Source organism: Bos indicus x Bos taurus, chromosome 20 (assembly GCF_003369695.1).
Source record: "Bos indicus x Bos taurus breed Angus x Brahman F1 hybrid chromosome 20, Bos_hybrid_MaternalHap_v2.0, whole genome shotgun sequence".
NCBI classification, from domain to species: Eukaryota; Metazoa; Chordata; class Mammalia; order Artiodactyla; family Bovidae; genus Bos; species Bos indicus x Bos taurus.
Window position 1 is genome coordinate 45,990,364 of NC_040095.1, and position 144,179 is coordinate 46,134,542.

Below are 144,179 nucleotides of genomic sequence, written 5' to 3' on the forward strand. Positions count from 1 at the left end.
TAACTCACTCTACAGATCTCAGATATCTTTGTTACTCTGTATATATATATATATATATATATATATATATATATATATATATATATATACATACACACACACATACATATACATATATATACAACTAGAAAGCATTAAATGAAAAGAGCAAATAATTTTTTTGTAAAGGCAGCTATTTATAGAACTGGACAGTGGGATGGATTGAATCCTATTAACAGCATAATAAGGAAACAAATAAAGTTATCTTAATACTGAAATGTTAAAATCACTGTGAAGATCTAAAATTTTTAGGCTACTGAAGAAAGTCAAGTACTTTACTAATTAGCTTCCTTAAACAAAGGAAACTATTAGTATAAAAGAGAAAACATTTTCTAAAACATCATTGGTAGAAATACGTTGCTTAATTTTTTTTTTATTTCAAAATGTCAAGAGCTTAATGTTATATTCAACTGAGTATGAAACAAAAATCTGTTTATTTTTAATTCTATCATTTGACAAGTGTTGATTTAGTGTCTACTAAATGATGGATACTGAGATTATAACAATTATGAGACAGAAGACTTGGTTTCAAAAGCACTCAAAATTTGGTGAAGCGAAGTCCTATTTTAAATATAGTGGCATAAGTAAAGTGTTATACAAAGTATAATTCCAAAATATCATAGTGACATAAAAATAAAGAGGGAAACTCAGCTAGTCTTGGGAAAGACATTAAGAGAGGTTAAGAAAGGCTCCCTCAGTGGCAATCACTTGTGTGGAATCTGTTAGTTTAAAGTGTTAGTTTGATAGACCAAGACTCAAGAATATGGGCTTCTCTGGTGACTCAGATGGTAAAGAATATGCCTGCAATGTGGGAGACCTGCATTCAATCACTGGATTGGGAAGATCCCCTGGAGAAGGAAATAGCAACCCGCTCCAGTATTCTTTCCTGCAGAATTGCATGGACAGAGGAGCCTGGCAGGCTCAAGTCTATGGGATCTCAAAGAGTTGGACACGACTAAGCGACTTCCACTTCTTCTTCTTCATAGAGTATAGATCAGAAAAAAAGGTAGTAGAAGAAAATACAGACTTGAACCAATACATTTGGGAAATCATAAACTCTGATGCTGGGAGGGATTGGGAGCAGGAGGAGAAGGGGACGACAGAGGATGAGATGGCTGGGTTGCATCACCGACTCCATGGACATGAGTTTGTGTAAACTTCGGGAGTTGGTGATGGACAGGGAGGCCTGGGGTGCTGCAATTCATGGGGTCGCAAAGAGTCGGAAACGACTGAGCGACTGAGCTGAACTGAACTGGACTGAAACTGTGCATAAGAATGCAGATTTGAGAGAGGAGGTGTTAGTTGCAATACAAAGGTTAAAAATGTACATAGTGAAAGAGTTAAAGCTTAGGAAGGCAGTCCAAGGACCTTTAAGGAGGAGAACATTCTCACTCATGCTTTCCTTAGACCTTGTGCAACCAATGTGTCTTGCCCAAGAACTGGCCTTTCTTTAGGTCAGGAACTAATGATCACACACCACAATGCCTTACTCATTGAAATGCTTCTCTTAGGCTCTATGTTAATGATTATAATTGTAACAAATCTTGCCTGGGAACCTGTTTCTCAAGACTTGTACCCAGATTACACAGCAACAGTACATCTCACCCAGAGATGTTGTCTGGAAACTGTTCTCCCTGGCTAATTTTGTGCCAAAGTTATCTCAGGATGTATGCCTTGGGAAAGGATCTGGCAGAACTCTTACAACCTTGAGGTATTCTTTTTATCTATTCTCAGCAGCTAGTTGAGAAGTATATAAGGTCCTGCTTAAACTAGTGAGGCGGGTACTCTTTCTACCCCCTTCTGATGTCTATGTCAGAAGCTTTCTCTGTTCTATCACTTTAAATAAGATTTTGCACACAAAGCTCTGAGTGACTGAGACCTGTCTTTGGTCCCGGAGTAAACTCTCCTTCAGAGACTACTGATCGGGCAGACTCATTCACCGTAAGCTATCATCTTAGGGGCTCGTCCAGGATCTTCAAGACAAGGTAAGGACGCTGGAGCTCTAGTTGTTTTGTTCTCCTAGTAAATACATTCTCTACTAACTCTATGGTGTGCTTGTGTGAGTGATTGATCAAAAGCTAGAGGTGCACAAAACAAGGATGAAGCAAGATTAAAGCCCAGCTTTGCAGTTCTGTGGTGCCTCATAATGACAAAGGGCAGCCCCAAAAGGGGAGCCTGTCAGGGGTTTATAACAACCTGCCAATGCCAAGAGGCACCCAATGTCTCTGCAAGGGGAGCAACCAGAAATAGTGAAGCATGTGGACCAAACTTTCCTTTCTTGGTCACCTTTTCCTGGTCTCTTTGACCATTTCGTAACTGCCTGGGAATTGAAACTACTAATCTAATCTATTAGATTAAGACCTAGATCAAGATCATCCCCATGGAAAAGAAATGCAAAAAAGCAAAATGGCTGTCTGGGGAAGCCTTAAAAATAGCTGGGAAAAGAAAAGAAGTGAAAAGAAAAGGAGAAAAGGAAAGATATAAACATCTTAATGCAGAGTTCCAAAGAACAGCAAGAAAAGATGAGAAAGCCTTCTTCAGCGATCAATGCAAAGAAATAGAGGAAAACAACAGAATGGGAAAGACTAGAGATCTCTTCAAGAAAATCAGAGATACTAAGGGAACATTTCATGCAAAGATGGGCTCAATAAAGGACAGAAATAGTATGGACCTAACAGAAGCAGAAGATATTAAGAAGAGATGGCAAGAATACACAGAAGAACTGTACAAAAAAGATCTTCACAACCCAGATAATCACGATGGTGTGATCACTGACCTAGAGCCAGACATCCTGGAATGTGAAGTCAAGTGGGCCTTAGGAAGCATCACTACGAACAAAGCTAGTGGAGGTGATGGAATTTCAGTTGAGCTATTCCAAATCCTGAAAGATGATGCTATGAAAGTGCTGCCCTCAATATGCCAGCAACTTTGGAAAACTCAGCAGTGGTCACAGGACTGGAAAAGGTCAGTTTTCATTCCAATCCCAAAGAAAGGCAATGCCAAAGAATCCTCAAACTACCACACAATTGCACTCATCTCACACGCTAGTAAAGTAATGCTCAAAATTCTCCAAGCTAGGCTTCAGCAATATGTGAACCGTGAACTTCCTGATGTTCAAGCTGGTTTTAGAAAAGGCAGAGGAACCAGAGATCAAATTGCCAACATCCGCTGGATCATGGAAAAAGCAAGAGAGTTCCAGAAAACCATCTATTTCTGCTTTATTGACTATGCCAAAGCCTTTGACTGTGTGGATCACAGTAAACTATGGAAAATTCTGAAAGAGATGGGAATACCAGACCACCTAATCTGCCTCTTGAGAAATCTGTATGCAGGTCAGGAAGCAACAGTTAGAACTGGACATGGAACAACAGACTGGTTCCAAATAGGAAAAGGAGTACGTCAAGGCTGTATATTGTCAGCCTGCTTATTTAACTTATATGCAGAGTACATCATGAAAAACGCTGGGCTGGAAGAAACACAAGCTGGAATCAAGATTGCTGGAAGAAATATCAATAACCTCAGATATGCAGATGACACCACCCTTATGGCAGAAAGTGAAGAGGAACTCAAAAGCCTCTTGATAAAAGTGCAAGAGGAGAGTGAAAAAGTTGGCTTAAGGCTCAACATTCAGAAAACGAAGATCATGGCATCAGGTCCCATCACTTCATGGGAAATAGGTGGGGAAACAGTGGAAACAGTGTCAGACTTTATATTTCTGGGCTCCAGAATCACTGCAGATGGTGAAAGCAGCCATGAAATTAAAAGATGCTTATTCCTTGGAAGGAAAGTTATGACCAACCTAGATAGCATATTGAAAAGCAGAGACATTCCTTTGCCAACAAAGGATCGTCTAGTCAAGGCTATGGTTTTTCTTGTGGTCATGTATGGATGTAAGAGTTGGACTGTGAAGAAGGCTGAGCACCGAAGAATTGATGCTTTTGAACTGTGGTGTTGGAGAAGACTCTTGAGAGTCCCTTGGACTGCAAGGAGATCCAACCAGTTCATTCTGAAGGAGATCAGCCCTGGGATTTCTTTGGAAGGAATGATGCTAAAGCTGAAACTCCAGTACTTTGGCCACCTCATGGGAAGAGTTGACTCATTGGAAAAGACTCTGATGCTGGGAGGGATTGGGGGCAGAGGAGAAGGGGATGACAGAAGATGAGATGGCTGGATGGCATCCCTGACTCGATGGACGTGAGTCTGGGTGAACTCAGGTAGTTGGTGATGGACAGGGAGGCCTGGCGTGCTGTGATTCATGGGGTCGCAAAGAGTTGGACACGACTGAGCGATTGATCTGAATCTAGTCTATCGAATCATAGATTTTCAAGGGACTTGCAATCCATGCTGTTACTATGTACTATTATTGAGACCTCACATTTGGATTGACAGTCCTGAAGCACCTAGTCTTGCTAGAAGCCAAAGTTACACCTGGGTTGTCTTTTCATGCTCTGTATACAGGAGCACATTCAGGAGCTGGGTGGACCTCTGGCTTCAGGAATGTCTCTCATGCTAGAAGTTGCTCTCTGAGCTGCCTACTTCAGCAACCTGAACTGAGTCCTTGTAATGGCTGTACCTGTGGTGTATATGAATGGAAGCACTGCTGGCGACTATGAGATTTCTGAGGACATGCGTTGGGAATCCTAAGATTTGGTCAGGTTAGAAGTGCAGTGGACTTCTTCCTTTGGTAACACTGGCTCTTAGTGGACCAGAGGAGGCTCTCTGGTGGCTTTTGACTCAACTCTTTTGATATTCTTTCTGTGGAATCTGTGGAAATGAACTGGAAAGATTGGCCATAATATCTTGAGAACAAAAATCACTTTTATTTTTCTCGCTGGCTGGCCATTCACCACCTCTTTTGCTATCATATATCACCCTGGGTGGCATCAGAGGAGGAACAGAAATCAGGCAAAGGTTTTAATGGTGAGGAATTTTACATCAGTCTGGGGTGCCATCAGGTCTACCTCTGGTGCCTGTCTACCCTGCCTCGGTGGTAGAATGATGAGGGATGGTAATAGGACACCTGCATTGGTAAAAGGTTAACTCTGGCCAAAAAGGAAGATTAGTTGGAAGACCTGTCTCTACCCTATCTATAACAGGGAGGGAAGCCTCCAATGGAAAAAAGCCCTGGCACTGGGCACGGCTTTTTTCTCTCTTACAGGTGAGACTTAGTGGTTCCAGAACCACCCCCTTTGAATTGTATCTTGAAAAAATAGGATAATTTGATCCCAAAAGCCTAAGAAGTCCCTTATATACAGGCTTTCTTTGCTTTAGGAGAAGACCTCACCTTCAAAGAGAAACAACCCCTGTTGGGACAACATCTTATCAGTCAGTGTACCCTAGTCATCAGAGCCAACTTCAACACTCTCTGGTTTGAAAATTTTAGCTATGAAACTATGACTACAAAAGGGAGAGATGACATTTTTGACAGTGAATGGCCATGATATTCTTTAGATGCCAGAAAAAAATTGGTTACAATGAAATATTTTTGAAATTACAAAACTGGTTCTTTTTGCACACCCAATTAGGAAAAAGCTGTCTTGTGAAAATATTTTTTTTTTTTTTGGAGCTTTGATCCTGCATGAGAAACAAAAACATGCCTTGGAAAAAACCTGAAGTTAACTCTCATCATGTCCTTGAGGTACACAGCCCCCTTTATCTGGAACTCCAGCTATGGGCAAACTTCAGGTCAAGGGGAAAAAAAAGGCAAATAGACATTTCAAATTTCAAGTGGAAAACTGAGGTCTCTGTTTGTCCAGATTTATGTGTGTCTCAGTGTGTGTCTCCATCTTTGTACAATATTGCTGAAGCCTAATTGGTCAATGAGCTCTATTTAATTTGCCTAAAAGGAAATAAGCACTTCCAAATCAAAGAGTTCTAAATTCAAGGAAGTTAAACAAAATGAATTTCAGGCTTGTGTGAACAGGGATATCAGGTCATATCAGATCGGTCGCTCAGTCGTGTCCGACTCTTTGCGACCCCATGAATCGCAGCACGCCTGGCCTCCCTGTCCATCACCAACTCTCAGAGTTCACTGAGACTCACGTCCATTGAGTCAGTGATGCCATCCAGCCATCTCATCCTCTGTCGTCCCCTTTTCCTCCTCTCCCCAATCCCTCCCAGCATCAGGGTCTTTTCCAATGAGTCAACTCTTCCCATGAGGCGGCCAAAGTACTGGAGTTTTAGCTTTAGCATCATTCCTTCCAAAGAAATCCCAGGGCTGATCTCCTTCAGAATGAACTGGTTGGATCTCCTTGCAGTCCAAGGGACTCTCAAGAGTCTTCTCCAACACCACACTTCAAAAGCATCAATTCTTCGGTGCTCAGCCTTCTTCACAGTCCAACTCTCACATCCATATGTGACCACAGGAAAAACCATAGCCTTGACTAGACGATCCTTTGTTGGCAAAGGAATGTCTCTGCTTTTCAATATGCTATCTAGGTTGGTCATAACTGTTCTTCCAAGGAGTAAGCATCTTTTAATTTCATGGCTGCTTTCACCATCTGCAGTGATTTTGGAGCCCAGAAATATAAAGTCTGACACTGTTTCCACTGTTTCCCCACCTATTTCCCATGAAGTGATGGGACCGGATGCCATGATCTTCGTTTTCTGAATGTTGAGCTTTAAGCCAACTTTTTCACTCTCCATTTTCACCTTCATCAAGAGGCTTTTGAGTTCCTCTTCACTTTCTGCCATAAGGGTGGTGTCATCTGCATATCTGAGGTTATTGATATTTCTCCCAGCAATCTTGATTCCAGCTTGTGTTTCTTCCAGCACAGCATTTCTCATGATGTACTCTGCATATAAGTTAAATAAGCAGGCTGACAATATACAGCCTTGACATACTCCTTTTCCTATTTGGAACCAGTCTGTTGTTCCATGTCCAGTTCTAACTGTTGCTTCCTGACCTGCATACAGATTTCTCAAGAGGCAGATTAGGTGGTCTGGTATTCCCATCTCTTTCAGAATTTTCCATAGTTTACTGTGATCCACACAGTCAAAGGCTTTGGCATAGTCAATAAAGCAGAAATAGATGGTTTTCTGGAACTCTCTTGCTTTTTCCCTGATCCAGCAGGTGTTGGCAATTTGATCTCTGGTTCCTCTGCCTTTTCTAAAACTAGCTTGAACATCAGGAAGTTCACGCTTCACATATTGCTGAAGCCTGACTTGGAGAATTTTGAGCATTACTTTACTAGCGTGTGAGATGAGTGCAATTGTGTGGTAGTTTGAGGATTCTTTGGCATTGCCTTTCTTTGGGATTGGAATGAAAACTGACCTTTTTCAGTCCTGTGACCACTGCTGAGTTTTCCAAAGTTGCTGGCATATTGAGGGCAGCACTTTCATAGCATCATCTTTCAGGATTTGGAATAGCTCAACTGAAATTCCATCACCTCCACTAGCTTTGTTCGTAGTGATGCTTCCTAAGGCCCACTTGACTTCACATTCCAGGATGTCTGGCTCTAGGTCAGTGATCACACCATCGTGATTATCTGGGTTGTGAAGATCTTTTTTGTACAGTTCTTCTGTGTATTCTTGCCATCTCTTCTTAATATCTTCTGCTTCTGTTAGGTCCATACTATTTCTGTCCTTTATTGAGCCCATCTTTGCATGAAATGTTCCCTTGGTATCTCTGATTTTCTTGAAGAGATCTCTAGTCTTTCCCATTCTGTTGTTTTCCTCTATTTCTTTGCATTGATCGCTGAAGAAGGCTTTCTTATCTCTTCTTGCTATTCTTTGGAATTCTGCATTCAGATGTTTATCTCTTTCCTTTTCTCCTCTGCTTTTCGCTTCTCTTCTTTGAACACCTATTTGTAAGGCCTCCCCAGACAGCCATTTTGCTTTTTTGCATTTCTTTTCCGTGAGGATGGTCTTGATCCCTGTCTCACTGTTAAATTGATACCTGGTATTGATGTTTGTTTATTGATCTGATTAACATAGACATGGTGAAGAGACTTTTACAAATGACGTAGCTTTGGGTGATTTATGTTTACCAATCTACAAAACAATAATACAAAGCACAGTTCATGGTCGCCGAAAGAAAGTAGGACATGTGTTTTCAATAAAAAGGTGTAAGGCATGGAATTGCATTCTAATAAAGAAAAAAGGAAGTAAATCTGAACTTTCATGTGTCTGTTCTGTGAATGGACAAATAAACGGATGAATACAAAATGTGTAAAAAATGTTGGTGGCAAGTGAAAAGAGTTTTGTGCATGATACAAGTTTCTTAAGACATTAAACTGCCTTTGATATCTTTGTTACTTTGACTAAGTGAATAACTATTGTTTCACAGTGAATATAAGCTGGTACCAATCTGGAATTTGGTTTTCCATTCTTGTTAAGGCTTCTCTGCTAGCTCAGCTGATAAAGAATCTGCCTGCAATGGGAGAGACCTGGGTTCAACCCCTGGGTTGGGAAGATCCCCTGGATAAGGGAAAGGCTACCCACTATTGTGTTCTGGCCTGGAGAATTCCATGGATAAAAGACAAAATTTTCTTGGATGTGGCTTTTGATAACAGACTATGGCATACACAAACAAAGCTCATTCTGCTTCTACAAAAATTACCCCCTCATCAGGGAATTTAAAATGGATAAACATTGGCTATAACGCAAACAGTCAAGGCTATAGGAAAGCCAAGATGGCCACTTGGCTTTTCCTGGCTCCCTGACAAACTTCACTTTTATTTGATAAGATGAAGCCTTTTCTGACTTCAGGGTCAATATCTCACATTGGAGAAAAAAGTGGTTAAAATGTGTTTTCCACAATCTCCAGTTATTGGGGCACCCACTTTACTGGACAGGTCATACAGACATTGGCAAAAAAAACTTCACGAGCTTATTGGAGACTGTTGTTTCACTGATGTCTTTGGTCATCAGGAAGGGATGGCAAAACAAAGGCATTGGTAACATGAGATTGAATAGACTGCTAAATATGACTACAATTTTTATGACTTTTTATCTAATATATTACTGGCTTCTAATGTTTGTTTTCAGATATAAAGAAGCTCTTCTTAAGTTACTAATTATTTAAAACAATTTAGTGATTTACACCTGTGGGTAAAATTAGAACATTTTTTTCTTTTCTCTCTGCTGTGTCCCTCCAGAAATTGGAGTTGCTTGGGTTCTGAACAGCCTCATAAAGGTAAAAAAGACTGTCTCCTGACATATATAGAAATCTGAAAAGATACTGGGGAGCTCTAAAAGAAAAATCCACCCAACTGATGTCAGATCTATGGCATCTATGATGTTTCACTGAATATTAAGTTCTAGTTTTGTTAATTAAGGTCTGTTTTTACTAAGGCTCACTTCTGAGACAGTTCCTTGTGGTTATGTTACATTGCTAAAAGGTTTAATTAAGTTATTACAAAGGATACTTTGAGTTTGTTTCTAAAGCTTTTCTCAGTAACCTGTCTTTGAATAAAGATCAGATGCTCCATCGTCTACAACCATGAGATTAACAGCAGGCTATAGTCATTTAACAAGCTAAGTCAGATGACCTGGAGATGTCACTGGGCTATACCTAATGGAAGTTCTTAACTTCAGTTCTTACTTATGGTTTTACTATTACTGCTAACTATATTAGTTTCTATATTGCCTGTTTCAAAAAGTGTTAGCCACTGATAGAATTATGGTGTCCAATTCCATATGAGATTCATAATTATAATGGTCTGACTCTGTATATGAGAAGAAGCAACAAGAGGGATTATTTTCCTGGACCAAGAGACTATTGAGACAGGTGTGGTCCAGAGATTTTTGCTACTCACAGGGCCTAGTCCAATAACAGCACATTGAGTGGCCTATCAGTGAAATCTTTGACAAAAATGGAAATGAGCCTTCCCAGCACCGTGGGACAAGATGGTCATGAAATAACCCCCAAACCATGGTCAAACTCATGGCCATAAAGAGGCCTTGCAACTGAAAACTGGCACTTTCAAGGATTAAATCATGGACACTACAGCTGCTGATCTTCATCTGAGTGGAATTCAGGATGGAAATCAGAAATTAAGCACTCACTCTGTGCCCTGGAAAAATGGACAAAACAGGCCTTCAGATACATACTTTCAGGTAAAGATTTTCTTTAGCCCAAATTCTTGCATCTTCTCATATCTAGAAAAATGCTGAAATTGTTAATGGTGACAATTATTTTGGCTTATATATTGATACCACAATGAGAGGTGAAAACCTACTTGGACAAACTTAAGACAACTGGCTACATAGCTATAAGTCTCCCTGAAACAGCTGTCTACATTGGGGTTCAGACTCATTCTTCTAAAAAGAAATGGTAAGATTTATTTTGTATGTTAAGGTTCAGGATTTGTTATACCTACATTCAAAATGTAAAAGAACATGCCAAATGGCTCCATTCTTATAAACAGGGCAACCCAACGGTTAGCTCTATCAAAACCAGGATCAAAATTACTACCAAATGTAACCTGATTCTTTCTCTGATTCTCTCTCTTGGACTGATTATGATAATTCTTTTACTAATATTTGGTCTCTACATTTTAATCTACTTGTCTAGTTTCTTCTTTCTAAAGGATACAAAGTCTTCCCAGACCAAGTAACAATGATCTAGAGATTCTAGTCACTCTTCAAAATGCACTCCTCTGATATTCCAGATACAGATATCTGTTGTGGTCATAGATGCAGTCTTCATTTACAAGCCCTCCTTGGTGGAAAACTATCTTGACTGTAATAACTGTAGTCATCTTATTCTTGCTGTTTGCTTCTTATATCTGTAACTGTATAATGAACTTTGTATCTAAGTGGCTTGGGCATTTAAGCTACAAGTGATTGTTCATGCTCCTGCAGTTTCCACTGCCTCCTCTATTACTCAGGGCCCCTGGATCAGAGACCCTCAATATGAGGATAAGGAGAATATGTTGCCTCAATAATTTAGGGTCTGTGCCCCTTTCCAGCAGGAAGAAATTACGGAACAATTTCTCCACCTCTTTCCCTGGCAACAATATTCTCCTAAAAGCAGGAGGAAATGAAAGAGTTCAAGCTTAGGCAGGCAGTCCAAGGCCCTATAAAGAGGAGGCAAACATTCTCACTCATGATTTCCTTGAGCCTTCTGCAATAATATATCTTGCCCAAGAACTGACCTTCCTTTAGGTCAAGAACTAATGATTACACAGCACAATGTGTTACTCATGGAAATGCTTTTCTTAGGCTCTGTGTTAATGATTATAATTGTAAAAAATATTGCGTGGGAACCTGTATCTCAAAACTTGTACCCCTGATTACATAGCAACAGTATATCTTGCCCAGAGACATTGTCTGGAACCTGTTCTCCCTGGCTAATCTTGTGCCAAAGTTATCTCAGGATGTATGTCTTAGCAAAGGGCCAAGTGGAACTCTTACAACATTGAGGTATTCTTTTTATCTATTCTTAGCAGCTTGTTAAGAAGTATGTAAGGTCCCGCTTAAACTTGTGAGGCGGGTACTCTTTCTACCCCCTTCTGATGTCTATGTCAGAAGCTTTCTCTGTTCTATCACTTTAAATAAAATTTTGCACACAAAGCTCTGAGTGATTGAGACCTGTCTTTGGTCCTGGAGATAAATCTTCAGAAACCATGAATCCAGCGGCACCATTCATTGTAAGCAATCAATAGGCACCAGTAAGTTTTTTATGTGTTATATTTAAAAAACACTTTTTTTTTTTCTTTAACCTATCCATTCATGCTGTCCTATTCTTCTTCCTGGAAGCAAATTTCTTGTCAGCAAACTATAAAATCATGGACCACAGGGATAGTTGGTTCCTTCCCTGAATATAAATAAGAATGTGTTCAGTTCAGTTCAGTTGCTCAGTCGTGTCCGACTCTTTGTGACCCCCACAGACTGCAGCACGCCAGGCTTCCCTGTCCATAGCCAACTCCCAGAACTTGCTCAAACTCATGTCCATCAAAAACGTGATACCATCCAACCATTTCGTCCTCTGTCACCCCATTCTCCGCATGCCTTCAATGTTTCCCAGCATCAGGGTGTTTTCCAATGAGTCAGTACTTCACATCAGGTGGCCAAAGTATTGAAGCTTCAGTTTCAGCATCAGTCCTTCCAATGAATATTGAGGACTGGTTTCCTTTAGGTTTGACTGGTTTGATCTCCTTGCTCTCCAAGGGACTCTCCAAGAAAGTGTTACTTTGTAATATTTTAGGCATTAGCTTGGATTACAATATTGACTAATCATATTTGGAATTAGCTAAGGAAATTTTAGGAGGGTTTTCTTGTTTTTAAAAAGAAATAATTGGTTTATCCAACACTGCCTGAATTTCTGAACCCCTTTAACTCCTTTCAGTTTTGCTTGAAATAAGGCAGAAATTTTTCTGAACTCTTTTTTGTCTAACCTTGAAAAAATTTGCAATGACTTTGAACACTCACTATTCCATTCAGCTTTCCAACCTAGAACCTAGAACCTACAATGTTTTCTTTTAAAAAAAAAATGTCATCCATTTTTTAAAAGCCAGTTTACCACTGCATAAGATGTGACAACATCTTTTTAGTGTCTGAAATTAGCCTCCTCATTTTTGGATCTTACTTTCTAAACCATTGACACATATTTATATGTTTTGCAATTGTAACACCCAGTTCCTGATACCAATATTCTAAGTAAGTAAGCAGGAACATCATACTGTAGGAATAGCAACAATAACAATATTCTCAGTGGATTTATATAACAAAAAAATTTATTTTCTATTCATACCACATGTCACATGTAGGTTGGCAGGGGACTCTGGCAAATCAATAATTCTGGGTCACTGGATGTTGGAGAGTTCACTAGCTTTTAAACGTATCACATGGGACAACCTCCTCCATCATAGCAATAGAAAAAGGGGAGTAGTTAATGATCAATAAAGATTTCTCTGACTCTTGGATTTGAAAAACATTTCAGCCTGTATTTCATTCACCAGAAACTTTACTATGGACTAGGAGATTCAGAACAGAAGGATATCTCTTTTTCTGCTTTAATACAAATTTTGTATGTATTATTACTATTGAAAGTGATTTTAGAGAATTCCCTGGGAGTCCAGAGGTTAGGACTGAGCACTTTCAATGCTGAATGCCTAGTTCAATCCTTGGTTGAGGAACTGAGATCACAAGCTATGTAATGTGGCCAAAAGCATTTTTTTTTCCTTTTTAAAATATTTGTGTTTATTAATTTAAATATTATCTTCATTTCTGTGTATCTAGGGTTTTTTTAATTATTGAGTTTTTCATTTTGTATCATCTTTGTGATGTGCCATATGCATAATACATTGAAAAAAAAAAAAACTGAAAGTGAAAGTCGCTCAGTCATGTCTGACTCTTTGCAACCCCATGGACTATACAGTACATAGAATTATCCAAGCCAGAATACTGGAGTGGGTAGCCTTTCCCTTCTCCAGGGGATCTTTTAGCTCCTAATTATAAACGTGTGTTTTGTTTCAAATTCTTACCCGAATATAAGGACTTCCTAGGTGGCTCAGACCATAAAGAATCTACACACAATGCAGGAGACCTGGGTTCGATCCTGGCTTGGGAAGATCCCCTAGATCTTCAAATTCTTATGTTTTATCTCTCTCTTTTTTTTTTTTTTTGTATTTTTTATTATTGAATAGTACAGGTCATGAACTAGAGAACAGTAGTTATAATGAAAATTCCTGCTTCCTTTCTGAAATTATATATTATTGAACTATCCACTGAAGGTGTTACCTTTGGGGTACAAGTATCTGTGCAATGATATGTAATCCAACCTTCCATTTTGTTGCCTCCATATTATTGATTCTTCCATCCCCAATTCATGCCTAATTAAAATTCAAAAGTATAGACCACAGGGATAAACAAGAAACATGGAGGGAATTGATCCTTTCAATGCTACTTAAATCTCAAAACTAGTCATTTTCTTTATAGCACTTTTTGGCTTTATAGCACAGCCTAATTTTAAATTATTTATCTTCTATCTTTCAGATTTTTTAAAATATAATCCATAGGCAGGAACGCAATTTTTAATTATATTCTCCAAGCCTTTGACTTTTTTTTCATTTTCTTACTAGTGCTTTTTGAAGAACAAACTATGGTAATATCAATAAATTCTAATTTGCTATGAGTTTTTAAATGGTGTTTTCAGTGTCATGGAGAAAATATTTTCAACTAACTTCAACGCACAAAGGTTTTTATCTTATATTAATTCTAGAAAATTTATGGGTTTAGGTTTTAAATTTAGGTCAATGATCTATTTTTTGTTAACCTTTTTGAAGTCCTGTATATGTTGTAATTTCTTTCCTAATGTGTCTTTGAGAATTTTCCAGCACTATTGAAGAGATTAACTTTTTTCCCATTGGATTTGATTCCATTGAATCTCAATCAACAAGTATATATAGTACTATTTCTGGATTCTCTGTTCTCTTTTATTGATGTATTTGACTATACCTACTCCAACTACATTATTGTGATTAATGAAACATTACTGTAGGTCTGGGCATTAGATAGCTAACATTGTGAAACTTCCAATTCTGTTCTTTTTCAGTATCTCTTTGGCTATTGTAATTCACTGTCATTTCCAGAAGCTTTAGGCTTTTGTTCTAAAGGAGAGACGGGGAGAAAAATCTGAGTTCCATAGTGGCCACTGCACCCTGTATCCCCACCCCTCACTCAAAGCCTGCAGCAAGAGTGAGACTTTCTCCATTCACAGATTTGAGTGAATGTCTGTATTGTCCTTGGAAGAAAGCCTGGGAGACGTTGGAAATTTCTTCAGGGTATATGGCTTTAAAGGGTTCTATAATATTTCCCTAGTCACTTATACTGATTAAACATTTTCCAGAATTCTTGCTAGTGGCTAGCAGAACTAGCATCATTTCTGTTTAGAAGTGCCCATCTTTTCTTAGGTTTCTGGTTAGCTGGTCACCCTTTGACATTGTCTTTTTTATGGAAACAAGAAAATTTGAATTGGCTTATTAGGGCTTCCCTAGTGAATCAGTCTATCCGGGCGTAGAGCCCCAGCGTCCTCCTCGCGTTGCATGATGGGGTTTGCAGTGCGACCTGCTTTGCGGGGGGTGGGGTCCTGAGTTTTCTCTCCTGCTTTTTTCCTGAGCGCCTCTTTTTCTGAACCTCCAGAACCGTGTTTTTGAGAAGCTTAGTAATTATGACAGCCTTACGATAGTGGAATTCCACTGTTTCCTTGCAGTCCTGGATTGGGATTCTAGCCACTGTCACCGAGAACCATGTAGCTACCATCCCGAGTACCCAATTTGATGCCTTAGGACCTCTTGCCTGAGGGTCTTAACTCGAAGTTTGAGCACCCCACTCCAGTACTCTTGCCTGGAAAATCCCATCGACGGAGGAGCTTGATGGGTTACAGTCCGTGGTGTCGCTAAGAGTCAGACACGACTGAGCGACTTCACTTTCACTTTTCACTTTCATGCATTGGAGAAGGAAATGGCAACCCACTCCAGTGTTCTTGCCTTGAGAATCCCAGGGACAGGGGAGTCTGGTGGGCTGCCGTCTATGGGGTCGCATAGAGTCAGACACGACTGAAGCGACTTACCAGTTACCAGTGAATCAGTGGTAAAGAATCTGCCTGCAATGCAGGAGACACAGGATACATGAGTTCAATTCCTGGTCCGGAAGATCCCCTGGAGGAGGAAATTAATTTGCTGATTGTCTAGTGTTTATGTGTGTGTGTGTGTGTGTGTGTGTGTGTGTGTGTGTGTGTGTTGGTTTGCTTTTGTTGTTATAAAGAGTAAGAATAATGCTGTTTCAAGCTTTTTACGTTCTACACTGAAGTCAAAAGTCACATAGTCATTTAGCTAGATTTTGAAGATTTTTCAACATTGAAGGCACTTGTTTCCAAAATTCAGATTAGTTTCCCTCCTTCTGGTTTAGTGGAATGGTAAAAATCTCCATCCAACACATCTTATTTGATCTGAGCTTTTCCCCGACTCCTTGCAAGACTAGTAATGACATTGCTGTTCAGATACAAGGGACTAGAAATAGGTAAATTTGCAATGATCTTGGATAAGAAAAAGTTCAGACTCTTAATGAGGAAAGTGGGAATATAGATGAAAAGAAATGGTGGATTCAAAAAGCAGAAGAGAATTAATTTAATGACATTTATTTATGAGGTACTTAAGAAGTAAATGATGAAAATAATACCCATTTTTTTTTCTTTGTGTGACTATGGAGAGTGTGAAAGTCTTACTTATAGCAAGTTATACAAGTGAAGTAAAAAATTGGGGGAAGAAGACAAATAGTAGACATTGAGCTCTTTTTTTGTGTATATGAATTAAGCTGCTGTTTTTCAGAGGTATTGTTTAATCTTTGCAATTACCCTTTATTCTTTAACTTTTTATTTATTTACTTTTGGCTGTGCTGGGTCTTTGTCTAGTTGTGGCAAGCAAGGGCCACTTTCTAGTTGTTACACCCAGGCTTCTCATTGCAGTGGCTTCTCTTACTGCAGAGCACAGACTCGGGTGCATGGGCTTCAATAGTTGTGGCACATGGACTCAGTAGTTGCAGCTCCCAGGCTCTAGAGTGCAAGCTCAATAGTTGTGACGCACAGACTTAGTTGCTCCACAGCATTTGGGAATGTTTGTGGATGGGGGATTAAACCCCTGTCTTCTGCATTGGTAGGTAGATTCTTTACCACTGAGTCACCAGGAAAGACCTAAGTATTTATTACTTTGATCACATTTCACAGATTGGGAAACTCAGTTTTAAGGGAATTGAGTAGCTATGATACTACATGGCAGAATAGAGAATACACAGTAACACTTGCCAAGGTTTGTAATCCTTGACAGTAATGAAGTTTTGAAAGTGAAAGTGTTAGTCACTCAGTCATGACCGAATCTTTGTGATCCCATGAACTGTAACTCACCAGGCTCCTCTGTCCATGAAATTCTTCAGGCAAGATTACTGGAGTGGGCAGCCATTCGCTTCCCTAGGGTTTCTTCCCAACCTAGGGATCAAACCTGGGTCTCCCGCATTGCAGGCAGATTCTTTACCATTGGAGACACCAGGAGGGCAAGACAATTCCTGGGGGGAATTGTGCTATGCATTACAGGATCCCTGAGCACTACTTAATAGATGCCAGTAGCAACTACCTTCCCACTCAATTGTGACAACCAAAAATATCTCCAGATATTGCAAAAGCCCCCCAGGGGAAAATATTTGCCCCATTTTGAGACTCTTGAGAGTTGGTGATGGACAGGGAGGCCTGGCATGCTGCAGTTCATGGAGTCGCAAAGAGTCAGACACGACTGAGCAACTGAACTGAACTGGGCTGAGAACCATCAATCTAATCTCCCTTACTCCAAACTTTCAGCTGTTAATGAGTCTTATCTATTGCCTCCTGAAGTTCAGTGTGTATCTTTGAATTTGACATTAATAGATTATAAGTATTGTAGCTAATTCTAAATGGAAGCAATGGTATAAAATAGCATATAAGCATTATCAGAAATTTGAGAAAATGAATGAAATTGTCTTGGTCTGATGGCAATTTTAATATCTCTAGCATATGCATAATTAGTGATACTAAAGAATTTCACCTAACCCATTTTGTTTCATATTAGATTTTATTAGCACAATTAAGCTGCTCTTTAAAATCCATAAAAGTCCATCTGTCTGTAGTCTAGAGTCAGGCACATCTTTTTCAAGGTCATTTTATAAATTGATAATTAACCTTCTAAATATAGATACTTCATACTAAAGTTCTTTTGCCATATCTAATTAAAGCAAAGCAATTGCATTTATATCTCCCAAAAGATACGTGGTTTGCATTTATTTTAGCATTACAATTAAAATGATGATTTCTTGGTTTTCCTAAAAATAAAATGGTGCATGTAAACAACATCTGTTAAGATACTCACAGTAGTATTTGTGTATAATTATTAATAGTCCTTTATTAAGCACCTACTTGTTGGAATCATAGATTTATAAATTTCAAAAGAGATCACCCAGAAAAATACTAAATGGGAAAAACAGAGTCAAACAGCTGTTAAAAATTCAAACATGAAAAGAAAGTCATGGCCTACTGAATTCCATGTAGAATTCCAGCTTGGTATGGAATTCCAAGTTGGTGTAAGATTGAGAAAGAAGATGACTAAAAAGTACTATTGAGGAAAAAGCCAGCTAAGCACAAGTTAAAGGAAGATTAGTTGAACAACAAAGTAAAGTAAGTTACTATGTAAGGATGAAATTAAGATATTAAGAAATACATTTATTGTTGTTTAGCTCTTAAGTAATAAAGGAAGTCCCTGCTCTCTGGTGGCTCAGTGATAAAGAATCCAGCTGCCAAGCAGGAGATGTGGGTTCATCCCAGGGCTGAGAAGATCCTTTGGAGAAGGAAATGGCAACCCACTCCCATATTCTTGCCTGGGAAATCCCAGGGACAGAGGAACCTGGCGGGCTACAGTCCATAGGGTTGCAAAGAGTCAGATGCAACTCAGCATGTGTGCATTAGTTACTGGAGAATTGAAGGAATGCAGTTAAAATATAAGAGGCCACAATACAAAGAGCCACAATGTTATTTTGAAGTTGAACTGCTTTTGTAGTCAGTTGTCTGCATATTTTAATTAAAGATCCAATACACATTGATAACTGCAGAAACTTGGGAGGCCTTTAAACTGCAGTTCCTTCACTGGTAAATAGTGATGTCCATATTTACCTTGCAAAATATCTATGAGGACAAGGATTTGTTGTGCTTAAGTAAGGCTAGTACTGGCCTTCAATTCAACAGAAGAGTATCAAGGGTCATAAGTCTAACTGTAGTGATCAGAAGTATTCAAAACAAAGGATATAAATAGTGAGCTATATTTTCTCAACTATTAACACTTGTTGAATGTAGGATGGTTTAATATAAAGTATTAAGTTTATACTTACAATATAATTAATATTCTAAACTGGGAAACATTTTTAATTTTTGAGATAAAGCTTAAGTAAATACAATGTAGAAAGGATATTATAATCGTCTATAAACAATTTTCAATGCATGATCAGCCTACTTTTACACATATCCCCACCCAATTTCCCTTCTCTACATAGTGTAAATTAATATGAAACAGATACAAATTAGAGAATCATTTTAGTTTAAATATACCAGCATATGTTCTATAAAACAGTTTCTTTAAAAAACATGAAATACACCCTCAATAAAATTACCACATCAGAAAAAACCCCTTTTAAATATCAGAAAATATAGAGACATTGTTCACAAGTACACATTATAAATCTGTTTTTAATTTCTTTTTTATCAGTTTGACGGCAAAATTAAGTGATACCTGTGTATATAATTGAATGATACGGCCCTCAAGTCTCTTTTTTCTTTTACTTTCTCATTTTTTAAAATTTGTAATACAATTTACATTTAGTAAATTTCACAGATCTTATGTGTACATTTGAAGAGTTTTACATATATATAATTTCTAAGTCTGCTTATCTATCAACTAAAACTTACAAGATTTTATTTACTCCAGAGAATTTCTTTTTCTTTTCAATAGTATATTAACTGGTTTTAAGTAATTTTTTGCTTGTTTGTTTTGGACAGATAAACCTGGCTTGCTGCAGTCCACGGGGTCTCAAAGAGTCAGACACAACAACTGAGTGACTGAACCGAATTTAGATATAATTGACACATAAAATTGTGTAAGCCTAAGTTGTATACTATATTGATTTAATGTATTTCTATATTGCAGTATGATTACCACTTCAGCAGTAGCTAAAAGCATTTCTTTATGTACCTTTTAGGGGGCAATTTTTTCCCCCCAGAAGCAATCACAAACCACATTTCTGATTTCTCTAAATACAGAACAGTTTTCACTGTTCCAAAATTTCTTTGTGCTTCACTTAGCTCTTCCACTTACTCAAACCCTGGAAATCATGGTATTTTTATCATCCTCATAGTTTTGTCTTCTCATATATGTGGCATAGTTAAAAGTATACAGTAAGTGATCTTTTTAAATTGCTTCCTTCATTTAGCAAAGTATAATAGCTTCTTTCACTTAGATATGTACTTCATATCTTGTCATGGCTGGCTAGTTCATTTCTTTTTATTACTGACTAATATTCCATTGTATGGATATAAAAACAGCATTTTGTTTATCCATTCATCAGTTGAGAGACTTGTTGACTGCTATCATTTTGGCAACTCGGTGTAAAACTATTGTCAATATTCGCATGCAGATTTTTGTGTGAATTTTAGTTTTCAATTCACTTCAGTAAATACTGGGGAGCTTAACTAGATCATACTTGGCCTGTGTTTAGCTTTATAATAAAATATCAAAAACATCTTGCAAAGTGGCTGCTTTACTTAGCATTCATACCAGCAGTTAATGGAAGTTCCTGTTGTTTTTACATTCTTTGTAGAATCTGGTATTGTCAGGGTTTTTTGGATTTTAACAGGTAGCAGAAACAAATTGTTGTTGAATTTTCAGTTTCTCTCAAGACTTTTTATCTGATTTTTTGCAGTTTGAATATGATATGTTTAGGTGCAGTTGTTTTTGTTATATTTGTAGTTGTTTCAATTTGTTTTGTCTTGGCATTTATCTTTGCCTGATGTTCTTGAGCTTCATGAATCTGTGGTTTGGTGTCTGATATTAATTTAGGGAAACTCTCCATCATTATTGCTTCAAATATTGCTTCTGTTCCTTTTTCTCTTCCTTTCCTGTCTGATATCCACATTATATATATGTTACATTATATGTTATGTTACAGTTTTTATTGTTACTCCACATTTATAAGATATTTTACTCCAGTTTTTTTTTTTTTTTTCCCTTTTTTCCTCTCTCTCTCTCTCTTCTCTTCGCTGTCAGTTTCGAAAGTTTCTCTTGATGTATCTTCAGGCTCAGAGATTCTTTCCTCAACTGTGCCCAATCTACTAGTAAGTGCATCACAGACATTTCCCATTTCTGTTAGTATTTTTCTAAAAATTATTTATCTTTTAATTGGTAGAAAAATTGTTTTACAGTTTTGTGTTGGTTTCTTCCACAAAACAACATAAATTAGTCATAATTATATGTGTGTTGTGTGTGTATATATATACCCATTCCCTCCTGAATCTCCTGAGCTCCCCACATCCCATCCATCTAGAAACCCACAACAGGCTGTGTTCCCGGTGTTATTCAGCAACTTCCCACTAACTATACGTCAGGCGAGTGTATACTCCTTGGTTCTTTGTCTCGTCACAACAAAGATTTGGAGTGATGGACATTAAAGCCCCCTAGGCGTGTCACAGCTCTCGGGTCTTGGATAGACCATGTTATATCTCTCAGGTCTCGAACAGACCATGTTATAGCTCTTAGACAAATCAGCGTTACAGCTCAGTGTTACAGCTCTACTTTATTTAGAAGATAACAGGAAAATCCATCTTCAAGGGCACGTCTATCCAAAGATGCAAAGAGAAGAGTGCCCCAGTACATGGGGGAGAGAGAAAAAAAAAGCTAGCTTTAGCTCCTCTTTTTATATGTTTTTCTCTCCCTTGGCCTGCCCTATGTAAATTGGGCCAGCCAGGAGTGTTGTTTGTTTTACCTGAGGTCCTCACTCAGGTCCTCGGACCTTCCTTTGTTCTATTTTTGTGGGCTTTTCCCTTCCTTGTCTTTTAGCCACTGCCATTTTGGACTCCTTTTCCCTATTCTACCTACCTAACATGTGTATTTTACACATGATCAGGTATAAATGTCAGAGCTACTTTCTCAATTTGTCACACCCTCTCCTTTGTCACCTTCTCCTACTGTGTCCATAAGTCCATTCTGTACTAGGTTCATCGGTACCATACTTTTGGTTCCATATATATCCATATATATATATATATATATATATATATATATATATATATCACAATTATATATGGACGTGTGAGTTGGACCATAAAGAAGGCTGAGTGCCTAAGAATTGATGCCTTTAAACTGCGATGTTGAAGAAGACCCTCGAGAGTCCCTTGGACTGCAAGGAGATCAAACCAGTCAATCCTAAAGAAAATCAATCCTGAATATTCATTGGAAGGACTGATGCTGTAGGTGAAGCTTCAATACTTTGGTCACCTGATGTGAAGAGTTGACTCATGAAAGAAGACCCTGATGCTGGGAAACATCAAGGCAGGAGAGAAAGGAACCACAGAGGATGAGATGGATGGTATCACCGACTCAATGGACATGAGTTTGAGTAAGTTCTGGGAGATGGTGAAGAACAGAGAAGCCTGGCATGCTGCAATCCATGGGGTCTCAAAGAGTCCGACACGACTGAGCAACTGAACAATAATAAGCAATTATATGCTGATAAAGTGGACAACCTAAAGTAATGGAAAAATTTTTAGAAAAGTGCAACCTTCCAAGACTGAATCAGGAAGAAGTAGAAAATATGAACAGACTAATCACAAGCACTGAAATTGAAATTGTGATAAAAAATCTTCCAACAAACAAAGCCCAGGTCCAGATGACTTCATAGAATTCTATCTAAAGTTCAGAGAAGACCTAACAACTATCTTGCTCAAACTGTTCCAAAAATGGTAGAGGAAAGAAAACTCCCTAACTCTATCTGCAAGGCCTCCCTCACCCTGACATCAAACAATGGTATCACAAAAAAATGGTGTCACAACACCCCTGACAATGGTATCACAAAAAAAGTAAAATTACAGGCCCATATCACTGATGAACATAGATGAAAAAATCCTCAACAAAATTCTAGCAAATAGAATCTGACAACATTTTGCAAGAATCATACACCATGATTGAGTGTGGTTTATTAAAGGGATGCAAGGATTCTTCAGTATACACAAAACAATCAATGTGATATATTATACCATATTAACAAATTGAATGATGAAAACCATATGATCATCTCAATAGATGAAGAGAAAGCTTTCAATAAAATTCAACACCCATTTATGATTAAAAAAAAAAAAAACCCTCCAGAAAATTGGCATAGAAAGAACCTACCTCAACATAATAAAGACTATATACATTAAACACACAGCAAGCATTATTTTCAATGGGGAAAAACTGAACGTATATCTTCTAAGATCAGCAACAAGACAAGATTGTTTAGTGTTTTTGATCTCTACCAATGAACTATGGACTGAGGTTCATGACATTGCACAGGAGACAGGGATCAAGACCATGCCGATGAAAAAGAAATGCAAGAAAGCCAAATGGCTGTCTGGGGAGGCCTTACAAATAGCTGTGAAAAGAAGAGAAGTGAAAAACAAAGGAGAAAAGGAAAGATATAAGCATATGAATTCAGAGTTCCAAAGAATAGCAAGAAGAGATAAGAAAACCTTCCTCAGCGATCAATGCAAATAGAGGAAAACAACAGAATGAGAAAGACTAGGGATCTCTTCAAGAAAATTAGAGATACCAAGGGAACATTTCATGCAAAGATGGGCTCAATAAACGACAGAAATGGTATGGACCTAACAGAAGCAGAAGATATTAAAGAGGTGGCAAGAATACACAGAAAAACTATAAAAAAAAGATCTTCACGACCAAGATAATCACGATGGTGTGATCACTCACCTAGAGCCAGACATCCTGGAATATGAAGTCAAGTGGGCCTTAGAAAGCATCACTACGAACAAAGCTAGTGGAGGTGATGGAATTCCAGTTGAGCTATTTCAAATCCTAGAAGATGATGCTGTGAAAGTGCTGCACTCAATATGCCAGCAAAATTGAAAAACTCAGCAGTGGCCACAGGACTGGAAAAGGTCAGTTTTCATTCCAATCCCAAAGAAAGGCAATGCCAGCAATGCCAAAGAATGCTTAAACTACCGCACAATTGCAGTCATCTTACACGCTAGTAAAGTAATGCTCAAAATTCTCCAAGCCAGGCTTCAGCAATACGTGAACCGTGAACTTCCTGATGTTCCAGCTGGTTTTAGAAAAGGCAGAAGAACCAGAGATCAAATTGTCAACATCCTCTGGATCATCAAAAAAGCAAGAGAGTTCCAGAAAAACATCTATTTCTGCTTTATTGACTCTGCCAAAGCCTTTGACTGTGTGGATCACAATAAACTGTGGAAAATTCTGAAAAAATGGGAATACCAGACCAACTGATCTGCCTCTTGAGAAACCTATATGCAAGTCAGGAAGCAACAGTTAGAACTGGACATGGAACAACAGACTGGTTCCAAATAGGAAAAGGAGTATGTCAAGGCTGTATATTGTCAGCCTGCTTATTTAACTTCTATGCAGAGTACATCATGAGAAACGCTGGGCTGGAAGAAGCACAAGCTGGAATCAAGATTGCTGGGAGAAATATAAATACCTTCAGATATGCAGATGACACCACCCTTTTGGAAGAAAGTGAAGAGGAACTAAAAAGCCTCTTGATGAGAGTGAAAGAGGAAAGTGAAAAAATTGGCTTTAAGCTCAACATTCAGAAAACGAAGATCATGGCATCTGGTCCCATCACTTCATGGGAAATAGATGGGGAAACATTGGAAACAGTGGCTGACTTTATATTTTTGGGCTCCAAAATCACTGCAGATTGTGACTGCAGCCATGAAATTAAAAGACGCTTACTCCTTGGAAAGAAAGTTATGACCAACCTAGATAGCATATTAAAGAGCAGAGACATTACTTTGCCAACAAAGGTCCATCTAGTCAAGGCTATGGTTTTTCCAGTGTTCATGTATGGATGTGAGAATTGGACTTTGAAGAAAGCTGAGTGCTGAAGAATTGATGCTTTTGAACTGTAGTGTTGGAGAAGACTCTTGAGAGTCTCTTGGAGTGCAAGGAGATCCAACCAGTCCATTTTGAAGGAGATCAGCCCTAGGTGTTTTTTGGAAAGAGTGATGCTAAAGCTGAAACTCAAGTACTTTGGCCATCTCATGTGAAGAGTTGACTCATTGGAAAAGACTCTGATGCTGGGAGGGATTGGGGGCAGGAGGAAAAGGGGACAACAAGAGGCTGAGATGGGTGGATGGCATCACGGACTTGATGGATGTGAGTTTGAGTGAACTCCGGGAGGTGGTGATGGACAGGGAGGCCTGGCGTGCTGCGATTCATGGGGTCGCAAAGAGTCGGACACGACTCAGTGACTGAACTGAACTGAACTGAATTTCTTTCTTATTCTTTCCATCTCCTATTTAGATTATCCTCATATTCTAGCATATTGTCTATTTTTTTTTTGTTAGAGCCCTTAACATTTTAACCAAAATTGTTTTAAATTCACAGTCTTATAATTCCCATATTCCGGCTATTCCTGAGTCTAGTCTTGATTCTTGTTTTGAATCTTCAAACTGTTTTTGTCCTTTATTATGCTTTGCAATATTTTTCTCAAAGTTGGACAGGAAGTGCTGATTTTGGATGTTTCCTTTGCCTTAGTCAGTGAGGCTCTGACTAAATCCCAACAGGCTGTGCTGAAATAGTTCCTTCTGAGGGCAGGCCTTGCTAAGAAGAATGGAATGCTCCAACATATTTCATAGCTGTTATTTTCCTTCTCTTCCTATAGGAAGCCAAAGAGACTATTCCTCTGATATTCACCATAGGAATCTGGCAGAGCTCCAGGAAAAAAAGTTCACTAAAGTGTGGGGGTCCTGCTGGAGTTTTAAACTTACAGACTTGGTCTCACTGATCCCCACAGTTCAGACTTTCCTGCCTTAATATCGATTCTGGCAGAGAATTCTGCTTCTTATTTCCACTCTGGAAAGCTATGATTCTCTGTATCTACCTTTTTGCCTCTCCACCTTCTCAGGGAAGCAGTTTGCTCTGTGACCTCATTTCTCTGACATCTAAGAAGAGTTGATTTTTCACCTTGTTCAGCCTTTTATTTGTTATTAGGACAGACTTTAAATCCTGCAACATGCAGGACTGGAAATTGGCAGTTCCAATGTGCACTTTCTTAATTACAAATGTTTACCATCCCTTCATAAGCGTACTTGCCATCTGTATGTATTCTTTAGTGGTCTTTCTGTTCAGATATTTTGTCCTTTTCATGGGGATTATTTATTTCCTTGTTGCTTATTTTTAAGTGTCTTTTGTATAGTTGGGTATGATCAATTTCAAAATAATTACTTTTCCCTGAGAATTTTCAAAATGATTGTTTTTCTCCTTTATTTGCTTGAATATTTGAGGAATAAGTGTTGAGGAAAGGGGATGTTCTAATCTTTGCAGTGAGAACCTGGTATCGTTCCCAAAAGTAAAACTAACGAAATGGTGGGGGCTGCCCTTATACTGGGCCTATAGGAATTTAACTTTCAGTCTGTTCCACACTTGGTCTACAGCAGTTCATCAGCAACTGTTAGGGTTTCTGCCAGTCACTGTCTTCAGTGGCTTCTCTCCTGGTAAATCATGATTCTCTGTATTTGCCTTTTCCCCTCATTTCCTGAGTGACAGTTTGCTTTGTGACCTCAATTCTCTGACAGATCTGAGTTGCTGAGTTTTTAGTTTTTCAGAGATTTAGAAAAAAATTTTTTCTCGTTATGACGGTCTTCATATGTTAGAGTGGAAACCATGGTTGTGTCACTTTACATTATTTATGAACTGATACATACTTATAAACTGTTATATAAAATAATCTTGTTCTTTCTGGGATTTCTATATATTTATGTCTAGCTTTTGCATGTAATTTATCTAGTGTTTATAAAATCTGATTTTAAATAAATATTGTCAAAATGAAAAAAAAATAAATTATAGAGGCTAAATAGTACCTTTGATATCTTAAAGAAGTAATTCCCTCTCATTGCTCATCAGACATATTTGTTATTCTAAATAAAGTTTGTAATTGATTTTAATAACTATAAAAATGGAAATGGCAGCAGTTTATTTGAAATTGTATTAAATTTGTAAATCAACCTATAAAAATATAAAACCTATTATATTGATCTCTCCTATTCAAACAGATTTTTTTTTTACATTTTTTTCAAATCTTTTTGGTTCAGGGAAATTTTATAAATGTTAATGTCTACTTTAAATTGATTTATTTCTAATTTTACTTCCAGGCAGCTTTTTAAATTGCTATTCTGTTTACTGTAAATGAGGGTTTTACCTATATTTTTATCTTTTATGAAAGGCATTATTTGCCTATTTGTTAACTTTTGGTTTTATGTACATTTTTTTGTTATTACTTTAGTAAGTTTTCCTGTTTTTCAATGGCTTATTTAAGCTATCATACCCTCTCTATGTTTAATTTCTTCCTCTGAAATTCAATTTTTTCTCTTCTCTGATTGCATTGTCCAAATGTTTCTTATATTATTTTAAATAGTAGTGAAACAGGAAACCGTATATGTTTAATTTTAGCAGGAAATGTTTTCATGTTTCTTTATTAGATAAAGATCTGTGGGTGAATGCATAGCATCCTATCAATTATTATTTGATTTAGTGTTCTTTACCATAAATAGAATTTTTCATTTTATAATTTATAAAAGTATTATATTATATTATATTATATTATTATATTAATTATATTATTATGATTGATCATATTAAAACAGTTGGTACTAGTGAAATACTTGGATTTCTGGGGTAGTGAAAACTCCATTTAGTCATGGATTATTTTTTTTTTATTTTTTCAATATTCTATTGAATTCTGTTTGCTATTTTTCATTTAATATTTCTGAATTTATATTCATAATTGAGCATGGTATATGGCTGTCTTTTTGTAGTTCTTGATAATTTTCTTAAAGGATGTTATGATTTCATTATAAAACTAATTTGGAAGTTTTCCTTTATTTTCTGTGCTCTGTAGTAGGTTAAGTAGCATTGGAATAAACTCTTTTTTAAAAATTTCTTTAATACTTTAGTGAGTAAATGGACAAAATTAATAATTATGCCAGTCCTTGGGCTTTTCTGGTGGCTCAGATGGTAAAAAACCTGCCTGTAATGCAAGAGACCCAGGTTCGATCCTGGGGTCAGAAAGATCCCCTGAGAAGGGAATGACTACCTACTCCAGTATTCTGGCCTGGAGAATTCAATAGACAGAAGAGCCTGGTGGATTACAGTCCATGGGACACAAAGAGGTGGGCATGACTGAATGACTAAAATTTCCACTTCATTTTTCACTTATAGCATAATAAGATATATGATAAAATTCATAATGTGAGAATATAAAATGCTATAACTCAGCTTGTAATATACTAACCATATTTATATATATCCTTTTGTGTACTTTTTTAATACTGACCACTGTGGATACTCAAGTTCTGTTTCATAATTGTCTGTTAAAACCTAATTTGTCATTTTGGAATTGCACACAAAATATGTTCACATAATGTTTCAAAATATGATCATCTATATTCATAATGTTTCTTAAAATGACTGATTTCTAAGTTGGTTACTCAAAATTATGATTAATAATATTATAATTATAATTCATTCATTTCTGTAAGCATACATTACTTCTACAAACTCTTACCAGTGCTATGTTATAGTCATGTGATAAAGAGTTAGAATATTAAAATTAAAATAGGACTTAAATTTTCTTTCTGCCTTTAGTAAAACTAATGGTAGTGTGATACAAATCCACAGGCAACGAACTCTATAGCTCTTAACAGCAGGTGAAAAACATAATGATACTCTATTTTGAGTATCACATTTTAATGAAATGATCCTCTGAAGTGTTAATAATTTAAGCAACTTAGTCTTACGGGATGTTCTGCTGACACTTAGTTCAGGACTTAAAGAAATTGTAATGATACATCCTTTAGATTTTTAGCATGAAATTGAGTATGTATAAAACTCTGCCTTATTCTTTTGAATAATGCATTTGAAGAAAACTCTCAAGGTATTTAAATATGATTGCAAATTCAAGAATGATATTACATGATGATAAAAATCATGATTCTTAAATTTAGTAGGCTTGGTATAATAAAAGCTTCATTTATCTAAATTACTCTAAAGAATTTGAACAGGTAATTATATGGCTCCAAAGTTTTGATTTCCAATCAAGAACCAGATGAGTCTAGTAAAACCTAGCTTATAAGTTGGTATAAATCCTATCCTTTGCTTAGTATTAGTCAAGTGTTTGCTGTATTTTCTATTAAATAAAAAAGGAAAATGATTGATAAAATTGAAGTTCCTTATTCTATGACCAATCAAACCTAAAAATCTCTTCTTCAGGTTATTCTGTGAATTCATTTGATGTTTACAGAATTTTCAGCAACAAATTTGGTTACATTGGACACATTTCCTAGGTCAGGCCCCTCAGCTCACCATTTGAAACAATTCTCCTCTGAGGCACCTATTTCATGAGATCTGGTAACATGCATTTTGGAAGTGTACAGCTCTAGTTATTTCTACCAAGTTTATAGAGAACATCTGGGTGGATACAAGCCACTCATTTTTCTGATACATAAGGTTATGAAGCAGGAATTCTCTATTCCTTGTTTCCTCATTCCCACCAGGTATCCACACACCACTGGGGTATATTCTCCAAATATTCATATAAGAGATGGAGGTGAGAGAAGATATTATTTTACTTCATTATGGAATTTTTTTAATGTAGTTTTCATCCTTACTTAGGAAACAAGTTCTCCAGTCTAGCAATAGCAAAAAAAAAAGAAAAGAAAAAAAAATGATATTTTTATTCCCATTTGAAGAATATGACTATAAATGAAACTCTAATTAATTAGAATTTGTTAGTGAGGAGTGATAATTAATGAGGTTCTCCTGGACCTCCTATAGTGTAGAAATTAATTAAATAACAAATTAAAAAACGATTTTCCACATTTTCAAATGGGGTTACCACCTTCACTAAATTACTTTCTATATTGTTGATTTTTTGCCTTTACCATTGTACTGGTGGTAGAACTGAAAATCTGGACACTAAATGCCTCAATCTATTCTTCATTAAATACAAAAAATTATCCCCCCATAAGATATGTTACTTTCCCCTCAAATGTATATTTTTGAGTATTTAAAGTTATTGCTCTAATTTTGCTAAATCCACATTTGTGTTTTTTCTCATTTTGGAAGCTAGTATTGAAAATGTATAGCTGTCAACCATTTTGCATAGTAGCTAACATAGTACTCATTTAGACAACTGATGATGTCATACTGAAACACTGAGTTGCTGAAACACTCATCATGTCTAAGTAGAGAAATGGGCTATGGAGTCAGAACTACATGTATCCCGGTTCTGTCACTGACTACACCTGTGCAAGTAGATCAGTTATTGGGTCTTTTTACACTTACTTGTACTTAGGTTCAGTTCAGTTCAGTTCAGTTCAGTCGCTCAGCGTGTCCGTACTTAGGTTACCTAAAGTTAATAATCATTACACAATGGTCTGCTGGAACAATATGTATCTATCTTTAAATAATATTGTATCCTGTCATTGAATTCCAATATTTAAATTGTCAAAGGTTAATATTTGCTTTTAGATAACTAAAATGAAGGCCCATTTATGTGAACAGTATGTGCTGCTGCTGCTGCTGCTAAGTTGCTTCAGTCGTGTCTGACTCTGTGTGACCCCAGAGACTACAGGCCACCAGACTCCCCTGTCCCTGGGATTCTCCAGGCAAGGACACTGGAGTGGGTTGCCATTATAACTTAGGACTGTTTAAACCACTGGGTTTAGGGTTTTGTTTGTATGGTGATTCATTTGTAATTGGTTTGAAGAGAACCAGTTTTTTTCTCTATATAAATTACTTGAAGACACAGAATACATAAATTATAAAAGAATAATAGATTCAAGACAAGATCTTCTCATAAGATACCACTTACCATATGCATATGGAGAAACATTACAAATTGAATTACGAGACAAAAGTACTTTAAAAGATTCTAAATACCCTGTAAGTATTTTTCTAGTAGACTTTCGATTATCAATTATCAAGGAATTATCTATATATTTGTTTAGTATCTGAGAATGTTTCTGAAAAAGATTGTTTTCACAGGGATGGGAAGTAAGAAACACACACACAGAGGAATACTTAGAAATATTTAGTGATTGTATTTAACTTTTAAGGAATTTATAGTTTTAATGTTTTGAGATATGCTAATTTATAGATGTTAAAAGTCATGTCACACAGGTTGGTTGTAGACAAGTAGAGAGAAAAATAAAATCACAAATTATGATAAACTGATTATACCAAGAAAAAAATATCATTACATACAGTGCATAATACTATATGTACAAATGATACTACTCTTTAATATTTTACAGTGAGATAATGAAAGTGAAATATAATTTTCTTAAATTATATTATTTTAATAACTGAATTACAAGAAAAAATTTATTATTCAGCTAGATATAATAAAGCACATTAATTATCATAATAATGTAATATATTATTTTCTTCTTGACAAAGGTGATAGTGTTGATTTAAATATTAGATAAGTATGTCCTTTAAAAATTCATAAAATTGAAATAATGAAAAGCAAGTCCTGATAAATTGACCTTCATAATGAAGGAAAAATGGAAAGAATCCCCTGGGGGTTTTGTTTTCATTTTGTCAAAATATTATTATGAAAACTCACTTAAATAAGAGAACTACTTTAAGTGAATTTTCCCCTTTGGATTTGAAGGTAAGATCTTAAACTTAGAACCACTGAGAACAGAATCCAAGAGAATAAGAATCCCTCCTTTTTTAGGAGAGTAAGGAGATAAATTAGAAAAGTGGATTAATATGACTAAGCTCTTGTTATCACGGAGGGTATCGAGTGAGAAAGAGTTGCCTTGCTTAAATTCCTTTGTCATCACATCCTAACACATATGTGTGTTAGGAAGGGAGAGTCTGTTAAATAAGAATGGCAAGGTACACCTATAGTTAAAGCTGTTCGGTTCTCTTCACTATAATTATTAATTTATAATTTGGATAATTGAGTATTTCATAAGTATGTGTGTGTGTTTTAATTGCTGCACACTTTGAAGAGCTGAATGTGGAAGTGTGCTAAGATTCAGAATTTAAATCAGATTTTACTAAGGCTACTCACTTATGATGCCCAGGAAAGAATGAGGAAAATGCTCTCCAGCCAGAAGCTAAGTGACTCTCACCTTCCATGTCACAAATAAAAAACTTCAAAATGGCAAGGCTCTTTTACATATTGACAATACCTAAAACATATTTTAAATTGCTTTATGGTCAAGCAAGTGATTAGGAGTTCATGATGCTCAAGTATGAGAGTGCAGACCTTATCACACTCTGCAGGAAAAGAGGTGAACCTTTAAATCCTGATTTATCAAATTTCAAAAGTTGTTCAAAAGCTAAAAACGTGTCTGTTATTCAAAAGTGTGAATTTATCAAGTAAAATATTAATTTTATATTACACTAGATTTTTATTATTTTTTTCTAAAGAGACATGCAGCACTGGAGGGACTGAACTGTTAATTAGTAAACATTCGCAATCTCACTAAAGCAAGAATGTTATTCCAGATAAGCAAATTAAACCATTATTTTGATTAATCAGTAGAAACATGAATAGAGTGGGTAATAAAATTCAAAATGTGCTTGAATTTCTAAAACAAATCAAGCAACTTCAAAGACTCTTTAAGCTTATGGAACATTTATTTATGCTCTTTGGGAGGACAATTTCACTCTCCCCTGACATTAACTGGAAATTAATACATTAATTAATTCAGTAAAAATGTCCAATTTTACACAATGAACATGCTCTTGACTGTAGAATGGTGAAGAAAGATATATTTTTGGTGCTCTGGCCCTGGCGGTTTAGTGGAGACTTAAGAAGAATGCATCTATTATACACATAAACATTTTAAAATAGTAAGCTTTAGGAAAGAGATGAATGGTTTGGCTGTGATAGAAAATAAAGAGAGGGAATGTAGTACTCTATGTGGATAAAATGAGTAGATGAGACTATATAGCGTTTGCTGTCTCCTCTTAGTGTTTACTTCCTGTTCTTTCATATCTTCTCTTCAACATTGTTTTAGAGCCATTTTGTATTCTACCCTTCTTGCCTGGAAAGTAACTTTAGATAATTACTTGTTCCAGAAGTATAGAACTCTAATGATACCTGAGCCCTTTCATGTATAAATATGTCTTTCTATCATCATTTTAAGGACAACAACAAAAACATCAACTATAACAAAAACAATCTTTACTCATTTACTGAGAATAAAATTGCTGGGTAATAATGGTTTACAAATAAAGCAAAATAAAACTCTTCCTATTCTTGTACTATTTATTACATTTAAGAATCTGAGGGAAACGAATTTTGAATTGACTGAAGAAAATCTCCTCCTTCACTGAAGACTTATAGGATATGTTCCTCATTCTTATAGTTCAACACTTTCTCCTAATAATGATAGGAATTGTATTAGCCTCCTTCTGTAGAACCTGCCTGCCAATGCAGGAGACATAGAGATGTACATTCAATCCCTGGGTTAGGAAAATTCCCTAGAAGAGAGCAGGCAGCTCACTCCAGTGTTCTTGCCTGGAGAATCCCATGGACAGATGAGACTGGCAGGCTACACGGTACGTGAGGTCTCAGAGTCGGATATGACTGAAGCAACTTACCAGGCATGCACATAGATTACTTAAATCCTTCTAGGCCCAACTGCCAATGTCAAATTGATTGATTCAGAGAAGATTTTACCTACTTCACAGGTTCACCCTACCAGCACATGGTCACAGTGCCTCTTGCATCCAATCTTAGAACTTTCCAGGTGATGCAACTGCCATTCACAGGTGAATCCATGCTTGACCAATGGTGGATGCTGGACAGTGGATAAGAGTTCCTCTTTAATAACCCAATCCCTGTACACAGTTGCAATATTCTTTTACAAAGACTCCACAGAATGTCACACAGGATTAAACATCAGTTGTCAAATCGGTCGACCAACTTCATAAACCATCCTCCTTAACTAATTCTTGAATTTGTCTTTTTATCTTTCCTCTCTGTATACTCACTCCTTAATACTGCTTTGGAAATAAGCTAACTATTTGCAGGTCTCTGATTCAAGTTCTGCCTTGGGGGAAGGAGGAGCTGTCATTAGTCAAGATAAAGTCTCACTTTAGAAGAATTCTTCATCTAAAAAATTAAATTTTTTTTCCACTGAGAAATATTTTTGCCACTTATATGCTGAAGCTAACCTCCAGTAAGTACTTTGGTCACTTGATGTGAAGAGTTGACTCATTGGAAAAGACCCTGATGCTAGTACTTCCCTGTAACTCAAACAGTAAAGAATCTGCCTGCAATACAGGAGACCAGGATTCGAAGATCCTCTGGAGAAGGGAACAGCAATCCACTCCAGTATTCTTGCCTAGAGAATCCCATGGACAGAGAACCCTGTTGGGCTACAGTGCATGGGATAACAAAGAGTTGGACATGACTGAGAGTGACTAACACACACACACTGATGCTGGGAAAGACTGAGGGCCAGAGGAGAAGGGGCCGACAAAGGATGAGATGGTTATATAACATTATGAACTCAATGGACATAAATTTGAGCAAATACCAGGAAATAGTAGAGAACAGAGAAGCCTGGTATGCTATAATCCATGCAGTGGCAAAGCAGTTGAATGTGATTTAGTGATTGAGCAACAACACCACCAACAATTTTTTAATTGTTTCTTTTGATCTTACTGGAGGCTCCTTTACCACCATCATCAGTTCCTTTGCTACATCTCAATAAATTTCACTCATTATTACATAAGGCCTCATCTATCTAGACCAATGATTAACTACAAACAAAATGAGTTGCATTTTAGTTCACTGGCTTGTCAACTGAATGATCTTTTGAATCTAAGTGAGTGAAGTGAAGGTTGCTCAGTGGTGTTCAACTCTTTGAGACCCCATGGACTATATAGTCCATGGAATTTTCCAGGCCAGAATATTGGAGTGGGTAGCCTTTCCCTTCTCTAGGGGATCTTCCCAACCCAGGGATCAAACCCAGGTCTCGAGCATTGCAGGCAGACTCTTTACCAGCTGAGCTACAAGGGAACGGCAAGAATACTGGAGTGGGTAGCCTATTCCTTCTCCAGAGGGTCTTCCAGACCCAGGAATTGAACCGGGAATCCTGCATGAAGACAGATTCTTTACCAACTGAGCTATCAGGGAACGAACAAATCAATGTGAATACTCTTTTCTTATTTCTCCTCTCGTGCAGTTTTTCTCCTCTGTAATTGTGCTTTAAAGTAATTTAAAATAATTGCAACTGCAATTTAAAATAATCCTACTTTCTAGTCTTGCTATGTTTCTCTTTTACTCTGAACATCACAATTCATGAGATACTGCAGTTTAGCTGATGTATTTAATCATCTTTTTTTCTGTTTCTAAGAGGTTTAGAACTGCAAGACTTGCTCGTAGTAACTATACCTCCCATATTCTATTGTGCTTTTACTGTCCCGCTTTGTATTTTCACATCCAGCTGTTTTTTGGTGTCTGGAATTTCTCTTAGGTTGTACTCACTTGGATCAAAGGTTAGAGAAGAACAATGGCCCTTCTTGCTGATTAAGACAGACCCAGGACTTTTGACCTCTCTGTGTTTGGTTAGCACTGTGCTAAGTCATTTGCATGCAGTATCACTCTGAATCCTTGCAGCAATATAAGCCCCATTTTACAATTGAGGAACCTGACGCACAATAAAGTTAAGCAACGTGCCTCATGTCACACAGCTAATGGAAGGCAGAGTCTTGAAATAAACAACAGAGTCTGAATTTTGAATTCAAACAGTCTGAATCCAGAGTTTATGCTCATCACCATTTCAATACATTTCCTCCTCTATCACATTTATAACAAATAAGACAGTGTATAACAAAATAATTTATAACAACATTTCTGATATCTCCTGTGTACCAGGAAGTGTCTTAGCTACTGAGAAAAGTGGGGTGAATATCTCTACATTCATTCTTATTCTGAATCATGTAGCTCTTTATTCAGTTCATTCCTGATCATCTACATCTGAACTGCTTCAACCCAACCCACAATTACTCCCACTATGTTACTGATACAGTGAATTAACCAGACTATATTCTTCCATGGTCCACCTTTCTGAATAACTCTCCAATCTGCAGTTAATGACACCCTTATCAAGGGTAACACACACACACACACACACACACAATTGTGTTAGTTCCCTAAAATTTTGCCATGCCTTCTCATTTATCTGTCTTTAGAATAAAGTCAGATTTTCTTAACATGGCTCATAAGGCCTTCAATATAGAGCCTGTTTTTCTCTTCAAAGTAATGTATAAGCATTTTCAACCTCAGGCTCTACCTTCAGCCGTAGTGAACTTATTCAAATTCCATATTTCATGCTTGTCCAAGTGGTAAGTCTGGTACATACTTTCCCCTTGGTGGACCGTGAGCTCCGTTAGAGCAGAGACTAAGTATATGTCCAAACCAATATACCACAATTCCTGCCACATACTGGGTACTTGTATTTATTAGTTGAAAGAATAAATGCCTAACAGCTAAATTCTCCCTTGTTATTTCTCTGTTCATCCTTCAGTTTTCAAATTATATATCATTTCCTTCAGAAAGCTTTAAATAACTTGCCCTAGAAGAATTATACATAACTACAAAGGCCTGGTATTCAAGAAGATCAAGTTTTTTGTTTGTTTGTTTTCTTTGTTTGTATAATTTTTATTTTTTATACACAAAAGTGAAGTGAAAATGTTAGTCAATTAGTTGTGTCAGATTTTTGTGACCCCATGGACTGTAGCCTGCTATGCTAGGGCATATAGAAAAGAGGTCTACCTACCGCCACAGAAGCCACTGATAAGATTTTACTGGGATAATTTTCAGTGGTGACTTGGGTATTCTAAAAAGAATAGCATACTTTCAGGGCATAGCTACCGCTGTACACAATGCAGTGGACTGCAGGATGGTCTATGACAACAAAATGGATGGTCAAATTCATTTTAAAGAAATAATGGAATTCATCATGGGCTAAAATAAAAACTGTGTACATTACATTGTTCGATTGTTCTACTGTTCTCTCTATATAGAAAATATAAACATTTAAAAGTAGTTTTACCATATATTATCTTTTATATAAATATATAAAAATGTAAATATTTCTTATATCACCAAGTGATTTCAGACACCTACATTTTTCCAGTACTCTGAAGATGCATAATTCCAATCCTAAATAGATCTTAACTGATTATTACAGTAGACAATCTAGTCAAGAAATGAAAAATCATCAACTTTACAAAAGTCTTGCTTCATGAAGCTAATATATATTTATTTAAGCTGCATGTCACTAACTCATAGAATTGAATAAAATGCTTTGTCTGCTTTTCAATGTCATTTGAGCATAATTAAATAACAGAAAATCTGGAGTGCATATTTTAAAATAACAATGAAAATATACATTTTTAAATAATCATGAAAATATACACTACAAGCGACTATCTATGCATACAGAGACTGCCACTCTTAAAATGTTTCCGAAAATTGTTCCTGTTCTATTAAAACCAAAAGCTAGTTCACAACTCCTTAAATGACCAAAAGTAAAATCACTCAATAGTTTAAGAAAGAAAAAAATATTTAGTAAAATTATCAGGGGGATTTTACACAGGCAGCAACTCTTGTAATTACTTTTGTGATTTTAGGAGAGGAAAACCAGAGATACCTTTGCTATTATTGCATGTGTTTCCAGTCTACTTTTATAAACTTCAAGACTTGTGGATTATATTTTATTGGAAAGGCAATATGGTTTCAAGAGCAATAACTACTATTAATAATAATACTTTCTCAAGAGATTCATACAGAAACATAATAACAAAAGCAATACAACATATTTTGATGTATTTTTTCTCATTAGAATTTCTTGCACTCATTATAAAAAAGTTGATATGTAAGAATTGGGGCTTTATTTACTTATTTTTGTATTCTATAATGCAGTTACTTTCTTGAATACAAACAGCACTCATTTATACATTTAGATACATGGATAAAACTCTAGTATTAATAGATCTCTGGCTGTCTTGGCATACAGGGCCTAAGCTATTTCTTTGTTTATTGTTAATTAGCTAACTCATATCTGACCCTTTATGACCCCCAAGACTGCAGCCTGCCCACCCCCCCACCCCCACCCCCCAGACTCCTTTGTCCATGGGGTTAACCAGGCAAGAATACTGGAGTGGGTTGCCATTTTAGGCAGCATTATAAAGTTGAAAATGTTTTCAAAGTGTTTTAGTGTGTTTCAAAATTAGACATATTAACTTCTCTTTTAAGGCTGTTGTAAAAATAAAACTAGAGTATCAATGCAATATGCAACAATTTAATATAACTATTTTAATGCTTGACTTGACATTAAATAATTAGTTGCATCAGGAGAAAGAAGGCCTATCAGTTTCAGCTGAACATGTTTATTCAAGTGTACAGGTCAGCTTCATCTCAAAGCAAACGTTTGCTTCTTTCAAACTCATCATAACTTGCCCTTTCCTATGATTCCCTCCCATTTGAGGAATGCAGTTTTAGGCAGTCCCACTAGATTTTTCAAATGGATATGGAGGAAAGAATAAGATATGTGTGTGATAGTATTATCTCTTTATTCTGCAATATTCAATTATTCTAGTTTATGCAAATTTACACAATAGGAGCGTTTTAAATATTTTGAAATTGGTGGGAATATAAAGTAGAATTTGTTAAATACATAGCAGATAAAGAACATCAGTCTAATAATTTTCATCATCTAGTACAGTGTCATGTAGCTATTTCAAAACTTTAGTCTTCTTTTACCATTGATGAGCACACTTTGTCTCACTCTAAGTGACATTAATTGCACTTTTCACAGAAAATTGAAGACTCTAGACAGGAACAGAACTATTTTCTTGCCACTAAACTTTTACATTTTCATCAATCCCTACTGTCTGTCCTACTTCCTGAAACTAATTAATCCATTATTAATCCTAATAATCATAAGATTCTCAAATATTCTTGCCTGCTCAGGAGTGGTATGTCCCTTTTTTAATTATCGACTTTCTACTGCTACTCCTTCCAAATTAAATCCTTCCCAGAGACAGTTAATGATGCACTTGTCTCTTCAGCGTCAAAAAATACTTTGTACCCTCTCTCTAGTATTGTTGTTCTCTTCTCTTTCATAGGTACAGTTATTGAAAAAAATTGTTTTCATCCTATTGTTTCTAATCCCATTCATTCTTAAACTCTACATTTTAGCTAATTCCCTAGAATTAAGGCAGAAGGAGAAGGGGATGACAGAGGATGAGATGATTGGATGACATCACGGACTCAATGGACATGAGTTTGGGCAAACTCTGGGAGTTGGTGATGGACAAAGAAGCCTGGCTTGCTGTGATTTACGGGGTCGCAAAGAGTCAGACACGACTGAGAGAATGAACTGAACTGAACTAGAATGAAATAAAGCTGTCAAAATGGTATAGATGATCTTATTTGCAAAGCAGACAAATGTATGTATGGAGACCAAGGAGGGATAGTTCAGGGTGGAAGGATTTGGGAAACTGGAATTTACAAATAAACACTATTGATATTACGTATTAAGAGATAACTAATGAGAACCTAGTGTATAGCACAGGGATCTCTACTTAATTGTCTGTGGTAACATGAATGGGAAGGAATTTCAAAATGGATGGGATATATATATATATGTGTGTGTGTGTGTGTGTGGCTGATTCATTTTGCTATGTAGTAGAAACTAACACAATATTGTAAAGCAGCTATATTCCAATAAAAATTAATTTAAAAAGTTATCTTGCCAATACAATGAACTGTTCACCTGAAGGGCACTTTGCATTGAGTCTGTTGATCATAGCCTCATACATCAAGCATTTTCATCCTTTGCATTTATGATATCAAATTCCCCTAGTTTTGTCCAAAGCCATTTCTTCTGGTTTTCTTTTCAGTCTCTACTTCTTCTTCTTATTCTTCTTTTAACACTTGAATGTCTTAAAAATCTTATTTTCTTTCTCTCCAACACTTTGTCCAAGTAGCTCATTCTAATAGCATGCTTCCAGTTATCCGATGTAACAGAAAAGACTGCATCATCACATCTCCTATTTAGGTTGATCTTCTGAGATAGCCCTTCTCAGATATGCAGATGACATCAACCTAAAGGCAGAAAACAAAGAGGAACTAAAGAGCCTCTTGATGAGAGTGAAAAAGGTGGCTTAAAACTCAACATTCAGAAAACTAAGATCATGGCATCCAGTCCCAAAAGTCCATGGCAAATAGAAGTTGAAAAAGTAGAAGCAGTGACAGATTTTATTTTCTTGGGCTCTAAAATCATTGTGGATGGTGACTTCAGTCATGAAATTAAGACACTTGCTCCTTGGGAGGAAAGTTATAATAAACCTAGACAGCATATTAAAAAGCAGAGACATCATTTTGCTGACACAGATCCGCATAGTTAAAGTTATGGTTTTTCAGTAGTCATTTACAGATGTGAGAGTTGAACCATTAAGAAGGCTGAGCACCGAAGAATTGATACTTTTGAACTGTCATGCTAGAGAAGACTCTTGAGAGTCCCTTGGACAGCAAGGAGATCAAACCAGTCAATCCTAAAGGAAATTAACCTTGAATATTCATCAAAAGGATTGATGCTGAAGCTGAAGCTCCAATACTTTGGTTACCTGATGCAAAGAGCCAACTGATTGGAAAAGGCCCTGATGGTGGGAAATATTAAGGGCATGAGAATGGGGCAACAAAGCAGGAGATGGTTGGATGGCATCACTGACTCAAAGGACTTGAATTTGAGCAAACTCCAAGAGATAGTGAAGGACAGAGAAGCCTGGCATACTGCAGTCCAGGCGGTCACAAAGAATCAGGTTTGTTTCTTTGTTTCTTTTCTCAAATGAAAAATAAAATGACACAATTCACTCTGTTTTTAAGGGAGAAAATCAGATATCTTCCATGATTCTGTTATCTATGTCTCACTTATTAACCACATCCAATCAGTTGAAAAGTGCTATTAATTACATGTCTATAACACCTCTTCAGGCTTCCCTGATAGCTCAGCTGGTAAAGAATCCACCTACAATGTAGGAGATCCTGGTTCCATTCTTGGGTCAGAAGATTCCCTGGAGAGGAGATAGCTACCCATTCCAGTATTCATGTGTTTCCCTGGAGGCTTGGATGGTAAAGAATCCACCTGCAATGTGAGAGACCTGGGTTTGATCCCTGGGTTGGGAAGATCCTCTGAAGGAGAGCATGGCAACCCATTCTAGTATTCTTACTTAGATAATCACCATGGACAGAGGAGCTTGGCAGGCTATACAGTCCATGGGGGTCAAAAAGAGTCAGACATGACTGAGGGACTAAGCCTAGCACAACATAACACCTTTCAAATCATGCATTTCCTCATCATGGTTCATTTTCCTAGACTTTTCCACCATTATCTCTTCCTCAATACATGGGATAATGGGATTACTCTGTCTCCTAATTATATTTTTGTTTGTTTTCAAACAAGCATTCTCCAATCCATTTACATAAGGCACTCAGGTAAGCTTGCAACTCTGCATTATTTATTTAGTCATTGTTTGTCTTTCCTCCACTCATTCAGTTCAACAAATATTTATTGAGCTCCTACTATGTGTCAGTCATAATCCTATATGCTGATCAGGTGGTATTGGGCTAAATAAAGGTGATAAGTTACACTGGGCTTTCAGGAAAGAACTTGTTGAAATTAAAATATTGAAACTGGTAATTAAAAGATAAATATATGTCAGGAAGCAAGCAAATACATGCAATAAAAGGGAGGATTCAGGTTACAGAAAAAGTAAATTTGAACACGTTTACACAAGAAAGACCTTGCTGATTTTGAAAAATTGAAAGATCACTGTGGTTGAAATTCAATGAGTAGTGGAAAGAGATGTCACTTGCTTGGGAGACAAGATCCAAATTGCCTTTCATATTGATAAAAGTCATGTCATGTGCCTTGTGCTCACTCACATCTGACTCTTTATGATTCTATGGACTGTAACCCACCAGGCTCCTCTGTTGATGGGATTTTCCAGGCAAGGATACTGGAGTGGGTTGCCATTTCCTTCTCCAGGGGATATTCTCCACCCAGGGATTGAACCCATGCCTCCTGTGTCTCCCACATTGCAGACAGATTCCTTACCTGCTGTGCCATCAGGGAAGTCCTTGATAAAAATATTGGATGGCTTTAAAAAGATAACTATTACCAAGTATTTTATATACAGTGTATATTTTTAAAAGCTCATACCTTCTACTGAATGGGAGAAAGAGGGGAAGATAGGAGGCTGTGTGGGAAGCTACTACAGTATTTAAAGGAAGAGCTGATGTATCATGGACTGTAGTAATAGCAGATATATTTAATACCTATTTTTGAGAGGACAGCCTGATCCCTTGTCATCTCCTCACTCTTGAACCAATAGTTTATCCTTCAGTAATGTATTATTTTGTTTCAGTTCTAAAATGTGTTCTCGCTTCACTTTCTACATTTCTATCTACTTAGACACAGAGCTATCAACTTAGACTATACTTTGTCCGGGAAGTACTTGTTATATTGCTAATTACACTTCATTGCAATTGTCTGTAGACCCTTCTGTTTCATCAGATCAGATCAGATCAGATCAGTCGGTCAGTGGTGTCTGACTCTTTGCGACCTGATGAATCACAGCACGCCAGGCGTCCCTGTCCATCACCAACTCCTGGAGTTCACTCAGACTCACATCCATCGAGTCAGTGATACCAATCCAGCCATCTCATCCTCTGTCGTCCCCTTCTCCTCTTGCCCCCAATCCCTCCCAGCATCAGAGTCTTTTCCAATGAGTCAACTCTTCGCATGAGGTGGACAAAGTACTGGAGTTTCAGCTTTAGCATCATCCCTTCCAAAGAAATCCCAGGGCTGATCTCCTTCAGAATGGACTGGTTGGATCTCCTTGCAGTCCAAGGGACTCTCAAGAGTCTTCTCCAACACCACACTTCAAAAGCATCAATTCTTCGGTGCTCAGCCTTCTCCACAGTCCAACTCTCACATCCATACATGACCACAGGAAAAACCATAGCCTTGACTAGACGAACCTTTGTTGGCAAAGTAATGTCTAGGAAACTCTATATGGTGGATCAGTGACCAGACCTATCTCTACCTGACATCTCTAGCACCTAATAGATTTCATAGCACATGGAAGATATTCAATGGATATTTGTTGAATAGTATTAAAAGATAATGGCCTCCTTTACTCTCCTATCCTGAATAATGATCAACAAATGGCAATCCACTCCAGTACTATTGCCTGGAAAATCCCATGGGCAGAGGAGCCTGGTAAGCTACAGTCCATGGGGTCGCAAAGAGTCGGACACAACTGAGCGACTTCATGTTCATGTTGCCTATTTGATTTAATAGCACTTAATTTTTGTAATTTAAAATAAAAATATTGTCTGGAACTAGATATATATATATATATATATATATATTTTTTTTTTTTTTTCTTTTAGTAACACTGTTTTAGCCACGCGTTCTGGGAAACAAACTCACTCAGAAGGACGATGCAGATAGTGGAGTGCAGTTTATTACACTGGCGGGCCCAAGGCAGAGTCTCCTCTTAGCCAAGGACCCCAACCAGTTTTTCTGAAAACCTTATATATCCTAAGTGTACGTGCCCAAACCCACCTCCCCAAATTCCCTGAAACTAGTCTGAACAAATGAAGAGAAAGATACAATCAAAGTTAACCCATGATTCATATGCCTTAAGCCTAGGTAGATAACAGTGGACAATTATCAAGAGGCCTGTGGTCATACCCCAATAAGCATAATAGAATTTATGATTCTATTTGGTTACACAGGTAATTAGGGTATTCTTCTAGGCAACAGAGAGTCTAGGTATGAGCCCTGGGGCTCTTCCATCCAGGGGGCCTGGTTTTCCAGTTGATATGTCGTTTCCATAGATACTGGGCATGTAGCTCAAAGTCCACATGATAGCACAGGATGGAGTCCTGCTGTCAAGATGGAGCCTGTTCTGTCTGTTTCCTCCTTCAATACTTCCAAGACAAAGTGCCACACATATTTTAATGGTAAAAGCTCACTTGTATTTGGCTCCTGAGATAGACAGAATTGATTTATAACAAAAGTAAATTAGAGAAAATCATTTGCTTTTAAAAATAAGTATTTCAAATTAGTTTATCAAATAATAAATTCCTGTTTTGTGTTAAAATTGCACTATTATAAAAAATGATGACTGCCTCAGAATGATTGCTTTCAATTAGTTTGAAATCTATTGAGAGAATCAAAATTAAAAACAGAATAGTAAATAGAAGATAAATATTAAGCAGACCTTGTTTTAAATACTACCCTGGTAAAAAAAAATTTAATCAGAAACAAAGTTGGAAGAAACTCTTTTCACAGTAGACAGAGAAGTTCTTATTTAAATTCAATCTCGACTCTAGCATTCAAGTTTGCAACAGAAAGAATGGAAGGTGGGAGAGAGGTAAATTGTAGCTTGGGGACAAAAAAGAGTAAATTAGCATTATGTCTGAAGCATTGTTTACAAACAGTATCACCTGAAGTTAAACGGACATTTTGAGATGAATCAAAAAATATTTTTACAAATTCAAAAGAGCCATCTTATATTGGGTCTTTATGATAAAGAAGAACACTTTAGATTTGATACTGGAGGTAATGAAGTACCATTAAGTTTCATCAGAGACTTTTATTTTTTTTCTCTAATGGAAGATACTTAGATACTGGTTGAACTAGGAAAGAATAAATACCTATCCTGGATCAAAAATAAAGAGGAAAAATAACAAAACAAAATACTATATGATGAAAGTATACAAAACATTTGATGCAATTTAATGGATTCAAGAATTAAATTGAAAATATATTTGAACATTTTACTCCTACATCTGAGGCTTCAGGAATTTGGCATTTTTCATCTTCAGTTATCTTGGGCAGAGGAAAAAAAAAAAACAAAAAACCCATCACAGGTTTAGAAATAATGTTCAGATGAATAACAACAACAATAAAAGCAATAAAATATGTCTCCAGTATTGTTTTCTTGAGCATTCTTTAATTTCCATATATGGTTATTGATCTGTTTTTTATATTAATGAAGGAGGAAACAGACAGAACAGGCTCCATCTTGACAGCAGGACTCCATCTTGTGCCGTCATGTGGACTTGGAGCTATATGCCCGGTATCTATGGAAACGACATACCAACTGGAAAACCAGGCCCCCTGGATGGAAGCGCCCCAGGGCTCATGCCTAGACTCTCTGTTGCCTAAAAGAATACCCTAATTACCTGTGTAACCAAATAGAATCATAAATTCTATTATGCTTATTGGGGTATGACCACAGGCCTCTTGATAATTGTCCACTGTTAACTACCTAGGCTTAGGCATAGGAATCACGGGTTAACTTTGATGGTATTTTTCTCTTCCTTTGTTCATACTAGTTTCAGGGAATTCGGGGAGGTGGGTCTGAGCACGTACACTTAGGGTATATAAGGTTTTCAGAAAAACTGGTTGGGGTCCTTGGCTAAGAGGAGACTCTGCCTTGGGCCCACCAGTGTAATAAACTGCACTCCACTATCTGCATCGTCCTTCTGAGTGAGTTTGTTCCCAGCATGCATGGCTACAACATTACCTATTGGGATAACTTGTTGCTCTGTTTAAATGCTTGTATAGTTTATTTTTTAATTACATTTTCTTATCAGGAAGAAGGAAAAGCACAACTAAACAAAATACGAAAGTAATATCTAAACTCGTATTGTCTATATAGAGCTCATAATATTAGATTACATTTTCTAGACTGTTTTTGATACATGTACTTGGCGAGATGGATGGATGGATAGGTGGGTGGATGCAGAGAAATGATCTTATTGAAAAAAGTTTATGTTTTCCATTTTTTAATTGCTTTTTTATAAATTGTAATAAAATATACATTTTGACCGTTAAATTTTAAGTTTATGGTTCAGTTCAGTTCAGTCGCTCAGTCACGTCTGACTCTTTGCGACCCCATTAACTGCAGCACACCAGGCCTCCGTGTCCATCACCAACTCCCGGAGTTCACCCAGACTCAAGTCCATCGAGTCAGTGATGCCATCCAGCCATCTCATCCTCTGTTGTCCCCTTCTCCTCCTGCCCCCAATCCCTCCCAGCATGAGAGTCTTTTCCAATGAGTCAACTCTTTGCATGAGGTGGACAAAGTACTGGAGTTTCAGCTTTAGCATCATTCCCTTCAAAGAAATCCCAGGGCTAATCTCCTTCAGAATGGACTGGTTGGATCTCCTTGCAGTCCAAGGGACTCTCAAGAGTCTTCTCCAACACCACAGTTCAAAAGCATCAATTCTTTGGTGCTCAGCTTTCTTCACACTCCAACTCTCACATCCATCCATGACCACTGGAAAAACCATAGCCTTGACTAGATGGACCTTTGTTGGCAAAGTAATGTCTCTGCTTTTGAATATGCTATCTACGTTGGTCATAACTTTCCTTCCAAGGAGTAAGCGTCTTTTAATTTCATGGCTGCAGTCACCATCTGCAGTGATTTTGGAACCCCAGAAAATAAAGTCTGACACTGTTTCCACTGTTTCCCCATCTATTTCCCATGAAGTGGTGGGACCGGATGCCATGATCTTCGTTTTCTGAATGTTGAGCTTTAAGCCAACTTTTTCACTCTCCACTTTCACTTTCATCAAGAGGCTTTTGAGTTCCTCTTCACTTTCTGCCATAAGGATGGTGTCATCTGCACATCTGAGGTTATTTATATTTCTCCCAGCAATCTTGATTCCAGCTTGTGCTTCTTCCAGCCCAACGTTTCTCATGATGTACTCTGCATAGAAGTTAAATAAGCAGGCTGACAATATACAGCCTTGATGCACTCCTTTTCCTATTTGAAACCAGTCTGTTGTTTCATGTCCAGTTCTAACTGTTGCTTCCTGACCTGCATATAGGTTTCTCAAGAGGCAGATCAGGTGGTCTGGTATTCACATTTTTTCAGAATTTCCCACAGTTTATTGTGATCCACACAGTCAAAGGCTTTGGCAGAGTCAATAAAGCCGAAATAGATGTTTTTCTGGAACTCTCTTGCTTTTTCCATGATCCAACGGATGTTGGCAATTTGATCTCTGGTTCCTCTGCCTTTTCTAAAACCAGCTTGAACATCTGGAAGTTCACGGTTCACATATTGCTGAAGCCTGACTTGGAGAATTGTATGGTTAAGTGAGATCAAATACATTCACATTGTTCACATTAGCAACATCATCTCAGAACTCTTCATTTTGGAAAACTGAAGGTATATACATTGAAACATATATACATTAAACAATAGCTCCCCATTGTCCCTCCTCCCAACCTGGAAACCTTCTGTTCCTATGAATTTGACTACTGTAGGGAATCTCATATAAGTGGAAGCATACAGCATTTATTCTTTCATGACTATTTTATTTAATTTGACATAATCTCAAGTTTCATACATGTAATCACATGAATAAGAATTTCCTTCCTTTTCAAGGTATACTAAACACCAATCCCAAGGACCAAGGTGCCTGGCGGGCTACATCCATGGGGTCGCAAAGTGTTGGAGACAACTGATCAATGAAGGCAGATTGTTTTTGTTTCTCTCTAGATGAACACTTGGGTTGCTTTTGACTATTGTAAATAATCCTGTTGTGAACAAGAGTGTACACATAGCTTTTGAAGACCCTACTTTCAGTTCTTTGGGTACACACAAAGAAGTAGAGCTTTTGGAACATCTGGTGATTCAATTTTTAATTTTGGAGGAAACCATTGTGTTATTTTCCCTAGCAGCTGCACCATTTTACATTCCCCCAACAGTGCGATGGGATTCTGATTTCTCCACATCCTCGCCAACACTTATTTTATGTCTTTTTTATAGTAGCCTTTCTAGTGGATATGATGTGATATTTACGTGTGCACATGTGCTTAGTCACTTTAGTCAAGTCCAACTCTGTGCTACCCTATGGATGGTAGCCCACCAGGCTCCTCTGACCATGGGATTCTCTTCTGGTCAAGAATACTGGAGTGGGTTGCCATGCTCTCTTCCAGATCTTCCAAACCCAGGAATTGAACCCACATCTCTTTAACTCTCCTGCACTGGCAGGATTTTTTACCACTAGCACCACCTGGGATGGCACCCCAGTCCAGTACTCTTGCCTGGAAAATCCCATGGACGGAGGAGCCTGGTGGGCTGCAGTCCATGGGGTCACTAGGAGTCGGACATGACTGAGCAACTTCACTTTCACTTTTCACTCTCATGCATTGGAGAAGGAAATGGCAACCCACTCCAGTGTTCTCGCCTAGAGAATCCCAGGGACGGGGGAGCTTGGTGGGCTGCCGTCTATGGGGTGGCACAGAGTCGGACACAACTGAAGCGACTTAGCAGCAGCAGCAGCAGCGGTAAAGAGCCCATATGGACTTCCCTGGTGGCTCAGATGGTAAAGCATCTGCCTACAATGTGCTAGACGTGGGTTCAAACCCTGAGTAGGGAAGATTTCCTGGAGAAGGAAATGGCAACCCAGTCCAGTATTCTTGTCTGGAAAATCCCGTGGAGGGAGGAGGAGCCTGGTAGGCTACAGTCCATGGGGTCCCAAAGAGTTGGACACAACTGAGCGACTTCATTTTCATTTTCATATAAACACACACACACACACACACAAACACACACACACACACATATATATACATAACATTTCTTCATATATGTGTGTATATATATATATATGTATATAAAACATTTCTTCAAATATATGTATAATCTTCCAGTTCTTTTGAGATTTTTCGCAGGTGCTGTATACAGATTAGAAATGAGAAAAGGTTGAACAACAGATATAAACATTGCAAATTATAAAAACACATTCACTTCAGCATTTACAAACTTCATGGGCTATTTTCTTCATTAGATTTCATCAAAGTTCATTTTATTTGTTTTTGCTTTTATCTAAGCTATCTTTCATTTTGGTAAATTTTCTTGTGTTTCCTATTTTGTTAATATCTGCCTTTTTTATTGTTGTAATATATGCATAACATGAAACATATTATTTTAATTATTTTATGTGCATAGTTCAGTTGCATTAAGTACATTCACAAGGCTATGCAAGTATTATTTTTAATAGTATAAAATACATACACATGATTGCTTAAAACAAAATAATATAATTATAAACTGAAAAGTAGCCATCAGACCACCTCCACTACTCTTTTCCCTTCACATATATTAGTCCTACTCCACATTTTCATTGTATTTAACAGTTTGTATTTCAGTATCTTCTAGTGCTTAGTTAACCTTATAACTAAAACACTATAATCATATATCCCTATTAGTTTTTCATTAAAGTACAGAATTATAATGAGCAAAACATGAAATTTTTCCCTAAAGGAAATTGCTTTTAATGTTTTGTGACTTCCTTTTCTTTGTTCAGATGTGTTTTTGTTGTATTTTTAGTATTTGTGCTATGATACTCTTTGGGGTTTCTAGACCCAATTCCAAGATGTTTGTGTGGATGTGGAGGGTTTCCCCACACCACCAAGCAATTCTTGGACACCCTGCTTATGTCTGATAATTCAACTCAGTTCTGGCATTTTCTACTTAGAAAGTGTATTAGATTCAACAGGTTAAGGATTGAGTACCAAGGGATTGCGTCTCCACAAATTTAGTGTTCAGTTACAAATTCAGGTTGTTCACTGTCGTTTTGACAGACTGGTTACAATTTGGAAGTTCCAATAAGTCCTCCAACGCAGGATACCAATCTCAGATCCAGGCTGTTAGCCATGTCTTATGAACTGGCTGTAGATCAGGGATTCCAACAAAACTCCTTCTTGGATTTCATTCATTTGCTAGAATGGCTCACAGAACTCAAGAGAAACATTTTACTTACTAGATTACTGGTTTGTTATAAAAAGCCTGTAACTGCACATCAGTCAGTTGGAAGAAATGCATAGGGCAAAATATATGGTAAGAGGTGTTGGTCTTCCATGCACTTTCCAGACGCTGGTTTCTTCCCAAATCTCCATGTGTTTACCAACTTGTACTTTATCCTTCTAGGGTTTAATGCTAGTCATAATTTATCAGATCAATGGCCATTTGTGACTGACTTAACTTCCAGCCCCTATCTATTCCCCAGAGCCCAGGGGTGGGGGATGGGGAGACTCTAACCCTCTAAACAAGCCTTTGGGTCACCTAGCAACCAGTGTCTAGCCTTCAGTTTAGTTCACTTCAGTCACTCAGTTGTGTCCAACTCTTTGCAACCCCATGGACCAAAGCATGCCAGGCCTCCCTGTCCATCACCAACTCCTGGAGTTTACTCAAACTCATGTCTATCAAGTCAGTGATGCCATCCAACCATCTCATTCTCTGTTGTACCATTTTCCTCTTGCCTTCAATCTTTCCCAGCATCAGGATCTTTTCAAATGAGTCAGCTCTTCCCATCAGGTGGCCAAAATATTGGAGTTTCAGCTTCAACATCAGTCCTTCCAATAAACACCCAGGACTGATCTCCTTTAAGATGGACTGGTTGGATTTTCTTGCAGTTCAAGGGACTCTCAAGAGTCTTCTCCAACACCATAGTTCAAAAGCATCAATTCCTCAGCACCCAATTTCTTTATAGTCCAACTCTTGCATTCATACATGACTACTGAAAAAGCATAGCTTTGACTAGACAGACCTTTGTTGGCAAAGTAATGTCTCTACTTTTTAATATGCTGTCTAAGTTGGTCGTAGTTTTTCATTCAAGGAGCAAACATCTTTTAATTTCATGGCTGCAGTCACCATCTGCAGTGATTTTGGAGACCCTCAAAAATAAAGTCTCTCACTATTTCCATTATTTCCCCATCTATTTGCCATGAAGTGATGGGGCAGAATGCCATGATCTTATTTTTTGAATGTTGAGCTTTAAGTCAACTTTTTCACTCTCCTCTTTCATTTTCATCAAGAGGCTCTTTAGTTCCTCTTCACTTTCTGCCATATGGGAGGTGTCACCTGCATATCTGAGATTATTGATATTCCTCCCAACAATCTTGATTCCAGCTTGTGCTTCATCCAGCCTGGCATTTTGCATGATTTACTCTGCATATAAGTTAAATAAGCAGGGTGACAATAAACAGCCTTGAAGTAATCCTTTCCCGATTTGGAACCAGTCTGTTGTTCCATGTCCAGTTCTAATTGTTGCTTCTTAACCTGCATACAGATTTCTCAAGGGGCAGATCAGGTGGTCTGCTATTCACATCTCTTTAAGAATTTTACAGAGTTTGTTGTGATCCACACAGTCAAAGGCTTTGGCATAGTCAATGAAGCAGAAGTAGATCTTTTTCTGGAACTCCTTTTCTTTTTCTTTTTTTTTTTTGCTTTTTCTATAGTCCAACAGATGTTGGCAATTTGATCTCTGGTTCCTCTGCCTTGTCCAGATCTAGCTTGAACATCTGGAAGTTCACAGTTCACAAACTATTGAAGCCTGGATTGGAGGATTTTGAGCATTACTTTGCAAGTGTCTCTGAGATGAATGAAATCGTGTGGTAGTTTGAACATTCTTTGGCATTACTTGTCTTTGGGATTGGAAAAAAAAAAAAAAACTGACTTTTTCCAGTCACTATGGCCACTGCTGAGTTTTCCAAATTTGCTGGCATATTGAGTGCAACACTTTCACAGCATCATCTTTTAGGATTTGAAATAGCTCTACTGGAATTCCATCATCTCCACTAACTTTGTTCATAGTGATGCTTCCTAAGGCCCACTTGACTTCACATTCCAGGATATCTGCCTCTAGGTGAGTGATCACATCATCATGGTTATATGGGTCATGAAGATCTTTTTTGTATAGTTCTTCTGTGTATTCTTGCCACCTCTTTGTCATTTCTTCTGCTTTTGTTAGGTCCATACCATTTCTGTCCTTTATTGTTTATTCATTGTTTGCATGAAATGTTCCCTTGGTATCTCTAATTTTCTTGGAGAGATCACTAGTCTTTCCCATTTTATTGTTTTCCTCTATTTCTTTGCATTGATCACTGAGGAAGGCTTTCTTATCTCTCCTTACTATTCTTTGGAACTCTGCATTCAAATGGGTACATCTTTCCTTTTCTCCTTTGCCTTTAGCTTCTCTTCTTTTCTCAGATATTTGTAAGGCCTTTTCAGACGACCATTTTGCATCCTTTTTCTTGGGGATGGTCTTGATCAGTGCCTCCTGTACAATGTCACAAACCTCCATCCATAGTTCTTCAGGCACTCTATCAGATATAATCCCTTGAATCTATTTGTCCCTTCCACTGTATAATCATAAGGGACTTGATTTAGGTCATACCTTAATGGTCTAGTGGTTTTCCCTACTTTTTTCAATTTAAGTCACAATTTGTCATTAAGGAGTTCATGATCTGAGCTACATTCAGCTCCTTGTCTTGTTTTTGCTGACTGTATAGAGCTTCTCCATCTTTGGCTACAAAGAATATAATCAGTCTGATTTTGGTATTGACCATCTGATGATGTCATGTGTAGAGTCTTCTGTTTTCTTTCATCTAGCTATAAAATAATTCCATTGTCTTCTGCAGTTATAATGAATAATAATTAACTGTTTTCACATTAATTGACACAAAATTTTTGCAATTTTTCATGAAAAGATATGAAAAGTCGATCATTGCATGTATGTCATCCTGGGCATATCTCTTTCTTACATTAAAAGGGACATATCTCTTTCTTACATTAAAAGGGACAGTTGCAATAAGGATTCTGGAATCCAGAGTCTGGAATCAAAAATATGTGCTACTGATTAGCTCTTTGTACCTAAGTAAACTGCCCTAACCTCTCTGTACCCCTGCTTCCCCATTCATAAAATGAGGCAGTGATATAAATTATTTCATGGTATCATTTTGATAATTAAACAGTTTGTACAAGTAAATGCCTTTAGATTAGTTTTGGCCCAAACTAAATACTCTGTAATAAGTGATGACTATTATTAACACTTTTACTGTTATAAATTTCTACAAGTGTAATTTAATAAGTAAATGCGAATCTATGTAAAATTTCAATGCTTCAAAATACTTCTAAAATGTTTTCTCTAATTTATACCATTGTGCACTCTCACACCTAACATGTATATAAACATTCTCATTTTCTTTCACTTTATGTCAGAACTCTTGGTAATTTGCCAAGCTTATAAGAAAATATGTGGTTAATACAGAGATGGTAAGAATTTTAAGAGATGTATGCATGTGCATGTAGATGGATAGAGTATAGTAGATCCACATAATTTTTAAAAGTTTACTTTGTGACAAGATAATCAAAAATAATTAGAATTATTTCAATCCATAAGTAAATTGAAACATTGATAAATCACACAAGTAATGTGACTTAAAAATTGTCACTTCAGGCTTGGACATTGCAACTCTGAAATTTATCATGAATCTAATAATAACTCTTCATTTATCATAAATTTATAGTAAGTAGTATATTACAGAGTGTAATAAAGTTTATTATTTTGGTACTCCATGAAGTTTTATATTGTGAGCATTTCAGTTTTACTGTCACTATAACTATTTGATGGATGCTTAGTTATTCACACTTACTCTTCTACCAGTGATTCTCCACACACAGCTAGGCTTATTAAGCAAAATACTTCCCCTTCCCTTCTTTAGTGATGTGGGAAGCCAGGTTGCTTCAGTCGTGTCCAACTCTGTGCAACCCTATGGACTATAACCTGCCATGATTCTTTGTCCAGGAGATTCTCCAGGCAAGAGTACTGAAGTGGACTGCCCTGCCCTTTTTCAGGGGATCTTCACTCCTTACATGCATTGGCAGGCAGATTCTTTACCCCTAGCACCAGGTATCCACAGCTTAATCTCTGGAACCAATGACTGTGTTAGGTTACCTGACAAGGAGAATAAAGACTGCAAAGGGGATTAAAGTTGCTAATTAGGTGAATTAAAACAGTGAGGTTATCTGGGATTATCCAAGTAGTTCTAATGTAATGACATATATCGTTATGCAAGAACAAGGGAGGAAAAAAAGAGAGTCAGAGAGATAGCAGCATGAGGATTTAGTCTGACTTCCTTGGCTTTGAAGAGAGCAATGGGACCACAAACCATTAAGTGCCCTTGGCCCCTTATCTCTCTGGAAAATGAATGAAAGGGATTTCCCCCTACAGCCTTCAGAGGGAGTACAGCCCTCTCTAAACTTAGAATTTACCCCAGTTAGACTTATCTCAGGCTTCTGACCTCCAGAACTTTAAGATAATCAATATATGCTGTTTTAAGCCACGAGGTTAGTTGCAGATTTTTACAGCAGCAATAGGAGACTAACAAAATAGCATTCATTCAGAATACATAAAATCACATACAGGAACCACTGATAGCATTTAGGTGCTGTCTAAGACCATTAAGTATTCAAGACACAGAAGAAATGTCAATGAAGGTCAATGAAAGACATGGTAAATTGTAATATGTGGCCTCATGTTCATAATTTCTCCTAATGTGTATAGCTCATTAAAATAACGTGTAACTGGTTAATATTGCAGGATGCAATTGTGTTTAGTGTAAGTGGAAAAAAGATTTGGTTTAAAACTTTTATACTTTCATTTTAGTGTATTTCTGGATAAGTGAATAATTAATATTTATTTATTTAAAATCACATATCTTTTTTGAAAATTAAATAAAAATCTACACAGTTATTTTAATGGGGTTAATTTCCTCTTTATAATGTGTTCCAAATTACCATACCTTGATGCATTTTTGATGAATTATTGAGACAATATTATTCAATTTTTATCTTCATCATGGTGTGTGCATCTGTGGGTGTGCATGTGTGTGTAACCAAAATGAGACATTTTGTCCACCGCCAAAATTTTAAGTACATAAACAAATTTGTAATAACAGAAAAAAGTATATGAATGAAAGAAACAGTACATGATTATAGGTCCATTCACCCTGGAAACAGGGTGGTAGAAAGTGGTAGAAAACAATATTATATATTTGCATTATAATGGAGACTTTTTCTCTGTTCACGTGATTTTATTATAGCAGTATAAATATATTAGTACATTAGAGGAATATCCAATTCATTACACCATGACAGTAATGATAAAAATAAAAATAGCTAAATGGAAACAATGCTCCATAATTTAAAAAGAATTTTTTCCAGAAACTTTATCCTTTTATATCATAAAACTCTAATTTTATCAATTACAGGAGTTTTAAAATAAATGTATATTGAACAAAGCACAAAATCTGGTCTGTATGTTAATCTTTAACAAAAGTTTTAATTATTATTGCTGGAACTATTCTAGTTACTAAGCAACATCAGTTTAGAACAGAGCTTCTTTGCTATATGTGATTTTGTAAAGCAAACCAAACAAAACATATTAAGATGGAGCCTCAAATTCTAAAATAAAATATTTCCTATCTAAATGATTTCTTAAGTTTGATTCTGTCCTCTCGTATATTTATTAGACAAGCAAACACATGAAATAATTTCATTCCAGTTCTTCCGAAACTATTATGAACAAAATGTAAACCCCCTAATTAACGTTCATTTACCTCTTCCTTGAAGCTTTTATCTGTCTCTCTTCTCTGACTCTGCATTTCATTTACATGAAGAACTGAAGGGATCCCCAATGTGTGATGTCCTCTCTCACCTCATGCTCTCTGTATATGCTCGTCACTTTATCTACTAAAGAATTATACATATATATATTTTTTAATCTTAACTTAGATCAAATTATCAGTGGCAGAGTACTCATAATTCTATTTTCTCTTATATCTTTATGTTTGGGGACATTAAAATCTACTAATTCTTCTAATTCTGTCTTACATCTGATAGGAGATCTTAATCTTGATCCTGGGAATGCAATCCTTAATTTCAGTGTTGCATTCCTTGAATCTGATCATACTGAAGCATTATCTTAATTTATAACTCTGAACATTTTGGATTGAAAACAACATATCCATTTGATTTATCTGAAATGCACAATAAATTTTATTTAACAAATAGGTTATAGAAGAGTGTTTACAGATAAGACATTAATGCTTTGAATACTTAAAGTTCTAATTTAAAAGAAATTTCAGAAATTTATGTCCTACCCTGACAGGCAAATACATTAGACACATTTTTCCAGTCAAAGAACCATATATTAGGATTGAGATCAGACCATGTAAAACTTTCTAAGATATATATTTTTTATCTGACTACTTTATATTACTAAAGCAATATTATCTGTACTTACAACTTTCCTAATATGTTCTACAGCACAAGAAAATTCTTGCGGGATCTTGGAGCACAAGACACAGGCTTAAAAGATGAATGAAAGAATTGGGTGGATTTATCCTTACTAGACAAGATTGAAAGAAATATAATGAGTAGCTAGGGAGGATTAGACCTAGTTCCATTTTTATTCTGTCACAATCAAAGTTTTTTTCACTGAAACTTGCAAACTAGCTCTATCCAGATTTTCCACCCTGTTTATTTTAGCCCCCATGATTCCTCCATAATATTAAAGAAATATTTAAATTAAAAAAATGCAAGCAATAACACCAGCAACAAAATCTAAACCTCAGAAAATGGCAAATGAACAGTATATTTATCTGAGGGGCAACTTGTAGGACAAGAAGTTGGCTAAGTATCTTTACATATCACTCCTGGCAAAGACGAAAGTGATCCTCCTAATTCCTCCCTCCCTCCTTCCCTTCCTTCCTCTCTTCCTTCCTTCTACAGAGTTAAACACCTGCTAAATGCTAAATTAGAAAAACAAAACTGAACTATAAAATGGAACAAAGTGTTAGAAGGTCAACAAGATCACAAGATATGGTAAGAACCAGCAAGCAAGCAGAATTACACAGCATGGAAGTCCCACCAGAAAAGTCAAACCACAAGCACTGCATGTAGAGACTGTTAGAGTAAAAAGGAAATTTGCATGAGATAAAAACTTCCTAGGAATTTGTTTTGGAATAAGACACTATTTACTTTGACATGGAAATTTAAACAGAGAATCTAAGATAGGAGGGCAGAATTCATCACTGAAAAGCTTTTCTTTTCTTTGTAAAGCACTGTTTAATTTCATGGATGACTGAAAATTTCCATTTCAAAATATATTCAATTGTCCAAGAAATTTACTTATCTATAAAATGTCCATTCCTGTCAAAATGAACAAAGAGAGATCCACAAAGTTTGGTTACATATAAAATAATTAAAGCAAAGATAATTTTGGTTTGCTTAAAGATGGATGATTTCATTTATGAGAATATGAGTACACCTGCAGTTGAGGATAAAGCAATATGTATTTCTGACAATTCTAAAGGCATTTTAATAAGACTTGTTTCACTTCATTAACATGAATTTTAATTTAAAGGTGAAATTGAATAAATTATTAGTACCTGTCTTTTCGTATACCCATATGATATGATTAACCATACACTGGAAATATATGTGCCTAATTTTACTGAACTTTTATTCTAATATTTCAATTTTTATTATGTAATGGGTATATCACAGATTGGGACAATTTAAAATTGTTATTATTCTTCAATTTAATTATGATTTTTTTTAATTTTCCAACTATTTTAGGTATTATTATAGAGGAGTCACAGACAGTATTCCAATGATACCTGAGAAATGGAGTCAGTGATTGCAGCCCTTCTAACCTAGAACCATGGTTCTAACCTAGAACCAAGCCAGTGAACCATGGAAGCAGAATACTTGCCACCAGGGCTTCCCAAGTGGCTCAGTGGTAAAATAATCTGTATGCCAAAGCAGGAGACAAGGGAGAAACAGTTTTGATACCTGGGTCAGAAAGATCTGCTGGAGGAGGAAATGGCCACCCACTCCAGTACTGAAAAATCCCATGGATAGAGGAACCTGGTGGGATAATATCCATAGAGTCGCAGAGACTGACAGGACTGAGTGACTAAGCACGATACATAGCAAGAATTAGTTTTGTAGGAAATACGTTGTATTCAATTATGTGTCCTCATTTTATTTGTATTAAACTTTTAATTAAGCTAAAATATGCATTAAGAAGTATATAAATATTATATGTAGAGGTTAGTGAGTTTTCACAAAATGTACACACCTGTACTACTAATACTTAGATAAAAAAATCAGAATATTACCAAACCCCCTGCCCCCGCCAAAATATTTCTGCTGCTAAGTCGCTTTAGTGTGTCCGACTCTGTGCGACCCCATAGACGGCAGCCCAACAGGTTCCCCCGTCCCTGGGATTCTCCAGGTAAGAACACTGGAGTGGGTTGCCATTTCCTTCTCCAATGCTTGAAAGTGAAAAGTGAAAGTGAAGTCGCTCAGTCGTGTCTGACTCCTAGCGACCCCATGGACTGCAGCCCACCAGGCTCCTCCGTCCATGGGATTTTCCAGGCAAGAGTACTGGAGTGGGGTACCATTGCCTTCTCTGATATACTACTTAAACTCCCTAAAATAAGAACTCTTCTGATTTCTATTATCACAAATTACTTTTGCCATTTTTACTTTATATAAATGTTGTTACACAGTATATGCTTTTACATACCTAGCAGTTTTAACACGATTTGATGATGTGAAATTCTTTTTCATTTGCCCATTTTTATTCCTGATCAATTATTTGGCTACACAGTTTATCCATACATCAGCAATCTTATTAAAAATGATGCCAAGGATATTAACATGTATGTCTTTAAATGCATATAAAACATTTTTTTGTTATTGAGAATATTTCTAAAAGTGAGCATGCTAGGTATTGGAGTGTTATGTGCTCAACTTTAGTATGTATTGCCTGAGTTTTCTGAAAGTATTTTTACCAATATAGGCTCTCATCTCCTGTGTGGAATACTTGCATTTCTACTTTTTCAGCAACAATTTTGACTGTCCTTTTTAAAAATTTTAAACATTCTGTTATGAGCATTTCAATTGACTTTAATTTACTTTACTCTGTATCTAAGGTGAGTAATTTGTCATTTCCTTATTGATTATTTGAATAACATTGTGAAGTGTTCAGATCTTTCCTTCTGGTTTTTTTTTCTCACATTTTCCCACTGACTTGTTTTTTGTTGTGATTTGAAGAAACCCCATATGTATTCAGTCTATTAGAACCTTGTTAACTGTATGTACATCAAAAATCTTCTCCAACTGATCTGATTCCTTTAGATTAACAAATGTTATTAATTTAATGTAATACAATCTGGCAGTCTTTTATATTATGATTAAGGAAATTTTGTGTAATGCTATACAAAATGTTGACTTACACTAAAATTATAACAGTATTTTTTTATATTAACTTCTGAAAGCTTTAGTGTTTCACTTTTCACATTCAGATATACAGTATACATTGAATTCATTTTTGCATGTGGTTTGAAGTAGAGGTCATGTTTCATTTTTTTCCAATTTATGTATTCACTTGATCTCACACCATTTATTGAAAAAGCTATTCTTCCCTGAATATGTTATGATGTTACCTGTCATAAATTAAGTGAACATATGAGATTTCTGATCTATATGTTCTGTTTTATTGGTTTTATCCTTGTTCATATATGATGTTGTCAAGTATTAGTTTCATAATACTTCTTGATATCAGGTTGTGCTATTCTTTCAAATTTGCTCATCCTTGAATAGTTTTCTTATTCTTATTTCTTTTACATATAAGACTTTAAAATCAAGTTACCAATTGAACATACACATACACAAATTTGCTATAGGGGTGGTTGTATTTCATTTCTACCTAGCATAAATATAGCAATAATTAGCATGTTTAGTTGAATGAGTTTTCTATTACATGTGCACAGTGTATTTCTATATTTATATAGCTCTTAAATTTCTCCCAACAATTTTGTGTATGTGTATGCATGTAAATAGAATGTTACATTTATTTGCTTTTGTGTATAGCATTGTAAGGGCTTTCCTGGTGTCTCAGATAGTAAAAAAAAAAATCTGCCTGCAATGTGAGAGACACGGGTTTGATCCTTGGGTTGGGAAGATCCCATGGAATAGGAAATGGCCACCCATTCCAGTGTTCTTGTCTGGGAAATACCATGGACAGAGAAGCCTGGAAAGCTACAGTCCACGGGATTGCAAGGAGTCAACATGACTGAGCAACTAACACACATAACATTGTAAATGGTATCATTTAAAAAAAAAATTATTTTCTGAATGTTTTTGCTTTCATGTGGACAGTTGGTGTCTATGTTGACTTTACAGGATGCTGAATTCCTTCGTCAGTTGTAAGAGTTTATCTGAAGATTATTGGGTTTTCTATTCATCTTCTCTGCAAATAATGACAATTTTATTTCTTTATTCCATTTCTTACAATGTATATTTCTTATTATGTCTTTATTACCTTGACTAAGTTCTCCAGTATAACTGTGAAGAGACAATGTTATATAGTAATAGAATGTACCCTTTTCTCATTCTGGAGTGAGAATGCAGGTTTGAGGATGGTTGTGCAGAGTTACTGGGTCCTTTAGTCTTCACCCTTTTATAAATGCATAAGATTAGGATGAACTTTCAATTTTACCTGTTAGGAAGAAAAGTAGGATGTTATTGTTATGCCATATGACTTAATATTTAACTTATCCTGCAATTTATTCCACACTTTTTATACATCTGCTGTTGTAGAAAGAAAGCTTAATCAATCAGCCCTTACAGTACTCCAAAAACCTGTGGTAGGTAAAAAGAAATTGACTCTGTATTAAAACTTTAAGTTAACCATCTGTAAAATGTATGGTTGATTTAAGCAATGAAACACATTCTTACCGAGAATTTGGGGTTATAAGAGATGTTATTCCTGGAGTCTAATTATGAAAAAAGTCAGCGACCTATTACACATTAAATCAACATTAAAAAATAAATGTGGTAACTTAAATTTGTCCCTACTTAAAGGGAGATGTAGTTTCTGTCTTGTTACCCAGCTATTTGATATTTAAGTGTCCTCAAAGTGAAAAAAAAATTGTATACAAGTGAATTTTCTATGATTTAAGAAAAATATACAACACAGACAGATTTATTGCTTCCTTTAGATAGTCAAGTTCAATTAACTTCTCAGCACTCTGTGTTGTTGTTATCATTGTTAATATGTTGATTTAAAAGCTGTAAACCCACCTCAATTTCCTGGAATTAACTTACATTGGTTTGGGGGGCTGTGTGGGAGGTGGGGTAAGTAGCAGATGGTTTGACTATTAGAAGAAGTGTCCCAGACTCCTGAGGAAAAGGGACCTCTGGCATGCTGGGGAGCCAGGTATCTCCTCATCTTGATACCCTTGTAGGCCTTGCAGAACTCCCAAGATCTAGAGATGGGATTTCTACTAAGAAGGAGACCGGGGGCTACAGCCACCAGACCCTGTCTAATTCTACCATTCTCTGAGCTTCTCCTGACATTCAGAGTTTCCTCGCCCATTTTCTCACTGCTTTTCTGTCTGGACCCTTTTGGAAGAAAGGCTTCAATATTTTACCATTACTTATTATGTTCACTATATGCTACTTGTTGCTGCTGCTGCTGCTAAGTCACTTCAATTGTGTATGACTCTGTGCGACCCCACAGACTGCAGCCCACCAGGCTCCCGTGTCCCTGGGGTTCTCCAGGCAAGAACACTGGAGTGGGTTGCCGTTTCCTTCTCCAATGCATGAAAGTGAAAAGTAAAAGTTAAGTTGCTTAGTCGTGTCTGACTCTTAATGAGCCCATGGACTGCAGCCTACCAGGCTCCTCCATCCATGGGATTTTCCAGGCAAGAGTACTGGAGTGGGGTGCCAAGAGTACTGGAGTGGGGTGCCATTGCCTTCTCTGATGCTACTTGTTAGACAACCCTTTATCTGATCAGGATGACCCTGCGTGCATGCTACATCGCTTAAGTCATGTCTGACTCTTCTCAGTCCATGGGATTTTCCAGGCAAGAATATTGGAATGGGTTGCCATGCCCTTATCCAGGGTATCTTCCTGACCCAGGGATCAAACCTGCTTCTCTTACATTCTTGCATTGGCAGGCAGGTTCTTTACAACTTGCACCACCTGATCAAGACACTACTCCTATATTCTTTATTTACTTACAGGTTCTGTTCAAATCATGAATATATTGTTGTTGCTGTATCAAACGATTTTTCTTCATTGGTTGATATGATTGCATTGTACTCTCTCACTCCTGCTTTGATGGTTGTTAATGTAGTTATTTTAAAACTGAAACCCTCACTGATTTTCAGAAACAAATGTAAAGTAGTCTTTCAGTATTATGCTTTTTATGTATTATTTGAATTTCTGATATTTTTTATAAGAGTACTTTGTTTCAAATTTTAGTTTCATGGAATATGCTCTATAATTTTTGATATCAAGTTATGTTGGACTCACATATAAGTTGGGAAAATTGCCCTATTTTTTGGTGGAAGTATTTGTGTAAGATTTGTATAATTCTTTAAATACTTGGGAAAATTTCAACAGTGGCTCCATCAAGGATTGCCTTTTTTTTCAATTGATTCTTATTTCAACTCTTCTTCCTATCACTATGGGAACAGTTTTATCAGTTGAATCTGCTTTTGACAAGAATAATGGATGTACTCTGTGGGGTAACAGAAGGATCTCTTCTAATCTCAGCTTTAAAAAAGAAGTCTTAAGTGATTTGATAACATTATTTTTAACATATATTGTCTGTGTGCATTAAAACTATAGAGAAAACATATAAATATCTGATATTCATATGTTATATTTTAATGGTCCAAGAATTAGATTCAACAGACATCTAGTATACTTATTTTATCATTACTCTTCGGTAGGACATCAGATAAACTGCTATAAATATGAAGTTTCTACTGAATTTTTTAGATTGCTACCAGTGTTAAACTATTTTCATATAATTGTTCCATTTGGCAATTACATTTGTACCTATTCCTTGATAAAACATGTATAATATTTTTATATTAGATAAAACAGTTTTATTATAAGAAGAATGATTTTTCATTGCTCAGAGCTCTGTGGACACTGTTTTATTATCAGTGTCTGAGGTAGCTATACAATTACAGTTGCCTTAAAACATTTTAAGTTAAAAGAATTTTGAGTATGCTATATGTAAAAAAGTTTTGAATACTCAATCCCCTATTCATCTGTACATTGTGGTGAATTAGAACCTATGTTCAAAAGATCTCTACCCTGCCTTCAGGCACTCATTTAAGTACCCACTGAGCCAATGTCAGATAGCCTTTCATTCAGGCACACATCCTGGCTAGACTATTCAATTTCCACAAGAGAAGGTCAACTCTATTCCGAGGTTGACTGTCTGTTAGTGCATATAGGTCAATATTTATCTGGCAGCATAGAATTGCTTTATTCCAATTTCTTGCCGGGGAATACAATCTCAAATTCCCTCCTGCCCAATATCTATCTATCAGAGGCCCTTCTGAGAGAAGTCTATTTGTGGAGCATTTCTTCAAGGCTGTTCTATTTATCAGTTCTTCCACATAATCTGAAATCTACTGCAATAGTTCAGGCAGTCACAAAACTGAGTAATTTCATCATATTATATTTTTCTGATTCTTTCTCCAATAATCACTGCTGTTGAATTATGTACTTGTATAAATCTATTGCCATTAAGAGAAATAAAGAGTCATGTTATTTATAGTTAGGACACAATAGGGGATGTTTCCTTTGATGAGCCTTCTTGCTGATTTTGTTTTTTGTTTGCTTTTAGGATTGCTTGTATTTCTCCTGAGCAAGTAGATTTGCTTTGATCTTTTGGACTCTGCATATTGTTACACAGACAAGGCTTCTCATCTCTGTTTTGCTGCTAGAATGCTAAGAACTACATCAAAGCACATCCTTGGCAAGTATGTAATCTCCCTACATATGCATTTTATTACATTATTTTATTCTTCAAATGATTTAACATGCTTCCATATTTTACTCTTTTTTTTCCCCAACTTCTTCAAATATATATTATGTATCACCAAACATTGTCTTAAATTATTTTTGGGTAAAGAGTGGGCATAAACAAGTTCATAAAATAAGTCGACAAAGTAATATTATAACAAATGATATTTCCCAGTTTTAGCTGGTAAATTTAAATCTCTAGATTTATTTTCTTAATGCAATCAATTGTGCAATTAATATTTGTATGAAATTTTGTTCAATATTTGCATCTTAAGAATATTTTATTGAATCAAAACTAAATCTTAGCAGAAGAGTGATTCATAATACTGGAAAGTCCTTGTTTCAAAGCACATTTGATTTTTCTTCTCAGGATCCAATAATCTGAGATAAATTATCTCAGATAAACAGAAATTTTAACCAAAATTTTTTCCCTAGATTCCAATAAGAGAATGGACACTACTCTAAAGAAATTTATTTTTATAATTAAATGCAACATTTAATTATATCTATATCTATAAACCTACCCTAAAATGTTACCACTGTTTGACAATAATTCTATTTTGAAGTTGTTTAATCACTATGTCATATCTGATTCTTTTGCAACCCCATGGACTGTAGCCCACAAGGCTTCTCTGTCCATTGGATTTCCCAGTCAAGAATGTTGAAGTGGGTTGCCATTCCCTTCTCCAGGGTATCTTCCCAACCCAGGAACTGAACCCGTGTCTCCTGCATCTCCTGCATTAGCTGTTGGATTCTTTACCACAGAGCCGCCAGGGAAGCCCAGTTTGAAGTTCACTGAGCCATAACTCATTACATAATAGATCTTATATTCCCTTATTACTTATCCCTTATATATCTTATGTAATGATATACATTTCATTACATAATAGATCTTATATTCCCTTATTACTTTAGTTAAGAGAAAAAAAATTTGTGTAAGCTATTATATTATGAGTTGGTCAGTTTAGTAAATGTGACAGTTGAACATTACAAAAATACAAACAATAATACTCAACAAGGAAATTTTAATCACCTCTAAAATTGAGTTTTATCTAAGAATTTTGCCATATTTCCTTACAACTCTTATCTAAGCATTATCCACAACCTTGTTAGCTGTATTTATATGTGACTTCAAATATATTTTTAAAATTTATGCATATACCAACAATATATATACATATATATTGTGTGTGTGCTCAGTTGTGTCCTACTGTTTGTGACCCCATGGACTATAGCCTGCTAGGCTCCTCTGTCCATGGGATTTCCCAGGCAAGAATACCGGAGTGGGTTGCCATTTCCTTTTCCAGGATACATATCTTATATATGCATAAATAGATAATATAACTGATATGGTATAAAATATCTGAAAAATGACCAGAACTCATGAGCGTTGCATTAAGATACTAAATGACAAATAACATTACCTTATTTTCACAGTTTTTTTTTTTTACAACAGTGAGATCCAATTACTTTACAAAATAGTAAATGTGTGTGTGTGTGTATATTTATGAAGAGGACACGGCAACCCACTCCAATATTCTTGCCTGGAGAATCCCTCTGGACAGAGGAGCGTGACAGGCTGCAGGCCATGGAGTTGCAAAGAGTCAGACATGAGTAAATGACTAAGCATATATATGTAACTTCAAAATTATTTTAAATATGCATTCTTTTAAGAGTAACACACCGGTTTTCTTCTTATTTTGTACTATAAAACCTTAGATGACGTTTGATTTAAATTTATTAGTGCTTAAATCAGTAAGATTTATCTGGTCTGGCATAGTATAGACTTGCAACCTTATAGCAGAAAAATGAAGACTAATAATTTAGTATATTAGAAAATCATTAGTGACTTTTCTGATTTATACATTGTATTCATAATTCATTTTATACTTGATTTTTAATACATGGTTATATACTGTACATTTTTTGGCATGATTTAAGAATTGATGATGGAATAAGGCATAGTCTATGTAAATTTTGCTCTATTCTTTGTTTGCAAAGAACTCTTGGAGAACAAAAATTTTAAACTAGTGTCCTTTTCCAAATAAAACTTTAAAGTCTTTCACTAATCCAGGATTATCAGTTTTTCATACCATGTCTGGTCTTGAAAACTCCTTTTTTCAGGTAGATTATTAAATGTCAAACAAAAACAAGAATGGTCAAGACAATGTCTGGTCTGTAAAATATATTTTGGATACCAATTTGGAAACATTATAAAAATATTTTATGAAACTATCTGGTTCAGGTTAATCATTTAGATATAAACATGAGGAAGTAACATGTCAGAATCAATACCTTTTATGATATAAATCCTGTTTTCAGGTTTGAAATAAACAACAGCTCTGAAAATGTCTCCTCTACAAGATTGGAAACCCAACTGGAAGTAGAGAAAACAGTGACCTTGTAGTATGAAATTCCCAATGATTTCAATATTAAAACTGCAGGAACACCCACTCTCAATGTGTCACCCTTTGGTAATAGCAAGAGGTCATTTTACTACTAAATTTCAGGTTTGGCCACTCTGTTTCCTATTAAGAGACAGGTTTAAAATTAACCATCAATGTCTTTCTTCAAAATAAAATGTGGATCTCAACTCCTGGTGCAACCCTATCTGGGATTGGGAGAAGATGCACAATCTTAACACATTTCCTTCCAGAGGCAAGAAAAGAAATGGAATTTGTCCTAACATCTGAGCATTTCAGAGCACTGCTCCAGGGAAAAGGAGCAGGTGGATCTCAGCACCATGAAGTCCTACTAATTTTACTTGTTAAGTTCTTTATCATATTTGTTTTTATTTATCTTTTGGCAGTGCTGGGTTTTATCCTTGCTGTGTGGGCTTTTTTCTCTAGTTGTGGCCAATGAGGGCTACTTTCTAGTTGCAATGCACAGGCTTCTCTTGTTGTGGAACATAGATAGGCTCTAGGGCACAGGCTAATAGTTGCATTGCATGGGCTTATCTGCTCTGCAACATGTGGGATCCTCCCAGACCAGGGATTGAACCTGTGTCTCCTGCATTGGCAGGCAGATATTTTACCTCTGAGCCAGTGAAGAGAGGAGCCCCTCTTCATTGTATTGAGCTAAAAAAGTGTGCCTTATACTTTTATAAAGGAAAATATTAATGAAACAATACTTAAACTTATACAAACATAAGGATGATAAATAAGATACTTTGTTGTCATTCACTAATGAATGTAATGATAAATTTGTGATAAAAATATGATAAATTCATAGTTAGAAAGATGCAAAAATACACCCATAAATAGACTTACAACATTTTGTTCTTGAAGATGCTAGTGCTAGTGCTGTCACTTCAGTCGTGTCTGACTCTTTGTGACGCTATGGACCATAGCCTGCCAGGCTCCTCTGTCCAAGGGATTCTCCAAGCGAGAGTACTGGAGTGGGTTGTCATTCCTCCTCCAGGAGATCTTCCCAACCCAGGAATCGAACCTGCATTTCTTATGTCTCCTGCATTGGCGAGTGGCTTCTTTACCACTAGCCACTTAGGTTATCATTGAGAAATGAATGATTGAAAATTAAATTGGCTTATGAAGTATCAGTGATAAGCAATCCATTACAAGCCTTTATTCCTAGAAGAGAGAAAACCATTCCTAAGTGTGATCTTGGTTCTTCATAAATTTACATATGCTATAGAGGAGTAAAAAAATTTACAAAAATATGCACACAACTATAAGCATACTTCTCCTTATTATTTGTGGAAACTAGGACAAAAGAACAAATGGGAGTTTATATATATTTAAAAGTTAGAAACTAAACAAAGAACACATTCAGTTGGCACACTTGGGCTGCTAAATGTTCCACCCTTAAATGTGGCTGCACGAAGAGAGCCAGATAACAGGCCCTTGGCCAACAGTCCTGGCTTTATCCTGAACCATTAGGAGCCTCACACAACATGGATGAACACACAAAGCCTAATATCAGTCTTTGTCCAACTCTCTGCAAGAAGCTACTTCTCGTCAGCCCCTCGGGGCTAATGATGAACACACTGATTGTAGATTTTTTTAAAATTTTATTTTATTTTTAAACTTTACATAATTGTATTAGTTTTGCCAAATATCAAAATGAATCCGCCACAGGTATACATGTGTTCCCCATCCTGAACCCTCCTCCCTCCTCCCTCCCCATACCATCCCTCTGGGTCGTCCCAGTGCACTAGCCCCAAGCATCCAGTATGATTGTAGATTTAGATTGTGCTTTCCATATGATGGGCTCAGGGAAGAATTCTTCTTCATAGGCCCTGGGAATGAATTTGAGATCATTTGGGAAGGAAATCCCATACTTAAGGTACATGGAATGTGGATTAAAAGGAAATGTGAGTCATGCATGTTCATACCCCCTTTGCTCTGAAGATCTCGCCCATGAAAAAGGAGGATGGTGAATAGGGCCCTTTGAAGTGCAGGACCCAGGGCACATGCCTCTCCCGCTGGGTTTAGGCTGATACTGAAAATAATGCAAAGAAAAAAACATGTCTGAAAAAATCAGTATAAATAGCATAAACACACACATAAAGGTAGAAACTAAGTCAGTGGTAACATTAGTGAAAAAACTTAGAAATTTGCCATCAAAGTCCTAAGAAGGCAAGAAAATATATGACACACATTATTTATTGTTCAATGGATATAAACATTTTTGGGGGGATAGCAGAACAAGGGAATAATAGGACTAAGTTTTTTTTTTTTTCTTTTAGTTCTGCCAAAATGAGATGCAATGAAATACAGTGGATGATGTAGCAGCATTCTTACAGTGAATATTATAATTCTCTTTTTAGTAACTAATACATTTCAGATTTGCTCATTAATCATAAAATATCAAAGTAATATAATTTAGATGAAAAGAACTGTGGATGAAACTGGAGCCTATTATACAGAGTGAAGTAAGCCAGAAAGAAAAACACCAATACAGTATACTAATGCATATATATGGAATTTAGAAAGATGGTAACAATAACGCTGGATACGAGACAGCAAAAGAGACACTGATGTATAGAACAGTCTTTTGGACTCTGTGGGAGAGGGAGAGGGTGGGATGATTTGGGAGAATGGCATTGAAAAATGTATAATATCCTATATGAAACAAGTCACCAGTCCAGGTTCGATGCATGATACTGGATGCTTGGGGCTGGTGCACTGGGACGACCCAGAGGGATGGTATGGGGAGGGAGGAGGGAGGAGGGTTCAGGATAGGGAGCACGTGTATACCTGTGGTGGGTTCATGTGGATATATGGCAAAACCAATACAATATTGTAAAGTTAAAAAATAAAATAAAATAAAAAAGAAATAAAAATAAAAAAGAAAAGAACTGTGGCTATATTATTTTTTCCAACTCCCACTTAACAAAGCAGACAATAGCAGTGAATGCAGAGCAGCAAACTTCTTGAGAATTCAGTGAATCCCAAAGGTCTTAGAGAAGTTATTGCAGTGAGGATCAGATCCAAGACCAGAATTTTGTCTATTATATATGTTCTTTCCCCTAACCCTAACATTTATATAGGCATAGCCACAACAGTTCCTCCACACATTATATAATAAACTTCTTTCTAGACGTTGTTTGTCACTGGCATCCATAATGGTTTTGAGAACTAAAGAAGATTATTCAGGTAGATTGCTTCATGAAAATAAACAGTCTTATTTGATGGTCTTAATCACACCTAATACTTTTCTCCCTTTAGGGACAGAATAAAATATTTAAAAAATATATTTAATGCATTTCTTTTTCTCCCAGAACATGGAATCTAGGTGAAACAAGATTAATGCCACTGAAATGATAAACACCAAGTGCTCCTAATATGGCATAGTGATTACATTCAGACTCATATCAGACCTTGAATTAAATCCTGGTTAATGGATAATAACTGCCCAGACTTGAACAAGTCACTGTTCCTGTCTATTCTTAAACACCAATGTCTGGAACAAAGGCATTTAAAATAATATCTACTTTATAGGATTATTTCATTTAGCATGGTTCCAGGCATGTAATAGACACTATATGAATACTGATTTCATATTACAGTTTTGTCTAATGACAAAGCAATAATGAACAATAAGAGAAACAACAGTAATAATGTTAATGAAATAAATCATATGAAATTCTGGAAATGAATTCAGGATCATAAAAAACCAAAAACCTGCTTTGCTACATCTCTAAAATTATGCAGGCATTTTTCTGGGAATAAGGAATTTGGATATGAACATTTAGTGTTGTGACTCCATCCTGGCAATTTCTTTCTCTCTTTTTGTTATAAAAACTACTTTTGCCCTATATACTGCTATAGTGGATTGGAAAGAGGTCCCAAAATTGTATTTCCAAGTTCTAATCCTTGGTACCTTTATGGAATATATATGGAACCTTACTTGAAGATATGATGTTCACTAATTAGGTATCTCTAGATCCTAAATCCAATGGTAATGTCCTTGTAAGAGACAGAAAGGAAGATACACGGGACACACAGAGGAAAATGATGTGAAGACAGAGGCAGAGATTGAAGTCATGTGTCTATAAGCCACCAGAAACCAGGAGGGAGGCATGGTACAGATTCTTCCTAAGAGCTTCTGGAAAGAACCAACACAACCAACCCCTTGACTGCCAACCTCTGAACTTCAGAATGTTTGAAAATAAATTTATGCTGTTTTAAGCCATGGTTGTGGGTATTTTTATGAGAGCCCTAGAAAGCAAAGAGAGCTCCGTCTCCTATATTTGATATTTTAATGTTGCTTTTAATTTAAACCCCTTTTTGTGTTCACTGTCATTATTCTCGCCATTTCCGTGGGCTGTGGATATGTTCTTAATTCTGAACTCCACTCTCTTTATGTCAAACTCCCAATCTAACTGGCTTTTTTTTATGAGACAGTTAGCTTGAGCTGGTAAATGGTTCTACCCAGAGGCCAATTTCTTAGTCTTTAATTTGGAATGCAATTTTTGGATTTTTGAATGGAAGCCCATAGCCTGTAATTGTCTCCTCAAATCCCAATGGGACCTGTTAGTGACTCTGTGGAGTCACCAGGCCAAAGTTCCCATTAGTTGACATCTGCTGGTTCAATCCCATTCCAGTCCAAAGTCCTTTGGTGGGAAATTGGTGGTGGTGAGCACAGAGTCTTTTCTTGGCCAGGATGCCATAATATCTCTTGGTGATAGCCAATATATTAAGATGCCCATGTTTATTTGTCTTGTTTTCTAGAGATAGAAACTGTTAGAAGGATAAAAGTTAGTGAGACTCTTGGAAGTTAAAGAAGCCACAAAAAGTGGTGGGTTTGGTTGAACATTTAAGAGCTAATAGAGCTTTTACCACCTAACTCAAAGACTCCTGTGCTAGGAGAAAATGGTCATGGAACAGATTAGATTACACTGCTGCTGCTGCTGCTGCTGCTGCTAAGTCGCTTCGGTCGTGTCCGACTCTATGCGACCCCATAGACGGCAGCCCACCAGGCTCCCCCGTCCCTGGGATTCTCCAGGCAAGAACACTGGAGTGGGTTGCCATTACCTCCTCCAATGCATGAAAGTGAAAAGTGAAAGTGAAGTCTCTCAGTCGTGTCTGACTCTTTGCGACCCCATGGACTGCAGCCTACCAGGCTCCTCCATCCATGGGATTTTCCTGGCAAGAGTACTGGAGTGGGTTGCCATTGCCCTCCACTAGGTCAACACAATCTCAATAATATTTCCATGCAAGAGGTGCAGATAAAACACTGTACACCATCTCCCACATCAGGTCTTAGTTTGGCTCTGAGAAACCAAAAAAAAAAAAAAAAAAAGGCTTAGCTAAAATAAATACATAATAGTAAAATGAAATCTTTAAATTCAAAAGTCAGGTGTGTCACCTCCTGGCACACCTGCTTATTTTATGACCCAGAAATATAGCTCAGAAGCTGTAGATATCTACAAAACTGGCAAAATCTTACTAAAAACAAACTAGAATTGCATTATGGGAAAGGTTCCATTTAGACAAGATTATTCATGTAAGAAATTCACTGGATAGTAATGGTTTCCAAATTAAACAAACAATGGGATACCTATTTTAATTGACATGCAGAAGCTTCCAAAAGACTTCAGGAGTCCAAAATATTTCATTAAAAGATTTAGTATAGAAGGCTAATGAAAATTAAAGACACAAGAAGTACTTAATACAAAAGACAATAGGATTAATCTGACTCCTATTGTTCCTCTCTTTCCCTCTTTACTTGCAGACTCACATTTTATTAATTCTTTGTCTGAACTGTCTTTTCACTCTGAAGACACTATATGTTTTTTTTAAATAAAACTCCTAAATGGTAGAGGGTCCTCCATGGATATCTTTCACCTCTTGATCAAAGATCAAACTATGGGCCATAGTTTAATGATTTTCTAAACATAAGGAGGAAACCCAAAGGTTTTTTGAAGAATTTAGAGTCACTGTCAAGGACTATATGACCCAAGGCTTCCAGATCTTTACCAGTTTATGCACCCAATGAAACCCAAAAATGGAAACAGGAAAAAATCCAGGATGATATTGGAAATTTTAAATCTTCAATATGTTACTTTGCTGCAGCTGCTGCTGCTCAGTCATTTCAGTCGTGTCTGACTCTGTGCGACCCCATAGACGGCAGCCCACCAGGGTCCCCCGTCCCTGGGATTCCCCAGGCAAGAACACTGGGGTGGGTTGCCATTTCCTTCTCCAGTGCATAAATGTGAAATGTGAAAGTGAAGTCGCTCAGTCCTGTCCGACTCTTAGCGACCCCATGGACCACAGCCTACCAGGCTCCTCTGTTCATGGGATTTTCCAGGCAAGAGTACTGGAGTAGGTTGTCATTGCCTTCTCCGAATACGTTCCCTTAATGGACCAAAAAAATATTGCAAAATAGCAACTGAACTTTCATAATTCATTCCCAGGGTCTTCCTTGCCTATAATGATAGGTCAATTATTCAAACATGCAAACCAAAAAAGATGAATCTGTGGTAGGTTTTAAAGATTGCTCAGAACCCACTTCTTACAGCATTCAAGGTTTCATACAATAAATCAGGTCAATCAATCTGCCCTGTTACGTGCTTGTGTTCAGTGGTGTCCAGCTCTTTGCAACCATATAGACTATAGCCTGCCATGCTCCTCTGCCCATGGGATTCTCCAAGCAAGAATACTGGAGTGGGTTGCCATGCTCACCTCCAGGGTATTTTTTCTGACCTAAGGATCGAACCCGCATCTCCTGTGCCTCATGCTTTGCAGGCAAATTCTTTACTGCTGAGTCAGGGGGAACCCTAATCTCCTCTACATACATGCTAAGTTGCTCCAGTTGTGTCGCACTCTTTGTGACCCCTATGGACTGTAGCCTGCCAGGCTCCTCTGTCCATGGGATTCTCCAGGCAAGAATACTGGAGTGGGTTGCCCTTCTCCAGGGGATCTTCCCTACCTAGGGATTGAACCTGTGTCTCTTAGGTCTCCTGTACTGGCAAGCTGGTTCTTTACTATTAGTGCCACCTGGGAAGGGGAGCCCTAATCTCCTCTAGCTGCCCTGTTTGTAAATGAATTATCTCCTGAGATTAGTGGATTGATAAAAAGGCAGAAAATTGAATAAGAAGTCGCCAATCTGAATTTGTGACAATAGCTGGGCACTTTGAAAAGACTTTGGAAATAGACTGCAGGCAAAAATCTGCCCAGCTGTTGGTCTTACAGTTACAATGACTCCAAGGCCAGAGCCCGAAATAACACCTGGAGCCTCTGCCTCATGGCTTCCTTCTAGAAGTCACTCATCAAAATCATGGTCCAAAGACTGATTCATCTGTAATCAACCGGGAACCTAGAAAGAAGAACGTCTTCAAAGGTCCTAAGCAAATCTTCAAGTTAAGGACTTCCATGTAGGACTCAGAGGTGTTCTTTAGTAAACTGTTACCATAATGCCCTTAAAGGGTCACGCAGAAACTAAAGTTAAAATTAATGGGAAACCTTGCCAAATTCTAGTTGATACTGGAGTTAACACTTTTTACTTTAAAACTACTCTCGTAAGGCAGTAATCCCTTGGAGTGAAAAAAGGTTTCTGTAGTAGGGGTATTTAATAAAGTTAAAGTAGAACTCCTTTCTTAAACAGTTCAAATGACTCTGGGACCTCTCACTGAAAACCATTTGTTTTTGTTATGGGATATGGTCCCAGTCTATTAGGTAGAGGTCTCTGTTCTAATTTAAAAGGGCTAATAACTTTACTTCGAACGGAGACCTTGGCTTCAAATCATCTGATCAACTTGAACCAGATCTTTTATGGTCTCTGTAATTTAACCTCCATAGAGAAGAGGAAAACTTCAACGGGCAACCTCTAACTAATCATACTGCTCAAAAATCTGTGGGCTAATTCTAACACTGATATTGGGAGGATAGAAAGTATTGAACCTGTACAAATCTCTTTCTAAATTGCCTCAATATTCACTGAAGCCTGAGGCCATACACTCTCCATAGTCACCAAAAGTGGGAGATCTAATAGTGCAGGAGTGTCTGTGTGTGCATGCTTAGTCACACAGTTGTGTCTGACTCTTTGTGACTCCAAGGACTGTAGCCCACCAGGCTCCTCTGTCCATGGGGATTTTCCAGGCTAGAATATTGGAGTGGTTTGCCATACCCTTCTCCAGGGGGTCTTCCCAACCCAGGAACTGAATCCAGGTCTCCATGTTGCAGGTGAATTCTTTACTGTCTGAGCCACCAGGGAAGCCCCATTGGTGCAGGGGTGATCACTCCCTATACCAATCCCTAGAACAGATTGATTTTGTCAGGCTGGAAACTTAATGGGAGGGGATGACAATTTGTCCAAGACTTGAGCACAATTAACAGGATAGTTATTCTTTACTTCTCAGTTTTTTTCTAAACCATTATGCCCTTTTATTACAAGATATTCAAAATGGTTCACTGTTGTGGACTTTTGTTCAGGCTTTTACAGCATCTCTATAGATCCTAAAAGCTAATATCTATTTGCCTTTATTAAGAACAATCAACAGTAGGCCTGAACAATCATTCCTTAAGAGTTTCTGTGGCTCCATCTTGTCTGTTCCAAGTGTTCCACCAAGATTTAAGTGCCCTCCAATTCCTCGGGGAATTTAACCCATTTGAAATATGTAGACAACCTCTTGTGCTCAGTTACCAAACAGGCGTCCATAAAAATTCCATTTATTTGTTGAAGCATTTACCTAAAAAGAGGCATAAAATCTTTAAAGAAAAATTACAATTATCTCTAAGTACTGTTCATTGACTAGGTCATAATCTAATTGCCAAAGGAATCCAGCTATCTCAAAAATAGAGTGAAAGGTACTCAGTTGTGTCCAACTCTTTGTGACTCCATGGACTATATAGAATTAAGGAATTCCAGTCCATGGAATTCTCCAGGCCAGAATACTAGAGTAGGTAGCCTTTTCCTTCTCCAGGGGATCTTCCAAACTCAGGGATCGAACCCAGGTCTCCCGCATTATGGGAAGATTTTTTTACCAGCTGAACAACCAGGGAAGCCCATCTCAAAATAAATTAAGCTAATTCAAGAATTTCCTAGGCCTACAGCTTCATGGATTTCTGGGCTAACTGATTACTACAGACTAAGGATTTCCATTTTATGTCTGTTGTGTTCCTCATTCTATGAACTTACCAAAATTTCACTCCCTGAACTCCTTCCTTGGGTAGATAAACCTGAACAGGTCTTTAAAATTCTAAAATAAGTCTCCTAAGGCAAAGGAAATGAAAGTAAAAATAAACAAGTGTGACCTAATAAAATGTATAAGCCTTTGCACCCAAAGGAAACTATAAACAAAAAGACAACCTACAGAATGGGAGAAAATATTTTCAAACAGTGTGACCAAGAGGTATTAATTTCCAAAATATAAAAACAGCTCATACAACTTAATATTTAAAAAAAAAATGATGAAAAAGCAGAAGACCTAAATAGACATTTCTTCAAAGAAGACATGAAGATTGCCAACAGGCACATGAAAAGGTGCTTAACATACCTAATTTTTCAATTCAATTCAGTTCAGTTGCTCAGTCGTATCCGACTCCTTGTGACCCCATGAATCGCAGCACGCCAGGCCTCCCTGTCCAACACCAACTCCCGGAGTTCACTCAAACTCACGTCTGTTGAGTCTGTGATGCCATCCAGCCATCTCATCCTCTGTTGTCCCCTTTTCCTCCTGCCCCCAATCCCTCCCAGCATCAGAGTCTTTTCCAATGACCAACCTAGATAGCATACTGAAAAGCAGAGACATTACTTTGCCAACAAAGGTCCATCTAGTCAAGGCTATGATTTTTCCAGTGGTCATGTATGGATGTGAGAGTTGGACTGTGAAGAAAGCTGAGTGCCGAAGAATTGATGCTTTTGAACTGTGGTGTTGGAGAAGACTCTTGAGGGTCCCTCGGACTGCAAGGAGATCCAACAGTCCATTCTAAAGGAGATCAGCCCTGGGTGTTCTTTGGAAGGAATGATGCTAAAGCTGAAACTCCAGTACTTTGGCCACTTCATGCGAAGAGTTGACCTAATTATTGGAGAATTGCAAATCAAAACTACAACAAGCTATCAGCTCATACCAATTACAGTGACCATCACCAAAAAGTTTACAAATAACAAGTGCCAGAGAGGGTTTGGATTAAGGGAATCCTCCTCAACTGTTGGTGGGAATGTAAATTGGCCTAGTCACTCACTATGGAAAACAGGATGAAATTTCCTTAAAAACTAAAAATAGAGTCACTGTACAATCCAGTAATCTCACTCCTGGAGATATATCCAAAGAAAACTCTATAGTTTGAAAAAATTCACTCATGCCAATGTTTATAGCAGCACTATTTACGGTAGACAAAACATGGAAGCAACCTAAATGTCCATTGATGGATGAGTGGATAAAGAAGATGTGACATAAATATATATACACACATACTGGACTATTGTTCAGCCATAAAAAAGAATGAAATAATGTGATCTGAAGCCACATGGATGGACCTAGAGATTATCATACTAAGTGAAGTAAGTCAGACAAAGACAAATTTCATATTACTTATGCATGGAATTAAAAAAATGATACAAATGAACTTATTTACAGAACAGAAACAACTCACAGACATAGAAAACGAACTCATGATTACCACAGAGGAATGCAGGGGAGAGGGATAAATTAGGAGTTTGGGATTAACAGATACACAATACTATATATAAAATAGATAAGCAGCGAAGTCTTACTGCATAGCACACGAAACTATATTTAGTATCTTGTAATAACTTATATGGAAAAGAATCTGAAAAAGAATATGAATATATGTATATGTTTAACTGAATCCCTTAGTTGTATGCCAGAAATTAATATAACATTGTAAACCAAATATACTTCAGTAAAAATTTAAAGAGAAACCTGAAATTAAAACAAGAACTATAAGAAGCACCTGCTCAAGGGTTACCTAACTACTGACAACCATTCACCTTATTTGTGCATGAAACAGATAACCAAATTCTCAGAATGTTCTCACAAGTACATGGTAATAAACTCAGGCCTATTGCCTATCATAGCAAACAAATGAATTCAGTTGTTCAGACTTATCATAGCAGTCTTAAGACTACAACCCCTGTAACTGCAAAGTTTGTAGAAGCCTCAGTAGGTTCAACTGTAGGAAATAGTATTTATTTGCAAATTACAAATGCTGTTCAAAGTTTTCTTAACTCTCTTACTTTCTCTGCAAGCAAGCTAACCTTCTGTGAGATCCTTCTTCCTTGACCATCTAATTTACATCTTAAAGTGACAATGTTCTTAATCCTGCTATCTTACTACCTCTCCCTGATGAAGGTGAGCCCCATGACTTTGAGGTAATAATGTCCCAGTTTGTGAGACATAGTTCTGGTTTACAAGATACCCCTTTAATTCTTACCTAATGTTGTTCATTGTTGGTTCATACTATGAAATGAAAATGGGAAATTCCAAGATGGTTGTGCTGTTGCTGTTTAGTTGCTAAGTCATTACGACCCCATGGACTGTAGCATGCCAGGCTTCCCTGTCCTTCACTATCTACCAGAGTTTGACTCAGTTTGTGCATTGTGTCAGTGATGCCATCCAACCATCTTACCCTCTGTCACTCCCTTCTCCACCTGCCCTCAATTTTTCCCAGCATCAGAGTATTTTCCAATGAGTCAGCTCTTCACATCAGGTGATCAAAGTACTGGAGCTTCAGCCTCAGCATCAATCCTACCAATGAACATTTAGGATTGATTTCATTTAGAACAGTGTAAAGCATCACTTCTTGGGCACTCAGCCTTCTTTATGGTCCAACTCTCACATCTATACATGACTACTGGAAAAACCATAACTTTAAATACTATATGGTTCTTTGTCTGCAAAGTTATGTCTCTGCTTTTTAATATGCTGTCTAAAATAAGGGAGTGGCAAATCACTTCAGTATTCTTGCCTTGAGAACCCTGTGAATAGTATGATGTTTTGCTGTTACTACCCAATATAAACCACTTGAAACAGGAAACTTCCCACAAGCTAAATCAGCCCAACAAGTAGGTCTCCACGCCCTTACCAGAGAACACTGCTTGTCAGGTGCTCAGGTGTGCTCAGTCGTGTCCAACTCTTCATGACCCATGGACTGCAACCCACCAATCTCTTCTGTCCATGGAATTTTCCAGGCAATACTGAAGTGGTTGCCATGTCCTACTCCAGGGGATCTTCCCAACTCAAGGACCCAGGCTGCATCTCTTGCATTGGCAGGTGGATTCCTTACCATTGAGCCACGTGGGAAGCACAGTTGTCAGGACCAACTATTAATATGAAACCGATATCCTATATGCCTTTAATGTTGTGCATGATTTGGGAATGTTATGGAAATAAAAGGGTTTTCTTACATACTCTTGGGGATCAACCACAAATGGACAGGTAAGCAATCTTCTTATTGCTGTTTTCTCACCTTCTGAAATTGCTGTCATCAACATTGAGGCTTGCTTTAAAAGAGTGAATATGAGTACCAGGGAAATACCTTGACTGACTTTCATCTATAGGTAGCAGAAACAGGATCTATACAGAAGGTGGCATGTGTGGATGAAGTTCATTCTGCTTCTACAAAAGAATGACCCCTTGTTGCCAGACTTTTGCCATCTTGATGTCCTTGCAACATGCCAGCAGTCTGCTTCTGAATCAGAATTTACATGAATTTACATGAACAAACAATAGTCATAAATTAAATAATTAGGAAGCCGTGATGGCTATTTGATTCTTTCTGGCTCCCTAGCAAATCCCATTGTTAGGTTTTGCCTTCCTTCACTCACCATGGCACATTTAAGTTGACTATTCAAATTACTAGTAAATAATAGTGGGAAGACCTGTAAAACTACAAAAACAGTTCACCACTAAAGTCTGACCTACCAAGGTTCATAATCCTGCAAAAGCTATTCCCAGAGGTCTCAAACCTCTCCCTATTGGACCCTTTGCACACTCTTTGCACACTGCAGTTGACCTCATTCAGCAAACACTTAGGATGGATTATCAGTATGTTCTTGTTACTGTGTGTATATTTTCAGCATGGAGTGAAGCCTTCCCTGGCTTCAGGCTAATGCCATAGAAACTGTTAGAAAACATGTTTCTCACTTTGATATTCCTTCCACAGTCTCCACTGAGCAAGGCAACCACTTAACTGGGCAAATTGTACAAGCCTTAACAAAAACTTTGCAAAATTCTTGCAGTTGCCATTATCCTATCACCCTCAATCATCAGGCAAGGTCAGGAGGACTAATGGGATCCAAAAACTTAAAATCTCTAAACTTGTTGAGACTACTGGACTCTCTTGGCCTAAGGAATTGCTTCTATCATTGCTGACTGTTTAAAGTATCCTCTTTGGGAAACATAAGTTCACTCCACATGAAATCATCTTGTTTCAGTTCATGCTTAGTTGCTCAGTCATGTCCAACTGTTTGTGACACTTTGGACTAACTCACCTGACTCCTCTGTCCATGGGATTTCCCAGGCAAGAATACTGGAGTGGGTTGTTCTTTCCTTCTCCAGAGGAACTTTCCAACCTAGGAATAGAACCTGCATCTAAAGAACCTGCCTGCCTATGCAGGTAGACATAAAAGAGGCAGGTTCTATTCCTAGGTCGGGAAGGTCCCCTGAAGGAGGGCATGGCAATCCACTCCAGTATTCTTGCCTGAAGAGTTCCATGGCCAGAGGAGCCTGGGGGCTACAGTCCATAGGATCACATAGAGTCAGACTAAACTGAAGCAACTCAGCTGTACTCCTGGTTGCTTGGCAGATTCGTTATCACTGAACCATCAGGGAAGCCATCCACATGCAATCAGATCAGATCAGATCAGTTGCTCAGTCGAGTCCGGTCTTTGCAACCCCATGAATCCCAGCACGCCAGGCCTCCCTGTCCATCACCAACTCCCAGAGGTCACCCAGACTCACGTCCATTCAGTCAGTGATGCCATCCAGCCATCTCATCCTCTGTTGTCCCCTTCTCCTCCTGCCCCCAATCCCTCCCAGCATCAGAGTCTTTTCCAATGAGTCAACCCTTCTCATGAGGTGACCAAAGTACTGGAGTTTCAGCTTTAGCATCATTCCTTCCAAAGAAATCCCAGGGCTGATCTCCTTCAGAATGGACTGGTTGGATGTCCTTGCAGTCCAAGGGACTCTCAAGAGTCTTCTCCAACACCACACTTCAAAAGCATCAATTCTTCGGCACTCAGCTTTCTTCACAGTCCAACTCTCACATCCATACATGACCACTGGAAAAACCATAGCCTTGACTAGACGAACCTTTGTTGGCAAAGTAATGTCTCTGCTTTTGAATATGCTATCTAGGTCGGTCATAACTTTCCTTCTAAGGAGTAAGCATCTTTTAATTTCATGGCTGCAGTCACCATCTACAGTGATTTTGGAGCCCAGAAAAACAAAGTCTGACACTGTTTCCACTGTTTCCCCATCTATTTCCCATGAAGTGGTGGGACCGGATGCCATGATCTTCCTTTTCTGAATGTTGAGCTTTAAGCCAAATTTTTCACTCTCCACTTTCACTTTCATCAAGAGGCTTTTTAGTTCCTCTTCACTTTCTTCCATAAGGGTGGTGTCATCTGCATATCTGAGGTTATTGATATTTCTCCCGGCAATCTTGATTCCAGCTTGTGTTTCTTCCAGTCCAGCATTTCTCATGATGTACTCTGCATATAGGTTAAATAAACAGGGTGACAATATACAGCCTTGATGAACTCCTTTTCCTATTTGGAACCAGTCTGTTGTTCCATGTCCAGTTCTAACTGTTGCTTCCTGACCTGCATACAAATTTCTCAAGAGGCAGATCAGGTGGTCTGGTATTCCCATCTCTTTCAGAATTTTCCAGTTTATTGTGATCCACACAGTCAAAGGCTTTGGCATAGTCAATAAAGCAGAAATAGATATTTTTCTGGAACTCTCTTGCTTTTTCCATGATCCAGTGGATGTTGGCAATTTGATCTCTGGTTCCTCTGCCTTTTCTAAAACCAGCTTGAACATCTGGAAGTTCACAGTTCACATATTGCTAAAGCCTGGCTTGGACAATTTTGAGCATTACTTTACTAGCATGTGAGATGAGTGCAATTGTGCAGTAGTTTGAGCATTCTTTTGCATTGCCTTTCTTTGGGATTGGAATGAAAACTGACCTTTTCCAGTCCTGTGACCACTGCTGAGTTTTCCAAATATGCTGGCATATTGAGGGCAGCACTTTCACAGCATCATCTTTCAGGATTTGGAATAGCTCAACTGGAATTCTATCACCTCCACTAGCTTTGTTCGTAGTGATGCTTTCTAAGGCCCACTTGACTTCACATTCCAGCATGTCTGGCTCTAGGTCAGTGATCACACCATCATGATTATCTGGGTCGTGAAGATCTTTTTTGTACAGTACTTCTGTGTATTCTTGCCATCTCTTCTTAATATCTTCTGCTTCTGTTAGGTCCATACCATTACTGTCTTTTATCGAGCCCATCTTTGCATGAAATGTTCCTTTGGTATCTCTGATTTTCTTGAAGAGATCCCTAGTCTTTCCCATTCTGTTGTTTTCCTCTATTTCTTTGCATTGATCACTGAAGAAGTCTTTCTTATCTGTTCTTGTTATTCTTTGGAACTCTGCATTCAGATGCTTATATCTTTCCTTTTCTCCTTTGCTTTTCACTTCTCTTCTTTTCACAGCTATTTGTAAGGCCTCCCCAGACAGCCATTTTGCTTTTTTGCATTTCTTTTCTATGGGAATGGTCTTGATCCCTGTCTCCTGTACAATGTCACGAACCTCATTCCATAGTTCATCAGGCACTCTATCTATCAGATCTGGGCCCTTAAATCTATTTCTCACTTCCACTGTATAATCATCAGGGATTTGATTTAGGTCATACCTGAATGTTCTAGTGGTTTTGCGCTATCCCACATGTAATAGTCATCAATAAACCAATGAACTAGGACACCCTTGATTTAGATTGTTGAGTTAGAAAGTACCTACCAGGAGATCTTCATGACACAAGATTTGCTTCCTTTATCGTACTGGTTAGGCTGGCTAGAAGTAAATGTAAATGAAAATATAATAAGAAATCTTTCCTCAACTCTTGATATTTCAGAATCTTGTTCTAAGATGAAAATCCTTAAACTCTCTGGCAAAGTTGTTCATAATAATAAGATGTACCTTGCTTACATGTAAGCTAAGCAGTGAGGTGTCCAGGCTATAAGCAAACATTACCTGTTGTATCTAGAGTAATTCTTCCACATGTATTGAAACTCAATTATATAAAATCATAAGCAAGCCACTTAACTTGAAAGAGTAACTCCTTGAATGAAGTTTTGCTTTGACCCACTTGATTTTGATTGGTTTGGGTCTTAGGGAATGTCATGCCAAACTGAGAACTATCCTGCTTATTTTTAATATAATCACAATAATATCCCTGGTTGTTTATCTCTCAAAAGCCTTAAATGCATGTGCATTCACATCTACTAACTACCAAGCTGTTGATCTCCCTAAGAGTGAAATGTCAGAATGACTCAGAGATTAAGCAAAAATATCTTGACCAATGGATATTACATGATCCACCCCACACACACACACAAAACCTTCAACAGGTAGCTGAGAGCGGTACTAATGCCTTAAATGTTGACCACATCTCTCAGCAAAGCCAAGAGTTTGATAAAAAGCAGAGGATTGTTAAAAAAAAAAAAAAGGAAACAGCAGGCCCAAATAGAGTCCTTTGTGCTAAATGTAGGCTTCCCAGGCAGTGCTAGTAATAAAGAACTTGCCTGCAGATGCAGGAGATATAGAGACAAGGGTTCAGTCCCTGAATCAGGAAGATCCCCTGGAGGAGGGCATGGGAGCCCATTCCCATGGACCAAGGAGCCTGGTGGGCTATAGTCCATGGGGTCACATAAGAGTCAGACATGACTGAAGTGACTGAGCTAAATACACATTACCAAACAGAGACTTAATACCTATCTAATTGCAGTTTCAATCTTCCCCAAGCAAGTCAGTTTGGAATTTCCTGGTCAGCACCAGAGGAGTAACTGGCCTTTGTACTCCAAAGGAAGATGACCTAGACTGAAATAATCCTATTTTTATTTATGACTCCCTTGTCCCAGCACCTCTCTGTCCTTAAAATCCTTTCCTTCCCTATAGTTCTTCGGAGCTCTTTTCTATTTACCATGGGCTTCCCTGTGGCTCAGATGATAAAAAAAATCTGCCTGAAATACAGGAGACCTGGGTCTGATCCCCTGGGAAGATTCCCTGGAGCAGGAAATGGCAACCCATTGCAGTATTCATGAATGGAAAATTCCACGGACAGAGGCTCCTGCCAAATTCATGAATCCTTTAGTAAACTTGTTAGGTCTTCAGATTTACTCAGTTCCATTTTACTTTTTAACACACACATGCATATGTGTATAAAATGTTACTCAGTGAATTTATATTAAATGTAGTTAATATATACAAATCATTTCCTTATAATTCTTTATGCAATTATTTTTAAGGGTGAGTTCAGTGTGCCTGATATACTATGATCATAGAATAGCAAACAAGATTGTTGACAGCTTTTCACTTTACAACATGATGTTTTTTCTTGAACTATTCTTGAAAAGTGTATTGTCACTCATGATTTCCTTCAGGAAGTGGTATCAACTGTCATGGCCCTTGTGATGTGAGTGGGCAGGATACAGTCTGGTGGAAGTATGAAGGGACTAGGCATTTCCTCTGAGTCAGTATCAGAATATCCTAAAGAGGGGTCATGCCGCTGCTCTCTTTAGCTCCCTGTGTGCTGTGCTGTGCTTAGTCGTTCAGTTGTGTCTGACTCTTTGTGACCCCTACATCTATCTTTTTCACTCTATTTAGGTGAAACCATACACAACCACTTTTGTTGGTTTCACGGGGAAAGAGGAGTTACAAACAAAATTCAAATTCTGTTAATTGTCATCAAGTTATTCCTTAAGTAGAACTCTAAGAGACCGACAGCTGTGATATTTTAAAAATTAAAACCTAAAACAATTTTTATAACATTTTTATCGGAGTATAGCTCCTTTACAAGGTTGTATTAGTGTCTGCTATATAGCAAAGAGAAGCAGCTATGTATGTATAGATCCTCTCTTTTGAAAATTTCCCTCCAATTTAGGTTACCATAAAGCACTGAGTAGAATTTCCCTGTGCTGTGCTGCACAGTAGGTTCTCATGTACTGTCTATTTTATACACAGTAGTATATATATGGGCTTCCTTGGTGGTTCAGACAGCAAAGAATCCACCTGCAGTGCAAAAGACCTGGGTTTGATCCCTGGTTTGGAAGATCCCCTGAAGGAGGGCATGGCAACCAACTCCAGTATTCTTGCCTGGAGAATTCCATGGACTCAGGAGCCTGATGGGCTACAGTCCATGGGGTCGCAAAGAGTTGGATGTGACTAAGCAACTAATCACAGTACAGTATATATGTCAATCCTAATCTCCCAATTCATCCCACCCCTTCGTCCCCCTTTGGTGTCCATTTGTCAGAAATATAAAAGCAAATATGGTATATTAACACATATATGTCAGATCTCTAAAAATGGTACAGATGATTCTATTTGCAAAGCAGAAATAGACACAGACGCAGAGAACAAACATGTGAATAAACCATTTTTGAGAAGAATTTTGTGCCATTCTCATCTTTAACTATGACTCTGTTGCAACAATAGTATAATTCAGATTTCCCAGAAAAGCAAGTAATGAATTTGTTTTATGGATAACTATACAGCTATTTTACTCTATGTTTTATTTATTTTTTTGTTTATTTTGTTTTTGGCAATGATGTATATCTAAATCTTTACCTTAGTATCATTCCCATAAAAATAAACTACATCATTCAAATGCTAAGTCTGTTACTAGAAACCTCACTTGATTATGAAAATATTGTAATCAATATACGTATTCTAAAAGGTTTTTCATTTTTGCAAACATTCCTTAAGGCAAATCATGCTTGCATGGATTTTCTAACTTTCTGTATTTGCCCACTGAAAGATGTGCAAAGAAGTACATTTATTAATGATAACTATATGCAATTATGTATAAATATATTAGGATGGTCCTAATAAACAAAATATGTATTATTCAAATTATGTCCTTTCTATAATTCACTGTCAGTCTTTTTCTTATAATAAGTTTTAAAATATATGCTATATCAGTTCAGTTCAGTCTCTCAGTCGTGTCTGACTCTTTGCGACCCCATGAATCGCAGCACGTGTATGCTATATATGGTCCAGGAATATCATGTGTCAATTAGGGCATATTTCTTTACTCTGATAGGCAAATGAAGCTATGAAGTATAGCAATTCATCAGGGTAGCAGTTCTGTTTCCTTTTTCATTTTCCTGTTATAAACCTCTGTTGGGCATGAGTCATGGAGGAGATATTTTCGAGTTTCAAGTAAGTGGATCACGAAATGAGATTCTTTTAATATTCCCAACATGGTTTATCTCGATAAAAGTGATTCACTAAGCATATAGCGCACAATGCTTAAACATGACCAGTATAGAGAATTCAAACCTCTTAAGCATTAACAACATAAATAAAATAAAATATCTTCAGCTAATTTGCGCCTTCTGAAAGCTGGAAAAAAATATGACCTAAATTTGGTATAGACAAGTTTCCAAGACATCAGTTCAAATAGAAGGTTTCAACTCATTGTAGTCCTCTATTCACACTTCTAAAAGGCTTTGGGGATAACAGCGAACCACAGGAAGTATGCTTGCACACAGCTGGCAAGGAAGGTCTGAAAGAACACATGCTGTCCTCATCTCAGCCCACTAGATTGCTGCTGCCAGCTTGGGTTTAAGTTCTCTGGTCATTCAGCATTGATTTCACTCTGAGTCTGTCACAGAGAAGCCAATCAGGAGCGATCGTTAAATTGTCTCACTTCTAAAACAGATACTGAGCCTGAAATGAGTCCAATGTCCACTAAGCTTTTCACCTTGAAAAGGTGGAAAGGGTCATAAGAAATAGCATGTTTTTTGTCAGTTGGAGCAAATAGCCACAATGGAAATATCTGAAATCTTTGAGATTAGTTTACCAAAAAAAGAAAAAAAAAGATTAAAGATTACCTTAAAATATTTTTAATTAGAAGGTCTCTCTTGAACAATTACAATGCTTCACCTTTCTCATATTATGTAGTGGATAGATCATATATGTGAAAATGCCATGTAATAATGTAAGGCTGCATGATTTAAAAAAATAAAAACTTGTATCTATGTTAATTATTGATTTTATATTCTGAGATAATAATCAGTATTCACTTAATCAGTTTAGTTATTGATACATCATACCAAGTTAATTCCAGATTTTGTCTGACAAAAGCTTATTTATTGTGTGTATTTTATGAAGCAGTCATTGAGTTTTTAATAAGCCCATAAAAGTGTGAACAAATTTTATTGATATTTATTTTAGATTGAGATTGCATCTGGATCCTATAAGAAAAAAACCAAAAAGTTATTTCTTTTGCACATGAACTTGGAAGTTATTTGGTAAGTTCTGCTATTTCAAAAAAATAATGTGACTTGTATTTCTTAAGTATCTGCTGTCATGATCGTGGAAGATGTTGCTAATGTTCTATTCCTTTTGACATTCTGCTGTCAACCTTTATGGACAGAATGACACCAGGAACCTAGGATACCTCTGCTGTAGACTAAATATTTATGTCAATCCCTGAAATTCATATGCTTAATGCTGGTGCCCAATCTGATGGTATTTGGAAGTGGGGCCCTTTAAGGGTGTTTAGGCTATGAGGATGGGGCTTCATGAATGAAATTAGTATCCTTATAAAAGAGAAATCAGAGAGCATTTTTACCCTTTCCAGTAAGTGAAGACACAGTGAAAAGAAAGCAACCTATGACCCAGGAAGGTTCTCACTGTATACCAAATACATGTATATGTATATTTCCTTTCTCACATAGTGGATAGATCATATATGTGAAAATGTCACGTGATAATGTAAGGCTGCATGAAGAAGAAGAAGAAAAAAAAAACCTTGTATCTGTGCTAATTATTGATTGTGTATTCTGAGATAACAATCAGTTAGTTGTTGCTCACTGTATACCAAATATGCTTATGTCTAGATTTCTAGCCTTCAGAAGGGTAAGAAATAAATTTCTGTTGATTATAAACCACCCACTCTATGGCATTCTGTTACACCAGCCCAATCTAAGTAAAGACTTTACAAATAATTCTTCCCAAGGTGTGGCTTACTTTTTAGGTTCTTATTGGTGTCCTTTGAACAAACCAAGTTTTTAATTTTGATCAAATCTAATGTATTATTTTTTTCCTTTATGCATTGTGCATTTGATGTTGTATCTAAAGAACTCTTAATCCAAGGTCAAGAATATCTCAGTTTTTCTTCTAAAGGTTTTATGTTTTTATTTGCTTGATGCATTTTGAAATAATGGTGTGAAATATAGCTTCCCTAGTGTCTCAGACAGTAAAGAATCTTCCTGCAATGCAGGAGACCCTGGTTCAGTTCCTGGGTTGGGAAGATCCCCTGGAGAAGGGAATGGCAACCCACTCCACTTTTCTTGCCTGGAGAATCCCATGGACAGAGGAGCCTGGTGGGTTGTAGTCCGTGGGGTCACAAAGAGTCAGACATGACTGAATGACTAACACTTTCATATGGTGTGAAATATGAGTCTAAATTAATTTCTTTGTTCATGGCTATCTAATTGTCTCATTACCATTGAAGACACTTTTCATTCCTCAGGATATTGCTTCAGTTAACTAGTAAATTCTCCATGAGGCCAAAGCTGTTAAATGTTAACTGCTTACTCACTCAGTCATGTCTGACTCTTTGCAACCCCATGGACTGTAGCCCTCCAGGCTCCTCTGTCCATGGGGATTCTCTAGACAAGAATACTGGAATAGGTTACCATTTCCTCCTCCAGGGAATCTTCCTAACCCAGGGATCAATCCCAGGTCTCCTGCATTGTAGGCAGAGTCTTTACCATCTGAGCCACCAGGGAAGCCCCAAATCTTAGGTACTTAGGTCACATGATAACTTATAGGAATATGCTCAAGCATTCAGTCTCCATTGAAATTTGAGTTTCAAAGAGTAATTGCTCTAAAATCCTAAATGTTTGACTGTGATTCTTCAACAGGGACCTGTCAAAATCTCCATAAACATCCCTATTTGCCATAGACACTTCAAGCATCAATCTCATCTGCTTTGTCATACAGCCAAGGAGACGATCCTCTTGCACAGAAAGGGACTAATGAATATTTTCTCTAGGATATATCAAGGAAGTCCTGACACTTCAACTTTGTTTAGCTTAAGTTACTGTTTGGATCCAACTTTCAATTAATCAATTACTCTAAAATCTTTTGAGTTAAGATATTGATCCTAGAATTTGATTAGTGAATCCCTATCAATAAAGTTGGTTTGAAAGAATATTGTGTTCTTCCATTCAGATTAACTAGTAAAGAATCTTCCTGCCATGTAGGAGATCCTGGTTCAATTCCTGGATTGGGGAGATTCCCTGGAGGAGGGCATGGCAACCCACTCCAGTATTTTTGCCTGGGGAACCCCCATGGACAGAGGAGCCTGGCAGGCTACCATCCATGGGGTTGCAAAGAGTTGGACACGACTGAGCAACTAAAAACAGCATTCTGATTCAGAACCTGTAGACTCTATTCTTGTATGTGTATTCTCCAGATTTGGGTCAATGTAAGTTGGCAAAATCTTGCAGTTATTCCCTATATATGTAGAATCCAGTTACAGGGTCTAGAAACAATAAGAGGTGTGGGGACTAGATCCTCAGAAGTGTCAGCAGTTCTTTGCAAGGCAACTATCTCAGGGGAGACTATTACAGATTCTTTAGGAAAAAGATCAATGTCCTCACACAAGAGGAAAGACTGCTCTATTGATGAAGAAGGCTTTAGAGAATTTCGGGTCTAAGGTTTAGGACTCATTATAATCTTACCATAGGGACCCATCCATATGTGCAGCAGAACATGAAGACTTAAGGTGAAAGAGGAAAAAGTCCAGAAAGACATTGGCAGAGTCAGGAGAATTTGATAAGCCAGGACAAAAGCAAGAATCAAGTGAGAGAGAGAGTGAACAATGAAGTTGCATTGCAGCCTGGAGGCAAGTAAGTGGCATGTGAGTAAGTTTAGAACTCCCATAGGCTGCAGCAGAAGCCAGCACAGCACTGTAATGCAATTTTTCTCCAATTAACAAATAAATTAAAAAAAAATAGAACTCCCATGGGACTTTTTCCAGTGGACCAGTGGTTGGGACACCACACTCCCAATGCAGGGGGAACAGGTGCTATCCCTGGTTGGGGAACTGGAATCCCATGTACCACAAAGCACAGAAGGGGGCAACAGAGAATAAGATAGTTGGATGGCATTATCGACTCAATGGACGTGAGTTTGGGCAAACTCTGGTAGATGGTGAAGGACAGGGAAGCCTGGCATGCTGCAGCCCATGGGGTTGCAAAGAGTAGGACAGGACTGAGCAACTGAACAAAAACAACAACAACAAAATCCATGAAAAAATAATAAAGGAGGCAGAAAATGCAAGTAGATAGTTAAATAAACATTTCTTTAAAGCCAACTCCGTGCCCAGCATACTCTCTTTTCTACTTAAAAAAAAAAAAAAAAAAAACAGCATTCTGGAGCTGAGTTTTGTACTCACAGTTTCAACTAACTGTGGAAGATACACAGTTGTTTGAATCTGCAGATAAGCATGACAGATTATACTATGCAATTTTACATGAGAAAATGGAACATCTGCAGGTTTTGGTATTCATGGGGGCTCTGGAACCAACCACCCGTGGATACTGAGACATGACTGTATTCTCACCTTCCTGATCACCCCAGTCACTCTCCTCTGAATGCCTTCCAATTCTCTGTGACCTTTCTAAATCATGGCATGAAGAATTAAATGCAGCTATGTGTCATTGTGCATGCATGCATGCTCAGTTTTGTCCAACTCTTTGTGACCCTATGGACTGTAGCCTGCCATGCTCCTCTGTCCATGAGATTCTCCAGGCGAGAATACTGGAGTGGGCTGCCATGCCCTCCTCCAGGGGATCTTCTTGACCCATGGATCAAACTCATGTCTCCTATGTCTTCTGCATTGCAGGTGGATTCTTTACCACTGAGCCAACTTGGCAAGCCCACTCTGTCATTGTGTATGATATAAATTGCACAGAGGGGAAAAGATTATTATGAGTAAGATCAAGAGGAAGGTGCGTAAATTTACTGAGATGTAGTTCACTCACTTTTAAAAGGGTGTTACTGATTTCTCACAGCATTTTGAGGAAGATTATTTCAGAAACTACACACAAAATTCAGGCTTTTGAAAATATAAACATTAACATATAAACTATTGCCATTATTAAAATACATTTTGGCTAATACTAAAAGGAATAGAAATCATATTTATGTACTCACAGTCCTTTGATGACTCATATTTATCAGTGTATACTAAACCCTTCAGCCTTTCTAAGCCCATTGCTAAATCACAGCTAATACATTCTCTACTTGCAAAATTGTTTCTTTAAAAAAGTCATTTTCTTCATTTCCTTAGCAGTGATGTTTGGTATCATTATCATCTGTTACATATCACCTGTGTACGGGTGTAGGTTGTCAGTATCTATTCCGTGACTCTGATAAACTTATACAATTGTTGGATCAAATTTAAGACTAAGTATGAGCTTTCAGAAACCACACCGCAATACTAACATCCATGCTTTATCACTATTCATAATGTAAAATCCATGTTATGATTATATTCTACTTTTATATAATTCAATGAAACGTCTTCATTATTTGTACAAGGAATTAACATAATTCATAAAATGCATCTTTGAAAACACACCATATATGCAACTAATTTTGACCTCATTTGATAATTTTTCTCTCATGTTGGAGAAAGAAAAGGTGATAGCTTTTATTTGACTGCTGAAGTTAAGATTCTTTACATAAAACTACAATATCTTTTGAAAACTGATTTCTTGTTGAGAAGAAACCATATGAAAAAAGACAAGAAATTAGTCTAAGTAGTAAGGTTATTTGTAAAGTATGTAAGAAGATGACCAGAGTGTGAAATAAAATTCTTATTTTAATGGCAAGACAAGAAAAATTTAAACATAAAAAATTCCCTTCCCTTTAGCTTCCTCTCCAGACTTTACTGTATATTGTGTATCTTCATTTTGCATCAACCAAACTTACTCATAGAAATACCTGTTCAACCTTTCTTCAGCACCAACAAGACCACTCCTTGAAGATAATGTTCCTTCTTAATCTTGGAAGGGTCCATGATGACCCATGGCCCACTACTGGCTTTGTAGGCTTAGATCTGGGTTGTGTTGTTGTTGTTCAGTTGCTAAGTTGTGTCCAACTCTGCAGCCCCATGAACTGCAGCATGCCAGGCTCAAACTGCCAGTAAAATGTCATTTAATGTACAGCCCCCTTAAAAAACTTGTATAGCTATGCTTCAACTTCTAATGGCTATAACAGTTCTCAGGCTGTTCCTAGGTTATAATCCACAATTTGGCTCAAATAAAATTTTCCACTGCTTTCTTAGAGTAGCTGATTAATTTTTCATCTACAAAAGAACAGGTGAAAGTAATTGCAGTAAGTGGATATATTTTATAGGAAATGGAAAAAAAAGTGAAGCTTATATCCTATTGATTTTCAACTTATACCAGTGTAGCAGGCTGGAAATATTTTGAAGATTGAAAAATAACTATTTGCTTATGTGTGCATGTGTGTATATATATACACACACATGTGTATATATAATTACAATGATTTTTTATAATAAAATATTTTGCTTTTTAATTTATAAAGGGTAACTTTCCACTATTTGTAATTACTTCCTTTCCACTGAAGCCTTCTTTTGTTTCAATTTGCCCGTACATCAATCCTTGGTTTATCCCTTGTCAGTCTTAATTTATCATAATTGATTGATACTGACTACTTTAGGAGGAAATTATTTAACTGTGATTGACTGGGGACATTTAACTTTATTGAAAAGAAACAGCAGGGGGAAAAGAGGAAATAGTAAATGTGCTCATTTGTAAGAAAAAGACTTCAGACACAGTTTGGCTCCTTGAGCTGAATAAAGGCTTATTGAGATTAAGTTGACATAATTAATTGAATAGAAATTTTACATCCTTTCTTGTAAAATGGAATTAGAGATGAAGATCTTATTTGAAATTTAATAAGACATGAATATGTTCAGAGACTGTATAATGAAATACACATAAATGAAATAAAAATTACCAAGATAATATTTTAAAATCACTTCAGAAATATTTATCCCTGAGACATATTACCTTTGAAAAATTTAGTCAACAGAATAGACTTAACATATTATATATTTGATATATATGTATAGTCAGGGAAGATTTTATAACTGTTGACATTTTTCCAATAAAAAACTTTCAGTTCAAAGAGATAAAACCACAGCATTATCAAGTGGCCATTCAGCCAAAAGTCCAGGTATTCTCACTCTAGATCCTACATTGTTAATAATATACTATTGTTTTTCTTCAACATTTCTTTTTCATAACACTCCTTTTGCTCTCCTTAAAATATAAGGTGAAGTGCTCACATTTCTGTTAAAACTAATAAACTGACTACTGAAAATATAGTGGTGAGGGGAGGCAAAATTTTCCTTCTACCATTCTAGGTTCCTCACTAAGAGCCCCTGGTAATAAAAGACAAATTAATAGTGTAAAGCAAATGTAAGTTTAATAGCATCTATACCTCTATATACAAGAAAGATATCCAGGAAAACTGAGTAACTTCAGAATGACACAAATCATCACCTTAAATATCATCTCCATCTGAAGACAAGAGAGGTTGGGGGTTGCGGGACAGTGAAGGCCAGTTAAGGGGGGGAAACACAGTAAAAAGGGTAAGGCTGTTACACAGATTCAAGTTCTTCTCCATTGTTTACTTTCTATAGATTTAGTTACCCTCCTCTTGCTGGTACAGACAGGGAGTCACCCTTCCAAACTGCCATGTCCCTTATAAAAGTGAAAGTCCATTATAAAAGAGTAACTTCTACTTTGATTTTAGAGCTTCTTCTGCATCTGTTATCTTAAGTATAACTAACTCAAGATAATCCTTATACCAAAGAAGTATGTTTGGGGATGGCAAATTCTGTTACATTCAAAATCATGCATACGTGAGTGCTAAGTCACTTCAGTTGTGTCCGACTCTTTGTGACCCTGTGAACCGTAGCCCAGCAGGCTCCTCTGTCTATGGGATTCTCCAGGCAAGAATACTGCAGTGGGTTGTCGTGCCCTCCTCCAGGGGATCTTCCTGATCCAGGGATTGAATCTGTCTCTCTTGTGTCTCCTGCATTGGAAGGAAGGTTCTTTACCACTAGTGCCACCTGGAAAGCCCCTTAAAAGTCATGCTGCTGCTGCTAAGTCACTTCAGTCATGTCCAAGTCTGTGTGACCCCATAGAAGGCAGCCCACCAGGCTTCCCGTCCCTGGGATTCTCCAGGCAAGAACACTGGAGTGGGTTGCCAATTTCCTTCTCCAGTGCATGAAAGTGAAAAGTGAAAGTGAAGTCACTCAGTCGTGTCCTACTCTAGCGACCCCATGGACTGCAGCCTACCAGGCTCCTCTGTCCATGGGATTTTCCAGGCAAGAGTGCTGAGCCAACACTAAATCCCAAATGAAAAATATTTAAACCAAAATTGATATAAATGTACCTTTTCATAATCTAATTGGTAAACAAAATTTGGAAAAAAAGAGATAAACTGAATATATTTATATATTATATATTTTTTAATAGCCAATATAAACAAATTTGGAGATATTCCTATTCAAAACTCAGATATGTTTCTAGCAATTTCTATCAAAATTTACTTAAATATCAGATATTTAAAGGAAGCCATTATTGTCTAAAAGTGGTTGAGATAGGTACATTAATTATGATCAGTATGTTTGTAAGATTGTAAAAAAAATATTTAATTTTGAATTACTTGATTTATGATCCAAAAGATAAATTATTAAATCTTGATTATAGCAAGGGGTTGAATAGCCAGAAGAGAAGAAATAAACATAGGCAGAGGAAGTAGAGACAAAATGAACATTGTTTCTACACATAGTTCATCACATCCTTATGTTCAAGTGCTTTATTTATACTATCACCAGAAAATTCACTTTGTTCTTTCATGTGTTAATCTTCCAAAGCTCTTCCTATTGCTTGAAGCACATGGAGATTGGCACCTTCATATTTTTCCTAAATTACACTTTTTTCCCTCAGAATGCTTATTCATTCTAGTATTTCTGCAAGCAAGACTATGTTAATATCCTGTAAGCAGAGAAAATGCAGCCATGTCAAATATTGTAGGGATACTATTAGACCACTGAGTTAGTTCATAATACATTTAACCTGGTTCTATATAAGTTATGAATACAATCACACACCAGCATGGCAGGATTATATATTGGCATATATAGTGAAAAGAATCACACAAACCAATGTTAACATTAAATAAGGAAATAAATTAAGAGTAGAAAGTATTAGGACTGAAAGTAATGACAGTTTTGCATTCATGAGCAATCCTGATTTGCTTTCCCAGTATCATTACTCAGCAGAGTCTGTAAATGTGACATTTTGATGAAGGTTGTCTTTATGTGATTGGTTGCTTTCATTTTTTAGGTGTTAGAAACAGTCCAAGAAACAAAATAATATATCAAGCAGTGCAAGAGAAAATGAATTCAGGAACTTTATGCATAGTGTTTTGAGTGATGAAGGCAAACTTGCTGGAAAAAAAATTATACTAACTAATATATAGTCAGCTAATAAAAAGAATAAATAATTCTCCAAATCAGTGATATTTAGAAACAGAAAATAGTATTAATATATTCATCCATTTGGTCAATGAATATTATTTTTTATTACCTAGTCTCCTAAAATAGAATCTTATTCACCAAAGCACATGTCTTTCTCTCCATGTTGTACATACTTGACAAAATCTTTGATAAACAGAAAACAGTGCTAAATATTGTTAAATCTGGCATAACAATCAAGATGGCTATTTGTTAAAATTGTGTGCAAATGTTTAGTAACAGGATTTGAACAAGCTTACATATTTTGGTTCTTAATGTAAATCAAATGAATAACAGTTATTTTAATGCATCTGTTTTGAAGTAGCTTCCGAGAATTATTCTTCCAGATTTGTAATTTTGATGAAGGTATACAAATTTCTATTTGTCAAATTCTTAGTAAAGTTTGAGATTGGAAAGTGTCTTAGAGGTCATGTTGTACACCATTTTTAAAATAATGCAATGAGTTATGAAGCCTTGGGTGTCTCTACTACTGTCTCATAGTTTATAGCATAAATATCTACAAAATTTAGTGCAAAACAAGGGAGGAAAATCTGTCTCAGCATCTCTCCAGACAGAATATAAAATGAAAAGATTTTTTTTTTAATAAAAGCCTACTCACATAACCAAATTCTTATTCTCTCTTTTTTTTTTTTTTTTTTTTTTGCTCAAAGAGTATAGAAATTCTACAAACTAAAAAAATGCACTACTTTTTCATCAACCTCTGGTAAAAAGTGATTTATATTACTTTATAATTTATTGGCTAAATGTTATCAGATTCACCATAAAATGAATAAAATGAAGCATTATTTTTTAAGAATGGCTAGAAAGCTTCAAAATAATTTGTTTTAATTGCACTTTACAGCATAAGTCAGGTGATGGTGCTTGGAGAGTTCCAACCGTACAAATGGATGTGTGTATGCTTATATGCAGATACTATATTTATTACTTTACATTTTTCCAGATCCAGTTTTGATTGAAGAATATCCATTATATACCTGTATATGTAATTTTCCACCTAATTATGGATTTCTTAATATATAAGGCAAGTGTATAAAATATTTGAAAAATAAAATGACATTTTTAAGTGTACATAGAGAAAATTTACATTTTATCTTTTACTTTCACATACATGCATCAACAAATTATTAAATGCAGATAGTTGCCAGGATCTAGTGGGTGGGAGAAATGGGGAGATGCAGGTCAAAGGATAATACGTTCCAGTTTTGAGATGAATAAGTTTTGGGGACCTAATGTTCAACATGGTGATTTTAGATATAATATTATATTATACTTGAAAATTTTTAGGAGAGTAGGTTTTAAGTGTACACACACACACGCACATATACAAAAGACAACTATGTAAGGAGATGAATATATTAATTAATATGACAGTGGTCATCATTTCACAATGTATACATATATTAATCATCACATTATACACCTTAAAAAATCACGTCCAAGCTAAATATATACATATGTATATGTAATTTTTGTCACTCATGCTTCAATACAGCTGGGTTAAAAAGTAAAAAAACAAACAGATAAAACTTTTCTGAGAAAATCAGGTACAATGAAATGTTTAAATAGTTGCTTTAGCTTGCAGACATCTACTGTGTTAGCTAAGGTAATCGGCATGATGTAGCCAAATCCTTAGCAGACCTAAGACAAGCTACAAAAATAGGAATAAATTTCCAAGGACCTTGGAACAAAATGCCATCCTCAAACCCAGGGTCACAGGCTCATTGCTCATAAATTCCAGCATCTACTCCATTATATCCACCGACAGGCGAAGGGCCATGCCTATCCTGAGTTCAACCAGCAATACCTCTACTGGCAGGAATGACTCTTTTACCTTTTACCTCTACTAAATGGTGGGCCATATCCACCACCATCAACTTAGTTTGTCTCCTGTGCCAGGATACAAATGTCCTATGTCACTCAATTCCCTTTAACACCAGGCCTATTTGTTATATAAAATGAGCCAAGAAGGAAAAGAAGACAGTAACACTAGCCCCAAATCAACCCTAATTCTCTATAGTCTCTGCAACTCAGTATCAAAACAGAATATTTAAAAGTTCATGAGTCTCTGGGCAAGTACAGGGCCTACAACAGAGGTGATACAAATGATCATGTTTGACTGCAGTGCATCACTGTTTAATTAAGGATATCAGAGGCATGGATATTATATCAGCAAGCTTGATATGCACCAGAGCAGTGAAACTTTATTTTTTTCTAGTGGGCAAGCCCATTTAAAGGGAAATATGCTTCTCACTAGTTGATAATGTAAAAATGAATTTTTGCATTTTCATAAGACTCTCTCAGAAACTGTAGAATTTGGTTATTACTGGCATGACTGACTTTCTCATTAAAAACAAAATGGTAAGCCTACACATCATACCATTTTTTAGCTATATGTTAATCTGCCCAAACCAAATCAAACAGCAAACTAATACAAAACCTCTAATTTGTTTTTTTAACTATTCTAAATTGAAACAAACTTAAATGTGGGTTTAACGTTTCCTTTTCCCCAAAGAAACATAAAAACTCACTCCAATATATTTTGTGTGTATTTTAAAATATGTTTATATGTCTTATATATAATCCCAGACATATAAACACAAACACATATGTGTGTATTTGCAATATGCACTTCCCAACATTCACTTCCCTTGGGGCTTCCTTTGTAGCTCAGTTGGTAAAGAAACTGACCGCAAAGCAGGAGATCTGGATTCGATTTCAGGGTCAGGAAGATCCCCTGGAGAAAGAAATGGCAACCCACACCAGTGTTCTTGCCTGGGGAATCCCATGGACATGACAGAGCGACTAAACCACCAACATTCACTAGATCATTTTTTTCCCCAGAGAATTTTCCTAAATTCAGCTGCGCATGGTTTGTAAATAATCTTTCCAGCAGCACTGGTATTTACACCCTCAGAGGAAAAAGTGATACCGAGTCAAGTCTAAAGAAACTAAACTAAACATTAGGTAGAAACAGCAAGAGAGAGAGAGAACAAGAGAATTAGTGAGTTATTTCCACAGTAAGAGCTGTGGCAAAATTTACAGCCCTAGATTCAGTGACTTAAATCAAGGAGAGTGATATTAATCACTCTATAGCCAGCAAATTGGCCAGTGTCCAGCCTCTAACCTCTGGGCTTTCAGCCTCTAGGTTCCAGGCTACAGACTGACTTGCTATTTACTTCTTGGACTGCAGGGAGCACTGCAAAATCATCTCCACATGTCTTAATTTGAGACTGGGGCCGAGAAATGTTCTCATGGTAAATCACTAGAATATAATTCATCAAGTGTAACACTGCCAACCTAACTTCATAGTTCTCTTGTTATTTACTGCATGCTAAGTCACTTCAGTCACGTCCGACTCTGCAGCCTTATGGACTGTAACCCACGCACCAGGTTCCTCTGTCCATGGGATTCTTCAGGCAAGAATACTAGAGTAGGTTGGCATTTCCTTCTCGGGGTATCTTCCCCTCTCAAGGATCAAACCTGTGTGCCTCCTGTATTACCGGGCGGGTTCTTTACCACTAGCGCCACCTGGTGGTAGCAATCTATATTCCAGTTTAACTTGTTTGAATAGTAAATTTGGATTTCTTTTTTAAAAGTGGATATGATTTGTGCCTTTTCTTATAATTTTCTAACATTTTTGGTTTGGGTAATGAGTTTTCAAGATTTACTATTTGGAGGAAAGATGCAGCATATTTTTTTTTTCCCTCTATAGGAAGATAATGTTTGGGAGAGAAACCTTGTCTCCACTGTGCTCTTTACTTTCAAGTTTTTAAAATTAAGCTAAAGTAACAAACTCTCTTATAAATAACAGTTTGCTATTTACTAATAATTTAAAGTTTCACAAAATAATAACCATGAGAGATGTCTAATTAAAATGTAATAATTTGATTTTACACAGTTCTGTTGAATTACAGATTTGAGAGAAACATCTCAATTCCAAGTTTATGTAGGGCACACGCTGGTATGCAGGTGAGCATTTGCACGTGTGTGTGTGTACACAAACATATGTTCCCTGTGGCCATATGTTTTATGGCCAATTTTAACTGGAGAAAGTATTATTCATACTTAAAAGTTTTGGAAAAGTATTTGAATTGTTGGGAATATTTTGCTATTGTAATAAGATTCTTTCCATTCTTTTTTCCCCTCCTCTTATCTCTATTCATTGTCCTTGCTAACTGATCTTCTTTGCTGATCGCATACCTCCAAATCAAATTATGAGGACCTATGCACAGCAATTATAATGTTTAGCGATTTTAATGAAGTTTTGCTACTCCCATAATAAGGATGGCCCTGTAACATCTAAGTAACTGTATCAAGCTCCCTTTGCTTTGAAATAAGAAACTACTTTACTCCTCAATAAGGACCAATTAAATTTAGGAAATGTGAAGTACCATAAGTCTCAGTGAAGTACATGTCTTGGGAAAGGACTTCAAGAATATATTATACTTTATGGCTTATAAACTTGGCTGCTAATAAGAATCACCTGGGAGCTTTGTTAATAATACAGGTTCCCAAGACACAATCCAAACTTAATGAAGCAGATTCTCCAGAGAAAGGGCATGGGAATTATGTTTTTAATAAGTGTCTCAAATGATGTGTATTCTCTAATGATTACATTCGAAACTGAAGTTCAAGACTAGATGTACCACATGGCTGATAATAATAAGTAGTGGGAGTCCTCATTTTGTGTTAAGACACTTAGTTTTCACAGCAGATGAGGAATTATTGAATATTTCTATTATGAATGAATGAGAAGCCGTGTACCATAGAAAGAAAACTCTGACTGCATGCGATAAATGGTGGTCAAGGCAAGAAGGACAATACGTGATATTTATGACTCAGATGTCCAGTGAGGAAGACACGACTGTGGGGCACTCAGAAAGGAAAGGATGATTGTAAAAGATAAGCAGAAGTAGTCTTAACCCACTTGCTGACTAAATATCAGAGATGAGAGTAATCTGTTTCGTTTGCACAGGCTGCCAAAACAAAATACCACAGATTGTGTGACTTAACAAAAATTAGTCCTGGAGGTTAGAGTCCAAGATCAAGGTGTCAGCAAGTTGGGTTTCTCCTGAGGCCCCTTTTTGTGGCTTGTAAGTGGCCATCTTTTTATGGTGTTCTCACATGGACTTTAGGTGCACAAGTCCAGTGTATAAGGACACTAGTGAAATTAGATTAAAGCCCAACCAAAGGTCCTCATCTTAATGTTCAGTTCAGTTCAGTTGCTCAGTCGTGTCTAATTGTTTGTGACCCCACAGATTGCAGCACACCGGGCCTCCCTGTCCATCATCACCTCTTAAAAGGTCTCATCTTCCATACAGTCACAGTCTGGAGTTCCAGAGGTTAGAGTTTCAACATATGAATTTTGGAGGATATTACAAAGTATGAATTTGTCATGAATTTCATGACATGTATGAAGCTCAGAACACTTCAAGCATGATGATTCCGAGAACTGACTAGGTGTTGATGCCCTACTGCAAGATAAAGAAAACATATGAAAGACAAGCAGTATGGATAACAAAGTCTGTTTGAATGTATCATGTTGAATTGAATATGAGAAATTAGAAGAGAGATGCAGGTAGACAACAGATGCTTATATGTGCGTAGGAATGTGTGCACACAGGTTCACTGTATATAGTAACAATACTGAATTTGAACTTGGTGCAGAATTCTAGCATTCTTAGGGGTATTGCATGGACCACATTATTTATAGCATTGTACAGTAACAACTAGAAGAGACAGTATTCTTCACTGATGTTTGTCTGGTAATGTCACTTCTGCGTTATAATGAAAGGCTTTTTTTTTTTTTTTTTTGATGTACAAAACTTGTGTTTTTTATATATAAATAGATTAGAGCTTCCCTGGGGGCTCAGTGGTAAAGAATCTGCCTGCCAACGGAGGAGACACAGGTTTGATCCCTGGGTCAGGAAGATCCCCTGGAGAAGGAAATGGCAACCTACTCCAGCATCCTTGTCCAGGAAATTTCACAGACAGAGGAGATTAGTGAGCTATAGTCCATGGGGTTACCAAAGAGTTGGACATGGCTTGGTGACTAAACAACAGATAGATTACTGTTGCAGTAATGCCTGTTTTCATCTGTAAATAGTTAAGCATGTACACGAGGCACAATTTCTGATTTGTTGCTGTGTTCCATCTCATTTTTTTTTTTTACTTCTATTCTTAAAGCACTCAGTTTTGCTTTCAATTTTACGTAGCTTATTTCTGAGTTAGATCTGCACATGTGTACAAAAAGTTCATATTTATGTATTGCACATAATCATGCTATTCAGCACTGATGCTATATTGTGTTATGTAAATAAGAAAATACAGGTACAGAGTGAAAAGTTATAAACTGCAGGGAAAATTGATAATGAGTAGTTTTTATAGTTATATAAAATTCTAAAGAATATTCTAAAGTGTTATTGATTAACTTAAAAAATTCCATTTCCCCCCCATGCATATATGTTAAGTGTGTAACGAGTAAGTTTAACCTCCTCTTAGTGATAAAGGCTTAATTGCATGCTTCATTAGATTAAGCTTAGGCATTATTTACTTTTTCTGGTTCCCTGATTTGTGGTGTTCCTTATTGTGGCTGGATGAAAAATAGAGTGGTTAGTTAGGTATTTCTGCATTAGTACAATCTTCATTGCCTTCACTGATTGTTTTTTTCAGAGAGAAACTGGTGTCTTACCTATTTTACACATTTTAAAGTTTCTACTTTTTTAAAAAATTAAGCCTCCATTAAATGATATAGAAAGAATTAATTACTCTTTTTTTTTTGGAAAGATCTTTAAGATTTATTCTCGAATAGTACAAGTTCAGGCTGTAAAACATTATATAAATTATGATGCCATTCATAGAAATCACATATATACTCATACCAATATGCACATCAATAAAGTATTTCTCTATTGGTATAGGTATCTATGCCAAAGGTTACAGTGGTCCCTTTGGAGACTGGATGGGGGTGGGCAAATGGTGGTAAGTGGGAAATTTTATACAGATCATTTTTATGTTAATAATGAATTATAAATATATTTTAAAATAAAGTGAAAACTGCATACTTCCTCATTTTATGCCCAAGTTCCTTTCCCTCAATTTCTTTTTTTTTAATTTAATTTTATTTTTAAACTTTACAATATTGTATTGGTTTTGCCAAATATCGAAATGAATCCGCCACAGGTATACACGTGTTCCCCATCATGAACCCTCCTCCCTCCTCCCTCCCCATACCATCCCTCTGGGTCGTCCCAGTGCACCAGCCCCAAGCATCCAGTATCGTGCATCGAACCTGGACTGGTGACTAGTTTCATATATGATATTATACGTATTTCAATGCCATTCTCCCAAATCATCCCACCCTCTCCCTCTCCCACAGAGTCCAAAAAACTGTTCTATACATCAGTGTCTCTTTTGCTGTCTCGTATACAGGGTTGTTGTTACCATCTTTCTAAATTCCATATATATGCGTTAGTATGCTGTATTGGTGTTTTTCTTTCTGGCTTACTTCACTCAAATCTGATTTACAAACCATATATTTACAATATAAGCAAATGCATATTTGCCTGAGATAATAAAATTCCAAACAAAAATTTAGTACTTTATATACACACACACACACACACACACACACACACAAGGGAACACTAATAGACCACACCAAAAAAAAGAATGAAATTCTGCCATTTACAACAATATGGATAGATCTTGAAGTATTATGTTATGTGAAATAAGTCAGACAGAAAAAGACAGATTACTTGACTCATATATAAAATGTAAAAACAAAATATGAAATAAACAAAAGCAAATTTATAGATAAAGAGACCAGATTGGTGGTTACCAGGTGAAAAGTGGGTTGGGGATGTGGCCGAAATGATTGAAAGAGGTCAGCTGTGTGGTGATGGATGGTAACTAGAATTGTGGTAGTGACCACTTTGTCACCATCTGTCACAGATGTAGGATTATAATGCAGTACAAGAAAAGAAAAATAAGTTACTCAGAAAATATTCTAGACCTCAATCTATGACAGAATCATACAAAGCAATATGAAGCAGAAAGCATTCAGGAAAATCTTTTAAATTATATTCAGTTTTTTTTTCCTCCCAGAAATATGAGAATGCCATCAGAATTGAGTCATCACTGCAAAAGAATCACTAAAACGCAAATCTATGTACTCGTGCCATACTATTGCCGCAGAGTATCGCTTTACACATAAATACTAATTTATTTATACAAGCAGCCTGTTACACTTGATATACCCTATGTTTTAGAGAAAACACAGTAACATTTTTCTTAAGTGATTTTAGAAGAAAACATTTAATAATAAAGAGTGAAGCTTCTCTCTTGCTTAGGATTTTACATTATTTCTAGATTTTCTTTTTTTGGAAAGAAAATCTCAATTATAGTATCTGCATTATTATACCAAAAACACAAAACAACCCCTCTTCCAAACCCTAATACATTATTCTCAATTCATGTCAAGTTAGGTGGAAAAGTATACATATATTTATAATCTTGTCAGTGGAACTATCATTTGAATATTCATATTAATTTATTTTCTATGAAGGAAATGAACAATTAATGATCAAAGTATGGGGGGAAACCCTCTATGGTTTCAAGGGTACACTACAAATGTTTTGTTGTTATTCGTCCTGGACCATCTGCATGATGGCACTAAATCAGTAAAAAATATGCCCATGTGTTTCTTTAGTTCTGTTCATCTCCTCCCTCAAATTGGTTTTGACTTCCCACTGATGATAATTATATTTACTTATATAAATATGGCAGAAAACATTTCTTTCCAGCTCAATAACCTGGCAGTGTTTTCTTGATTTTGGCTTTCATTGCTTCAGTGTCACCTTCATAAATCTTGTGAGCCAGGTCACTGTATCTTTTTGGATAAAATTGCAAAATATTTTTTAAAGTTTTATTTTTTTCCCCATAGTGTTTATTCTAGCTAGTATTCTCCCTCATCTTGCAAAACAACCACGCACAGAGTCAAATTTCAAGAGGTAGACCTCATCAAGACCACATGCACATCTTTTTGCCACTGAATTAGCCAAACACCTGGACAAGGTATTGTCTTTCTGGTTGTCTCCAAGATATTGTTACATTCTAATTCTAGCCGGACACAAGTTCGTGTTTTCTAGATATTCCCCCATGGAGTGTTTTTGTGTTAACATTTAGAGGAATGATATAACTTGCTTATTTAAAAAGAACTAGTTGGTTTCATAGCTATTGCTTTTCCTAATATTAGAAAATGTGCATACATAAATTGAAGTTCAGTGTTGACTTACAACAAATAGTGACAAGGTATTTCTCCAGAAAAGATGGGTGTATTTGAGATCACCAGAGAATTGAAACTTAAGAGTCTGCAACCATGGCGAGCCATGTGCAAGTTCCCACACAGAGGGAAAGAGAATGCTTGTACAGAGAGAAAACAGAAGTTGGAGGGCCTAAACAGAGTTTATAGCTTTCCGTGGATGAGTCCTCGAGAGGAAAGAAGAGTGTTTTTCTCCCTATTGGGCTCTACGGTCATTGCAGACTATGAGAAGACCCTTCTGGTCTTCCAACTCTATTTATTTCTGTTTAGTTTTTACATTTCTTCCTTTGATCAAGATGTGGGGAAAAGTGCACAGACTGAAAAAATACTGAGGTCTCATTCAAGTAACAAAGAATGTACATTTTTTCCCATTTCATCCTAGTCCTTTTCAATAGAAGAAAAGATCCTCTTTGAGTCCACTGATAAACACACAGTTAAAAGTTACCTGGGTGATATCAACATCTGAGGGAAAACTAGAATTTTCTTTAAAAACAATCAAAAGTTGATCATAATAATCATGAACAGATACGTCAGATTTTCGTGTGCAAGTTTGAATTTTGTTTCAATAAATAGGCTCAAAAAAGCCCTAGGAATTACTCAGTGAAGTCCCTTAGTGATTAAGCCTGATCATATCATAAGTTTGGAGGCTAGTCTCCTGGTTCTAATTATAGAGATCCTTCAGGATTTTCCCAGTAGTTTTTAAATCTAACACTCAGCATGACCTTTGCCAACAAGCATATGAACTGGCTGATATAAGTCAGAGAAACCAGGTTGATATGTTTGAATGGCTATATTAAATTCCTCAGCAGATATGGGAGAATATTTGATTACTATGGGGAAATCTTTGGCTATGACTCTCAGTTCAACTTTAGTCTAGGGAGTATAAGAAATTAAGAGCTTAGCTTCTGGATCCTCAGAAGGCCTAGTTTTAAAAAGGAACAGGTTCTGAAGAAAAGGGAGTAGTGAAAGTTTGAGGAAAAGGGGAAGTTTGGAGAAAATTAATATGTGGGAACTGAGGGTATAGACAAGGCATAGGGGGCATATAAGGGAAGGAGAAAAAAATGGGACCACATGGAAAGCCTGAGACAAAGAAGACAAAGAAGAGCTTGGGGCTTAAGGAGCCATTTAATCTTTTTTATAATTGTTTGCCTCAGCGAATCTTAAAAATCTTATTTTGCAGGGAGGCAATTTTCGACTACTGATCATGCTGGAATAGCAATCAAAATAAGCATTCCACTCAGTTTTGGAAATTTTTGAGTTATGATAGTCCAATTCAGTTTTAAGGCAGTTATATTTGGGGATTTCAAAAGTTCCTCATTGATATTCTAAATCGCCTTTGGTTAAGTCAGCCTGTTTAGCTAGAAATGGGAATAAGAAAGAAATGTAGTTTTAAAACACAAAATAGGCTGGATTTTCTGTAGGGGTGGTGCCCTCAAAATATTTAGATAATTGGGATCTCATGTTTCAGAAGTTTTTCTCTAGAGTAAAAGAACAATTTTTAAGCTGCTCAAACAGCTTATAGCTCAAACAGCTCATTCAAACAGCCTGCAGGCTTTACACCAGACAGTTCTAAGGAGACAGCTTGGTTGCAGAAGAGCCAGGATGAAGGCTTTTTCAGCTAGGTTTCAGAGAACAGCCCCTTCCCAACAAATAGGCCAAAGTCTGAAAAACCTGCAGAGTTTCAGAGAAGTAGCCCTAATTCCCAGAGGAACTGGGCTGAAGGCATTTTCAGAAAGTTTCATTTGTAAGAGTCTGATCTCAAAATCAGACAAACAAGTACTCACATATAGAACAAGGCTTTAAACAGAAAGATAAACCTTAAAATAGATGCTAAATAAAGCCCAGATCACTTCAAACACAAGTAGGGCATACATTCAAATCCAGGAGAAAGACTACTCTTCAAACACTAGAGTTGGAGAGAAAGGCCATAGAGTAATAATGGGCTCAACTGTGGGTCCTTCTCCTGTTTGCTTACCAGCCCTGGAGCTGTTGGGGGTCTTCGCTGGTCACTGTTCAGTTCAGTTTAGTTCAGTCACTCAGTCGTGTCTGACTCTGCAACCCCACAGACTGCAGCACACTAGGCTTCCCTGTCCAAGACCAACTCCCAGAGCTTGCTCAAACTCATGTCCATCAAGTTGGTGATGCCATCCAACCATCTTATCTTCTATCATCCCCTTCTCCTCCTGCCTTCAATCTTTCCCAGCATCAGGGTCTTTGTAAAGTGAAAGTGAACGTAAAGTCGCTCAGTCGTGTCCGACTCTTTGCGACCCCATGGACTGTAGCCTACCAGGCTCCTCTGTCCACGGGATTTTCCAGGCAATAGTTCTGGAGTGGATTGCCATTTCCTTCTCCAGGGGATCTTCCCAACCCAGGGATCAAACCCGGCTCTCCCACATTGTGGACAGACGCTTTACCGTCTGAGCAACCACCTAAATGTTGACTGAAAACAATTAGACTGTCAGACTATTCTACAGGAAAGATGTGTGTGTGTGTGTGTGTGTGTGTGTGTGTGTGTGTATCAGCTGAGAATTACAGTATGGACTACAATCATGTACAATCATGGTGAGCCATATGTGAGTCCCTACACAGCAAGGGAAGGAGAGCACTTTCATAGAGGAAAAAGAAGCTGTGAGGGCTACAGTAAGGAAAGAGTCCAGGGTTTTCATTGACTGAGTCCTTGCCAGGAAAGAAGAGGAGTCTTTCTCCTTCCTTTTGGGTTCTGCTGTCATCATCTCGTCAACTTCTGGCCTCCAGACTCTATTTAATTGAGGTCTTTTTTTTTTTTTTTTTTAATAAAAAGTTTCAGTAATATGTTCAAGATTGCTGTGTCTGAGTTAAAAAATACATTCACTTATCTTTGTTCCATAATTTTCCCAGTACACCATAATGCCCAGGTTGGGAAGATCCTCTGGAGGAGGGCATGGCAACCTACTCCAGTATTCTTGCCTGAAGAATCCCCATGGATAGAGGAAGCTGGCAGGCTACAGTCCATAGGGTTGCAAAGAGTCAGACTTGACTGGAGTGACTTAGCACGCGCACACACACCTCTAAGACACATGTTATTTATTTGCTGACAAAAGTTAATATGTTCCAGAATCTTTTCTAAAGTAGTCTACGGATGTCATTTAATGTTATTATGCATTGACTATTTTGAACTTTGTATTATTTGTAGTGATTCTATTAGTTTTGGGCTAGCTTTACACTTAGTCTGCCTTTAAAACCAAGTCTTGTTTTTTGGTAAGATTCCGTATGTTCCAAAGCTTCAGTAAACATGCTGCTGCTGCTGCTAAGTCACATCAGTCGTGTCTGACTCTGGGCAACCCCATAGACACGCAGCCCGCCAGGCTCCCCCGTCCCTGGGATTCTCCAGGCAAGAACACTGGGGTGGATTGCCATTTCCTTCTCCAATGCATGCAAGTGAAAAGTGAAAGGGAAGTCGCTCAGTCGTATCTGACTCTTCGCGATCCCATGGACTGCAGCCTACCATGTTCCTCTGCCCTTGGGATTTTCCAGGCAAGAGTACTGGAGTGGGGTGCCATTGCCTTCTCCGAAATTCTCTATATTAACATTGTATAAATCCAATATAATTCAATCAGAAAATGACATTTGTGTTAATTTAACATAGAGCTTTATAGTTATTTGTTACTAATCTGAAGGTTACTGTAATTATATCTGTTCCCTGAATATTTGCATTGATTAGGGCTTAATGACATCTGATTATTTTATCTGTTGGATTTTTGTAAATTTCTCATTTTTCAAATCCAAAGTAATTTATCAAAACATTGAATTTCCTCTTTACTTTTTGTTGTTGTTATTCAGTTGCTAAGCCCTGTCTGACTCTGCAACCCCATGGACTATAGCATACCAGGCTTCTCCGTCCTCCAGTGTCTCCCAGAGTTTGCTCAAATTCATGTCCATTGAATCAGTGATGCTGTCCAACATCTTATTCTCTGTTTTTTGTCTTCAACCTTTCCCAGCATCAGGGTCTTTTCCAATCAGTCAGCTCTTCACGTCAGGTTAGTTTCTATTTAATTTAAATAGGCACTAATAATTCCCAAATAAATGCCTCCATGTGTGACCTTGTCTTATTTCCGACTCATAATGAACTGGCTAATTGATATTGATGTGTCTACAATGCATTTTCTACTAAACATGTGTAAAAATAGAACAATTTTGCCATTACCACCTTGTTAACTCTGAAAAAAATGTGCAGTGTAAGAGCTGTGAGTTGAATTGTATTCAGTGTCTTACTGAGGACTAAAGTGCAGACACCAGCCTCTCAGGTAGCTTTGAGGAACTACTCTGAAGAAGTTGGGGAACGTCTGTATATATATATATATATATATATATATATATATATATATATATGATTTTTTTTAAACTAGAAAATACATGTAGTCAAAAGGCTCATCCTTTTAAAAGATTGTTGCTAGTCACACACACACACACACACACACACACACCTACCTGGATATCTCAAGATAATGATTTTAGAGCTCATTTATATATAGGAAATTGCAACAATCTGAGCTCATTGATCTCCTTCCTTGGATACGCATATTAACTATCGAGAGGCTCATATATCCAAACATAGAGTTCTGTATCCTTAGCTCCTTCAGTTGTACTGTTGGTTTGTGTGGCTAATGGCTTTACCCTTGTAAGGCTAGAAAGATGGGCAACACTGTTTACAACCTTATCATCCTAGGGAAGTAAGCATAATTTTCCCTTTAGCCTTCAAAATTCTTGACAGACTTCCTTGTGAGAAAAGACAATCACAGGAGTAAAAAATAGAATTTTAATAACATGTATACCTCTTATATTGGAGAAGGCAATGGCACCCCTCTCCAGTACTCTCACCTGGAGAATCCCATGGACGGAGGAGCCTGGTAGGCTGCAGTCCACAGGGTTGCTAAGAGTCGGACACGACTGAGCGACTTGACTTTCACTTTTCACTTTCACTTTTCACTTTCATGCATTGGAGAAGGAAATGGCAACTCACTCCAGTGTTCTTGCCTGGAGAATCCCAGGGACGGGGGAGCCTGGTGAGCTGCCATCTGTGGGGTCACACAGAGTCGGACAGGACTGACGCAACTTAGCAGCAGCATACCTCTTATATACAAGGAAGATACCAAGGAAGACTTAGCAACTCTTTGAATTAGGCCAACCCATCACCGTAAGTACCATCTGCAACTAAAGACAAACGATATGGTTGAGGGCGGGAGGCCAGTTATGGGAGGTGACCAGGAAAAGCACAATAAAAAAGGGCAAAATTATGATGCAGATTTAAGTCAATACCTTCTCCCTTGATAAGAATTTCTAGAGACTTAGTCATGTTCCTCTTCCTGGCACAGAGTAACATATTCTTGCAAATGGAGATTTCCCTTATAAATATAAATGTCTCTTACAAATGGGTAACTTCTGCTCAGATTTCAGAGCTTCCCTTGTGTCTCTGTTTCCTAAAAATAGCTAGTTGAAGACAATCCTTATGTCAAAGAGACATATTTGGGGGTGGCGAATTCTGTCCCCCTTCATCACTGAACCCACTCCTCTCCCACTCTTCCACAAGTTGGTAAATGACAAAATTACCCACTTGTTCAAGTCAAAAGTTAGGATTTGACTTTGATTTCCCTTTCCCACACATCTCAGTTCACATCATGAATAAATCCTATATGCTTTGCAATAAAATAAATCCAGAATTTGAACAATCATGTTTTGTCAGACACATCAGCATTTTTATGCTTATGATAACAGGACCATTTCTTTTCTCACTATGCTTTTTACGACAAAGACAGGTCTCAGCTAGCCTGCTAAATTTCAGAGTCTACTTGTAGTATAGTCAAGATCTGGCCTCTGCAAACAAAATCAGCCTAGACTACCCAGCCCACCAACTAACTTGCTGATATCAGCTGGACTGTCACAGTTATTTGGGTAGAAATATTCTGGGTTTATGAAATGGCACTAGTGGTAAAGAATCTGCGGCAAATGCAGGGGACGTAAGAGATGTGAGATCAATCCCTGGAGGAGGGCATGGCAACCCACTCCAGTATTCTTGTCTGGAGAAAACCATGGACAGAAGAGCCTAGTTGGCTACAGTCCAATAAGTTCAAAAAGAGTAGGACATAACTGAAGCAACTTTAGCACACATGTACATGGAGCACACAGATATTCTACAAACCTTAACAGATAAATAAAGTAGCACTTTATACTGATATTGTAGTATAGTAAAGTAACTGATTTTTGTGTTGATTATACATTTAAAAGCTAAGGCTATATGTAACACCTTTCTATGGAATTATAATTATTCCCTTTTTTTTCCAGTTTTAAAAACTCTTCATGAAACTTTAATAACCCACTTTCGACTGTTTAAGTAATGTGTTGAAGCTTATTGTTTTTGTTGGGGGAGTGTGTAATTTCCTTGGTTTTGACTTACAGCAGCAAAATTCTGAAGTGGTGGGTGGAACAGCATTAGAGCTCAGTTTTATTTGGCAAGCAAAGGAAAATACATCCTGGAAGTGTGAGGGCAGGTCGACCCAAAAGACGTGAAGATAAGAGAAACCCCCCAGCTCAATTTTGGCTCCTCTTTTGATATGTTTTTTTCTCCTCCCCCTGAGCCTATGTAAATTGGGCTAGCTAGGAGGGCTATTGGTTTCACCTAAGGTCCTCCCTCGGGTCCTCTGACCTTCTTTTTTTTCTATTTTTGTGGGGTTTTCCCTTCTTTGTCTTTTAGCCACCACCATTCTGGACTCCTTTTTCCTATTCTAACTACCTAACATTTTGAAAAAATAACTGTTAGTTTCAAAAGTAATGCTCCTGAAAATGGAATTAATATATGTCCAATGGATGGCTTTTGAAGTAAAATCCATTTAATGTTTTCAAATTTAAATATCTTTCTTGGTAAGTGGATTCTGCACCTCGTTACTTAGTTCCCAACCATCAATTTGGCTTTTGCCTTTGAACAGTAATGTCATTTATGACACATAAGCAAGCTTGCATTTGGTTAGTATGTTAGATGAGAGTCATCTGTATTTACTGTCAAATGCAACAGCAGAACTCTTGCATCTATGAAAATAAATTTACTTCCAGTATAAAACTATAACTCTCTTCAAAATGGGCTTTTACAAAAAGAACAAAGAAAGCAGTCCAGTATCACTTTGCTATGTTAATTATGAAAGTAGTTTTAATTATTACAACTCCACATATTAAAGTGTCATCCAGGGATAGTCTGTGTGAATTTTGACTATAGCTATAACCAAAGTAAAAAGTGATATTTTGACAGGAAAGATGTAGGAAAGCCAGAAGAGGATTAAACATCTAGTTTAGCTTTAGGAAATAATTTGAATGTTAATGAGCAATGATTCTTCTAAATACCTTTTGTGTGTTAAATGCACTAGAGAAGGAAGGTAGAATAACAGAGTAAACTCAAATCTAAGTATTAAAAAGTGAAAGTATTAGTCGCTCAGTCATGTCTGACTTTTTGTGACCCATGGACTGTAACCCACCAGGCTCCTCTGTCCATGGAATTCTCCAAGCAAGAATACTGGAGTGGGTAACGATTTCTTCTCTAGGGGCTCTTCCTGGACCCAGGGTTTGAACTTGGCTATCCCATATTGCAGGCAAAACTCAAATTTAAGTACTTCATGGCAAATAGATGGGAAAACAGTGGAAACAGTGGCTGACTTTATTTTTGGGGCTCCAAAAATCACTGCAGATGGTGATTGCAGTCATGAAATTAAAAGATGCTTACTCCTTGGAAGGACAGCTATGACCAACCTAGACAGCATATTAAAAAGCAGAGACATTACTTTGCCAACAATGGTCTGTCTAGTCAAGGCTATGGTTTTTCCAGTGGTCATGTATGGATGTGAGAGTTGGACTATAAAGAAAGCTGAGCGCCAAAGAATTGATGCTTTTGAACTGTGGTGTTGGAGAAGACTCTTGAGTCCCTTGGACTGCAAGGAGATCAAATCAGTCCATCATAAAGTAGATCAGTCCTGGGTGTTCATTGGAAGGACTGATGTTGAAGCTGAAACTCCAATACCTTAGCCACCTCATGCAAAGAGCTGACTCATTTGAAAAGACCCTGATGCTGGGAAAGATTGAGGGCAGGAGGAGAAGCGGATGACAGAGGATGAGGTGCTTGGTTGGCATCACTGACTCAATGGACATGGGTTTGGGTAGACTCTGGCAGTTGGTAATGGACAAGGAGGCCTGGCGTGTTGCGGTTCATGGAATCGCAAAGAGTTGGACATGACTAAGCGACTGAACTGAACTGAAGTACTTATTAAAATCAATAATTTTTAGAAGAATTAATAAAAACAAAAATAAAAATATGGACTGTGCTTATAACTAGAATTACTGCAAGAATCACATAAGATTTAGCTGGTGACTCTAGAAGTTTGTACACTAAATGAACTATTTACTGATATAAGCAAATTGTGTATCCTGGTGATGCAAAGTTAAGTTTCTACAAAATGAGAAAATGAATTTGCTGAAAATATATCTACTACTGCTTTAGCTTTCTTATAGAGAATAAAATCTTTCAAGAAGACATGAAAAAAAGATTTCTGGAAAAAATGTAGTGAATTTTTTTGTCATATAGTAGAGATAATTGAAAAGGCAAAACATTTGAATAAAGGTGAGTGGAGAAAATTAGTATAGAGGACATCCAATAGGAATGATAAACTGAATGCAGATTATCAAGTTATAAATTGGCATGCATAATTTCACAAAGTGCAAGAACTTTGACCACATGGATTAATTCAAATGAGTGATTCAAAATACTGGAGTGGAAATGACATTTTTATAATGGTTGATAAAAATTAAAATAATTTAACAGTATGTGAGTATAGGGCAAAAAGCTTGGAGCCATAGTGACTACTAGAAGTGTATTGTCCAGGGTAATTGGCAAACCACATGAAGGAGATAAAATATCTCTTGATGGAAACGTTAAAACTTTTGGATATGGAAAACATACAAATGAAAAATTCAGTCTCTCAGTCATGTCTGACTCTTTGCAACTCCATAGACTGCAGTACGCCAGGCTTCCCTATGCATCACCGATTCCTGGAGCTTTCTCAAACTCATGTCCATAGAGTCAGTGATGCCATCCAACCATCTCATCCTCTTTTATCCCTTTCTCCTCCTGCCATCACAAGGACTTAATTGGGCTTGAATGTGAAAGATATGAGAAGATATTTAGAATATTGAGATGAACTGCTTCACAGTTCAGTGAGGGAGAGAAATGATAAAAATAAAATATTTTAATTATTATGACATATAATACATGCTATGATGGAGACATGAATAGATTCATATGAGAGTTCACAAGCAAACATAAACTGCTGGATGTGGAATGATTTGACAATGATCTGATAACATTCATGGATATATAGCAAAAATCTCCCAATATAAGATTATTGAGTAAAGAATGTTTCTGATAAATGGGAAAACATGTGGCCAGGTATAGAAGTTTACAATAGCATTTGATATCTAGGTAACAGTCAATAGTGGTGTGTATAGAAAATGGCAAAAAATGTGCTTTATATATACACAAGTCTTGTCATGAAAGATTTTCATGCCAGTCAAACAATTTGAAATTTATCATGAAAGGTTTGTGGAATGAAGGTAAATAATATCACCACATTTGTAACTAAAAAACATTACTTTAATCATGATTTGCAGAATGAATTTTAAAGGGCAAGAGCAGGAGACAGTGTAGTAAATTGTTGAAGTAATCCTTGAGAATGTTGATAAGAAATTTAACAATGCTGATCAGAGTGGAAAAATGAAAAGTCAAGAGATAATTGGGGTACTGCCCTTTATCATTTGCTTTCTAAAGGAAAGCTAGGCGTACATTTTTAAAATACGAATTGCATCAAGATGGTCAACTTTTCAAAACCTCTTAGTACCATCTTACCCTCCACTTGCAGTAAAAATCAAAGGACCTTTAATGACATTTTTTTGTCATCATCAACCACTCTGGGTTTCACTGGTGGCTCAAACAGTAAAGAATCTGCTTACAATCAAGAGACCTGGGTTTGACCCCTGGGTCTGGAATATCCTCTGAGGAAGGGAATGGCTAACCACTCTAGTATTCTTGCCTGAAGAATTCCATGGACAGAGAAGCCTGGCAGGCTACAGTCCATGGGGTCGCAGAGAGTGGACACGACTGAGCAACTAATACATTCACTTTTCAGCTACTCTGCCCATCACTTATCCTTTTCCAGCCACACTGAGTACTTTGATCTTCCTCAAAGAAATGCAATGCCAAAGAATCCTCAAACTACCGCACAATTGCACTCATCTCACACGCTAGTAAAGTAATGCTTAAAATTCTCCCAGCCAGGCTTCAGCAATATGTGAACTGTGAACTTCCAGATGTTAAAGCTGGTTTTAGAAAAGGCAGAGGAACCAGAGATCAAATCACCAACATCTGCTGGATCATCGAAAAAGCAAGAGGATTCCAGTAAAACATCTATTTCTGCTTTATTGACTATGCCAAAGCCTTTGACTGTGTGGATCACAATAAACTGTGGAAAATTCTGAAAGAGATGGGAATACCAGGCCACCTGACCTGCCTCTTGAGAAACCTATATGCAGGTCAGGAAGCCACAGTTAGAGCTGGACATGGAACAACAGACTGGTTCCAAATAGGAAAAGTAGTATGTCAAGGATCTATATTGTCACCCTGCTTATTTAACTTATATGCAGAGTACGTCATGAGAAATGCTGGACTGGAAGAAGCACAAACTGGAATCAAGATTGCTGGGAGAAATATCAATAACCTCAGATGTGCAGATGACACCACCCTTATGGCAGAAAGTGAAGTACTTAAGAGCCTCTTGATGAAAGTGAAAGAGGAGAGTGAAAAAGTTGACTTAAAGCTCAACATTCAGAAAACTAAGATCATGGCATCTGGTCCCATTGCTTCATGGCAAATAGTTGGGGAAACAGTGGAAACAGTGTCAGACTTTGTTTTTTGGGCTTTGAAATCACTGCAGATGGTGACTGAAGCCATGAAATGAAAAGATGCTTACCCCTTGGAGGGAAAGTTATGACCAACCTAGATAACATATTCAAAAGCAGAGACGTTGCTTTGCTAACAAAGGTTCGTCTAGTCAAGGCTATGGTTTTTCCTGCGGTCATGTATGGATGTGAGAGTTGGACTGTGAAGAAGGCTTAGTGCCGAAAAATTGATGCTTTTGAGCTGGGGTGTTGGAGAAGACTCTTGAGAGTCCCTTGGACTGCAAGGAGATCCAACCAATCCATTCTGAAGGAGATCAGCCCTGGGTGTTCTTTGGAAGGAATGATGCTAAAGCTGAAACTCCAGTATTTTGGCCACCTCATGCGAAGAGTTGACTCATTGGAAAAGACTCTGATGCTGGGAGGGATTGGGGGCAGGAGGAGAAGGGGACAACAGAGGATGAGATGGCTGGATGGCATCACTGACTCGATGAATGTGAGTCTGAGTGAACTCCGGGAGTTGGTGATGGACATGGAGGCCTGGAGTGCTGCGATTCATGGGATGGCAAGGAGTCAGACACGACTGAGCGACTGATCTGATTTGATCTGATCTGATCTGATGGTTTTTCCAGTGGTCATGTATGGATGTGAGAATTGGACTATAAAGAAAGCTGAGTGCCGAAGAATTGATGCTTTTGAATTGTGGTGTTGGAGAAGACTCTTGAGAGTCTCTTGTACTGTAAGGAGATCCAAACAGTCCATCCTAAAGGAGATCAGTCCTAAGTGTTCATTGGAAGGACTGATGTTGAAGCTGAAACTACAATATTTTGGCCACCTGATGTGAAAGGCTGACTCATTTGAAAAGACCCTGATGCTGGGAAAGATTGAAGGCAGGAGGAGAAGGGGATGACAGAAGATGAGATGCTTGGATGGCAACACCGACTCAATGGACATGAGTTTGGGTAAACTCCGGGAGTTGATGATGGACAGGGTGGCCTGCCGTGTTGCAGTCCATGGGATTGCAAAGAGTTAGACACCATTGAGAGACTGAACTGAACTGAAACCTGCTTAGAACTATCTCAAAATCTTTATAGTTTCTGTTTCCTCTGCCTACAAGTCTCCATGCATCTTCAGGACTTACTCTTCCACTTCAAATTGTTGCTCAGATTTTACCTTTTCAATAAATCCAACACCAACCATCTCAATTAAGTCTGCATTCCTCAGATGCTGATTTTCTAATACCCCTAGTCTCCTCTAGTATTTTCACAGCACATATTTCCTTTCAATATTTGCTTGTATATATAATTATCTGTTCATCTTACTACATCTAGAACAGCACCTCTTTGAGAGTATCCACTCAATATTTGTTGAATTATTTCAACAGATAGGATGTGAAACTAAGTGGTCATAGTAGTGGGAATAAGTATAGATGTATGTGAGGAATAAGGAAAACTTTATTTAATGTAAGAATAGTAAAATTATAAAGGAAATTTCTTGAAAACTGTATTACCTTATTACTACACCCAGTGAAAATAAAATAAATCACATTGAAGATGGTTAGTGATAATCTTTCACAAAGTGTAAAATGCAATATAATTTGAGTACTTTTGTTTAAAAGATGTTATATGTTTTCTGAAAATTTACTTAGACTAGTTTAGAAAACCATTTCAATCAGTCACTGGCTATTACCCGGTGTTGCTTAGTATATTTGGGAAAAAAATAATTTAGTTCAAAAGACCTAAATGTTAAAATTTAGAGAATGAATATTTATGTAGGAAATATAGGAATTTACATCCTGTTAGTATATATGTGTGTTTAGTGAGTGTGTCTAAATTTGTATTGACATATACATATGCATACTTGTGTGTAACTACAGAAATACAATTTGTGTATGAGGAATGGCAAATAACAGATTTGGAAAATAAAAAATGGAAAAATTTCATGAGATGAAATTATTTAACACTTCTAAGAATATATTAGAGGTATAATTTCAAGCTGATCAAAAACATGTAGAAGTTGTTTTAAGGGAGTGATGCTGTTAAAATTAGCTAATGGATAGGGTAATAGCACACTATATACCTTTAATAAACATAATCTTGGAGATTTCTAATATTTCAGACATGAAAATAGCACTTTGAGCTTGGTAACTTACTATATGAGCAAATGAGTATCGGTTACAAATTATTCTCATTGTAGTATTATGACTAAGACCATAATAGGAACAATTGGAACAAAGTTATAACTAAAAATAACAATGGTACAAAATTTTATATATTTAAGAAATATGCTTAATAGAATGCAAAATAAAACTAAATGATGGTTTTAGAAATAAGCACACCCTTATAGAATTGGTGTACTGTATATTTGTCTACCATAAATAAAGGAAGGTGATACTAAATGCTTTGGTAAAAGAGGATTTTATACATAATTTGCTTAATGAATGTTGTAAGTCTAAGATGAGATGCATTTCTCTGAAGTGTCATGTATTTCCAAGGATTTTGCATTTAATTTTCCTTTCAAATATCTCTAGTTTTCAGTAGATTCTTAGTAGTGTACTTTTGGGTGGTGAGTTCTACACTCCAGAACAACATGCGGCAAAAAAATTAAAAAGGTACATTAGATGCATTTTCCTCCATAAGTCAAAGATTCATTAATTCAATCTCATTTAAAAAATTTTTTTTTACATTTTATTTATTGGCTACCTCTAAAAATTGATCTATAATGATCTATAATTTTTCTAATTATTTGCCAGCTTTCTGCACAATTGTCTACGTTAATCATATTCACTATAAAGGAATGATAATTTTAATACTAAATCATGAAAAGAAAAAATATTAGGATTTATCTGTAAATTTTCTATTTATGTAAAATTTGGTCAGGACCAAATTATTTTAGAAATTATATCAGAATGGAGGTAATGATAGGTTCACTTACTCCAGGGTACAAAATGAAAATCTACATTCACTGTAAAAAGAAAAAAACTTATTTGTCCATTCAGATAACTTTAAATCAGTTTTAATCTACTCAACTAAATTGTTATTTTTCTCATATAATGTAGTCAAAATTTTATGAAGTAGTTTTGTATTATATTTTTTACATTCCAAATTGTGAATCCAATATAAAGTAGATTTTTTAGAAATTAATTATATCCATTGTCAGTGTTTCAGCTTTTTCTAAGTCTTTGATAAAATCAGATCATGTAAAATAACAAGAAACACATAGGTAAATGATAGTAACCTCATTAGCTAATGCTCACACAAGAGTTCTGTCCCTATGGAACATAATATGATGAAAGCAACTAAGAATTTAATAATTTTGGCATTCAATACCTGAGCATTACCAAAATATATCACTGTGATATTCTTGGGCTAATAAATTCTGAGAGAAATATTTAAATTATATTGTTTCCCACCAATAAAGAATACTAATGCTTACAACCATAAGAATTCTTGGGGATAAAAAACAAACACAAAAACAGAATCTTTGCTAAAAACAAATCACCTTAAAATGACTTTTTTCTCCTAATCTAATAATTAACATTTAATAAATGCCATAAACATTTTAACAATGTTTTCCAGTGAAGGGGGTAAAAAAGGATTATACAAGAAAGGCTCTTTACATTGCATTAACAAGTTCATGTTTAATGCCATATGCGTACCATCCTGTTCTGATGGCCCTAGAGTCATCTATGTCCAGTTTTCAAATAAAAACTGTATGTTGTGAATTTCTGTTAGGTTTAACCCCTTTCCAAGCATCTGCAGCATTTTCTTCCTAATGACATCTTATTTCCTATTGAAGAATCACTACCTCATCCTAAGTTTTTAATCTTGTTGGGAAAGTAAATCCCAATACCTTCAATAAGCCAAGAAAAAACATATAACATGGTATTTCATCCCAGATCTTGGAAAAGTATTGTGAAATAATAATTCAAGAAGTAAACAGTTGTCTCTTTCTTATAACATACACCCAGATTGCTATTCTTATCATAGGGTTTTTCATCTTCACACTGGATCCCCTAGAATCTCCTCAAACTCATTTGCAGGTGTGTTTTCCAGCCTCCCAACAAACCATTTAACCCCTAATATTCTTTCTATAAATTTGATTTTACTTAATTTAGCTAGCATGATTTTCTATGGATGTTTGCCAGTTGAGCTCAACTAACTAGGGTAGTCTAAGCTGCTGCTGCTGCTGCTAAGTTGCTTCAGTCGTGTCTGACTCTGTGCAACCCCATAAACGGCAGCCCACCAGGCTCCCCTGTCCCTGGGATTCTCCAGGCAAGAACACTGGAGTGGGTTGCCATAAGCTACATGATGATAAAATGCACGGTGCTGTGCTGTGGTTAGACACTCAGTCATGTCCGACTCTTTGTGACCCCATGGAGTGTCCTGCTAGGCTCCTCTGTCCATGGGGATTCTCCAGGCAAGAATGCTGGAGTCGGTTGCCATGCTTTCCTCCAGGGGATCTGCCCAACCGAGAGATAAAACCCAGGTCTCCTGCATTGCAGCTGGATTCTTTACCATCTGAGCTACCAGGGAAGCCCAAAATGTACTAGAAAATGTCAAAAAATTGATTGCTGGCTCATATTTCATGTCCAAGTCAGTGCAAGACTTCTGCTCATGACAGAGAAACCTAATTGGATGGAAATTCTACTTTCTTAAAATGCCACCACTTAACATGAAGTTTCAAGGGCTGTCCTAGTAGACCAAGAATTCTCCTATAACAAAGTGCTTCAGGAAATGTGTGTCACTCAGAGCTCAACCACCAGACCTAGAATCTTCTCCCAACTCAAAGGCTTGCATATGGACTCTCAAGTACCTGAAAGAAAAGGGGAACTGGGTATATTTGAGAATTGGAAATAATTAATTATCCTGCATTCTTAAACAATACTCAGTAACTTAACTGAATTAAAGAACAATCATAATAAAGAGTTGACAAACATATGTTCATCAACTATTCCCTTTCACATGTAAAACCTAGTGCTTATAGCACATGATATGCAGTCACAGTCAAAGTTATGGTTTTTCCAGTAGTCATGTATGGATGTGAGAGTTGGATCATAAAGAAGGCTGAGCAACGAAGAATTGATGTCTTTGTATTGTGGTGTTAGAGAAGACTCTTGAGAGTCCCTTGAACTCCAAGCAAGGAGATCAAACCAGTCAATACTAAAAGAAATCAACCCTGAATATTCATTGGGAGGACTGATGTTAAAGCTGAATCTCCAATACTTTGGCCACCTGATGGGAAGAGCCAACTCATTGGAAAAGACCTTGATGCTGGGAAAGATTGAAGGCAAAAGGAGAAACGGGTGGCAGAGGAGAGATGGTTAGATAGCATCACTGACTCAATGGAATGAACTTGAGCAAACTTCAGGAGATAGTGAAGAATATAGGAGTCTGGCAGGCTACAGTCCATGGGGTCACAGAGTCGGACATGATTTTAGCAACTGAACAACAGCATACCACGTGATTACCTATTCACTATTTCTTTTTTTTTTTTTTTAACTAGCCAAAGGCATATTGATGCATTCTACCTGAAGGAAAATTAAAACAAGCTAAATTTCTTATGGACTGTCACTCCATTCCAAGTGTCCAGCCCAAGAGCAAATATGTTTTTACTGTAGAATGAATGGGTCAGAGGCAGAGGCCGTGTAGCACTATAAATCTAGGTGGCTCTATGGGTATGATTTCCCCAGAGGCAGTACAGCAATAGAAGTATCAACTTGGTTTGAAATAAAGACTGGCTGGGGTTAGCCATGTAGATCTCGAGAATAAAAATATATAGACAACTGATTAAAGCTCTACTTCTCATGTGTAATAGCATTATCAAAAGCAAAAGTTAAGGAGATGCCAGATTGAGCTGGATAACAGGAAATAGTAGTTCTACATCTAAAACTTTAGTCAATTTATATTTGAGCACTTTGAGCACCATACTGATGTTTAGCATGGAACCTAAATAGTAAAAAGTACCAATATCCTATGCATTGAGGGGAATTAGCATACACTGACCTTGAACTGAAGTTAATACCTGAGGGAAAGTATCACCATGGCCCTCTCTACAGAGGGGAAACTTGTGGTGTTTGAATGATCCACGCGATTATTGCTTCCAGTCTACTTAATTTAGGCCCAATATATAATTTTAACAGATATTCAGAGCACACACACAAAATCCTAGCACTATATCCTCATAATTTTTTTTTTTAAACACTCTCATGGTAAGAAGACAAAAACACTCTGGAGCCGAATAGCACTCTAAAAATATTAATACCAGGGAAATTGTGTCATCAAGGAGAATGACAGAGATCAGTGCCATCCTCAATGATTTGAAAGAATATTATGGGAAATCTTATAGTGTACATGCTTAACTAACCTGCTAGTAAAGATAAAATGATCTTAAAGAATTACAGTCAGTTATTTCAATCAGTGCCACTGTGTACATGGCCTCTTTCCTCTAGCGAACAGAGATTTCCTACCCTCTTGTGTAGTCATTGATTTGTCAAATATTTCTTTTCTCTGTCTAATAAAGATTGCGTACCCAAAATGAAAAGGAGGCTTGTGCAAGGCTCATTGTCCTCTCCGGTTCTATGCTACGAATCAGTCTGCAACGAGCCTAGCTCTCTTACCATCCTACAGGACGTCACACTGCTCCGGTATGTTGGTATCAATAAGCTGATGAGTACTGGGGATCAGGAAGTAGCAGTCAACCCACATGATCTGGTGACAGATATCTGTACCTTGGGATTAGAGATAAAGTCTCCACAAAAACAAGCACTGTATTCCTTAAGAAGTTTCTGGTAAGGCATAGGTTTTGAGATATATCAATATACCCCCTGCAAAATAAAGGCCATGCAGTGGTACCTTGCCATCACTCCTTGTAAGAAAAATGTGAAATGTTTCATGAGCATCATCAGATATTCAGGAAAACATAACAGATGTGGCTGTGCTGCTCTGATCCCTTTATCAGACTTTAAGTTTTTAGCACACCTTGGAACCAAAGAATTTTTTTTCTAACTCATTCAAGCTTCAGTATGAGTAATAACTTGGTCATCATGTGTGAGGGTTTCCAATGGGTATCAAATGTCTGTGACAGATTGTAACATTCAGTGGATCCATAAAGCTATGAAAAGAGGGTCCTGGGTTTTTCAAATAAAATCATGTCTCTACGGCAATTTTGGATGGATTACACATACTTAGAATCAGACAGAAGCCTCATAGTGGTTTCCAGAAACCTAGAGTATGACTATTATGATAGGGAAGGTTAAGTGGGAGCCCCTGAAGCTTCTCCCTCACTTCTAGTCAAGAAAGGAAATCAGAATCAGAAGCACCAGTGCAAATATGAGGAATGCAGAGATGAGCACCACTATTAAACGTCGAAGAACACAGTGGAGACGGTCTTACTTCATATGCTTTCAACTCACCATGTCAGTCCTCTGCAGAAACCAGAAGGGACATGACTGATGGCAAATGAAAGTGCACTGATATATGTATTAACCATATCTTTGCCCCAGTTTCAGCCACTGTTCTCAATATAATCTTTCTAGGATTAGATTAACCTGGTCTTTGGTACTTGATACATCAAGGATAACACAGATGCTCTATTCTCAACCTTTATCAATAGGGAGGATCAAAAGCATATCTTCTTTCTGTGAGAAAGTCAGTCATATTTAAATATATTTTCTGTTTTGCCTGATCACTTGGTACACTGTTCTGGGCTCTGTCATGAGTTCACAGGGTAGGATAGTACCTTGACACATGTGGATTAGACCTAATAATCAGTCTATGGCAACTGAGGTAAATGTCTTCGTAAAGCAAATGCATACCAGAGGGTGACAGATAGCTTCTATGAACCTTTTGGGTTCTGTTATATCAGTGAAGATTTTAAAGGTCCACTGATCTGAAGCATCCTGAGAGCATCTCATTGCTAGGTAAAGGGCATACTGGTGAATGTCAGACTTCTTCCACTTGTAAAAAGTATCAACATGTTCTTTTGTGCTACATGAATTTTAGAAGCAGATCATAGAGCACTTAGGAAAATTACTTCACTACTAAATATCATATGTCCTGATAGGCTGACAGCTTTGTAGACCTCACAATGTGTGAGTGCTCTGCATCAGGGGAAGCTTGAAGCGGATACGCTCTGCCACTGGGTCATATGACCCACTGGATAAGATGGGGTAGAGGTAAGTGACCAATAAAGATGTGTGTGGAGTCTCTAACAAGCCAAATTGGGGCAAAGACCCCCTATAGTTCTGATTCAAAACCATGACACTGGTATCAGAGAAATTTACTCTGTGTGAGAAAAGAGAAAAAAAAAATACAGGCTTGTTACTAAGACTTGGTAAAGACAGATATTTGTGAATGCTCCTCATGTGACTATGTGACATTTGAGCTCCCCAAGTCAAATGATGAGGCTTATGCAATACTAACCATTTATGTAATGGAAGTATTAAATTCAGGGTAGGTGTGAGTAGGTCCAGAAGACATGAGAAAATTCATGAATAACTGCTCCAGGTACTTTCATATTGTTTACCTATTTTGCAAAGCTCCCTCTGCCTCAGTCCACATTTAGGGACTCACAGCCCTAAAAGAAGACAAAACTGGATTTATAGTAGAATCAGTACAATAAATGATACCAGTTTAAAATAAACTGCTGCCATTTCTAGTTTCCACTTGGCATATACATAGGAAAATAGCATTGCTCCCTCATCACCAGGATAATAATCTTCAAGGTCAAGCACTAGCAAAATACTGCTGAGACAATTAGAGCACCACTGAGAGAAATCCTCTTAGGTTTTAGTGCAAAAAAGACCCAAAACAGAAGGTGGATCAGACACTCATAAATCCCCTATGGGAAGGAAACCCCATCTTAAAAACAAGATTGGGAATTTGAAATCTGCAGTACACTAAGGGTAAGCATAGCAACAGCAGACCCCAAACAAATTCAACCACTGAACACATTGACTGTGAACTCTACATTCAAAACTTAGCAAGTGGAAACATGTGCACAATGGCAGGAATGAGATCTACTTATCGCTTACCAATTTCAGGTAGAGATCTATCTACCATCTTTAAAAAGATGTCAGATTGAGAGGCAAAAAAAAAAAAAAAAAAACAGAGTAAAAAACAAAAGCATTGCTAAGAGGCAAAGTAATCAACATAAATAGAATAAGAAATGTTATAAAAATTATACTATAAAGATAAATAGAGGTCAGAAATGAAGAATGCTTTTAATGGTTTAGGGGAGGATACAATTCTGTTCCTCGATAAGCTATTTTCCAGAGAAGGCAATGGCAATCCACTCTAGTACTCTTGCCTGGAAAATCCCATGGACGGAGGAGGCTGGTAGGCTTCAGTCCACAGGGTCGCAAAGAATCAGACATGACTGAGCAACTTCACTTCCACTTCACTTTCATGCATTGGAGAAGGAAATGGCAACCCACTCCAGTGTTCTTGCCTGGAGAATCCCAGGGACGGTGAAGCCTGGTGGGCTGCTATCTATGGGGTCGCACAGAGTCAGACATGACTGACGCGACTTAGCAGCAGCAGCAGTAGCAGTAGCAGCAGCAGCAAGCTGTGTTCAGTCTCTAAGTTGTTTCCACCTCTTTGGGCTTCTTTGTGGACTGCAGCATGCCAGGTTTCCCTGTCCTTCACTATCTCCTGGAGTTTCCCAAACTCATGTACATCAAGTTGGTGACACTATCCAACCATCTCATTCTCTGTCGCACCCCACCCCCTGTCTCCTCCTGCTCTCAATCTCCCTGAGCATCAGGGTCTTTACCAATGAGTCAGCTCCTCGTATTAGGTGGCCAAAGTATTGGACTTCAGCTTCAGTATAAATCCCCCAGTGAATATTCAGTGTTGATTTCCTTTAGGGTTGCCTGGTTTGATCTCCTTGCTGTTCAAGGGACTCTCGAGAGTCCTCTCCAGCGCCACAATTTAAAGGCATTAGTTCTTTACCACCCAGCCTTCTTTACAGTCCAACTCTCATATCTGTACATGACTACTGGAAAAAACTATAGCTTTGACTATCCGAACCTTTGTCAGCAGTTTTGTCTCTGCTTTTTAATATGCTGTCTATGTTTGTCATAGCTTTTCTTCCAAGGAGCAAGTGTTTTTAATATCATCACTACAGTCATCATCTGCAGTGATTTGGAGCCCAAGAAAATAAAATTCCTTTAGATGGAGTACTTTCTACTACTCTATTTTAAAGTTTGCTCATTGCATCCATTTACGATACAATGAGCAAACTTTAAAATAAAGTAATAAAAAGTATTCCATCTGAAGGAATTTTTTTTTAATGTTAAAAAAATAAAACAAAGCACCCATGGGCTTAGCAGTGGGTAGAGGTTATGGCATGAATAGCAAACTAATTTACTATATATTTATGTATTATTTTTCATAATATGCTTATAATTGGAATCCCAGAAGAGTGAGAACAAAATCAATACTTAAAAGAATAAGATTATCCAAAATTAATGACATACATTATTCTCAAAAGTTCAGAGGACCACAGAAAAAAATACACATATGTATACACATGCACATACATATATCATATTGAAAGTGCTGAAAACAAATTTTTTTTAATTTGAAGACAGCCAGAAGGAAAAATAAACATTATATATGTACATACATACAAACAAATAAAATAATCACATAAGAGTTTCATCAGAAACAATATAAGATATATTATCATGTAATATATTAAACAATGGAATAATATATTAAACTGATGAAAGAATTAACAAACAGTATTTCAAGACAAAATATCTATACTCAGTGAAAATACCTTTAAAAAGTAAAAAAATAAAAAAAACATTAAAACCGTCTCAGAAAATTAAAAATGAAAACAATTAACCCCAACAGACCCAAAACACATAAATGTTATTTTTTTTCAGGTAGAAGGAATATGATACTTTACAAAATATATATGTGAATAGAGACTATGTTTCCTTTATTTAATTAAAAAAATGTTGGCTTCCATAATATCCAATGACAATATGGTGAAGAGGACAAGTTTAAATGTACTTAACATCATTATCCATGGTAACATAATGAATAATAGCACATGAATTCTGATTTTTAAAAACTTTCTTGTTAAAACATTGTATACAGGATATGCAGTAAAACTGAAAAACATCTTTAAACACCTTATTCACAAATCACTCACATCCCAACCTTAGTTACTGTTCAAAGGTGGTTTTGCATGGGGAAATTCTTCCATAAATTAAACTATGCAATATTTGGAGGTGAATGGCTTAAAATTAAGTATTATACAATTATTTTACTTTGCAATATCTACTAATATATTAGAGCACTTTCCTGACCAATACTCATAGAGCTATCTTACCTATTATTAACAGGTACTTAATAGAATAAAGCGTCCATGTTTATTTAACCACAATTCTCTGGATGGTGGTTTAGAGTTTCTGCTAATACCAAGATTGTGCTGGAGAGACTTATCTTTACTTTTGGTACTTATTTGCAAGTATCTTTTTTTGAGACAGCATAAGAAGTGGAATTCAAGTATTTGTTGGATTAAAAATTTTAATATCATGCCAAATTGCCTTGAAAACAAAACAAAACAAAACAAAACCCCATAAATCTGCACCATCATCACTTGTTCCAAAAATAAATGAATTATCTATTTGCCTAGACTGTAGTCAATCCTAGAAATCATTGGTTTGGAGCATAATGCTAAGGAAAGTCTGTGGACAGATCAGGGTAGTCAGAATTGTACAGAAACTCACAGGTTTGATATTATTTGTGCCACTGTTACCAACTACACTAATGATGTTTAAAGGGAGAAGACGCTTAAAGATCAAGTAAGCAGTGTAAGGACAATAAAACATATCCATTTATAGGTATGAAGCCATTGTTGGTGTTAAGGCTAAATTTTATATTTTAAACTCATGTAAGTTTTTTCATATGTTTGAGAAGTAAAGTTGTTTTGCTGTAGTTTAGTTGTTAAGTCATGTCAGACTCTTGTGACTCCACGGACTGTAGCCCACCAGGCTCCTCTGTCCTTGGGATAGCCCAGGCAAGATCACTGGAGTGGGTTGCCATTTCCTTCAAATTAGTAAATTATATCTAGGTGATACAAGCATGTGAATGAAAAAGTCATCAAGTGATTTTGCTGCTGACATGCAGGACACAAATAATCGCTATTTATATATCTATGAATATCTGTATGGGGCTTCCCAGGTGGCACTAGTGGTAAAGAACCCGCCTACCAATGCAGGAGATGAAAAGAGACATGGATTAGATCCTTGGGCCAGAAAGATCCCCTGGAGAAGGGCATGGCAACCCACTCCAGTGTTCTTGCCTGGAGAATCCTCTGGACAGAGGAGCCTGACGAGCTACAGTCCACAAGGTCAAAAGTCCAAAATCACTGCAGATGGTGACTGCAGCCATGAAATTAAAAGATGCTTGCTCCTTGGAAGGAAAGTTATGACCAACCTAGACAGCATATTAAAAAGCAGAGCTATTACTTTACGAACAAAGATCTGTCTAGTCAAAGCTATGTTTTTTCCAGTCATGTAGGGATGTGAGAGTTGGTCTATAAAGAAGGCTGAGCGCCAAAGAATTGAATGCTTTTGAACTGTGGTGTTGGAGTAGACTCTTGAGAGTCCCTTGGACTGCAAGGAGATCTAACCAGTCCATCCTAAAGGAGACCAGTCCTGGGTGTTCATTGGAAGGACTGATACTGAAGCTGAAACTCCAATACTTTGGCCACTTAATGTGAAGAACCGACTCATTTGAAAAGACCCTGATGCTGGGAAAGACTGAAGGCAGGAGGAGAAGGGGACGACAGAGGACAAGATGGTTGGATGGCATCACTGACTCAATGGACATGAGTTTGAGTGAACTCTGGGAGTGGTGAGGGACGAGGAGGCCTGGTGTGCTGCAATCCATGGGGTCACAAAGAATCGGACACGACTGAGCAACTGGACTGAACTGACTGATATATATGACCATATACATGAATTGTACATACATATTTATTTTACTAAGAAACATTGCTTTACATACTTCAATTATTCTTTGTAGCAGTAGAAAGTCACTCATAATATTGCAGTGTATTGGCCCTTGAAGCATTTATTTCCTCCATGCCTTCTTAAAGAATCTCATTTACCTTTTGTTAAGTAAGGTTAATTGAAAGCCCAGCTACTCTTCTGGTGCCCAAACAGGGCCTCTCTGCTCATTTTTCAGAGTCCATCTTGAAGTCCTTGAACACTACTGACACTGCTACTTGTGTGGTTCAGATAATATTGTGTATATAATAACAGTGCACTGAAACTGGCTTTCCTTCGAGTGGCTGTGGGTGGCGAAGAAATTATGTACAATCTGTCAGTTTTCTAGGTTTAAAAACTGCTGTTCATGCTTACTAAAAATTCTGCCAAAAACTCTCTGTTAAATAAATGATTTTGAGAAGAAAACTGTTAACATTAATGATCAAAAGCGTTGCTAAGCCTTAATATTAAAAGATAATCCAATTTAGTGGGAAAATGGAAAAGGCTCAAAATATGTTTTTTTTTTTCTCCTGGGTGTTTTGCAAAGGTGATGGTGTCGTGGCTTCAGAATTTGTATAGTTCCCATCCCCTGGTAGCACGTCATTGTTTTATTGTACCAGTAACCCCACATGATGAAGCTATCAACAGTCAAGGATGGGTGAGGGTGCACCAGAGTATTTAATGTATGCCTGGGAGACCTTCAGTCAGGATGTGGCTGCTCAATTTGCCTTTTTGTACTGCTCTCTGGTTAGTATTTTGAACCTGGACGTAGTTCAGGCAATAAAGGCATGCCAGCCCCTGATTACTCAAGGACTTGGCTATGACCACCTGCCCAGCAACATCCAGACATTTTTAGCTTTTAGGCTCACAACTGAAGGGAAATAAATGTAAGTATTTATCAAAAATAATTCAGAAGACTGGTAGAATAAGATATAGAGCTGTAAGAAATGTAATTCTGACTGCATGGGCGTCATTCTAGATGGAAGGAAGAAAAAGAAAGACCTATTCAGTGAATATTTGATACATGTCCTGTTTATATGAGGAAAACTATAAATATCTATATATCCCTGATTGTCATCCTGAAGGATGTGAAGGGAAAAAGTAATCTATTTAGATTCTCAAACTTCATTTTCAAGAAAAACGTAATGAAAAACTTGAAACTTGTTAATTCTATGACAGATGACTTATTTATTTAGAGAACAGCCTTACTTCACTTGCAGAAATTTTTTGGTGAATAACACTGAAGAAACATGATGATTTCATTTCCTTTACACACTTCACTGACATTGGCTTTATTGAAATCTACAATTACATCACATTTCTTATGAACATTCTTATATCTCATCAGTCTTACAAATTTGATTCAGAGTGGTAAAGGGCCACTAATTTCAGTGAACTTTCCATCCATGTGTATTCTAGTATTTCTATTTCACAAGCTCTCTTTGGGCACAATGATATATATCTGTAAGGCTGACTCTCCCATGTGATGGGAGAGTTATCTTGTGCAATTTGGAGTGGTGCTGTTCCCATCACAGCTGAAACAAAGAGACAGAGTTCATGTGGCACACTGCAAGATGAGGGGACACTTAGGGCTAAATTATTTTTTGAGAATGTATTTCTATTGTTCACAGCAGAAAGAAGCTCTGCCTGCTCTGAAATTCCCCCAATTAATTTGAACACACAGTATAAAGTTCTAATATGTGTGTAAGGTGTTCTAGATTTTAAAATACAATTATTTTTTATTCATTTTTTAGTCATGGCAATTGCCATGGAGTTCAATGAACATAAGATGTCAAATATTCATTTTATCTTGCATGAATGCTAAAATATTCATAAAGATTAGTGTGGTTTTGGTGTTCTGGCTTTTCTCAAGCATATATTCTAAAATGTGTCCTATGCTTACTTAGATGTAGTGAACTATGAAGTATAATAGGACTCTTTTTCTATCAACAACTTGTAGCCATCAAGTACCATACTAGTCTATAGAAAATATAGGAAGGCTGTAGCTCAAGCAAACCCAAGCATAACAAAGTAAAAACTAATGTCCAAAACCTCCGCAGCTTCTCTTTCAAGTCTCATATTTTCATTTGCACTGATTACATTTGGATTAGATTTTCCATTTTACTGAGTATCAGGAAATCTCCATATCAAGGATTTGTCAATTGTATTAATGGAACAATTTATCAAAATAAGAACACAGAAGGTTACAAGACAGTGTTCAATTGTGATGAACATGTTTTAAGTTTTATACAGTAATTAAAAATATAATATGTGAACAGTTGGAACATTTTAGAATAATGTTATTAAAATGTAGTGTATTATTTTATTTCATCAAGTTGCAAAAATTTTTTGTGATGAGCAAGGAGGTGTGGTAGTATATGAAAATATAAAACAATCTGATCTTTAATATCATGAGAATAATTGTCTATGGCATTTGATAAAAACCCGGTACAGAGTAAAGCCTCATCACACTATAGCTTTAGAAACTGTTTTAATAAAATGTAGCTACTGTATGTTTCAGACTTCCCACGTAGCTCAGTGGTAAAGAACCGCCTGTCAATGCAGGAACCTCAGGAGATGCAAGTTCAATCCCTGGGTCTGCAAGATCCCCTGGAAGAGGAAATGGCGATCCACTCCAGTGTTCTTGCCGTGATAATCCCATGGACAGAGGAGCTAGGTGGGCTCCAGCTGAGGTCCATGGGGTCTCAAAGAGTCAGAAATGACTCTGTGACTGAGCATGCACTGTATGGTTCAAAGAATAAGTGAAAGAATACTATTGCTTCTGGAAAGACAGGGAAGGCAGCAGCACAGAACCACACAAGCACAGAATCACACAAAAACAGACAGAAGACGTCCATGGATAATATGATCAGCAAAGCCGAGCAACAAGAAATTCCTGAGGACCCATAATGTGATCAGATTGTGAAAAATCCCCAACTACAAATGTCATCTACAGTGTTAGCAAACAAATAAATTTGGTTTGAAATCAGTCAAACTTTTCTTTGCTTCCTCTCTGTCTTCCTGCTTTCCTCACTTATTTCTTTTACTTTCTTAAAAAAAAAAAAAAATTAACTATAGAACAACTCAGCTTACCAAAATTTTGTGAAGATTGTATTGAGAACTACCATATGCCCCATATACAGTTTCCTCTACTTATGTCCTACATTATGGTATATTTGGTACAATTAATTAAACAGTACTGAAGTATTATTATTAACTAAAGCTATAGTTTTTTTTTTTTTTTTTTTTTTTAAGAGTTTCTTTGTTTGCAACCAGATGTTCTTTTTCTATTCCAGGTTCCCATCTGGAATGCCACATCACATTTATTTACCATGCCTACTTAAACTCTTGGCTGTGAGACTTTTTCAGACTTTCATTGTTTTTAATGACCTAGACACTTGTGAGGAGTACTGGGTAGATAAGATGTTCCTCTACTGGAATTTATGTGTGTATGTGAGTGTTTTCATGATTAGATAGGGATATACAGGTTTTGAAGGAAAATCACAGAGGTAAAATTCCATTGTATCCCATCATATGAGAAATATTGTCATTGTTTTTAACGGTTTAGTCACTATGTCATGTCTAGCTCTTTGTGTCCCCATGGACTGGAGCCTGCCAGGATCCTTTGTCCATGGAAATTCCCAGGCAAGAATACTGGAAAGGGTTGCCATTTCCTTCTCTAAGGGATCTTCCTAACCCAGAAACTGAACCTGAGTCTCCTCCTTAGCAGGCATATTCTTTACCAGTCACCTGGGAAGCCCATGTGAGAGATACAAGTGTCAACGTTACATCACTGGTAACATTAGTTATCTGACTGAAGTAGTGTTTGCCAGCTTTCTCTATGGCGGTTTCTCCTATTTCTCCTTTCTCACTATACTCTTCAAAGGAAATCACTATGCACAGTCCACAGTTAAGGAGTGGGGAGTTAGGCACCATCTCCTAGAGGTGAGGGTATCTACACAATTCAATTGGAATTCTTATGCATGAAAAATTTTTCTATTCTTTCCCATGTATTGCTTCATTCAATAATTTATTTATATCAGTATAAGCTCATGGATATTTACTTAAAGTCATATTTCAATACTAGTTTCTTTACTTGGTTCAATTTGTTTCCTCTTTTGCCACTGAGAACTCTTTCAGTTGGTGACTTCCGTGACTCTTTCATGTACATAAACAATTTTTCTGTTTTATTTTGAATTTTCTTAATGTGTGACACTCCAGCAGATTGCAGCCTCATCTTGTATATTTTCTGCTCCATTTATAGAATCAGTCATTTCTCCAGAAACCAGAAGAAAATGGCAACCCACTCCAATATTCTTGCCTGGAGAATCTCATAGACAGAGGAGCCTGGTGGGCCACAGTCCTTGGGGTCACAAAGAATCAAAAATGACTGAGGACACAGGCAAACACACAGTGTTAGATATCAATCTCTGGGCACTGGTTATGCTTGTTGCTATTGGAATGGCAATGTTTCTAGGCCCTCTCAGCAGACAGAACAGAGAAATATCTGTGATTATTATATTGTAACTATCATGCAGGAGAAGCTAAACATTTTGTGTGTATACTGTTTTGTGCCTTTTGCTATTATTCTCAATAATTTCTTTGTAATTTCTTTGTTACTATCTGATTCCCCTTCCTCACTCTTTCAGAGGGAATTACAGCAATACAAAAGGAGAAAATAAACATAAAAGAAAAAAATATATATACAAACATAAAGTTATATATAATATATAAATATATGTAACATAATATACATATAGATTATATAATACACATAAACTGAAAGTGAAAGTTGCTCGGTAGTGTCCAGGTCTTTGTGGCCCCAGGGACTATACAGTCCATGGAATTCTCCAGGCCAGAATACTAGAGTGGTTAGCCGTTCCCTTCTCCAGGGGATCTTCCTAACCCAGGGATCGAACCTGGGTCTTCTGCATTGCAGGAGGATTCTTTACCAGCTTAGCCACCAGGGAAATCCATACTATAAATATATAATGTACAAATATATATACTATGGGCTTCCCTTGTGGTTCAGATGGTAAAGAATCTGCCTGCAGTGCAAGATACCAGGGTTCACTTCCTGGGTTGGGACGATCCCATGGAACAGGAAATGGTTACCCATTCCAGTATTCTTGCCTGGAAAATACCATGGACAGAGGAGTCTGGGGTTGCAGAGTCAGACATGACCGAGCAAGAGGCTGCTCCTCAATAATATACAAACATATATTATATACAAATTATATATATATATAATTCTGAGTTTTTAGATAAAAAGACTCATTCTAGAAGAAATAGAAGAATATTTGGCAACAGTTTACTGTTGAGAAAGTCATTTTGTTTTTGTGTGCTACTCCTTCAATCCCATATTAGATAAGATCCTTCAGATTGAAAGGAAAAAAGAGAAGACATTATGAAGTAGAAGTAGAAGTTTTGATGAGAATGATCTTTAGATAACTCCAACACACCCTGAAATCCTGTATCTACCACAGGGCACCTTTATAGAGGAGGGACAGAATCCAAAGAAAAATGTGAATTTGTTGTCGAGGGCACTTCATACTGAGATGTTTTATACAATAGCCAACCCAGGAGACATCTCTGATCTTCCCAAATAGCAGATAGTGGTATTGGCTGAGTTAGAATGATTCTGGTACTATGAGGGATAAAATATCTGAATTCATTGATGGCATTTGTGAAATAGTGATTTCACAGGTTACAACTACTAGACACAAATACTGCCAAATTTTGCAGAGGGAACATATAGCAAAATAAGGCAGAACATGAAATGCTGAACCCCAAGGCAGCAGTGTGGGCCAGAACTCAGTGAATTGTAGGGTTGAAGGAAACCGCTGGTGTGGACACACAGAATTGTGAATTTCAGTGAAATGAGCATAGCACCCAATATGCCCACTTAACAGACATCTCTTCTACCAGTGTATCAAAGCTCAGGCTGAATTAATTAAACATCCTAGAATAGGGATCAATTTGATAAAGTGTGAGAGATAGAGAGAAAATACAATATCCTCAAATGTGCTGTGTTTAATACTTTAGACTAATTGAATTTGACAGAGTCTACATGGAAGTGATTAAATTAAAGTTTCTATTATCATGTAGAAATGAGGGCTTGTGATACAAATTAAGTCCAGTTATCTGGAAATACTGTTACTTGTTTGCAATCTGAATTTGAGGTTTGCGAAATTCATGCATCGACCCTGTACTCTGATAATGAAACAGTTCTATGTTTGCTTTATGTCTTGCTGTATAAATTCATTTTTGTAGTGAGCTGGCTTTCATTCTGTATGCTTTGCTAAATGCTGACTGGATGTTTTTATATTTAACCTTAGAAAAGTGTATCTCTCCAACTTGAGTGTTCTCTGTGTGTCTCCGTGTTATGTAGTGATATTTCTCTGTCACACTGTAGTCAAGAGGAAGACTAAATCACATTACCTCTGACAGAGAAGCACTTCCTTATTGAGGTTATATCTGAAAATGGAGTTCTTATTGTGCAGCCAGAATTCCTCTCTAGAATAGGAAGAAATTACTTTTTAACCATTTAGTACCCATTCCTGTGGCTACTGTAGGGGAGGAAAAAAACTCTTCTACCTGGCTGGTCTTAGAGTTAAACTGACATGAGACAATTAATGGGAAAAAATAAAATTTAGTTACATACATACTGGGGCTCCGGAGAATACGAGACCCCACCACGAAATTAGTCAATTGCGGCTTATATGCCATCTGAGAGGAGACTGGTTGGGGCTTAGGACTTTAGAGGGAAGAAACGCAATTCATAGGAAAATTTTAAAAAAGGACAAAACTTTGGGTAACAAATGTTTGTTGGGTCATTTGTTACAATGGACAGAGAGGGAAATTTTAGCAAACACACTTTGCTAGGCTCCTCCCTGTCTACACACTAAGTTCATATTATCAATATATAATAGTTATTTAATGTGATAGCTTTCTCCCTGGAGGAGGTCCTCTGTCTAAATTCTTTTAGGCAGTTAGGGGGAAGGTCAAAGGTTCTCACTGAGTCTTTTAGGCCTCGATTGTCTTCAGTTTGAAATAACAATAACCTACATGCCTGACACATTTGGGGGTGACAAATTTTACTCCATTGTGCCATTAGCATTCTAACCTACCAAATAATTGAGCAAACTTTCTATTTGTCTTGATAATTAATATGATTTGTTTTCACACTGTAAGTTAAACTGAAAGTTATGCTTTAAGAGAAGGAAACCATTCAGATAAGCAGCTGCATAATTTGTATTTATATAATATTCATTGTTGCCATCATTAAGTTGCTGAGTTGTGTCCAACGGTTTTGCAACCCAATGGACTATAGCCCTGCCAGGCTCCTCTGTCCATGGATCTTGCCAGGCAGAAATACTGGAGTGGCCTTTTGTTTTTCAGGGGATCTTTCTGATGCTGGGATTGAATCCATGTCTCCTGCATTGACAGGCAGATTTTTTACCACTGAACCACCTGCGAAGCCCATATAATATTTACCCAGTTGCAAAAATAAGAAAAAAAAAAAAAAGTGACTGGAGAAAGTAGGTTCTAAGCATTTTAAATTTATAACACATAAGCTTTAATGTGTGGAAGTTAAATAAATGTCTCCTTATGATTAAAGGTTGAGCTTTTAAATAAAAATCTATAGAGAATAAGTTATACAAAGAATATCAGTTTAAGAAACCTTCATCTTACATAGATTAAGCTTATTAAAATGCTAATGGGAAAACATAAAACCTAGAAAAATAATTTACAATATTTTTATCAGCTTGCAATATTGCTCCAAATAAAGACTACGTTAAATCTATCAAGTGGAGTGACACTTGCTGTATTATTTAAATATTTTTTGTTAAATAATAATAAATAATAATAAGCAGACCAGTGTGTGATCTTAATTCATACTTGAAAATAATGAGTCTTGACTGGCTTTATTGTTACAAATTTAGACCCACACATCCTCAGCTATTTCTTTGCTATTAATAGCAACATATCTTCTATGTTTATCATAATATACTACAGCCTTCTATTCACGCCACCAGCCTGTGGCCTCTTATGTCATTAAAATGAATGCCTTAGGACAACCTCACAAAATGCCTATGAGAAAGAAGACACTGATCTTTGTTTGCCAGTGTTATAAAATGTGGTATGATCATTCAGTTTATAATAAGAAAAATATCTGTAGTCTTTATGTGTGTCCCTTTTTCTGGCACAGAAATCCTTAAACTCTTGGAATTTCCTAAGTGATAGGGCAATAAAAGCTTCTCTTAGGCTAACTATGTTATGTTAATGAGGTGACTTTTGGACCTTGCCTAAGGATGGTGTCTGTTGCCGGAAGATCCAACTGCTGATTGGAAGGTTAGAACTTTTCCCATGCCCTGTTGACCACTGGAGAAAAGAGGGCTGGAGGTTGGGTCAATTGCCAATGGTCAAATATTTAATCCATTATGTCTATGTAACAAGGATTCCATAAAACCCTAGAAGGATGAGATTTAGAGAGCTTCCAGGCTGGTGAACATATGAAGATTTGGGGATAGCAGCATGCCTGGAGGGACATGGAAGCTCCCTGTCCCTTCTCCATGCCTTACCCTTTGCATCTCATAGGATATATCAGTGATATCCTTTTACAATAAACCAAGAGTCTAATGAGTAAATAGTTCTCCTGAGTTTTGTGAGCCTCTCTAGCAAATTAAATGAATCCAAGGAAAGGGCCATGGGAATCTTTGATTTATAGTCAGTTGGTCAGAAGCTCAGGTAACAACTTGGGTTTGCAACTGACATTTGAAGTCTGCAAGGTAAGGGGAGCAGTCTTGTGGGACTGAGCCCTCAAACCCTCAACCTGTGGAATCCTATCTCCAGGTAGATGGTGTCAGAACTGATTGAAATTGTGGATATCCAACTGCTGATTGCTTTGTGCTGTGAGGGAAACACCTACATCTGCATCTACATCTACAAGGTGGAATTGGGTACACTTGAGTTCAGTTTAGTCACTCAATCATGTCCAACTCTTTGCAAACCTATGTACTGCAGCACGCCAGGCTTCCCTGTCCATTACCAACTCCTGGACCTTACTCAAAGTCATGTCCATTGAGTCAGTGATGCCATCCAACCATCTCATCCTCTGTCAGCCCCGTCTCCTCCTGCCTTCAATCTTTCCCAACATCAGGGTCTTTTTTAGTGAGTCAGTTATTTGCCTCAGGTGGCCAACCTATCAGAGTTTCAGCTTCAGCATCAGTCCTTTCAAAGAATATTCAGGACTGATTTCCTTTAGGATAGACTGGTTGGTCTCCTTGTCCAAGGGACTCTCAAGAGTCTTCTTCAATATAAAAGCACAGTATAAAAACATCAATTTTTTGGCTCTCAGTTTCTTTATAGTCCAACTCACATTAATACATACTACTGGAAAAACCACAGCTTTGACAAATGGACCTTTGTTGGAGAAGTGATGTCTCTGCTTTTTAATATGCTGTCTAGGTTGATCATAGCTTTCCTTCCAAGGAGCAAGCATCTTTTAATTGAGTACAAAACAGCAAATTGTGGGATATTTCTTTCCAAAGATACAAAATGAAGATTAGGTTACATGATAAACAACAAAGTGATAGGGAACAAAGTTCAATAAAAAGTAATTTTAAATCACCACAGAACTTAAAAAATTTTGCAGCTTCTTTTTAAGATGCTGCTGCTGCTGCTGCTAAGTCACTTCAGTCATGTCCGAGTCTGTGAGACACCATAGACAGCAGCCCACTAGGCTCCCCCGTCCCTGGGATTCTCCAGGCAAGAACACTGGAGTGGGTTGCCATTTCCTTCTCCAATGCATGAAAGTGAAAATTGAAAGTGAAGTTGCTCAGTCACGTCTGACTCTTAGCGACCTCATGGACTGCAGCCTACCATGCTCCTCCGTCCATGGGATTTTCCAGGCAAGAGTACTGGAGTGGGTTGCCATTGATACTTCGCTTTTAAATCTCACTTGCATTTAAAAGAGCAGAGGCAGCTTAACACTGTTTGTTACCAGTGAACGGGACAGAATATGCTACCCCAAATTATGATCTTTATGATACCAATAATACAGTTCTACTACAGTTTAATATCAGAACATTTTCCAAAACTGTAACAATGAATCCGAAACACCACCAAGGTTCATCATCAAATGTTCAGTTCAATTAGCCCTGCATGAAGTTCAGTCCAGCTTTTCTTAGGTTTCATTATAAAGAAGCTCTGTTCAGCATCTTTTAGCTTAGTCCAGTTTCTAAAAAATTGCTAAAAAGTTTTTGGTAACAAGCTTGACACATGGCTAGATTTGTGTGATGGTCAGATACCTGATATATACTTTCGGACAGACCAAAAAAGCAGAAGTTAATGCACAAAAAATAAACCAATAATTATTATTGAAATATAGATTACATTGCCTTAAAATACCCAATACCCTACAAGTATATTCTCATTTTTTTTTCAGAATTTATCATGGCTCACTTAGCCAAAAACAAAACTGCACCAATAAATAATAACAATCTGTAAAAGTCCCCCAATAGCAGAATATATTTTTAGTATGATGACTACCCAGAGAATTTGGCAGCTTGATCTAAGAATGCATTGGAAACTGAAGTCTCTGTGAAACAACTCAATAATTTATTAACTTGGTCTTTAGATATGGTAAATGATAGCCCAGCTGACATTCTCTGAGGGCATTTTTTAGAGAAATATATTGGGATAGAAGGAATTATTACTTTTCCTATAATTTTACTATAACATTCTCTTAATTTCTTAGGCAAACATAGCTTATTTGGTTACTGTGGATTTAAATTTTTCTTTTTGCTTTCTAGCTCTCATAGATAACTCTTCTGAAAGAGGTACTAAATCACTCTTTCTCATGTTAGCATGCACTGGTCTTTAGAAAAAGTATGGTGAAGAAACAAAGCAGAGACTATATTTTTTAATTAAAATTTTGCCCAGTGACTTAATATTGACTCATAATTTGCCAACCTGCCACTTTTTAAAAGCTGCCTTTTCCACTGTGCACAAAATTGGGTTTTGTCACACTTTCTTTTCTGATTCTGAAGAAGACTTTAATTTAACAGTGTGTTGCTGAAAGTCAGGCCTGAATTAGCTTCACTTCCCTGAACTGGCAATTAAAAATAAAATACACATAATCCTAATTTCCATTTGAATTTGGATATTAAGGCAGGAAATCTATCTTTTGTAAATATAAAATTCTTTTAGAGATCAAGTTTCTTCCTGTGCCTTTCCACTAAATGTAATTTCCATTTTTATTGCTCTGATAGAAAATGCACTTTTGTCTTCCCTCCTCAGAACTTAATCAGGCAATTATATCTACCACAACTACCCCATATACAATCACAAGAAATTAGATCTTTTGTTTTGTTCTTTTTTGCCTGTTGAGCTTACGTTTTTTCCAGTTGGTTTTCATTTTTGACTGCAAATGTCCTTAGAAACCAAATAACTCTGTTGGGTCTTACTCCTATTGATATTCAGCTAAAGATGAAAGTTAGATTTCCACAGCTTAACACTGGAGATCTTATAATCAGTTAAAAAAATCTAACTAAGTTGCAGTGTCATCTTATCTATTATTTTAATGTCACGTTTAAAACTGTAAAAAATATCTAGTCTGACCTCATCCCTTAATACTTGATAAAAATTTATAGCAGTCAACAGAACTAACGTTATTCTTTTATTTCACCTACAACAACAGACTGGTTCCAAATAGGAAAAGGAGTACATCAAGGCTGTATATTGTCACCCTGCTTATTTAAATTCTATGCAGAGTACATCATGAGAAATGCTGGGCTGGAAGAAGCACAAGCTGGAATCAAGATTGCCAGGAGAAATATCAATAACCTCAGATATGCAGATGAAACCACCCTTATGGCAGAAAGTGAAGGCGAACTAAAAGACCTCTTGATGAAAGTGAAAGTGGAGAGTGAAAAAGTTGGCTTAAAGCTCAACATTCAGAAAACGAAGATCATGGCATCCGATCCCATCACTTCATGGGAAATAGATGGGGAAACAGTGGAAACAGTGTCAGACTTTATTTTGGGGGGCTCCAAAATCACTGCAGATGGTGACTGCAGCCATGAAATTAAAAGACACTTACTCCTTGGAAGGAAAGTTATGACCAAGTAAGAGAGCATTTTCAAAGCAGAGACATTACTTTGCCAACAAAGGTCCATGTGGTGAAGGCTATGGTTTTTCCAGTGGTCATGTATGGATGTGAGAGTTGGACTGTGAAGAAAGCTGAGTACCGAAGAATTGATGCTTTGAACTGTGGTGTTGGAGAAGACTCTTGAGAGTCCCTTGTACTGCAAGGAAATCCAACCAGTCCATCTTAAAGGAGATCAGTCCTGGGTGTTCTTTGGAAGGAATGATGCTAAAGCTGAAACTCCAGTACTTTGGCCACCTCATGTGAAGAACTGACTCATTGGGAAAGACTCTGATGCTGGGAGGGATTGGGGTCAGGAGGAGAAGGGGACGACAGAGGATGAGATGGCTGGATGGCATCACCGACTTGATGGACGTGAGTTTGAGTGAACTCCTGGAGATGGTGATGGACAGGGAGGCCTGGCGTGGTGCAATGCATGGGGTCACAAAGAGTCAGACACGACTGAGCGACAGAACTGAACTGAACTGAACTCTTCAATCATGGCATTTCCAGAATAAACTTACTATTTTACCTTCCATCAATTTCCACACAGGGTTCATCTCTTTTAAATGGCATTACTCACCAAGTCACTCCAAAATATTCCTGTATTCCTTATTTAACTAATGGTTCATTCTCAGTCCCAATCAGTTGCAACCTTGGTTAAATTTTTCCTTTTAAGTGAAGTTTACAGTGGATTTCAACATTTCTTACCTAGACTAACAATGTAATTTGTTCACTTCTCTCCCTGTTACTGCTTTCTTCAACTAAACATTACATTAGTGGAAGAATTGTCTCTTTCTCTCCTTCTCCTACACCATTCCCTTCTCGTCCAGTATAAATGTGATCATATCATCACTACTTGAATTTCTTGGATGGATTCTGCTTATTACAGATTGAATTTAAACTCTTTACCATAGTCTTAAGACAGTTTCTTTTCAACTCACTGTACCTTTCTGGTCTAATCATGTCTGTCAACTTCTTAATATCCAAATCTATGATTTATAGCCACTAACTCAACCCTCTTTTTTAGATGCTTTCTTGGACAAAAATAAGTGTCACACCATTCACTTGCTTGTTTTTTTTTTTTTTTTTAAGAAGTCATTGCATTATATTCATATCTGATGGCTCAGAAGGGTTAAGAATCTGTCTGCAATGCAGGACACTTGGGTTCCATCCCCAGGTGGGGAAGATTCCCCTGAAGAAGAGAATGGCTACCCACCCCAATATTCTTGCCTGGAGAATTCCATGTACAGAGGAGTCTGACATGCTACAGTCCATGAAGTCGTTCATGACTGAGCAACTAACACTTTCATAAATCCAGGAGGCCTATATTGCCAAATTGTTTACAACAGAATTTCCTTTATTTTATTCTCAAATAAATATTAAGAATACTCTATTATTGTCATCTGATTTTCAGCTCCTTCCTTGACTTTTTTCAAAAGTTTGAAATGCAGACTTGTCCTGTCGATTCACAATTTCTTAGGCAAGATGAATCAAAATAAGTTAGGAATTCCCTTGAGCTTATATAGTGGCTTTGCCTCTCATTTTAAAAGTTTGGTAAGGAAGACCTTCAGTTACACCTTTTCTTCTTGATTGGACCCTGAGAAATAGATAATCTCTAATAATCAGTTCAGTTCAGTCGCTCAGTCGTGTCCGACTCTTTGCGACCCCATGCATTGCAGCACTCCAGGACTCCCTGTCCATCACCAACTCCTGGAGTTCATTCAAACTCATGTCCATCGCGTCAGTGATGCCATCCAGCCATTTCATCCTCTGTCGTCCCCTTTTCCTTCTGCCCTCAATCCCTCCCAGCATCAGGGTCTTTTCCAATAAGTCAACATTTTGCATGAGGTTGCCAAAGTATTGGAGTTTCAGCTTCAGCATCAGTCCTTCCAATGAACACCCAGGACTGATCTCCTTTAGGATGGACTGGTTGGATCTCCTTGCAGTCCAAGGTACTCTCAAGACTCTTCTTCAACATCACAGTTCAAAAGCATCAATTCTTCAGTGCTCAACTTTCTTCACAGTCCAACTCTCACATCCATACATGGCTACTGGAAAAAGAGAATTATAATTTGCTACATTGGAAATGCAGTACTTCGATGCAATCTCAAAAATGACAGAATGATCTCTGTTCGTTTCCAAGGCAAACTATTCAATATCACAGTAATCCATGTCTATGCCCCAACCAGTAATGCTGAAGAAGCTAAAGTTGAATGGTTCTATGAAGACCTACAAGACCTTTTAGAACTAACACCCAAAAAAGATGTCCTTTTCATTATAGGGGACTGGAATGCAAAAGTAGGAAGTCAAGAAACACCTGGAGTAACAGGCAAATTTGGTTTGGAATATGGAATGAAGCAGGGCAAAGGCTAATAGAGTTTTGCCAAGAGAATGCACTGGTGATAGTAAACGCCCTCTTCCAACAACACAAGAGAAGACGCTATACATGGACATCACCAGATGGTCAACACCGAAATCAGATTGATTATATTCTTTGCAGCCAAAGATGGAGAAGCTCTATAGCGTCAGCAAAAACAAGACCAGGAGCTGACTGTGGCTCAGATCATGAACTCTTTATTGCCAAATTCAGACTTAAATTGAAGAAAGTAGGGAAAACCACTAGACCATTCAGGTATGACCTAAATCAAATCCCTTATGATTATACAGTGGAAGTGAGAAATAGATTAAAGGGACTAGATCTGATAGAGTGCCTGATGAACTATGGATGGAGGTTCATGACACTGTACAGGAGACAGGGATCAAGACCATCCCCATGGAAAAGAAACGCAAAAAAAACCCAAAATGGCTGTCTGGGGAGGCCTTACAAATAGCTGTGAAAAGAAGAGAAGCAAAAAGCAAAGGAGAAAAGGAAAGATATAAGCATCTGAATGCAGAGTTCCAAAGACTAGCAAGAAGAGATAAGAAAGCCTTCTTCAGTGATCAATGCAAAGAAATAGAGGAAAACAACAGAATGGGAAAGACTAGATGCCGACTAGATGCCGGGGTCCAGCCCCGGCTGATCCAGGGTATTCAAAGGAGAGATGGCATAGCCGACCTATTTATTTAAATATTTATCAAAGATATAAAGAGTAATAGAATGAGGATAGCTCAGTGAGGATATTCAGTGGAGAAAAGAGGCTGAATAATTCAGCCAGAAGGTAAGAGAAAGAACGATATGGTGAGACCAAGTTTCGGTGAACAAGGCCCGCACTTAATTTTCCGAAGTAGTTTTTATACCTTAAATTGTGCATAGAGGATAATGGGGGAAGGAGTGGAGTCATGCAAGGACAGCAGCTCCTGGTCCTAATCGAAGCCAGGCTTTCAAACTTATCATATGCAAAAGTTCAGGTGAATTACATCATCTTCTGGCCAGGAGGCCTGTTAACATTTTAAGAAACTTATCTTTCTCTAAAGGTGATTATTCCAAAGTCAGGCACCAGCCTCCAAAAAAGCACTGGACAAAGCTGCATTCCTATAGGGCAAAGGTGAAGTGGGCTCAATCAGGAAAAGAATTAACTCAAGGGTCCAAGGTTACGAACATTGAGGCTACTACTTACATTTCTATACACCCATTATATCAATCAATACACTGCCAAGGACACAGTAGGTAAGGAGTATGGAGACTTAGCAGCAAACATTGGCCCAATAAGTGAAAAAAACTTTCACCCATACAATTTCTAATCAATCTTTTAACTACTCAAAGGAATCTGTGTTTAAACAGTTTAGAACATCTCCTGCCTCTCACAGTTGGGAGGCTCTGAACAATCACATGTGGCCAGAAAAACCTATTCAGGCAGGCTAGAGGATTT